Below are 143664 nucleotides of genomic sequence, written 5' to 3'. Positions count from 1 at the left end.
TATGGGCGGAGCAGGAACTTGTGGGCGGAGCCAGCGGCCACTCCTGCACATGTTCAGTGAGCCACATAACCAAGAAGTAGAAGGACGGAGGTTAATTCCTGGAGAGTGTTTCTGTCTGGATGTTTTCTTCAAGCTGCGGCTCATTAAAACCAAACGTGATCCTTCCTCTGATTCTCGTCCTGTGTTTTGCTTCCATTTGTCCTCACTCAGTATTGATTGGAACAAAATATAAAGTGTTAGTGAACGTGTACTGAAGTGTTTTACTTTCTAACATCTGGCCGGGGACGAACGAGATGAAAACTTGCCTTGGGGGGGAAACACAGACTCATTTGCAGTGTTTTGTCTTTTCTGTGATCAATGATCGTCCCTGTTAAACAGAAAATAATTAAAAACCCTGGAACATTAAACTGCAGTGAGAGTAAGTTACTTTTTCTTTTATTCTTTTATTAATTTGAACTAAAATAAATATGAATAATAAAAAACCTCTCAGTACACAAACTACATCTGACTGTCAGAGAGGAACCTGCATCATAATCATTAAAAATCAATAAATGACTGGCAGGATCCATAAATGATGTTGTGTGACTTAAACGTGCTGAAATGTAGATGGAGTTCTGAATGTGTCTGTGATGAATGTCTCATCGAGCTGCAGATGTCCTGCAGCAGCCTCTCCTCCCCGAAAAACCCAAAACAGAACCATGTCCCGCGGGCCAGACCTGCCTGAGGTCATAACACACTCACACACACACACACACACACACACACAGTCCTGCCTGCGAGGCTCGATCCAGGGAAAACACACCCAGTCGTGTTCTCAGTGAAGAACAAACCTCCAACATCCTCAAACACACACACACACACACACACACAACCAAAGATACTGTTTGTGTGTGTGTGTGTGTGTGTGTGTGTGTGTGTGTGTGTGTGTTTGTATTCAGATCAGTCTTCTTCTCTTGTTTTCTAAATTCATGTGAATCTCGGGCTCTGACCTGGAACCAGCTCCGGGGCTCGGTCTAATTGTTGGCTGAATAATGAGTTTAAAGTGTTTCAAGATGCTCGTTTCCAAACACGACCGTGTCGTTGTTGTTCCCACATCACTCACACTCGTCTCACACTCGTCTACACACTCGTAAACTCACATCTTTAATCCTCCTCTTGGTGAACCGTCACTGATCTCAGCGTCCATCTTGGAGGCAAACCACTGTTGTCTCTGTGTTTCTGTGTTTGCAGGAGTTGAAGCCTCGGGAGACGACACACTGCTGAACTTCAACTCCCAGCATGCACTGATCCTTCCTGCCATCTGCTGTCCTTTAACACCCCTAAACTCCTCTGTTTACCTTGAAATACCACCTCTCTTGTCTCCTCTGACCTTTTTTTAAAGGCTAAATCTGCCTTGTTTTTCTCCGTGTGCACTCTGAGCATCACATGTGGATCCATCCGCTGCTGAAAATAGTCCCCAACAAAGTCTCTGTTTCCTCCTGTTGGTTTGATAAAAACTTAGATCTTCAGGAGGAACCAATGAATTCATCCAGACCTCCTGCATCATCAGGCTGATCAGTGCAGAGTGTTGTGATACCTGAGCACCTCTACAGCCCTTCACTCCTTCTCTTCACCTTCATCAGAGGCAGCAAAACAACAAGATCTCACTTCATTATCCCTGAAGACACATTTTTTCATTGTTATCCAAGTATAAGTGACCGTTGGCATCCTCCATAAATATATATGTAGTTTATATTCTCATGAGGTTTGTTCTGTCAGCACCGCCACATGAACAGCATCATGAACGGACCAATCACATGAAGTTGTTGAGGTGTTTGCTGTCAGCTGGTACTTTCCAGCCTGCTGTCAGTGATCAGCTGCTCACTGAAGCCCTCAGTGTGCGTTAGCTCTCCATGACGTCACCATAATCATCTGTCCATCGTTTGATTTTGCCGTCAACCGAATTTCAAATTCAAATAAATTAAACATCCATCAGAGTCCAACGACATTAAACTAACATCTGCAGAGGATCCACACTGAACGTACGCACACCAACAACATACTGATCTATAAGCCTGACGCTCGACGATGTGCAGCATCCTTTTATAAATCTCAGATCAATGTGGAAATGTGCCGCTGATTGATCATGGCCACAACTGCGAGGACGACATTTTATCACAGTAAACCAGGTGTTTGTGGGTGAGGTGAAGCTTATAAAACACGTTATCAATTCTTTTATTCACATTGTCGTCCTCTCACAGTTTATTTCTACAATCTGACTTCTGTTCACCACCTCGACGTCGGTGTCGCCGGTTCCCCTCGCCTCCAAAATGTTCGGACACGTGAGTGTTTTTACTCAGAAAGTCTGTTTGCACATTTCAAGCACATAAACTGTGACATTAAACACCAAATGTTAGCGATTATAAAACATTCAGTACGAAGAGAATAAAGGAATCACAGATATACATTTATTAGCTCGTCCAGTCTGATGTGAGGACCGTGTGATGTGGCTCCAGAAGCAGTGGACCCGGCGCCGACGCTGAACTGAAAAGACAAAGTGAAACACAGCCTCATTGTGAAGCAGAGAGCTGCAGCGAGGCCTCAGAGCGGTGAGTCTGAGTCTGCAGCCGGCTGAACATCAGTGAGGTGGAGGTGAGCTGCTCGGAGGCCTCGGGGCGGCTGCAGGTTGGAGGAGCAGCTCGGGGACTCGTCTCCTCTTCAATAATGAAACACAGAAACCTGATCCACCGTAAACACATGCAGAGCGTTTCCCCTCCAACCGACAGCCTCGCTCAGCCTCCTGTAATGATTTCCAGCGAGGATACAGAGCCTCACCTCCATCCTCGCTGCGTATCGGCTTCACAGCCTCGTCGGACGGAGAGCCCGGAGTCACTGAGCGTCCAGCGAGAAGAAAAGACTCAGAGAGAAATCAAACATGTTCACAGAATCTGCTGCAACAGATCAGGTCGGATTCACCTGCTGGTCCATGTGGTGCAGCTTTAGCTTAGCACGAAGACCTGACGCAGGAGAAAAATATTCTCACCGCCTTCACTCTCCCCCAAATAGTTCCCACTGATGTCTTCACATAAAAATGTCTTCTCTCTAAAACATTTAAAAATTAGAATCATCATTAAAAATATCAGAAAATGTCTGAAAAAACTCCAGTTGAAATTGAAAACATCTCCTCCTCTTCCTTCAGCTGTCCTCACTTTCCAGAAATGTTGCCACTTTCAAATCATTTTCTAAACATTGTTCTTGTTTTACAGTTTCCGTAAATACTCACTGTCCTCAAAAACTGTCCTGCTTTTTAAAAATGTCCTCATGTCATTTTAAAATGTCCTCCCTTTTCAGAGAAGATCCAATTTTCTAAAACATTTTCTCAAAAGTTTGAACTTTACTAAATGTCCTCAGACTTTGAATGTGTTTCAACATGTCTGCTCGACAGCACGTCTTCAAACAGACGTCAGCGGTTCATTCCAGCTACATCCTCAGGGTCAGAGGTCAGAGATCAGAGGTCACAGCATTAAACAAATCACAACATACAGTCAATAAAAACGGTCGATCAGTTGTTGGATTGTGAACAAACATCAGCTCAGAGTCGCTGTGAGACTGAAATTAAAATGAAATAGACTAAAATCAGACGGCGCCGGCAGGTATGACTGGGCGAGGTAACGACTCATTGACCCGCTGTTGTCCATCACACACAGAGAGCGCCGTCCAATGAGAGGGGAGCGTTCCTGACAGCCTGCCTCTTCTTCCTCGGTGGTGTCTGACAGTCCAAGGCTGATCGGTGTGTCTTATTCATGTCACGCTGACAGGCGCTCTCAGGACGCCTCAGACTGCCTGCAGGACCCATCACCTCCTGAATCAGGATGAAGCTTCAGATATCAAACTGTTTGTGTTCCAAACAGGAAGTGAGACAAACAGGAAGTGAGACACTGACACAGTAAAGCTTCATTTATGGACTTTAATAAACACAGACACACAGGAGGTGATGTTGATCCTGATCTCCAGCTGTAACCCTGCAGGATCTGACTGTCTCTCACATCCTCCTCCTCCTCCTCACATCGTCCTCCTCCTCCTCCTCACCTCCTCCTCCTCCTCACATCGTTGTCCTCCTCCTCCTCCTCACATCGTCGTCCTCCTCCTCCTCACATCATCCTCCTCCTCCTCCTCCTCACATCCTCCTCCTCCTCACCTCCTCCTCCTCCTCACATCGTTGTCCTCCTCCTCCTCACATCCTCCTCCTCCTCACCTCCTCCTCCTCCTCACATCGTCGTCCTCCTCCTCCTCCTCACATCGTCGTCCTCCTCCTCCTCACATCGTCGTCCTCCTCCTCCTCCTCACCTCCTCCTCCTCCTCCTCGCTCTGCTCTCAGACTCACACCGACCATAAAACTCTAATTTCCTCTCCATCTGTCTGCAGAGGATCATCCACCTGAAGAACATTCCCCCAAAACTGGTGCTGTTCATCAGCCTGTTACTGGTGTCTCAGTAATGGTACACTAGATATTATCCACTTTGTGATAATATGATTTTGTATTAAATTATTGCACCCTGCGTGCAGTTTATTCTCACTGTATCTCTGTTAAATGTTTCCTGCAGAGCAGAAACCTGAAATTCAGTTCAGCTGCGTTTTTATTGGCAATAAACATTTTATGCTGATGTCGGCTAAACTAAATTCTTATGATTAAAAATGATAGTGTAATACATAAACCTGATCAAAGTGTCACATTCATGGTGAGGAGATCTGGTCTGAAGGGAGAAGACGTGATGTTTCTGATATCGTTGATTTTTGTCGCATTAGTTTAGAAAAGAAACAAGAAAACAAGAAAAACTGATGAAAATGTTTTAATTTTCAGCGACTAATATCATTTAAATAGCTTCAACTCTTCTGTCAGATGGTTAACAGCTGTAGCTCAGGAGGTGGAACAGGTCGTCCAGTATTCAGAATGTCGCTGGTTCAAATCCCTGGCTCCTCTGGCTGCATGTTGAAGTGCCCTTGAGCAAGATCCTGATCCCAACATTCAGCAGCTTGTGTGGCAGCGTCAGTGTGAAGTGTTGTGAAGCTGGAAAAGAGTCAGTTTACCATTAAAACCTTTTTTAATTCATCTTCAGTCTCTAAACTGCAGAATGTCTTTGCTAACAAAAGATTTGTTAGCTCGTGGCTAACGTTACAGGCCATGTAGCTCTCACGCTAACTTGCTAACGTGGGTTATTTTAATAATTCTCCTGCTCGACCTCTTCGTCGACTTTTGAAACATATTAGCTGAATGTGTTAGCCAATACACCAGCTAGTAAACTAATAGCGAGCAAATAATGCCTGGTAACTTAGCCTATTAGCTTGTTATCTTCAGCTATCAAACTTTAGCTTGTGGATTAACTATTAAGTAAACCTTAGCTAGCCTAATAAACTATTAGGTAGTGAAATTTAGCTAGTGAGCAAATTAGCTTGGTAGGCTAAACTAAAGACAGTAGCCTTAAGCTAGGCCTGTTAGCCAGCTAGGTTTAGGCTCAACTGTAACTAGTAAACTTAGCTTATTTGTTGGTGAACTAATAAGGTCATAAACCAACTAGCTTTAAAGGAGCAGTCTGTAGTTTTAATGCAGAAATGTTCATGAGAAGAGATTTGTTCTTCAAACAAACTGACCTTAAAGGAGCTTTACTGTGTTTATATGTGGCGGACCCTGCCACCTTTCTAACTTCAAACAGTGTTGTGGGACCTTATTTTCCTCTGAGAACAGCTGGTTTATTCACTGATGGAAACACTTAATTATTAATATTGTAAATATTAAAACTTAACTTCACTTGTTAGCTAGTAAACCTTTAGCTAGAAGCAAAGCTTGCTTGTACATTGGGAGGATAAACTGTGTCACCAGGACAACATACACATAAAATCCCTTTGGTTTGGTAAAAATATTAAAGTAGCTTCAGTCAGAATAAAAATAATAATCAGCTACATGAACACGTTGGTATGCTAATGTTGGCATAACCTGGCCCGACCACGATCTAAGTCTGTGATCACTGAGGCAGGACATGATTCAAGAGACAACGTTTTTAGAGATTAAGAATATTTTTATATTTTTTATTTTCTTAAGTGATCATATTTAAGAAAGTGAGGACATCTTGAACCTCTCTCCTTCCAACAGCTGTCTGAAGGTGTAAGGGTGGTGTGTGTGTGTGTGTGTGTGTGTGTGTGTGTGTGTGTGTGTGTGTGTGTGTGTGTGTGTGTCATCACCTGACTCCTCCCCCCCATCACTCTGTCTCTCTCAGGTTGGGGGAGTGGTGACCATGGTGACGGTGATGTCGTCGTTGGCGGTGTGTTTTGTGAACATGGAGGCATGCCCGTCTGTTGTCATGGCGAGCAGCTGTGTGTGTGTGTGTGTGTGTGTGTGTGTGTGTGTGTGTGTGTGTGCATGAGACATTAGAAGGGTTAATCCACATAAATGTTGACAGCCATATTGCTGACACAGGGAGTTAATAAGACTAACAGATTATTAGCTTCATAACATTCCTCCGTCATCACGCTGCCGCCTGTCAATCATTGACACAATTAAATTGTTTAATGAATAAATTTGCATTGATAACGGCCGGGCTGCAGGGGAACATCTGGCTGCGGTGGTTTAATGGCGAGCGTTGCATCAGACGCCCATATGGAGGCCGAGTGGAGGGGCTGCTTGATGCTAACTAAATGAAAAGTATCACTCAAATTAATTTGGCTCGTTTGACAGTCAGGAAATCACTTAGTAAGACTGATTCTGCCCAATTACAACCTCCAGCGCTAATTACTATAGGAGGAGCCGTTTCACAGATCCCCCGTTCACACCGCCGCGCTCGCCGTCCTCCGTCAGCAGCCAGGAAATACCTACGACTCCACCAACACCAACAGCTTCTTCCTCGCTGCATCTCAACACGACTCGGCTGTCAGGAATCTGCCGACAGCCTTAAAATGAAATGCAAATGGCCCTCGCTCGCTGTCCTCCATCACATCTGGCCCAGAGACGCTCTGAAAATCTTCACGTGTTTCCTCACAATTAAAACCGGCGCCGGGACCCTCGCCGGCTCGGATATACATTTCAAAATAAGACGTAATTACGGTGCAGCAGCAGGAAGCTGAGACATCAGTGTCGTTATGTGACAGAGCACGAGACTCCAAAGAGACGCAGGCAAACATTCAACCACCATCTCAATATTCATGGTGGCAGGAAGTGAAGGCAGCGTCTGAACTCAGGGAGAAGTTAGAGAACAACATGGAGACCTGCAGTAACTTTACTCTGGCAGGACGTCAGGGAGGAGTACTCAGATTACTTCTGCTGTCAGAGGACGAGAGGAGGAAGAAACAAGAGACGGAGGCCGAGAGGAAACATACACAACATACTCAAGTAAAAGTACATTAAAGGTACTTAAGTATCAAGGATAATTATTCAAACATGTCATGCTGCTCTGATGCAGCATTTAATCTGTAAAGTAACTAGTAACTACAGTGATCAAATAAATGTAGTTCAGTGAAAAGTCACACAACATGGAAATACACAAGTAAAGTACAAGTACCTCAAAATAGTACAGTACTAAAGTAAATGTACTTAGTTACATTTCACCACTGGTAGTATGAAAAAGGATCACACAAACAATAAAAAGTAATGTAACTGAAGAAAGTTTGGAGGACAGTTAGTTTTAGGGAGTACAGTATTTGAGTAAATATTTAGTTACTTTCCACCACTGAGTATAAGTAGTCATAATAGTAGTGTTGTAAAAAAGTACCCAACAGTCATACTCGAGTAAAAGTAAAGATATGGTGTTAATATATTACTTTGTTAAGAGTGAAAGTCACCGATATGAAGAGTACTCAAGTAAAAGTCTTAAAGTATCTGATTTTAATTGTCTTAAAGTACAAGGAAAAGTACATTTACATGTATATGGAGTGATGGAAGGTAACTAAGTGTATTTACTTAAGTACAATTTTTTGAGTATTTCCATTTTCTGCTGCTTTATACTTCCACTCCACCACAAGTATCTGATAACTTTAGTTACTTGTTTTTATCATCAATCAGATAAAATATGGATCAGTTACTTTACTGGTACTTTTGATAATTAAGTACATTTAATATCAGATACTTTCAGACTTTTACTCGAGTACTCTTCATGTGGTTAAGTTCTTCTAACAGTCTTATCTCATAATAAACATGATTATTATGCTGTTATAAACATTATTAATGTTCATAAGTAACTATAAGGACTTTTATAACACTCACTACGATATAAAGTGTTACCAAGTAATCGAATACATGTAATGGAGTAAAATCTAAATGTAGTGAAAGTATAAATTAACAGAAAATGGAAATACACACGTACAAATACCTAACATTGTATTTAAGTACAGTGCTCGAGCAAATGTACTCAGTTACATTCCATCACTGCGAGAGAGTAACTTAGCAGAGAGTAACTTAGCAGAGAGTAACTTAGTAGAGAGTAAAAACAATGATGGGCTCAGTTTTTTAATGATTTTCATACAGCATTAGTAAAAATAAAGAAGTGAAGTTTGAGCTGAGTTTTATCTCCATGATGAACTTTCTTCTCTTGAACTTGGTCTCAGCGGTGATGAAGGACGCTGCTCGTCATCGAGTGATGAAGCTGTTCGGAGGTGATTAACAGGCTGCAGGGAGGCCATGTTGTGTCCATGGTGGCTGATGTGAGTCCGTCCAGAGGAACTGAAGATTACACATGTTGTTGTTGTGTGTGTGTGTGTGTGTGTGTGTGTGTGTGTGTGTGTGTGTGTGTGTGCGGTGGAGGCAGTGTGTGTGTTGAGTGTGCGGTGGAGGCAGTGTGTGTGTGTGTGTGTGTGTCACAGCAGCTCTTTGTGTTTCTGTTTGCTTTACATTAGAATCGGACCCTCGGCGGGTCGGGTCGGCTGATATCTGCCAGACTCAGGGAGCGGCCGGGACTCTCCCGCTCCCTTCCTGCTCATCAGCTGTTGGGAATATTCAGGGAAGGTCTGGCGGTCGTCCACGTCGGCCCACTCAGCCTCCTCGCGGCCCGTTTCGACACACTGCGGTGTATTGTCCGGCGGCCCGGGGCGCGGCGCTGCGACGTGGGTGTCGAGGAAACGCTGGGCTGGAGATCCCACCGACAGAGGCCCGCCGAGACTCTGACTTCCTCTGAGATGGTCGTCAAAGTTCTCAAGGTCTGAGTCAACTTCACCAACGAGCTGACATCCAGAGTTCATCTGAGAGGTTCTCACACTCAGCTCAGCGTCTGGAAAACATTCAGCTGCTCAGCGTTACTGAGTTTATTGATCCACAGCCGACTGTTATCGATTATTATCATTGAAAAACTGAAGTTGATCAAGACGTTGACCTCGACATGTCGTGATTCGTCCTCTGTGATGCACTCTGCTCCCAGTTATGTGCTAAGCTAGGCTAAACATGGCCTACGAGACTGTTCAGCTACAAACTGCTACCATCTGCTATGTTAGCTGCATGTAGCTAGCCTACCATAATGACTAGCTGTGGCATAATTATGCTAGCTATTTGTTACAAGACTTGCTCAACCTTACATCTAGTTTTTGTGCTAAGCTAAGCTCAACATAGCCTATGGCACTGCTTAGCTACAAATAGTGTAGCAGTGCCATAACTATGCTAGCTTTTTTATGACTAGACATACTAATTTTGATAAACTGCCGAATCATCTCAGTTAATTTTAGTTTATCTCCTCCCTGTTGTTGATGTTAGTCATACTATCATTAGCCATCAATAGCTATCATCAATAGCTATCATTAGCTATCAATAGCTATCATTAGCCATCAGTAGCTGTCATTAGCCATCATAAGCTATCATTAGCTATCATTTTGTCTCCTGTCTCCATCTGTTGACGGTGCGAGGCTAACAGTTTCCTTCTTTTAGTGTAACACCGATTAGCTACAAACAGTTGTCATTAACATTAGACATGCTAACTGTTTGTGGGCTACCACTGATTAGCTACAAACGCCTCCGCTGCTGTAGCCTGACGTTAATTATGCTCATTGTTTTTACGATGGGCTAAATAATAATAAGATAATAATAATAAGATTGTGTCAGTTTAGTTTCTGGCTGGTGGTGATTATTGAAATATCTTCTTTTTTCCCTCTTGATGAAGCTAAGCTAACAGTTCCCCCTGCTCTCAGTCTTCTAAGCTAGGCTACACACTGTACACCCTAGCTTACAGTACAGCTAGAACAGTGGATATGCTAACTATAGCTTCACCCGTCCATAAAACATCAAGTTAAACTGTGAAGTGTTTGTTTAATGTGTTTTATTTTGTGGGATCAGTCCGATCAGTGATTCTCCTCTCTCCATTTGATTTTCTTGTATTTTAGATCATGTGTTTCAGAGGTGATGAGGAAAAGTCTGTTAATAGATAACATACCCTCACGTCGTTTTCCTCTCAGCAGCAGCAGCAGTTAGCAGCAGCAGCAGCAGCAGTTAGCAGCAGCAGCAGTATGGTGGCTCTCCTGCCTGTTAATCTGTTTGCACATTTGCGGCGCTAACAATGTGTTGACAACACGCTGACATCACCCAGATGTCAGAGGCATCTGCCTCCTGCAGCCGACCACATCGGATCAAAACTCATTGTTCTGCTGCTGCTGCTGCCACAGTCACAGCGCTCACATGAAACTCAGTGACAACATGTTGTGTCTGTGACAGTCTCCACACACATCGTGAGGTTCATGGACACACTCAACAGTGTCAGACAGACGGACAACAGTTGTAGTTTTGGCTCCATGTTCAGCAGGTGGAGGTGATGATCTTCAGTGTTTTAATCCAAAACATGATGTTTTCTGTTTCCAGAACGTAAATACAGCGAGAAACAACATGAGAGAAATAAAAAATTCAAAATAAAGAAACGTTCAGTTTGAACTTCTCTGTCTGACAGAATCATTCTACAACATGTAGGTGACGCTGACCAATGAGAGCACAGAGCTCTGGTCACCTGTAAACAAGGTGGACGCCATGTTTGTTTACATTCTTGTTCCTGGATGTGGCTCCGTAGCTCCTCCTTCCTGATGACATCACACGGTTCATACATAGACAACAGCTCATTTGATATATTCAATAAAACTTTGTTAATAATCCATCATTCAATTATTTTTTAATACATGACATTATCTGAAACACAGGCCGGTGTCAGCTCTGGTGAATATGCTAGCTGTTTCCCCCTGCTTCCAGTCTTTATGCTAAGCTAGGCTAACTCCATAATGACTCTCTCACACAGAAAGAGAGTGAATGTGTTTCTCCACATGTTGAAGTCTCCTGACGTGTAAAACATGAAGTAACAGCAGCTTCCTGACATCATCTCATGTTGATCTCTGGTTAATGAAACTCGTCTGCCGGCTGAAGCGTCTCTGTAATTAACGAGGCAGAGTTCAGGAGGCTCAGCGGCTGGTGTGGGAACGAAGCCGGAGGTAATCCTTGTGTAATGTTCGGCTTTTCTTAACGACAGAACCGAGTCGCCGCTAATGAACCCGTGAGCTCTGCGTCTGGATCTCAGCGCCGTGTTTCTGCAGTTTGGGGTCGGTTGGAGCAATTCTCATCCACACGACCTGAGCAGCTTTAATATTCACATCACAGGGAGCGGAAATCCTCCTCAGAGTGAGACCTCTCCGCTCAGAGACGCTCTCTGAATCCAGATCCACACTGATAACTGAGGGTCAAGTTCAGGATTCACACTTCCTGTTTGATGGAGTCAGTCTGTTCAACACGGTGATCAGAACCAGAACGATCAGAATCTGAGCAGCACAGGGAGAACCTACGTTTCCCATGATGCAGCTAAAGAGTGTCTTTTATCAGAGACTCACTGTGAATCAATGAAGACACTGAGAGCTGTAAATTAATTATGAAACTCATTAAAAACAGAAATAAGATAATAATTATGTTATTATTTTCTTAATAAATAATAATAATAATAATAATAAACTAAATAAATCTGTTGTCAGTGAACATTTAAACAAACATCTTATACAGAAAATTGACTTTTAACACAAATCAGTATTTTGTCACATTAATCAAACACGTTTATTAAGTGACAGATATCTTTTATAATTAAGGAAATGTAACAAAAACACTGAATGTTTTTACCTTCCTGTTCATTATCACAATCTAGTCACCAGCTTTATTTTGAAAACACCTCCTGACTCATCTCACATAAAAATGTAAATTATAACCTGAAGCTGCACTTTTCTCTTAAATAAACATTAATTAAACATAATAAAGTCCTGACAAAAACAAACGACTGTACTTTTACTACTGATACACTGAAAACTGGACTAATGGTGGAGCATAAGTATAAAGCACAGTATTTAATAGTACTGATGGATATTTATAGTTTATTACACTTTATCAGACGCAGCAGTTTGTGTCCGACCTGTCAGCAGCTCATGTTCATGGTGTTTACATCAGCTGAGAAAATCACACTACTGACACACACACAGCAGTTTTAATGTGTGTGTGTGTGTGTGTGTCAGATGAGCAGATAAAACCCTTCATCAGAGCTGAAACATTCACAGACTGATGTGATTTAATGAAGGTCACACATTACCTCCTGATGATGTAAAGTCAGGTGAAGTCTCTCAGAGTTGCAGCATTCTGCTAAACAACTGAAGTAGCTGGAGACTTGATTTAAAACGGAAAAACAACCTAAAAAAAGTAAGAAGAAAACTCCAAAACTACATTTAAACTTTGCAGAATTAGCTGTTAGCACTTCCTGTTAGCAGTGAACCTGTGGATGTACAGACAACTATCACTGGATTACTGTGATACTAAAGAAAACTTAAAAACATGATGTTTCTAAGGCAAGTTCTGCACATGTGAGGAGCGTCTTTGTTGAGGAAACATCAGATGTCTCCATACAGCTCGTCTGCTGTGATCACAGTCTGCAGGAGAGAAGAGATCACAACCTGATCTGAGGAGACCATATTTACACCTTTATTAAGATGAAGTCTAACAGTGTTAGCATGCTGAGCTAACAGTGTTAGCATGCTAGGCTGTTAGCGTCTTTGTATAAATAACGTCTCTTACAGATTGCAGGTCCATGTTGAACATGAACTAAACAAAGCAGCGACAGTGTTTGTGTCACTTCACCTTCTCACTGCTCAAATCTTAACAGGATTATAAAAACACGTCGTCTCTCGAGTTTACAACTAAATCAGACTCCTATAATCTCATTATTGGATTAATTGTTATCTGGTAATTAGAACGACTTCCTTATTATTTCTCTTCGTGTTGTTGTCCCCCTCAGACATCCTCCTCCTCCTCGTCCTCCTCCTCCTCCTCGTCTTCATCTGAGCTGCAGTCGAACATGACAACATGTCTCTGACCTTCAGTCGCTCGTATCATTTTTTTTTTTTTACAAACATTTGATATTTTAATCATTTGAATTCATATTATTTAGATTTGCACAAAGCTTTTCAATCAAGATGGCGCCGTGCTCGTGGCAGCCTATCGTAGCAGCTCCCAGTACTTTGTAGTTTTTATTGTGTTTTAATCATCTGCCTGCTGCAGGAGGCCTACTCCTCCCTGGATGGACCCAACACCTCTGTCCAAGTCATGTTCTTGACTTCTCCAGCGTCTTCAACACCATCCAGCCCAGGCTGCTGAAGGCCAAACCGGAGAACATGCAGGTGGATCCTCCCCTCGTCACATGGGTCGATGACTATCTGACGGGCAGAACCGTGTGTCTGACCGTCTGATCTGACTTTCAGCACCGCACAGTCGTGTCATCTGATGAAATCTCTGATGACACGCCCATTGTGGGGCGTGTAGAGGGCGGGAGGGAGGATGAGTTCAGGGACCTGGTCGACAGTTTTGTTAAGTGGTGTGGGGAGAACCACCTGCAGCTGAACGTGGTGAAGACAAAAGAGATGGTGGTGGACTTCAGGAGGAACCAGCCCCCGCCCTCTCCAGTCAATGAACTGGAGTGGTCTACAAACACGGACGCCCTCTACTATTACAATACATCATACAGAAACTTTGTGCTGCTATTACTGACTGTCTTTTTTGCACTACATATCATACAGAAACTGGACATACTGTACATACAGAAACATAGTAGTTTTTTATATTTTATTGTTTATTTAACGTTAGTAAATGTCTTTATCTGCTGTGCACCTTATTGTTACTTTAGTGTTAGGAAATGCCTGTCTTCATCTGTTGTGCTTGTGCACTTCATTTCTCTCACCGTGGGATAGTGAGAAACGTCTTTTCGATTCCTCTGTATGTCTGGTACATGTGGAGAAATTGACAATAAAAACTTGAAACTTGAAACTTGAAAGTCTACAAGAAGGGCCTGAGCCGGCTTTACGTCCTGAGGAGGCTCAGGTCCTTTAATGTCTGCAACCAGATGCTCCAGATGTTCTACCAGTCTGTTGTTGCGAGCACCATCTTCTTGGCTGTGGTGTCCTGGGGTGCAGGCATCAAAGTGAAGGACGCCAACAGAGAGTCCGTTGTTGGCGCTGAGCTCGTCACCCTGTCGACTTCACGCTGCTGTTTTCTGATCAGCTCGGTTCAGAGATGTGAAGAACAGAAACAATTCAAATAAATGATTATTTTATTATTTTATTATTTATTATTGTTTATGTTTTATTGTCTCCAGCTGTCATCAGCTGTCTGTATTCACACTTGGATGTTAATGAGCACAAACACCTGTCTGACCTGCAGCTCTGATTGGCTCCCAGGAGTCCTGTGGGGTGTGTTCACACAGGCAGGTGTGAAGTGAGTCAGAACCAGCCATGACATCACTTCCTGCCGCCGCCGCGTCCTGCGGAGACACGTCGGGTTCAGGCTCAGGAGGAAACTCGTCACTCTGCTCTGATGAGCTCTAATGTGTCGGGGTTAATTGGAGCAATCAGACGGGTTAATGAGCCCTCGACTGCGTCTCGCAGCGACCCTGAGTGTTAGCAAAGCAGCGGCAGCGGCGACGTGGAGGGACGACACCTCTTTAACACGTCGAAGGGTTAAATATTCACCGAGAGGCAGCAGGAGGCTGGAGGCTGGTAACCTGCTGACAGGAAGCCGATCAGCTGCTGCAGATCAATTATGTAAACATGAGTACTTTTACTCAAGAACAATTCTGAGGTACTTGTACTTTGCTGGAGTATTTCCATTTCCTGCTACGTCATACTTCCACTCCACTACTTTACAGATTACGTTTTTAAATGAATAGATTTTCTCATCAATCAGATAAAAACAGATTGTGATGATCAGCTAACTCACACTATAGATTATATACATACATGTAACTATATGGATCAGTTACTTTACTGATACTTTTCATACTTAAGTACATTTAACATCAGATACTTTTACTCGAGTATGACTTCATCATGTTACACATTTCTTAAATACTTTTCATTCCTTCATCATCTTGTTTTCATTGCAATTTTGTTTTAGACTTTTTTATATAATTCAATAAAAACAAAATATAACTTTGACACCAACTCAGACAAACAAAAGAGAAAAAGAGTAAAAGAAAAAATCAAAGAAATGAAATCTGTCTCACTTCTCAGAAGTCGTCATGTGTTCATAACTCATCATTATAAACAGGAATAATTGACAAAACTGTCCCAATTATCTCTGGGTCATTATGAGAACTTATTTTAATCTGATAAAGATCAAAATGATCTGTTGTAGATTAAAAACAAAGAAGAAGAAGAAGTGATAATGTACATCTTTGTTTCACAGTAGATGTTTGTGTGTTTCTCCCTGAAGCTACACAGACAGATAAAAAGGGCGAGCGAGGCAGAGTGTTAACACAGAGAGAGAGAGCAGAGTGTGTGTGTGTGTGTGTGTGTGTGTGTGTGAAGTGTAGTTTTAATTTGAAAAGCCTGCAGCTCGACTTCACTGACAAGAACAACACAGTTTCCATTATTCATCTGTCAAACATGTCAGATGACTTATTTATTTTACACACGTCAATTATTGATGGGGGGGGGGGCAGTGACATCATCGCTTTCATCTCCATAAACACTGTTCCTGCAGTGATCTATAGGTTCATTCAGAAATATACATTTTAAAGGACCACTCTGGATCACTTTCAGTTAAAACCTTTAGACGTCCTCACGCTGTGTTGTGTTGTTCATGTGTTTCTGTTATTTTGTCCACCCCCTGTTTGTCCACACAACAGTGGCTCTCTGATGAAAAAGTGCAGAAACATCCTCCAGGAAAGTTAAACGGGAGTAAAAAAGGACGTTTGAGTGTGACGGAGGAACATGTGTTCGGAGCTGAAGATCAGACCGCCGCCTCCTGCTGAGGTCACGGCGTGTCGACACGGACTACATCTACGGGAAGCTAAAGAGGACAAAAAAACATCTGGAGCAGCAGGCGGAGCCACCTGTCAGAGAGCGGAGGGTCCGTCTTTAGATAAGGTGACCTTTCCCTCCGACACACAGACACACCGCCGAGCAGCTGCCACCGAGCTGCCCTTCAGCTCCCACGTCTCTGCAGCTCCACCCGCCGACCCCCAGCTGCACCCGCCGTCTCCACAACCTGCCCCTCCACCACCACCACCTCCTCCACCACCACCACCACCCATCACCCCTACACCCCCCTACACCTTCCGACCACACTGAATATTAATTTCAACACTACAGGAGGAAACACCTCCACAGCTCGTTGTATCAGTTTACAGGTTTGACTTCAAGTATTTTTAATCTTTATCTGAATGAATCACAGGATCTGAAGCTGACAACAGCAAAAATTTGTAAATTAATATCTAATTAAATGTACCAAAAACAATATTAAACCTAAACATAGGCATGATGCACACCTGGACGAGCTGCAGGTGTTTTTCTGTTTAAAGGGACAGATTTTAATGTGAGAGACGAGTCAAGTTGAGCCGGGTCTAGTTGGGTCGGGTCTAGTTGGGTCGGGTCGAGTCGAGTCCCATCTAGCTGGATTGAGTCAGATGGAGTCATGTTGGGTTGAATCATGTCCAGCAGGTGGAGTCGGGTGGAGTCGGGTGGAGTCGGGTCACTGCACATATAAATCAGTCTCGTGCTTTAACAGCAGACTGAATATTGATTATTGATCAGTGTATATTTAAAGACACATTAAGTTGTGGTTCTGATGTTTCACTCACAATAAAAGTGAATCTGAACTTTCTGTGGAATAACACAGATCATCACACACACACACACACACACGCTCTTTCTGTGTGTTCCTGCAGGTGTGTATAATGAACGTGATCTGATCTCAGCACAGTTTGTGTTCACTCACTCACATCTCTGCAGTCATGTGACCACCAGGCTAACACTCACAAGTGTGTGTGTACACACTCACAAGTCTGTGTGTACACACACACACACACACACACACACAGCAGATACAACATGATCCTCACACTGAACCAGAACTGAGAGCTAGAAGAGGCTGAACGAAGCTGCATAGGTGACGATGATGATGAAGATGATGAAGATGGTGATGGTGATGATGATGATGATGACATATATATATAATAATTAGTATTTAAAAGTGTGTGACTGGTCCTTTAACTTAACTTTACACATGTAATTGTTTTTAACGAGGAAACATTTTGAACCCTGATGATCTGAAATGTGACCTGAAGTCAGTGTCAGTATGAAACAAAGAGCGATGATGAGTGACTGACCTGAGATCAGACTCAGTGTGCTCCACACCGCGTAGGTCCGCCATGATGGATCTGTGCTCATTAGCATAAACTGAATAACAGTAAACGGACCTCTTCTTTCCAGATGTGATTCAGTCGGAACCAGGTTTGATCAACAGAATAAACATTTCATGACCGATGAGCAAGACCGCTCAGAAAACATGGCCGCTGTCAACCAAAATATCCTCGCAGAGGGCGGGGCTTAGAATGAACTGGCCATAACTCAACAACCACTGGTCCAATCAGGTTAAACCTCAGTAGATATCTTCGGACTGAGGTTGGGAACGGGTCTAGAGCCTAAACCAGACTGATCGCCGCCACATGCAGTTGTGTTTTTACATTTCCAGGAATGATCTTTGTCTTCTATCACTGTCGACTCCTTCAGTATTAAACAAAGAAGAAGTCCTGAGCTTCATCCAGACCTCCACCCGTCAGACCTCCAGCCGACACTGTGGCTGATGAGAACGTGACAGTTTGAGGATTTAAAGAAGAGGAAACATGATTCTTGGTGCTGAAACGTCTCCTCTGTTGAACAATGTCAGAGAGAAGAAACATTTTAAAGATGATTTAAAGTGAAACTACAGTCTGACGTTTGTTCTTCATCAGCTCTCGTTTCACTTCTCTTTAACGAGCGCCGTCAGTTTTTTAATTAAAGGTTTCTGACAGAGCGACGTGTCGGATGTGCGTCTGTGAAAATGATCTTCTCTTCAGTCCATGAAATTTACATGAATTAATGTAAATAAAGACGATTTAATGAATAAATTCTCTCTAAAAATCATTTCTGACGACACGTCAACTCTGGTGTTGATTAAATGTTAATTCTTAAAAAGTTTGAATGTTTATCAGGAATATTTCACGTTAGATGACTTCTGAGCTGCACCTGCTGCTGGAGAGCACCTGTGAGATCTGACCAATCAGTGAGCTCCCTGTATGAAACCAGGAAGAAGCTTCGGTCTGGAGCCTCACGGGGTCGAACAGTTTCTGTGGTTCAGTTTAAAGAAGAAGTTTTCTCCATCTTCATGTCGTCTCTTCTCCAACACATGAAGAAGTCGTGGAGGAAGAGTTTTCTTTTCTTTGAGACCAACAGCTTTTACTTTCTTGAGTTCATTTAAAGTCCAAACTGATCAGTCGACCTGATCGTCACTCAAACTGAACGCAGGTCAGCTGGTTCTGATCTCAGGAGTCCAGGCTTTAATGTACGGAGGCCCAGAGGGACAAAACACAACATTTATCACCAGAAAACTGTGTTTCAGAAAACACAGCGATGATTCAGAAAGTGATGTGAGAATTTAGAGACCACAGCGACGTCTGTTAGCTGATTGGACGAGGCCCTGTCCACACAAACACGTGTTTCTTTAAACAAAGCTTTTTGTAAAGAATGATGCTACACAAACATGTTTCAGTGTGTGTAGCATCATTAACTGTGATATGATCTGAGGTTTGTTCTTTGACTGAACGGATGTTTTAATGTTTGATGTTCTTTTTTAAAAAAAGACCAAAAAGGACGTTAATAACACAATAATGGAAAAGAGACAAAAACAGCTGCTGCCAATGTTTTGAGTGGAGAGTCATCATGTTTCTGCCTCGTTCACAGTATTTTGTGTAACTAAGCAACCGAGCGGAGTAAACAATCTGCTTCCTGTTTACAACGACATGCCCAGTTCAGTGAACAGTCATGTGATCTGTGTTTTCAGGCGTGTTGTTTAAACAGAGATTATTTCTGAAGCTAAAACACTCGTCTGGACGGAGTTTTCTTTTTCTTCGACCTGTAGATGAGGTTTGTCTCTCTGTTTCCTGCTTTCACAACCAAACAAAAAGTAAGACATTATCTTCAGAAAGCACAGCAATCATTTAGAAACTGCAGCAACAGTTCAAAGAAAATCTGCATTCTAGAAAACAGATAAGGAATTAAAAAGATGAATAAAGGAACAATAATGAAGTTAAACATCAGCCGATGATCCAGTTAAAGTAGAAACCAGTGCCTGTCAGCTGGTACTGGACCTACCTGACGTCACTTTAGAAACAGAGTCAGCAGAAATAAATCGTCACAACAGACGAACTCGACTCAGCTGTTCATTTTTAACTCACGAGGACTAACGCTGAAGACGTTAGTGTGTGAGTGGTGATGTCACACTCTGCAGAGTCAATCAGAGTTTAATCAACCTAACGAGGTTAAACCTGCCAATGAGCACTCAGCTCTGTCTGTTGACAAGTCGTGTCCCATCATGCATTTTCACTTCTGCAGTGCTCAAACTGCACAAGAGATTTCCTCATGTTGAGCCTCCAGGGAACAAAATCACTACCCATCATGCAATGCACTCAGCCAGACGTTGAGTTCAAAAGCGTGTTGGTCTGCGTCGGTCGGACTGTATGTTGTCTTTACGTGTCTCTGAAGTAGAAACAACGACTCAGAAGTCAGAGACTGTTGGTGCTCGAGTCGCTGAGTTGACGTCCGTGATGCTGAAACACGGTGGATGAACGTCAACGTCGATTGATGGTGAGAAACTTTTCATGTACTTGTCGTTTCCTTTTCTCCTCGTTGTGACTCAAACACAGGAAACAGCTGACGTACTTCTTCTTCGTGGCGTCGATGTGAGTCAGGAGAACGAATTCCGAAACCGTGGAGCACCTGAACGCAGCGTCAAACGAGCCATGTATGACATCACAGTGACATCATCAGAGGGCGTCGCTCGAGGACGAACCAGGAAGCTGAACTTTAACATTAAAAACAGCATTGTGTCCCTTTAACTGAGCCTCTTCTCTGTGTGTACTTCACTGACCGTCGGTCATCAGGGACTCTCTCTAATGAATCAGAGCCACAGCAATCAGACAATTTCACAGGTCGTTTGTCCCTCATAACATATTGATACGGCGTTTAAAGGACACTTCCGTCTGATTTCCCAGACCGGCTGCAGCGGTTACACTGAGATAAACAGAGGGCAGCGCGTGATTGGCTGAAGCGTCCCTGCAGGTTCACATCCTCACAGGAGGTCCTCAATGTCAAACATGAGTCTGAGAGTGGAGACGGTTTGTAGGATGAGACTGATGAAGAAGAGACTTGTGTGTTTTATTTTCTTTAAAGATGATTAATCACATAAAATATCACATTTTGTTTTCTAAATGTTTATGATTGTCATTCTGTTTTCTATAAATTGAAACATCTCACAAACACAATGTAGAAACACAGCAGACAACATTTAAAATGATTAAAGTAAATGTTACATTCCAGCACGTCGATGAGTCTGATGCCTCTGATGATGATGATGATGATGATGATGATGATGATGATGATCACTGAAACAGGAAGTGATGTCACAGGTTCAGTGACCTCTGACGGTCAGAATCACATCAGCTGATTCTTTATTACTTTATTACATATTATCTGCCAGTAGGATGTAAAGATGAGCAGCTTAAAGGAGCAGTTCATCCAAAAATGAGGTCATTATTTAACCCTTTATTAAGATGAAGTCTTTACTGTAGCTGCTGAGCTAACAGTGTTAGCATACACGAACTCGACCACATCACAGCAGGCGAGCTGTATGGAGACATCTGATGTTTTAAATCAAGTCTCCAGCTGCTTCAGTTCTTTAGCAGAATGCTGCAACTCTGTTTTACTGTGAAGCTCCAGAAATGTTTTGTGGACTACGAGACTTCACCTGAGTTTATATCAGCATGACTGGATTTTTTTCTTTTTGAGTGAACTGTTCCTTTAAATCTTTCTCTCCAGCCTGATTGGCTGCTCAGTCTGTTCGTCATGTTCGATGTTATTTCCTCTAATCTTCAGATTTAAAGACTCGTTTTCCTTCAAATATGAATCGTTTCAGTCGATGTGCTGAAAGACTTCGAGGGAAACCCAAAGTCACAAGTCTAATAACTTTAATAATTTAATAACTGGGAGCTGAACCATGAAGAATCTGATTGGCTGTCAGTGTTTCTGTGGTTCATCCAATCACTCTGAAGATGATCCAACGACATCGTTCATCACTGTCGTTGTTAAAGGTTCACTGTGAACTCTGCCGTCCGGTTCAGTTAGAAAGACGTCCCTGAAGTCTGAGCAGAAACAGAACCGGGCCTCACATGATCCTCTACAGTCTGTACACCCTCAGTACAGTCATTATAATATATATGTGGGACGATATGAAACAAAAACATCTGAGTTCACATCACTGAACAGCTTCTGTGTCTTGTTGTCGAAATGTTAAATTAAACCCTGAGTTCTGTCTGCAGGTATTCAGACAGGAAGTCGATGTTTTTGTCACAGAATGATTTCAGATCAGTTGTTTTCATGTCACTGATGTAAAATATAGTGTTTAAGTGTGAAATCCTCACCTGCAGCAGGGGGCGGAGCCTGTTCCACCTGTTCGAAGCCTCAGTGACAGGAGAGAGGGTGAGGAGGGTGAGGTGGGGTGAGGAGGGTGATGATGTTTTGGGAGGCGAAGTTGCTCCGATCGTATCAATTAATACCAATAAAGACCTTAAGTGACAACACAGAGAGGCATTAGGCCGACAAAGTGCGGCAGCTTTGTTCCTGCGAGGCGCCAGCTGCCGCCGTCGGGCCCAGAGGACACTGCCGCAGAGCCGCGTTCTGCTCCGGCGCCGCGCCGGGACGCGGTGGGCGGCGGCGGTACGACGCAGCCGGGCCGGCCGGGCTCCCCGCGCGAGTGCAGTATTAATGAGGCGACAGCACGGCCTGCTTCCGTATTCATTAGGCATCTGGGCCGACAGATGTGAAGAGCCGCCTCAAGACGAATAAAAAATGACTTCCCATCTGGACGCCCCAAACTGGAAAAGACAAGAGGCAGTTTTCTCTCTTTCACTTTCCCCCCGTCTCCCACTGCTCCCACTGCTCCCACTACACACACACACACTGCAACACACACACACACACACACACACACTGAAAGCCACACACACACTGCAACACACACTCTCGGCGCTCCTTGAAGCAGCTCTCAGGGAGAAACCTTGTGGAGGTGTGTGATCCTTCATCAGAAGCCGATCAACTGAACCACACTGTGTGTTTGTGTGTGTGTGTGTGTGTGTGTGTGTGTGTGTGTGTGTGTGACAAAACCAGATCCTCCATCGTTCTCGTCGTCGTCGTATAAAATCCTTGAAGTCTTCGAGGTGTTGAGGAGAAATAAAGTGTTGTTTAAATGCGTCCTCAGTTCTTCACTGCATCATTTAAAACTATAACACACAACTTATATCATTTAAATATATATGTTTTTTGATTATGTGTCACAGAAACACAACATTTCCAAAGACTCACAGAACACAAAACTGTTTGACAGCAGAAACCTGAAGTTTATCCACACACCTCAGTTCAGACCGGATTAACTCCAGTCCAGGATGAAGGTCCGGTCCACAGGTACATGACTATTATATCTACATCCAGACGAGTGTTTCTTAATTTACACAATATAACATCCACTCAGTCACCGTACAAACTCAAATACTCCAACATCAGAACACCAACGATTTCTGTGTGTACGAAAAGCAAAAAAACACATAAAGAAATTCTCTTTTGAGAAAAACTCATGTATGTGTGGACTGGGCCTAAATCCAGTCCAGGATCAGGATCAGACCGGATTCAGTCCAGTCCAGGGTCCAGATCAGTCCACAGAGACAGTTTGGAGGAGAAATATCTGAAAATATCTTTTACATTTTTTAAGATAAATAAGATTTAATCTGCTCTGAAGTTAAACTGATGAAGAAACTCAGTTAAAAGGAACAATTCTATATATTCAGTTTGTGTTTTAAATAAATAATTCAAGCTCAGAATTAACTGAATTAAACTGTGTTTGTGTTGCTACGATGAAAATGTTCCAGGGTCTTTGAACAAATTCCTGGAAAAGGTTTTGGAGGTCAGTGAGGTCTTCAGGCTCTCAGAAGTCATTTTTAACTGTTGGAGCGTTAATTCACCCAAAACCAGGACTTTACAGATGTTAGCCGTTAGCTGTTAGCGAGCCACATATCAGACTGAACTATCAACTCAGCTGTTATTTCCTCTTCTATCCTCCAGTCTTCAGTTTCTTCATGCTTCAGATGAATATCTGTCTTTTTGAATCTTTCCAGTGATTTTTTTTTTCAGAGGTCCTTGAGGAGTTGTAGGCTTCAGTGAAATTGTTCCAGAGGTCACTCGGAAAGTTAAACGTCTGTTTGTTCAGGAACTTGCTGCTGAGCAGTCGACACAGAGCAGCAGCCAGAGACCACTGTTCAGGACTGTGTTTCAACATCTGTCAGCATGAAACCACTGGATGCTTCTAACGAGACGTCGGGACATTTTCCAGGTGTTTTAAGACACGACGTGATGTTAAATGTAACCAGGTGGTTCTGTGCCGACCGATCACAAGGATCTGAACATGCAGAAACATTTCCAACATTATTCTGTTTCTAAACGTTCTCATGAACTTGACCTCCTCCGACCTCAACCCCCCCCCCCCCCCCTCTGCACATTTAATAAACGCTCCAATTAAAAGGCTCATTTCCTCTCATCTGCTTCTTCGCTCTTTTATATTTTTTTATCTGCTTGGTCCAGATGACCGGCTCCTGTGAAGGTCAGTGGACAGAAACCTGGACCCTCTCCCCCCTCTCTCCCCCCTCCTCGGTCAGTGTAAGGACCATTACCTGAGTCCCATTAAAACTGTGGCTTTGTCCCAAATCCTCATAAAGACCCTCCAACCCCCCTCAGCTGCTGGGTGAACAGACCTTCAGAGGTGAGAACACACAGACAGACACACAAACACACAGATACACAGACACAAAGACACACACACAGACACACACTCGTGTTGGTCTGTTTTTAATTCAACTTCTTTAAGACAGAAAGGAAACAAAAAAACAGAAGCTTTAATTATCATTATAACTCATGTGGTGTAGACTACAAGACAGAGCTGCTAACATTAGCTTAACATCCAGGACAGAGTCCCACGTGATGAAAACTACAAGATAGAGTCGCTAACATTAGCTTAGCATCCAGGACAGAGTCCCACGTGATGAAAACTACAAGATAGAGTCGCTAACATTAGCTTAGCATCCAGGACAGAGTCCCACGTGATGAAAACTACAAGATAGAGTCGCTAACATTAGCTTAGCATCCAGAACAGAGTCCCACGTGATGAAAACTACAAGATAGAGTCGTTAACATTAGCTTAGCATCCAGAACAGAGTCCCACATGATGAAAACTACAAGAGCTGCTAACATTAGCTTAGCATCCAGAATAGAGTCCCACATGATGAAAACTACAAGAAAGAGCTGCTAACATTAGCTTAGCATCCAGAACAGAGTCCCACGTGATGAAAACTACAAGATAGAGTCGTTAACATTAGCTTAGCATCCAGAACAGAGTCCCACATGATGAAAACTACAAGAGCTGCTAACATTAGCTTAGCATCCAGAATAGAGTCCCACATGATGAAAACTACAAGAAAGAGCTGCTAACATTAGCTTATCGTCCAGAACAGAGTCCCACATGATGAAAACTTGATGCAAACACATAATGTGCACTAATTAAATACTTCTAAAGGTTTCGGTGTGCAGAATAAATTCTGTATCTTGAATTCCTCTTTGTACCTCTTCATGTGTCCTGAATCAAAACGGAAACCCAAAACACTCTACATGGCGAAGGTGGTTTAATACTCACAGTCTGGTCGAGGTACAACATGGTGAAAAAAAACAAAGTGTAGTGTATGTAAAGTTGTAAATAATCTAAAGGGAAATGAGTAAAAGACATTTGAGCTCCAAACAACCACAGAAATGTTTAGTTGAAGTCCTGCGATCAAAGTGAAGCAGAGATCAACATGAGGTTGTAAAACCCAGAGTTTTATTTCTTTCTCTTGTTTCTGGTGAATAAAATGTGTTTCAGGTTCAGGACGAGCTGACAGAAATGTTTCTGATTACTCTGATGAACGAGTCCAGATGTGTCGGATATTAAACATGTGAGTCCAGATGTTAAAACTTTGTCGGACATTTTAAAGATCTGCTGCTCACTTTTAAAGACTTTAAATCTTCATGTGAAGTTGAAACACAGCTGGGAGGGTTTTTGTCCTGCAGCAGCTCCTGTAGATCAATAAAACTGATCTGTGGATTATTAATGTTAGCATCCTGAATATTTCAGTCTTTGGACTCAAAGAGGACGTACAGAGACAAAGACACCGTGTCAAGGAAAGTCTTTTATTTTGGTAGAAGATGGCTCAGCTCAGGCTCAGCTCAGGCTCAGCTCCAGCAGGTGGACAGACATCATGGTCACCTGAGCAGAGTGTGTCTGTCAGATTGAGAGAAAATTGGTCAGATACTCAGGAAAATAAAGTTTTAAACATTTTTAAATCAAAGTTTTATTCAGATTGTTAAAAATACCTCTAAGTTATTGATGTGCTGATGATGTCATCAGGTGATCAGCTCACCTGAGCGTTTTATCCAACCAGACTTCAGATCCAACAAAACCAGTGACAGTTGTTAGTTTTCAGTTTTAGTCTCATTAATTGATTCATCCACTTCGCCTAAACATATTTAACAAACATTATTTTACTACAAATTTCCAATAATCCAACAGAACATTGAATTACAACTAGACATAAAAAATACTGTATGATACAATAATTTAAAATATATTCATGTCTTATTCTTCTGACAGTGGAACATAAACATCTTATACTTCATCTGAAACGACCTGACGTCCAACAGAAGACAGAGACAGACACAAAGACAGAGACAGTGAGGAGAAAATATAATAAAATAGAACAGCTCTGAGTCTCTGGTTTCTTTTTTAGGTTAATTAGCAAAACCAGACAAACACAGAGATTAAATACAGATTAAAAACACGGACAGCTGAGAGGAAATCAATAATTCCTGCAGGTGAGATTAAGAGACGTCAGCAGGTTATTAAAGACTGAGAGAAGAAAAGATGACGGACTGCTCCTTTAATCCTTTAATCACTTCTTGTTGGCCTCAAACTGAGTCGGTTTTTATTTCTTTATTGTAGTTCAGTGATCAGATGTTGTTCATCTAGAAATATTATATTTCATCTTCTGAACGTGTAAACAATTATTCATTATTACTGATTTATAAATACGTTTTAAAAGGATTTATTAAAACGTGAGCAGCAGTAGGAAACATCCTACATGTCCCATGATGCACCTGGAGAAAGTCCTTTATTACATTACATTTATTTAGCTTTCTTTCAAACTCCACACCTGCAGTCTGTAACACAGACAACCTGATGACATCACTGTGATGTCATCAGGGTTATTTTCCCCTCGACAAACATGAAACCCTTTCACATTAAAAGCTTCTTCCTGTCCCTGAAGCAGCACTTTGAGTCAGACTAACACTGACAGGTAAACAAATCTGTGGACTGACCCTTTAATGTTGCTGTAATGAACCTGTGGACCCTGTGGTGGCCCCACGGGGCCCCTGGGAGCCTCCTGACCTCATGTTGAGCCTCAGCAGGTGACTGAGGAGAGCAGCAGCGGCGATTCATGTGAAAGATGGCCGACAGCCTCTCGATAGAGACAGACGCCGTCCTGGGCAAACGAGAGCTGTCACATATTTCACGCGGCCGCGCGCTCATTAAAGACGGAAGGCGCTCGGCGCCGTAATTGTTTTAATTTATTTGTTTATGGCGAAGACAGAGGGGACGGGCACATGGCACTTTGCTGTTTTATTGGGAACATATGGAAGACATTTATCACCATTTGCAGCGATCGGCCTAAATGATTTTATTAACTAATTTGTAACTTTACACTTTTTTAATCAAACACATGCTGCGCGCTGTAATGCTGTGATAATGCTCCGGGGCTTTGTAAAGAGAGCACACACAGCCAGAGGGAAATAAAGAGGGAGGGAGGGAGACAGGAAGCAGAGACGAAATGAAAGTGTGGAGGTCTGGGAGGAGGGAGGAGGGTGGAGGGAGGAGGGTGGAGGTGCCTCGAGGCCTCGCCGTTTGCCTGCTAAGGCGTGGCCAACGCCTCACAGAGCGCCTGTTTACCTGAAGTCAGTGAAGCGGCGAGCAGCGCTTTTGTTCTCGTTGATAATGTCGGTCTCTGAGGGAGCGCCACCTCGCCGCCAACCTGAACACGGAGCTGATGGTTAACGTGGACTGAAGGGAGGTGGAGGGGCCTCCACTCACTCAGGTGGAGGTTGTTGTGAGCAGCGAGGCGAAGAGCTGCAGGTGTAATAAAAGTCCTCCTCCTCCTCCTCCTCCTCCTCCACCCATTAGACTGTATTAATTTAACTGGTGTTTACAGGTTTAATGGCTTCCTGCTACAGCGGGACGCTGCTAATGTTCCTGCAGCTTCACACACAGGTTCACAGGTTTACTCACAAACTGGAGCAAACTGGAGCAAACTGGTCGTCGTGGTTTCAGACGTGTTTGGAGTTTTATAATCAGGATGTGACATGAAACATAGTTTGAGTCCGGCCATGTTGAAACCTGTTCATGTGAGAGAGATGGAGGTCAGAGTGAAGACAGGGGACACAGTACAGAGGTGATTTACAGCGGCTCTGACCAGGACTATGACTCCAGGGACGAGAAGACATGTCAGGAGAGGACAGGAGTGGACAGAGAGAGGACAGAGAGAGGACAGGAGAGGACAGAGAGAGGACAGAGAGGACAGGAGAGGACAGAGAGAGGACAGAGAGAGGACAGGAGAGAACAGGAGAGGACAGAGAGAGGACAGGAGAGGACAGAGAGAGACAGGAGAGGACAGAGAGAGGACAGGAGAGGACAGAGAGAGAGACAAGAGAGAACAGGAGAGGACAGAGAGAGGACAGGGAGAGGACAAGAGAGGACAGAGAGAACAGGAGAGGACAGAGGGAGGACAGAGAGAGAGACAGGAGAAAACAGGAGAGGACAGAGAGAGGACAGAGAGAGAGACAGGAGAGGACAGAGAGAGAGACAGGAGAGGACAGAGAGAGACAGGAGAAAACAGGAGAGGACAGAGAGAGGACAGAGAGAGAGACAGGAGAGGACAGAGAGAGGACAGAGAGAGAGACAGGAGAGAACAGGAGAGGACAGAGAGAGACAGGAGAGAACAGGAGAGGACAGGAGAGGACAGAGAGAGACAGGAGAGTACAGAGAGAGAGAGACAGGAGAGGACAGGAGAGGACAGAGAGAGGACAGAGAGAGAGAGACAGGAGAGGACAGAGAGAGGACAGGAGAGGACAGAGAGAGGACAGAGAGAGGACAGGAGAGGACAGAGAGAGGACAGAGAGAGGACAGAGAGAGGACAGGGAGAAGACAGAGAGGACAGGAGAGGACAGAGACAGTCTGAATATTTATATATATTTACTTCACTACCTTCTTGTTTCACTCTGACTGTATTTGTGGTCTTTCTTTGAGTTCAGCGTTTAAAGTCGCCTCTATCATCCAGTAAGTTTAATTGGCTGCGATTATAAAATTCGTACCAAAGCCCTGGCTATTCGATTGGAATCCGTTATGCCCACAATAATTCATAATTCATACATACTTTATCACAGGTAGACAATCATTAAGTAATTTATGTCGGCTATTTAACATTCTTTACACATCTAAGATGACCAAGGCATCAGAAGCTCTTATTTCACTTGATGCCCATAAAGCCTTTGATTGTATCGAATATGACTATCTTTTTTCAGTATTAGAGAAATTTGAATTTGGCTCGTCTTTCGTCTCCTGGATAAAAGTGCTGTACTCGCCACAGGCAGTAGTCTGTACAAACAAGATAATGTCACCATACTTCCCCCTACACAGGGGAACTCGGCAGGGATGTCCTTTAAGTCCCCTCCTATTTGATATAGCAATAGAACCCTTAGCCGTCGCCCTGAGGGCCAATACAGGTGTAATGGGGATCTGCAGAGGAGAGCAGCTGCATAAGCTGTCTCTGTATGCGGATGACATATTACTTTTTATTTCAGAGCCTCATACTTCTATTCCCAGTGCTCTAGATGTTATCTCAAATTTCAGCAATGTCTCAAGATATAAAATTAACTTCACAAGGAGCTTACTTTTTCAAATTAATCAGGCAGCTCTCGGTCTAAATTATGATCCCTACCCTTTTAAGGTTTTTTGTGACTCTTTCACATATCTGGGGGTCTGTGTGACCTATGAGTATAAGGACCTACTTTAATCTAACTTCACAAAAGCCCTAGAGAAAGCCAAGCAAGATCTGGCACGCTGGTCAAATTTGCCCCTGTCTTTGACAGGCAGGATCAACTCTATTAAAATGACCATCAGGCCCAGATTTTTATACCTCTTCCAAACAGTTCCTGTCCTCATCCCAAAATAATTTTTTTAAGATTTGGATAAAGTAATTTCTTCTTATATCTGGAACAAAACTATCCCTCGAATACGCAAAGCCTACCTGGAACGGCAGAAGAGAGACGGAGGTCTGGCCTTACCTAATTTTCTGTATTATTAATGGGCAGCTAATGTTCACAAAATTATTTACTGGGTATCAACATTTAAGACGGGGGACGGTCCTGTGTGGGCCCTAATGGAAGAGCTCTCGTGTCAACCAATGTCTCCAGTTGCCTTAGTGTACACTCCTCTTCCTCTAAGCAAACGTTGTTATACAAACAACCCGATTGTAAAATGCTCACTGAGAATATGGTCACACATCCAATCCTTTGTTTCTTCCTTCGCTCACAGACTCAGCTTTTCGTGTCTGGTCTCGGGTGGGTTTGAAATTTATAGGAAATCTATTTCATAATGGTGCTTTTGCCCCCTTTGAGCATTTAGTAAAAACGCACAACATTCCTCGGTCACACCTTTTCAGATACCTCCAAATTCGAGATTTCACGCGTCAACAATTTCCCCTCTTTCCCATCCCTCCTGCCATATCGAAGAATGCTTGGATATGGATCCGAATGTAAAGGGACGAATATCTAGATTATATGACATCATTCAAGACATGAGAAAACCCTCATTCGACCACTTAAAAGCTTCGTGGGAGGAGGAATTTGGGGGAGAGATCACTGATAGGGCCTGGCGCTCTGCTATTACATCCGTACACTCATCCTCTATCTGTATACGCCACAGCCTGCTGCAGTTTAAAGTCTTTCACCGTTTACACCTTTGTAGAAGTAGACTAGCCAAACTGTACCCAGACGTTGGTCCGACATGTGTGTGATGCCATCAAGCCCCTGCCACACATTTCCATATGTTTCGGTCATGTCCAGTACTGGGGTCATTCTGGTCTTCCATCTTTAGGACATTCTCTTACATGTGTGGAAAGGTTATCACTCCTGACCCCTTTATTGGCATTTTCGGGACTAATCGGGAGGGCATATCCTTTCCTAACTCCCACACAGAGGCAGTGGCCTTCTCGTTTCTCCTAGCCCGATGCCTTGTCCTCCTTAAATGGAAATCGACAGCACCCCCATCCCACACGCAGTGGGCGAGGGACGTCATGTCCCACCTTAAACTGGAAAAGCTGAAATACACAACACGTGGCTCTATTCAGAAGTTTGACAAGATATGGCAACCATTCCTGAGATTTTTTGAGAAAGAGTTCACCTCCAGCAACCTGTGGTAACCCCCACCTCTCTAACTCGTCTCCACCGTTCTGCACTTTTGTTTGGGTCACTTTGACATGCAGCTGTAATAAATACTTCTGTGCTTTGTGACCTTCATGTTGTAACTCCACTCTGCTCAGGTGGTCACCTGTGTGTTGACACCTGCTCAGTGTCCAGGTGAAACTCTGTATGTCCAGATGCTTCTGATGTTTGTGATGATGAGCGGAAAGATGAAGAGTTACTTGATGTGTTGAAAAGATTCTTCTTCTCAAAGTTTAAATATAAAGATATTCACCCAGCAAGATTACTCAGTTACGCTGGTAACTATCTCTCCCAGCATGCTTTGCTGCTGACTGTGTGAACAGTTCAGTGAACGTCTGCTGGACATTTATTCAACTGAACTCATGATTATAGATTCTGAAAGTGATCTGATGAACACACTGAAATAAAAATACAATTAAAGTTTATTTAATGAAATTATGAGATTTTACAGTGTAAAGGATAAAATACATGTATATATATTCTATAATATATTTGTACTAAATAAACACATTGAAATGTAAAAAATCTGAACTGGATTTGTTGTTAACTTTTTACTTTAAATGTTAAAACATCATTTATTCCACAGAAGAAGTTTTTACAGTGTTGAGTGATGTGAGATGACATGACGACACATTTAGACTTCTAACATCTCAGACAAATCTTCCATTTTAAACACCATCTGCAACTCCTCCTCCTCCTCCAACATGGACGCCGACACAAAGTGACATCAGCTCGTCTCCCTCCTTTAAATGACACGAACATGCATGTCATCTGTAACTAACCCGGCCGACACGCCGTCACCTTCCTCTCGTTAACTCATTCTCTGAGGCGCGTCCCGCCCTCACATCTCTTAAATAAAACAAAATGGCTGACAGTTTCTCGTCCCGCGGCGACCCGACCACGAACATCTGGACACAAACAAGAGCGTCGCAAACACACAGCCGCTCCCACATAAAAGAGGAAGCCAACACGCCGGCGTAAATAAGCGTCCTGAACTGTGAGAGCGCAGCGTGACATGGCAGCACCGGCGTCTCCCATTAAGGCCCTAAAGAGCAGGACATCAAACCGGGTGGAGGCGGCGGCGGCGGCGCGGCGGGAGCCAGGATCATCACATTTTAATAGAACATGTGGCATCTCCTCCCCTCCACTCCGGGCCAAATGGCAATCCTGAATTCTGCCCAGCTGTCGAGCTACAAATGGGCTTCAATTACCTCACGCCTCCACCGCTTCAGCCGTCAGACCCCATCAGAGTGAGGGGTCAACGGACGCCGTCGCTGTGGGGGGTCGGGAGGAGCTGACAGAGGACCACAGAAGAAGAACCGGCAGGAAACTGAGCTCAAAGTGTTGAAAGTGAAGTCCTCTCTCTGTTCTTCACATCGTCTGTTGCAGAAGAAGAACTGATTCAACGTCTTCACTCAGCAGAGAAAGCTGAGCCTCCTCCACATACATCAGATTAAACACCACAGAAGAAGTTGAGATGCTGACTTCACCTCTGACCCACAGGTGGAGGGTCTGTGGTGTGTTTCCATGGCAACAGGCTGTTGGATGTCTGGGGGTGGTGCTCCGTGTTAATTAAGGCCCCATCTGCACCGCTGACCAACTTTTCTCACCCGGAGACACGAGGGAGGATGGATAGCCGGCAGGGACAAAACACTTCAGAGTGTTAAAGACGACGAGAGAAGAAGAAAGAAAGAACGTCTGAGTTCTGATAAATCACCTTTAGTTTATATTTTTCACAAATCTAAACTCATAATGTGTGTTTCAGTGTGTCAGGTGAGATCAGGACTAAACAATCAGTGACCTTTGACCCTGCAGCTCAGTTCCGGAGCTCGATAACGACTCAGAGTGACGCCTCTCTGAGAACAAGCGCTCAGCTCACTGATGCTGTTTTTCCTGACGTGAAGCCAAAAGCTCCATTTTTCAGAGCGAAGTGAACGTTTCCTGCCCGAGAGCCAGCGCTGTAATGGATGTTTGCTGAAGACGTTTGTGATCGGCCGGCAGACAGACGTCTTTGTCCCGCTCTGAAATATGACTCCGGGCTGACCTGGACCCATTTGTTGCAGCCTGATTGTACAATCACATCTAATTAGGTGAGATGGAGTTTGGTTTTAGAGGTTTGTGTTAAAGCCATCATATATTTCTGCTGCGCTGTAAATCACAGAGTGAATGGAGCGTGCTAATCCATAACGCTGCAGCTGGAGGCCAATAATTTACTGACTTCATCACAGGAGGCAGCAGGAGGCCTGTGGAAGGTGTGGGAAAGGTGGAAAACACTGACTCAGAGTCAGTTTTTAGTCCGAGCACCAACAGAAACACAGAGCTGAAACATTCCTGCAGCTTTATGGATTTCCTGCTTCACTTCACTTCCCAGAAGGAGTCCGATTATAAAGTTTGAACATTTACTGAGAGGAAACAACACAAACTACATTACCCATGAGCCTCAGAGAGAGACATTTCACAAGACTTCCAGTAGCTATGATGTCATCACTGTATCCTGTATGATCAGAATGTAAACATGTCATAAATAGTTTACAGATTAAACTGTGTTTATTAATGTTTATTAAAGCACTTCCTGTTGATTATTAAATCACTTCCTGTTGATTCTTTGTTGTTATTGTTGACGTTGTTATCATCAGTCGTCCTGTCAGAGAGGACGAGCAGCTGAGACCTCATGTTGATATCTTAATCGTCACGGTGACCATCTGCCTCATTAACGTCTCTGTTTATTAATCACTGATCACCTGCTCTGGATGGGACTCCTCGTTGCCATGGCGTCGGCCTCTCTGGGTCAGGTGGGTCCAGATGGAGTCGGAGCTCGTCCTCCACTTCCTGTTTGTCTCTGAGGAGTTTCACAGCAGCAGCACGGCCCTCTGGGAAATAGAGTGTGTGTGTGTGTGTGTGTGTTTACAGTGTCACACACCTGCTTGAATGTGTGTGTTTCTTCTTCTTCTTCTTCTTCTTCTCCTCCTCCTCCTCCCAGTAAACTCTCCATCAGAGTCTGTTCCCTCCTCTGGATTCAGAGTAAAACATGTATCTGTGCTGATGTGATTACCCACAATGCCCCTCTTCACACGGCTGATGTCGGACATGTTTCGGACAGCTGACAGAAGCTGAAGCTCGTGATGAGTGTGGCTCCATAATGAACTCGGTGTAACGGCGTGTCTCGCTCTGACAGCTTCCTGTTGCACGCACTCTTCTTCTTCTGTTGCACTAATTTAGACGTCCATCATGTGGATGGGAGCGTGTTCCTTTAATACTTTAATATTATCTGCTTCACTCGGGGGACCGGCCCGCTCTAATCGCTGCCTCCAAATAATTTGTTTTCCACACGACTCCCCTGTCTCCATCCTGCCGTCCATCTATAAATTAATATTCATCTCAGAATGCGGCAGGTTACAGCTCTGACGCCTTCCTATATGAAGCTTTTTTAATCTAATAAAAGAGCTTTCTGGGAGTTATTATCTGAGTTTTAATATGAAGGAGCTGTTTATGATCAGTGATACAGGAGAGGTCCAGCTCTGGTGTTCAGGTCCAGATCAGTGTCGGCCCGACACTGCTGGACGAGCTCCGGGTCACGTTCTACTACGGAAAAAACTGGGAGAAATATTTCTTCAAGGAGAAGCAAAGAGACAGAACACAAACTGTTGGATCTGTCATGACCTCGTCAACTTCACCTGAGACTCCTGCTCACCTGTTCACACCTGTAGCTGTCATTCACCTGACGACCTCATCGCTCACCTGTGTGACTGCAAGAGGCTGAAACTGGAACAACAAGACTCAAGTGTGATGCGTTCAGGTGCTTCAACAAGGACAAAGTGTGGTGCATTCAGGCGCTTCAACAAGGACCAAGCGTGGTGCGTTCAGGTGCTTCAACATGAACAAAGTGTGGTGCGTTCAGGTGCTTCAACAAGGACCAAGTGTGGTGCATTCAATTACAACTTCTTCCCTTTCCTTCCTACATTTGAACACAAGCATCTGTATTTTGAACTCCTCATTATCCTGTAAAGAGCCAAAAAAAAGTCAGAGTATCCATTTCTAATATTTTCTCTACAGTTATCATCTTGTGATGGTTCTGACCCACAAGTCAGAACCTCTTAACATATCAACACCGTCCAACACTATGATTTACAGTTTACCTGCAGCTCTTCTCCGATGTGTGTCAGAGAGAGAAGAGGGAGGAAGAGGAGGAGGAGGAGGAGGAGGAGGAGGAGGAGGAAGAGGAGGAGGAAGATGAGGAGGAGTTTTAGTGGTAAAAGTACTTTCAGCCTCATACAGTAAAAGTAAACTCTTCTTCTGTGGTTTTATAAGAAGTTGTGTTGAGTTTAAAGTAAAACTGATTCACATTCAGCCCCGAGGCATCCTCTCTCTCTCTCTCTCTCTCTCTCTCTCTCTCTCTCTCTCTCTCTCTCTCTCTCTCTCTCTCTCTCTCTCTCCACAACACATTCAGTCTGGTGTGGCTTGCCCCGCCCACAGCAACAACAAACAAACAAACAAACAAACAAACAAACAAACAGCGCTCTCCTCTCCTGGTCCTCGTTGTCTGGCTGCAGTAAACGCCGCTCAGCTTCTGGGGAACGATTCACCTCCACTCTCTCTCTCCAGGTGGAGCCATGCCGCCACTCGGCCTCGCCATGTTCAATATTTCACACGATGCGACGGGGATTCGAGCTAATTACCTCACCGCCGCTCTGTCCTGCACCGCCATTAACATGTGATGATGCAAATGAAATGTGTCCCTCTGTCTGTCTCCATCCCTCTGCTGCTTGGCTTTATCAAAAAATGATGACCCCCGGCTAATTATTAGTGAGCGGGGCCATCGTCGAGGGAAGAGCCATTGTTCTGTCGGAGGTTTTTACATTAAAGATGGATGTTGGAGGGGAGCGAGGAGGAGGAGGAGGAGGAGGAGGAGGAGGAAACAGGCCGGTTGACTCCAGCTCTGACCTCTTAAATATTCACCTCAGGTGTTTCTGCTGCGTCCTTTTTGTCCTGCGGCGTCCGAACGCAGCACCGTGTGAGAGCGGCGTGTGGCTGCGGGGCTCAACAGTGTTCGGACCCGGCGGGGACGTGACCTCCGCTCACCGTTATCGCATCATCAGAGGAGGGCAGGTAGTTAACATAAAGCCCTCCAACAGAGCGAACAGGTCTGGCGTGTTGTGATGTCGGACTCAACAAACGTTTAGAGAAACAAAAGCGGCGTCGGTGGCGAACTCGGCGGCGTCCCACGTCGGCTGCAGAGAAATGTGCCGCCGCTCCTCATTGAGAGGAGCAGCCAAACAAAGAGAGGAGCGTCTCCATGGCAACCAGGGCCCCATCTGTTCTGCGCTAATGACCTCTCCTACACATACACTGTTTTAATTAAACCGCACACACACACACACACACAGTCTGTCATCCAGAGGTTTGAACCACCTGAATCCATCTTCACCAGTTCGGAGCGGCTGCTCGGCCTCACGGTCGACGCTCTCTGGTGAACAAACACACGAGCAGGTCGTCGGGTCAGAACACAGGACCTGGAAGAGGCCTGGACAAAGTTCCTACGAGACAAACACGGCCTGGGTGATGTTCAGCGGGAACGTTTGTACTTCAGAGGTCGAAGACCTGTCGGGTCGAGCGAGCTTCACATACAGAGAGAGAGAGAGAGAGAGCGAGAGAGAGAGGATGAAGGTCAGAGGCCTTAATGTGAAACTGAATGGACGATGATAGGATTCAGTCCTGAGCTGCTTCAGAACCCCAAAGGTCCAAACACACAATCAACGAGTCAGACCTCAGGGTGGGATTACACACACACACACACACACACACACACACATATTATTTACACGCTCATTAAGACGAAATGAAAAACTCCAGCGTGAAATAATCCAAACAATCCAGCACACAGGAAGTCAGCTGATGGGTTCATTTAGTGACAGTGACGTGAAGACGGGAGCGAGCAAACGCTGCTCCGCCTCCGATGTCACTGTGGACACACTGTGATGTGTTCAGGTGCTTCAACAACAACAACCAAGTGTGGTGAGGTCGAATACTTCACCATGAACTGAGTGTGATGCGTTCAAGTGCTCTGTTAAGAACCAATCGTGGGGCGTTCCAACGCTCCAACATGAGCTGTGTTGCTGGTTGTTTCTGGTGTTTCTGACTCAAACGCAGTCAGAATCAGTGTTCAGTACGACTGGGACCAAACTCCGAATCCACTGGCACGACGCCATCTTAACTCCCGGTGAACTCGCTCCTGATTGGCTGTGTGGTTCAGACTTGTGATTGGTGGAGCAGCTGATTAACAGACTCTCTCTGTGGTGCATTCAGGGAACAAACAACATCAACACTCTGAACGTTTCTGTATCAGTGACACCAACATCGTCTCCTTGACCCAGAGCCGGCGGACATCTCCTCCCCGCCTCGCCCCCTCACCCCCTCCCACCTCGGGGTGTGTTGGGTCTTCCGGGCCTCTCAGACCTTGACTGACTGATTAATGGACTGGACGACAGTCAGCTGGTGAGATTACAGAAACGCCGCCTCCTCGTCTGGGGACGCTGCTGCAAAGAGAAACATCCAGCAGCCTCGGTGCCAACCCATCCTCCCCCCCGCCTCCCCCATCCCGGCGCCCCCCCACCTACCCTGGAATCTCAGACGTTGGGGAAATTAACGTTGGGATGGAGGAGGGGGAGGGAGGGGTGAAGGCAAAAAGCTTGCCAAGCCATCTGAGATCTTCCTCCTCCTCTTTCTCCTCTTTCGATTTTGTTTGTGCCCGCTGTCGATTCCCCGGCCGGAGTTTTTCGGCTCGGCGTCAAATCCCCGCCGTCCTCACGGATTCTCCAGATCTCATTACAGTCAATGAGGCTGCAAAGACTTTCAGATCAAAGTGAAAGACTTCAGCCTCTGAAGGAAGCACGAGGGCTTTTTTATTTTTTTAATTTTAGTCGGGGGGGGCTTCATCAGCGAGCTGCCAGGCGGAGTGAGATCCATCCAGGAACATCAGGAACACTGCAGGAATGTGACCACGTACTTCTGCTACAGTACTGCACTTTAATATAAACCTGAGCTACTTTTCTTTGCTCCTTGTACTCCACTACATCTCAGAGGGACACACATTTTCTTTAAGATGCTTTGTTATAAAAACCCAACGGAGCTGAAAAGATTCACGATTCATCTGAAATCAGTTAAAACTACTTGGACATGTTTAATAACTCCAGACTGTAGAGTTTAAAATGATCGTGAACACAAAGAGAATCAACAGAAATCAGATCCGAGTCGCGGCTCCTCACGTGACCTTGTGGTGAAGTCAAACTTTACAGTGAGAGACGATATGTACCATTTCTCTAGCACCTGAACGACCGGAGTGACAATAAACATCCTGAATCTTCTTTACTGTTGCTTGTCAACGCCATCAGCTGCTCCTCAATATCTCTGATTGGTCGTCCCGCTTAACGAACCAACAAACTGAAGAAATAATCCAGATTTGTTTGAAATTATCAGGTGACATCAAGCAGTACCACAAAAATCTGAACCAAGACGCGTCTAAAAGAGACGGCGATTATAAAAAAACAGCTGTGCCTGTTACTATTCAGACTAACGGTTACAACTGATTCAGTTCAGATGTTCTGTTCTGATCCGATCGTCGTCAGGCTGACTCGTTTCTGGCCTCACGTCTTCAGGAACATGTTCACTGTTCTGTTCAGCTGTAATCTGTCTGTGATCAGGTCGTCATTTTCTCCTGACGGACCAACAACCGGTCTTGCTGTGACCGAACCGATGTCTGTTCCACCTCCAACACCACAGAACAGTGTTGTCCTGACTGTCCTGACACACTTTGTACTTTAACAACCTGAAAAAGCAGCCGCCAGCATCCAACTCTATATTTATTTGGCTGTAGCTCAGGAGGAAGAGTGGGTCAATTTGTAATCGGAAGGTTGCCGGTTTGAATCCCTGGCTCCCCCAGCTGCATGTTTCGGTCTGTAGACTACAGAAGTGTGAGTCCATTTACAAAGTTTTTCTAAATGTTACAATATTAGTTATAGCAGCCACATTAGCAACATGCTAACACCTGATTCAACCGGCAGAGCCACAGAATGAACAGTAGAACAACACGTAACATGTCAAAACTTCCATTTTACAGTCCGGTCACAGACAGTCGGTACCGATCCATCCCATGTGTCCGGTGATGTGACATTAATCCTCTGGAGTAAATGAAATGTTTGTGTGTCTGCAGCCTCACTTCTTTGCTTTCCCTCCAGGTGTAGGATGGGCCTCCACCTGGAGGTGGTGCTGTGTCACATAGTGATGTAGAAAAGTTACGGAGGTAAAAAGTGGATGACTGCCGAAGAGTTTCAGGCCCTGAAACTCAGAGGAGAGAATCACTCCTCTGATGTGGACGACAAACCGAAGGAAATGAAAAAACCCAAAAAGCATCATCGTCCTCTGAAAGTAATCTGAATACTTTGTGCAGCGCTGCTCATAAATAATGAGCAGTCATCGGACCTGCATAAACATCAGCCTCACATGCATACATTGAGCGCTGTGTGTCCACATAAATCCTCGGGGCTTCCTCCTTTAACATATTCATTACCTTCGGCCCGCCGCTTATTTCACAGTCGGAGGTGCTCAGCAGCGATAATGCTCGGCGCCGGATGTCCGGGGCAGGACTCCCCGGGCCTGAGCGTGAATAAATTGACCGGGTCGCGGTGAAGACGGCGCTCCGTGTTGTAATGAGTGCGAGGCGATGTCGGGGGGGAGATCCCTGTGATCCACTGTACACAGCAGCAGATTTATGTTTCAGACGGACAGGTGTGATTTACTGCAGGTGTTTGTCACCTCGTGTGTCGCAGCTTTACTGCCGCCGGCGCTTTAAATCAGCCACTCAGATGTAAATGTTGTGTTTGAGCTGAAAGTCACGTGACACTCTATGACCTCATCCTTCAACACCACTGACCTTCAGTAAAATAAACTTTAACCTTATTGTGTTTTTATTCATATTTGTCACAGATGTTTTCCTAATTTATTGAATTATTTTGACCAAAGTGTCACACACACTCTGAGATCCTTCAGTGGGGTCAAAGTTTTAACACCACATAGAAAAAGTTCTGCATTCAAAACTTTACTTCAGTGAAAATACAACATGTTGATACAGCTGCTGTGTTTCCAGAACTGTTCATATTTCATGATGCTGCGTGAAATACATTTAAAGCTACAGGCAATGATGTGGGTCATTTATATGACAGAGAGCCTGAAGGACCGCCCGCTCAACTGAGGTCCTCTATGGAAGAAGAAGAAGAAGAAGAAGAAGAAGAAGAAGAAGAAGAAGGAGGAGACCACAACATCACCAGACTCCCTTAACAAATGTCTCGGTTTAGTGAGTTGTTGAGTTGGAGACACTTTATGAACTTTGTGAAACGCTGTCTCTGACTAATTCTTCATTATTTGTTCCTTCTTGTAAATTCAGCAAATGTTCTACATGAACTTCTTTCTGTCTTTGTGTAGAAACATGGAGTCTGACCTGCTTCTTATTGAAATATAATAAATAATGTCGGACACATTTCGACTTGCAGATCGACAGCCTGAGCAGATGAAAACAAAGAGTGGAGCAGCAGCTTCTCTCAGCTGGGGATGCTCACATTTTACACTTAAAAGTGCGATCCACCACGAGCACGCTCAGTTGAATCTGTGCCAGGCTGAGCTGCTGCTGGGTGGAGGAGGGTGGAGGAGGGTGGTGTTATGACCTGGGGAACCTGCAGAGTCGTGTTTGACCTTGGGCTGTACAACTGGTTAACACTCTGCGTGTCAAACAGGAACCCTCCCTGTCTGTGTGTGTGTGTGTGTGTGTGTGTGTGTGTGTGTGTGTGTGTTCGCCTCTAGATGCTAAAGCGCTAACACCACCCTCCACTAACCCCCCCACCCTCTCTCTAACCCTCCCTCCTCCTCCTCCTCCTCCTCCTCCTCCTCCTCCTCCTCACAGATCGGCTCTTTTGTTGTGCTTTTGTTTTGGTTGGTGGCGGGCCCTCCTAGTTGCTCGCCCTCCTCTGAGGCTCGCACAGAACAAGAAGAAGAAGAAAAAGAGGGGAGAGGTGGTGGTGGTGGGGGTGGAGGGCTGGAAAACTTCTTCTGCAACCACACGCCAACCACAACCTCCCCCCTCTTCCCGATCCAAGCCCTTCAGATCCCTCAGCTCTCCCTCTCCATCCCTGCATCTCTCCATCCAAACCCCCACTGCACTCAGCATCTGCTCAGAGGATGAATAAATGAAGCGCTCCCTCTCCACTGCCCCCACCCCTCCCTCCACCCCCCTGACTGACAGAGGCCTATCTTAATTGTGGCTGAAAGCTGGCTTTTCTCCCTGCTAATTAGCAGATTGCGGCGTTAAATGATTCAAAAAGTCGGGGCTTATACGGGCGCTGCCGATCATCACTTATTCACGCGGCGAGCGGCGCTTTGTGCGAACATCGGCGCCCGAGGTAAATTAATTTACTCCAATTAGCAGCCGCTGTCAGCGCGCATCACCGTCTCCCGTCTTCAGGACACGTCTTTAAAAAGTAATGCTCTTATTTTGTCCTCTGGTTTTGTTACATCTGATGTTCGCTGGAGGGAAACGGGGCAAACATAATGAGACCACAGGAAGTCACACACACACACACACACACACACACACACTGTGAGGGATGTGGGCCAGGCCCGGTTGCCAGTTAAGGTGGGTGGAAGAATCTCTTCCTCTGGCTGCATCTCTGCAGGCGTCTCCTGCAGGAACACAGATGTAGGACGAGCTGAAGGATACTGACTCCACTTCACTTGTTCTTAGAAATTTTGAGCGATCGATCTGGACCGACACACAACACAAACTCTCTTTATTAAAGTTCCCCTGAGCCCGGACATGTCTGAACACATGTGGCAGCAGCAGGTCAGAAGGAGAGAGTTGAGGTGGTTCCTGGTCTGATCCCAATCTTCCTCTGTTGGACTGTCAGGATAGTTTTGAGGAGATGTCGGGACATTTTCCAGCCGTGTTTGTGGAGACAGAACCTGGTGATTTAAGATAAAACGTGATGTTTCTGACTGTAACAAAGTGGTTTTTGTGTATTTAACCCAACCAAAGCAGTTTTAACATATATATATATGATTTCCAGGAACATGCGCCAACAATTCTGGTGTTTATGTTGACGACAAAACCAAAAACGTAGGAATGGAGTAGTTTCAACAGAACACTGTCGGAGGTGGCATTTCAAACACCTGTCTTTGTGAAGCCACTGGATGTTTTTAATCAGCCTTCAGGACCTTTTCCGTCTGTGTTTGTGGAAACAGAATCAGGTGATTTAAGACAAAACATGTTCAAAAATCAAACGTAAAGGAACGTCAAGTTGCAACATTTATTGGAGAATCGTTTGGACCGATACAGGAGGAAACTTTTAAACATGAATCAGCTTCTTTATTTGATTATTTTATGTGCTTGTGGTTTTTGTTTTTTTCAAAAAAAATTTATCTTTAATAATTAAAGGAAGGGTTATTTACACCGTCGCCGTGCGGTATGGAGACATCTGATGTTCTTTGGTTGTTTTTCCAGTCTCCAGCTGCTTCAGTTGTTTAGCAGAATGCTGCAACTCTGTTTTACTGTGAAGCTCCAGAAATGTTTTGTGGACTGCGAGACTTCACCTGACTTTATATCATCAGGAGGAGGAGATGATGACTGAGGTTAATGTTTATGTGACCCTTTTCTTTAATGTCTCAGGTCTGTCATCAGTCTGTGATGTGTTACAGATGGAGCTTGAAATCTTGTTTCAGCTCCAGAAATATTTCCCATCATCCCCGGCGTCCCTCCTACAGGTTGAGGTGCTTTTTTTTCTCTTCTGTTGTTTCTGCAGTCGGTCACAGCTGAGAGCTGTCGCAGCCTGAATCTTCTTCTTCTTCTTCTTCTTCTTCTTCTTCTTCTTCTTCTTCTTCGTGCTTCATCATTAAAAGCGGCTGCTGTAAGGACTCATGTATAAATGTTGCAGTGGGACTCAGGAGACGACAGATGTTGGTGCAGAGACAATTAATTAAGAAGCGTGTGAAGCCCGGTGAGAGTTTGGACGTCATGCTTCTGGAGATCTCGTTTGGATCTTGTTCTGATCCAGTGGATCCTGTGAAAGAATCCAGGTTGTGTTCACTGTCTGCGACCGACTCAGTCGTGTGGCAGCTTGAGGTGAAGCCAGGCGTGATGCACTACTGTTACTCAAAGTACTTGAGTATTTCTACTGTCAGTGTGTCTGATTAAAGACAGTGAACACTGTTTGTAACTAAGTCGGATCACCTTGAGACCTTTTCACACAGGCAAATATTTTCTGTTGAAAAGCTAAAATCTTCCAACATGTCTGAACACTTTACTTTTCAGATTATAATCCCTCCTCCGTCCTGCACAGCGGCATTGATGGCTCGGCAGATAAACGGCGTCCTGTGTGACATCATAAGTGGTCACAGCTGGAGGAGGGTTCAGGTCCTGACAGCTGAGGGTCCATTTATCAGAGACCACTACAGTCCAGCTGGAACCGGGCCGACTGCTGCTGAAGATCACTTATTAGTTTATCATCATTAAATCACACACACACACACACACACACACACACACAGACACCTGTAGTCCATCTGTAGTTTATTGTCAGTGCTCATGTTTCTACAAATCAGAACCACATTTCCCATCAGCCCCTCTGTCTCCCTGAAGAGGAAACATGTCAGCAGTGAATTTATTTTTGGGTTCTGACTGAGATTCTGTTACAAAAATATAAATAACATCAAAATGATTCAAACTAAATTCAAATAATTTAAATCAAATCATGAATCAGAAGTTTGTTACATTTCTGTTATTTTTTTCTTCTGTACTGTGATCGATAGACAGACCAACACTTCTGACTGTTTCCTCAGAAACCAGCCTCGGTCTGAATGAAGTGTCTGTTACGATGAGTTAACGAGGCGATTCAGCTCGGTTGTATTTTTCTGTTTAGAAGGAAAATAGGTGTCAAAATATTTCCTTTCTTCACATTTAGTGAGTTTATGTTGTTGACTTATCAGACTCAGTAGAGAACTGGCTGCTTTTACATCTCCCAGCTGAAACTATCAGACCATCACCTCTGAGCTACAGAGTGTTGTTAGGAGACAGGACAGGCCGGGGCTAGCTGGTTAGCATGCTAACTTCAATAGCGACGTCTCAGACATCAACACTGTTCTGCTCAGTTTTAAAACTTAACTTGTAGACATAAGTTTCATGTTGCTCCTTTAAAACAGGATGACTGTTTTACGGCTCATCGCATAATAAAGGGAGGATCCACAGATTACTTGTGTTTTATGATGTTAAAGAACTTTAATTAACAGGTTTTCACCTCAGACACATAAAATCAAGCTGTTTTTAATCTCCGACAGGTGAAAACAGTAAAACTTGAATGTCCTGAACTTCTCTTCATGTGCAGCTTTCAGAAACAGGCTCCTCGAGGGAGAAGCTGAAATGTGTCTTAATTTGATGTTTGACTGTTTAAAATAAAACCAGATCTGTTTCCCCTCAGCTGCAGGAAGTGACATCAGCACTTTATCGTCCCCGAGAAGCTTTTCAGAAAACAACAAGTGTCACTTGTTCTCTGCGAGCAGACGCAGACGTGTGCAGAGGTTGATGTGATTTAGTGATTTGAGCGGTCGGGGACTCAGACTGACACTCAGGTTTCTCTGCTGTAATGAAGCTGAATCATCTGCTGCCCACATGCTCCACACTCCGTCACCTCCACTGTAAACCAGTCAGTCTGAATTATTCTGGACCTCCGCAGCACGCAGCATGTTAACAGTCCAACCATAAACCACCAGCGCTAATGTTCAGCAGCTGTGTGTGTCTGTGGTCGAGAGCAGAGAAGAAGCTGATCTTTAAATAAAACCAGAACACGTTCACACTCGGTGTCTTCATGTGGATCAGATATCTGAGAGACGGTCGAGACTGAAGTGTGTTGTTTGGAGTCGACTCTGGAGGAGCTCTGACACTCATTACTGATGTGAATGAATCTTTCCTCCTCACAGTCAGAGACAGAACCACTGACTGAGGTTCTCATACATCCAAGGTCCGTCTGTCCGTATGTCTGTCTGTCCTGTGGTAATAAAGTTAAAATGAGTTGTTTGTTTTCTGTCTCTGCTGGATGTTGGTTTGATGGACAGGATCTGATAAATGAGCTCATCATCGTGGACCTGTTGTAAAATCAGACAGTGTGACTGCAGCAGGTAGGCTGATGATGATGACATACATCTTTACCACTAACATAAACTGTATCAGTCCCATCGTGTGGTCCCTGTTGAGTGTCTCTGGACCTGCTGCAGTGGATTCAGATCACCTGCTGCAGGTGTGCAGACTGACTCCTGAGTAATGAGTGACAGCAGCTTCAGCCAATCAGATCGTGAGATGGCCTTCAGTGAAGGTTTCAGAAAGGTGTGGCCTGACAGCAGGTGAGTGTGACTCACTGCAGACCTGATGACAGTTCTGTCTGTGTTTGGACCTGTTCACATGTCTTCTTTCTGTTGGAGGGAAACCGTGAGAATCCTCCGGCCGAGCTGAGCAGAGTGTTGCTGCCTGTCAACAGTGTGACGTCTGTCTCGGCTGAACCTCTGATACCTGAGCACCTCTACACCCCTTCACTCCTTCTCTTTACCTTCATCAGAGGCAGCAAAACAACAAGATTTCACTTTATTATCTACTGAAGACACATTTTTTCATTGTTATTGAACATCCCCCATATATGGTTCATATCTTTAAGTGGTTTGTTGACATTTTGCTGCCAGTTCAACACAAAAAACAGGAACTTTAAAAGTGACGTTACGAACGTGACGAAGGTGAAATTACAGTGACGGTGGAACTTATTGAAAGCTTTGTCTGGTAGTGATGAAGAGGGACAGATAATGTATTGATCCTGTCTGAACTGTGTCATGAATCACGCAAATGATGTTTGTCAGTTTGTTGTAATTACAGTCAAACCTCATGTAGTTTTGTGTTAAAGCGCTCAGTGAACTACATCGTCTCATCTACACCAGAACAAACACCAACATGGAGCCAACTGGGCTCAGAAAAGCTGGTAAACAAGATGAACATCACAATAAATCTGTTCATATTGACAACTGCAGTTCTGTGAAAGGAGAGTTGGTTCTGGTTCAGTTCTGTGAGCTGCTAATATACAGGAGTAGCTCTACAATGTTTAGTGATGTGTGTAGACGGGCTGGATCATACACATGTGATCTCACAAACAGGGAGGATTAGAAACTGAAGCAGTGGATCTGGTGTTTCAGTCTGAACATTACACAGTATTATGTTATATACTTTACATCTTATGTAGATATTGTTTGCAGCTGTGTTAGTATTAATATCTTCCTGTAAATTGTTCTGTGTAAAACATTAAATCCTCATGAAGCTCTGAGCGGCTGTATCAGTAAACAGTCTCTGTATCTGTTGAATTAACACAAACTGTTAAAGTGTGTCTGGTCCCGGAGGAGAACACATGTCCAGGTTTGTTCACTGCAGCAGGTAATAAAATGCATTTTTAATTTGAGTTGCACTTTAACCTTCAGCCCGGCTCACCTCTCTCCAGCGGCGGCGTTTTCCTCCACAGATGGCGTCAGTACGGTGGCCTGTTGCGTTCAGCGCGGTCCGGTCGTCCTCAGCAGCAGCAGCTGGTCTCTGGGAGGCAGAGAGGATCTCTGTGGACCGACAGGACGCTCCTGGGAGAGATTTAACGGAGGTGTTGGTGGGAGGCTGCCTTCATCTGACACTTTCAGCTGCTTTGTATTTCTTTGTGCTTGTTTTAAATAAACTATTAGACCTGAAGTTTATCTCATTAATGAACGATTCCCGTCACCGACACATGACTGTATGAAACTGTCAGAATCTCAACTTCACCCAGTTTGACTGTTGATCTGATGTTTCTTCGTGTCTTCTTGTCCTCTGATACCTGCGTGGACTCAAGGTCTGTCTTTATCTGTACTATTTGTACTGTGAATTCCTGAACCTGTGAAGCACTTTGGTTAACTTTCTTTGTTTTTAAATGTGCTATATAAATAAATTTGACCTTGACCTTGACCTATCTGCTTTAATTTAATTTAAATGTAAATATGTGAGCTGTGAAACAGTGAGGGACAGTTTGAGTTCATCAGTCAGAACTTCCTCCCCGTCAGTGTTAGCAGCTGTCAGGACCAGATTCGTGTTTCTTGTTACATGACGACCTGTAGTGGCCGTAGTAACCATGACAGGCGCAAAGGAGGACGTCAGCTGATGTAGTTTAAAGACAATAGATTTAATTTATTCAGCCATTCAAACCAAAAAAGTTAAACCAAACCAAACCAAAAGAGGTCCACGACTTCACACTATGATGACGTCACAGATTTTTATATCGTTTTTCTCACCTTGAGGGAAGTTTAACTAATATGAAACCTCCATAGATCAAACATTTGTTCCGTGTATCCTGTCAGCAGGTTTACAGACATCTCTTTTATAACGCAGCTCTGTGAGGAAAATGATTTCTGAGCCACAAGGGAATTTTTAGCTGTAATGCCGCGAGAGGCCACCAGGCTGAGCAGCAGCTGACTGCGTGAAACCATCTTTAACTTACGTACCTAACTGATTTATATTCATACGTAACGAACACCCAAACCATGATCGTCTTTTAAGAACGTGTCGTGCGTTCAAGCTTTCTGCGTGTCATTAACGTCGTCTGTGTTTTATTGATAAAGTAGTTCTGGAGGTGCAGCAAAGGAGGAAGTCAGATGACAATCCTCATTTGTCATCATGATCATATGACCTTCATCTTCATCATGATATAAATAATTTTAAAACGCTCTCTGGTTCTTTGTATTACATCACCTGACGTTTCCTCCTTAAATGTGAATAACTTGACGATGACAGTGCATAATGACGTAAAAACTTGTGTTAGGAAGTTCTGATTTTAACTGCACGATTATCTCGGCTGAACAAATTCACAATAACGAGATTATCACCATATCCAGAACCAAGAACTTCAGGGAGAAAAAATATGAGGAATCACCTACTGATCACCTGAACATCACCTGCTGATCACCTGAACATCACCTGAACATCACCTGTTGATCACCTGAACCTGTGCGGTCCATGAAAACACCCTGTCCTGTTCACACTGATCTAAACATCTGATCCGATGCAGTATGAGAAGTTGGAGGGTAACCGGCGGTTTGTTTGGCAGCTGAGCGTCGACGCTCCGTCTGAATATTCATCAGCACCACCTGCCCTCCTCACACTGTTCAGCAGCAGCTTCAAAGTCTGTGTTTTGGCTCCTTGTTTAGAGGATTTTATCTTTTTTTCCTCGTCGGCCCTCGCAACGACCCCGGCAGTCCGAATTGCTTTGAAGCGGCGAGCCGAAGACCTTCTCTGTGATCGGCGAGTCGTCCTTCGCCCGCCGCCTTTCATCACCGTCTGCAGCTTTTCTTAAACGAGGTCCTCTTCCATCCGGAGAGCCATCTATCAGGATGAAACAAATGAGTCATTACGGCAGCTTACAGTGCGTCCCGGCAAGGCTAATTCTGCCCTCCTCCTGAAACGTGTGGGAGTTTTTAATATTGTGGAGAGAAGAAGAACGTGTCGTCCTGGGACTAGTTTGGCTTTTCATCAATCTGCCATTTCCTTTTTTTTTTTTTTTTTGGGAGGGTGTTGTTATTTTCCTCCCTCTCGCCCACACTGACTGACTGAGAGCTCAGCGATACACAGACTCAGAACAAAGCTGTTTCATTGTAGTTCACTTTAAAACTCAGCTCTTGTTTTGGGGAAATCTCACAGGAAACTTGGACTTCACAGAGGTGGATGTTTTTCCAATAAAGGCTCTGGGAATATTATGAAATCTCTTTGTTATGCACGCTGAAGTTTTGTTCCTCTTTAATTTTTCTTCTTCTTTACACAAATTGGATATCAAAGTTCTGCTTGTTCTGAACACAGGAGTCATTTTAAACAATAGCTCATCATCAGTTATGATCAGGAAACACTGTGAACATCTTTAACGAGGAAAGTTCAAAAACTGTTCGGCAACAGAGAAGAAAAATACAAAAAGAGACTGTCGGCGTTTCCAGAGAGAGTTAAAGTTAAAGGGTCATTCTGCAGCTAAAAATACAAAGTGTTTCCATCAGTGAATAAACCAGCTGTTCTCAGAGGAAAATAAGGTCCCACAACACTGTTTGAAGCTAGAAAGGTGGCAGGGTCTGCCACATATAAACACAGTAAAACTCCTTTAAGGTCAGTGTGTTAATTCACTTTACTCAGCCGTGGAAACAAAGAGAGTTTGATTATTCAGTTTGTTTGAAGATCTTTCTCTTCTCATGAACATTTCTACAGACTGCTCCTTTAAAGCAGTTGCTTACAGTATAATTCAGCTGTTAAAACACAGACAGGTGGACAAACAACACATCATGTTTCACTTTAGCTGCAAACAAACTGAGAAATGAAACGAGCAGCTGAGAATTTCACACAGTAATTACATTATGTTTAGCATCAGGTTAGCTAACCGTTCAGTTTAATGTTGTTCTGTCGAACTGTTGGGCACCTAAACCAAAAAATATGAAATAGTGATAATTCCCTTTTGGTTTGTGATGTGTTTTCCTCAGTAGACGACAGGACAGGTGGCTCAGTGCAGGTTCACTGCAGCAGAATTTAATTTCAGTTGGACTTTTAAAAAAGTTTGTCAGGAAAATCATAAAAAGGAAACTTCGTCGAGCTGGAAGTCAGTGAGAACGTGACTTCACATGATTTTGTTCAGTGTTTTCTACTCTGTTACGTCAATCAGCTCAAGTGTTTCCAACCTCGAGCTGAAACATGTCGACTGAACTGGAGAACATCAGTGACACGAAGACGAGGAGACGCTTCACTTCCAGCGTCCTCTGCTTCCTTTCACAGAGAGAGAGAAGGATTATAGAGTCTTATGAAGAATGACTTCCATCTGGACAAAGAGAGGTGTGTGTGTGTGTGTGTGTGTGTGTGTGTGTGTGTGTGTGTGTGTGTGTGTGTGTGTGTGTGTGTGTTTGGGGATTTCTCTCCCTGTAAAACATCTGGAGAAACAATCTGCTGTAAATAAGCAGCAGCCACTCGCTGCCACCCGATAAATAAAAAGAGAAGAAGCAGAAGAAGCTGCAGCGACTTTCTGCTGAATCCACAAGATACACACACACACACACACACACACACACACTCTCTCTCTGTTTTATCCTTCTTCATATTTGTGTTTGTGCTCATGAACATGATGTAAACGTGAACTCTCTGGATCCACGCTGCACCGACACTTCATCAAAATCATGTTTACAGGGAATAATCATGAAAACAGTCAACACGAGGTTTGTGTCTCCTGTCCTCTGTCCATTCTGTCCAACACACCAGTGCTTCTCAGATGGTGTGTCATGAGGCCTGTTGATGGTCCGGCTGTTACAACCATTGATTATTAATAAAATACACAACTATACATCCTGTCCTGTGTACATTCACCTCCTGATTCAGAGGCAAAATCTAAACCCTAAAATAAATCCTGTAACAAGCCTCCAGAGACATGAACATGAACACATACAGGTGTCTGCTGCACAGATCTGAATACACATGTGAATCTGAAAACACTGCAACACATTTTCTGTTGAAGATCAGATTTGGATTTATTTTGGATTCACTGTGTCGGTCTGAAATACAGATTTCATACAGCTGAGCTTCAGTTCAACAGCTGACACAGAAACAACAACAACAATCCTTCAAGGAACCTGAACGCAGCGTAGTCACATTTAGTTTAGTTTATTTCGGTCATTTTCTAACTTATAAAAACACAAATACACTGATACATAGACAATAAACAAACAAACAAACAAACAAACAAAACCAAATAAACAAAACAGGACTGGAAGGTGCAGGCTGAAGCCTTTAGCTTCCCTTTTAACATTAATTATATTTTTTGTCTGTCTTTAAATTAAACAGAGCAATAAAAAAAAGAACAGCAACTAAGAATATACACATTTTTAAATAGATTCATTATTTGAGTTAATTTAAAATGTACAGATTTGAAGAAACAAGCTGATTTTGTCACAGTGATGCAATAAGTTTAAATGTCTGTGTGGATAATTTAATTTCTAACACATTTCCTGGTAACGGCACTATTTTATTTTGAAAGTCTTGTGAGAATGGTTTGGTTTTCCAACCTCTAACTGTCGAACAATTCTTTCTTTATTCATTAATAACTTCTGAATTTGACCATTTTTTTGCACCACATTTTCTTCTGTTGTTAAACTTCATCGATCCGTCCTGTGGATCATTTTTTTGCTGTGCATGAAGACAAAGGGACTCAGAGCGTCGAGCTGAAACCTTTCTCGACATTATAACGTTTTTTTCTCATTTCATAATGAAACATTTGTCGTATTCGTACGTAATAAACGAAGATCTCTGCTCATAACGACGTCTCACTGGAGTCGTTCAGCTGGTTTGTTATTCGTATGTTAAACAGAGAAATGTTGTCACGGCGGCTCCAGAACAAAATACTTCAGTTGTGATTTCAGACACAGAGCTCAGTTCAGGAGATCAGACTGGACCACACACACACACACACACACACGTCAGGATGTGTGTGATAACGCGTCTACGCCCAAACTCTTCATGCACTCTAACAGCCTTTAACAAGCACATTTGTGTTTGTGATACAAAGATAATCTTCAGTGTGTTTTAAAAGAGACCTGATAACACACACACACACACACACATCCTCTCCCCCGGGCCTCTCTTGGCGTGCTCTCCCATAATTCCTCTTGTCCACACCACAAAGCATCCTCCCTCAGCAGCCTGCAGTCCATCAGAGAGAAGAGCGTCGAGCCGCCGCCGCCATTATGGCGAATCGTGGCAGCCTCGCGGGAGCGAGGAGCCGCCGCTCTGCCTCTGAACCCGAAAACGCGGTGGTGCTGTTTGTGTTGTTGTTGCTGCTGTTGTGTTTGCTTTCCTGCGTTCAGATCCACGTTGGCTGCTTGGGTTGGCAGAGACGCAGGTTGTTAATTATGTTTTCCATGCCAAGCATACAATCACACGGTAATTGGAGTTGGAGCAGAGGATTGTGGGAGTGTAGTGAATGATAATGACTGCGTGGTCATCTGCATCATCATCATCATCATCATCATCATCATCATCATCATCAGTATCAGCAGCAGCACGATGAGCTACTGGAGAGCAGGAGGGTGGAGGGGAAACACACACTGAACATAACAACACACTGAACACACTGAACATAACAACACACTGAACACACTGAACATAACAACACACTGAACACACTAAACACACTGAACTCACTGAACATGACAACACACTGAACATGACAACACACTGAACATGAACACACTGAACATGACAACACACTGAACATAACAACACACTAAACATAACAACACACTGAACATGAACACACTGAACATGACAACACACTGAACATAACAACACACTGAACATGACAACACACTGAACACACTGAACATGACAACACATTGAACACATTGAACGTGACAACACACTGAACACACTGAACACACACTGAACACAGTGAACATGACAACACACTGAGCACACAATGAACACACAATGAACACACTGAACATGACAACACACAGAACATAACACACTGAAAACACTGAACACACTGAACATGACAACACACTGAACACACTGAACACACACTGAACACAGTGAACATGACAACACACTGAACACACAATGAACACACTGAACACACACTGAACACAGTGAACATGACAACACACTGAACACACAATGAACACACTGAACATGACAACACACAGAACATACCAACACACTGAACACACTGAACATGAAAACACACTTAACACACTGATCATAACAACACACTAAACATAACACAATGAACATGAACACAATGAACACACTGAACACACACTGAACACAGTGAACATGACAACACACTGAACACACAATGAACACACAATGAACACACTGGACATGACAACAGAACATAACACACTGAAAACACTGAACACACTGAACATGACAACACACTGAACACACTGAACACACACTGAACACAGTGAACATGACAACACACTGAAGACAATGAACATGAACACACTGAACACAACAACACAATGAACATAACAACACAATGAACATGAACATACTGAACATGACAACACAATGAACATGAACATACTGTACATGACAACACACTGAACATAACAACACAATGAACATGAACATACTGAACATGACAACACACTGAACATAACAACACACTGAACATAACAACACACTGAACATAACAACACACTGAACACACTGATCATAACAACACACTAAACATAACAACACAATGAACATGAACACACTGAACACAACAACATACTGAACATAACAACACAATGAACATAACAACACACTGAACATGAACATACTGAACATAACGACACACTGAACATAACAACACAATGAACATGAACATACTGAACATAACAACACACTGAACATAACAACACAATGAACATGAACATACTGAACATAACAACACACTGAACATAACACAATGAACATAACAACACACTGAACATAACAACACAGTCAACACAGTGAACATAACAACACAGTGAACACAGTGAACATGACAACACATTGAACACACAATGAACACACTGAACACTCCTCATTTCCTGCACTTCTGACGATCTAAACTAAAACACTGAACAGCTTCAGTCATATTTGTAGCATATTTCCTCACAGGAAGCTCATATGTACAGTCTTCCCTGTGGGCCCTGAATGCAGCAGCAGGTCTTCTTCCCATCATCACCTCAGTTTTCCAGCTGTATCGGGTAGTCACTGGGCTCCAGCGGCGGCGGCTATTGCGAGCTGCTGCAGGGGGGGTGAGGGCGGTGGCAGATGGCGGCTGGCCTGGTGGGAACCTAACGGCCACTTCGACTGCCACCCCCGCCGAGAGGTGAGGGGTTTCCTGCACGGAGCAACAGGGGCGAGAATGATGTTGAGGGCGAGCCGGGCCTCACCTCGACATCCATCAGGGCTCAGTGTTAATGAGGGGAGGAGGGAGGAACAGGTGAAGGAGGGAGGGAGGTGAGGCTCAGGGGGGAGATGAGGAGGAGGGAGGTGAGAGATATTAGTGATGGTGATAAATAAGAAAACAACAGGAGGCAGAGAGAGAAGGGATGATGCAGCGAGAAGGAGAGGAGGAAGAGTTAGACTACAGGAGGAAGATGAGGAGAAAGTCAAAGAGTGAGAGACGTCTGCCGGCTCACAGCAGTCACTTTGATATAATAATAATAATGATAATAATAATAATAAAGACTAAAAGTGGCAAAAGTCAAACAGCAAACTGAGCGACGTCACATTCACATTATTTTTACTCCAAAGTGAATTTATGATCCAGACCATACGAGTCGTTTACACATCGTGAGAAGAAAAAATACATTGTGTTGATATTTATAACTTAAATAATCTCAAACAAGCAGGCCTGTGAATTTTACAACATTATCTTCACACTTATGTAATTATGTTTATGTCTCAGGGTCCAGTTTATGGCAGACCATTTAACCCAAACCAGAACCAGGCTATTCACCGATTTGGGTGAAACTGGATCATATTTTATGGAGACAGTATTTTCTGTTTTTGTCCTCCAGCTGCTCTGACTGAACCCTTGCTGATTTACAGAGTTTCCTGATGATGATGAAGATGTTTTACTTGTTGCTAAAGTAGCCACTAACAACAGCTAACGGTACCGGGCTCTGAGACCAACTGTGGCCAGTTAGACGACAGTGACTCCTGCACTGAGTTCACAGAGTTAAGCTGCTGTTTGTTCCTTTAGTCATGCAGCTAACGTTAGCAGTCCTGTTAGCTGAATTGGCCCCGGGGTTGCCAGAAGATAAACCCGGCAAGAATCATCTTTTTCGGACGCACAGAAACTTCTCCAACTTTAGAGGAAGAGACGTGAGGACAGAAGAAGCTTCCTGCGATCAGAAACCGTCCTCCTCCTCCTCCTCCTCCATCCCTCCAGGAGCTTCACTCCATCATCACCTCTCTCATCATGCCTCACCTGACACAACATTACAGATGCATTATGGGATCTGAGGGAGGAGGGCGAGGGGACGCAGAGCTTCATGAATACTTGATAAAACATGAGACGACCAAACGGAGGTCGTCAGGAGACGTGGAGGGTCATCAATATTACATCACAGCGCTGCGTGGAGGAAGCTGCCTCTCTTTACTGCTCGCTGTCTTTTCTTTGTTTCAGGGAGATTCACTAAAGTTTGTCCAAATAAAAAGTTTCACAGAGAGAAGAGAGTTCACCTGTATCCTCAGTCCACCTCGCACTGCCATCAGAAAACCACAGAAGAAGAGTTTCTTATCAGTCAGTCAGTAATATGTCACCTACTGGTTTTATTCAGCAGTCTTTACAAAAGAATCCAAAACTGACCTCACGCAGGAACATTGTTATGTTCTCTTCAGCTGCAGTAAACTTGAAGCTGAATTACACGTTTCAGCTTGATGATATTTGATCATTTGTCTAATTAATGCTTCCAAACATCTTTACAAGGTGACGGCGTCAGCTTCATCTGTGGAGAAATGACACAAAGATGTGAAGAAAGTTACCAAACCTCTAAATAAATAACAATCAACAATCAACGTCTTCTGAGTTCAATAAAGTCTGAATAATGAATAAATCATCTCGTTTCATAGTCGTGAAAATGTGAGTGAACTGAAGTTTCTGTTGCAGTGAAATTCATGCTGGTGTCGTTGTGACGTAGTGATGAATCCCAGAGTCAGCTGGTGAACGTCTGTAGTTGCCGAGCTAACGTAACGAACACGAGCTAACACTGTCAGTCACGATATCTCTGATCGATATCTATCTCCTCCTGAGATACTGATGTCACTATATGTTCATTTCATTCAAGACACTGAAGAGGGCAAATAGTCTTGAATCGTCATCACAGTTCGGTTCATTTGTCTTCTTCTTCTTCGTCTCATGCCAGATGTTTTGGTTGCTTTCCTCCCGCTGTACCGACCCCGTGACGACCTGTCACAGGAAGTCGTCAGTGTCGTAACTGTGAGTGAAGCTCCTCTGAGTTGTGCATCAACACTCTGACAGATGAGCGTCAATAAGACCGGATGGTGACGCAGCTCATAACTCTGCGTCCACTCAAAGGTCCACGGACGGCTTCGTCATGTGATCCGTCAGCTGATCTGAGAGCAGGTGAACAGTAATAAGTGTCCTGATGAAGACACATGTTATAAATAAGTGATCCGTCCTGTAGTTCCTCTGCAGTACCGGTCCTGTCGGAGCGGCTGCGGTCCTGCGGGACGTCGTCACGCTGCTAACAGGATGATGCTGAGCTCTTTTCACGGTAGCTCAACGGGTTTCATGTGAGTTCACCGCAACCGACGCTCTCGCTCCTATAATTGACTTTGTCGATGAAGATTAGAGACGAGCCCTCGAGTTGTTCGGCGCTGATGAGATGTGAAGCTGTGAAGGTGATCAGAGAGAGACGAGAGGAAATGTTCTGACTCTGAGAAGCTTCTGGATCAGTACTGAGTCAAACGTAGAGGGCTCAGTTTGTTCAGAGGATAAACTCTGTGGACATCATTCATGATCACTGCTGGGTGACTGTCAGCCGCCGCAGACCTTTGGCCTCTGCTCTGGGTTTCTGACCTCGTCAATACTTTATTTTTACATTTAATTCAGTTTACAGATATTTACCCTCCATCCTGCTGCTCAGTGTGACCTGGATCATCTGCTTGTTTCAGACCACTGGACCCAGATGCCATCCTATCCGGACCAGGACATGTGACTGATTAATTATTGATGATTCTAACTTATTGTTTCTATTTTAACCGGCGCAGATGTTCCAGTCTGTACGACACCAGCGGTCTGTGAACGATGGCAGGTTTCATCTTGTGTGTTTCAGCTAAATCTAAGAAACAAAACTAACATCTGGAGTCCGACAGGAAGTCAGCCATTTTGAATTTATTGTTGAAAAGTTGTTAAAAGTCTGAGCGGTCATCAAACAGCGTGGACACCAAAGAAATGTGGAGGTGACATCACAAATCTGTTAGTTGTTCAGCTCAAATAAACGTTTTTCAGTCGTCTCCACTTCTTACAGAACAGTTCTGACCTGAAGACATCTACATGCCAATATTCAGTTTGGGTCACAGCGCCATCTACATGTATGACGTCAGATGTGGTCACAGTGATTTATAACACTTCTGATAAGAGGTGTTGAATGTCTCCATTGTAAGACACATCACGATGAGAACATGGAAGATTCTGATTGATGCAGAGACGGATCGTAATCTAGAGTCTGCAGCTCATGTTGATTGTTGATTGTCCGTCCTCAGCTGGACGTTGTTGAGACGCGTTCCCGTGGCAGAGCAGTGAATGTTGGGTCATGTAATAACTCAAACACAAAGTCCATTCTGCCTCAGAGCTCACCTGTTAGATTCCCAGAGTCAGAGTCACTGTGTCAACAGGAAGTAAGCTGGGTGTGACATCATTACCTGGTTTTGTCATATATCTGGTCGTTCTCTAACGTGACCTGCTGGACTCAGGTGGTAACAGGACCGGCGCCGTTACACCTCCAACAAGCCTCTTCTTCAGGCTGATGACCAGAGATCTCCTCCATGTGACCCGACTCTGTGATCCGTTGTTTTTACTCAGATTCTTTTGGATTTATTGATGAAGCCGTTGAAATGAAGCTCCTCAGTCTGATCTCAGCCTCAGGATTAAAGATTTTATACCCGACAACAGATGAGTCATCGAGTCGACGAGTCATCGGCGCCCTGACAGATTTACTGTCGTCCAAAGTTTTTACAGTGAGAGATAAAAACATGTGAAGGTCATGTTTTATTTATTTGTTCCATCACAATTAGCAATTTAAATGACAGAAGAACTATTATGTTGAATTCTCCCACTGGGACCCATCAGCCTGCAGCACAGGAGGCCCAACATGAGGCCCGCGGCCCGGCAGGAGCCCACGGATGAATGCTGCTGGGTCTGAATGTGTCAGCAGGTTCTGATACGATGACTGTGAACACGACGCAACATGAGATACTGCTGATAACATATAGACGATAAATTATGTTTGAACGTCCACTTGGTGATAAAACGTTGATTGTTGAGTCTCAACATGTCAGAAACGCCGTCCAAAAGCATCAGAACCAGAACTGACTCAGAAATCTACTTTTCTTACAAAGTGGATCCAAAAACTCTCAACAGGATTTTAAGAAATAACATTGTGACACATGAACTTTTGTGGTGACGGTCAGGAAAACATCCTTCTGTTAACTTATAGTCAACGTTGAGTTTTGTCTCCAGGCTGAAGGTTCTGTGTTTGTTGGACTTTTGTTTTCCACAGAACTTGAAGGGACGGATCGGTGTATCTCGACTAAGTTGAGCTGCGTGCTGCAGATTCAAAGTCTAACTCATGAGGTGACTGGACTGACTGCGTCACAGTGGAGGTGAACTAACGAATCACTAAAAGATTGTGTTTGATATGTGCTATGACACGTCGGATGAAGCCGGCCAACGGGAGCGCAGAGAGATCTGCACCTGAAGAAGAGAATGAGCGATGATGTGACGGCGATGGTCTGGAGTCCATACTGTGGTGTTTACTGTGAAACTGGAGTAACTTGATGACTGTTTTCTTTAAAGCTGCGTTAATTACATTTTTTGGCCACTTGGGGGCAGCAGAACCAAAACATCAGACAAATGATCAGATTACGTTGACCTTGACGGGGACGGCCTTCCACTTCGAAACACCGCTGTTCCGAATCCGACTTTCAAGTTCCAATTACTTCCCGTTAGGGTTAGGGTCAAGGGTTCCCCAATAGCCTTTTCGGAATAGCGGGGTCTTTAGAAAAAATGGGAAACCCCGACATTACGAAGAATGGAAGTCTATTTTCGGAACAGCGGGGTTTCAGAAAGGCGGGGTGTAACCAAACTTGACTGGTCACGTCGTCATTTTCACACCTTTTCACTGTCTAATGTGAGTTTTGAGGATTGTTCTGCGTCAACGTTGTGACGATCACATTGTTTTTTGACACCCAGCGCCGTACGATAACACGTCCGCTGGTACCGAGACGGGACAGGAAGTGAGCTGGCGCCGAGGAAAGTGGAGCGAGGAAGTTTTTTGAGCAGCTTGTGACGTGATGATTCTCCGTCTGGTTCAGGTTCAGGAGGCGCTCCGGCCCGAGTCGTTGTATGCAAAGTGTTACATGAATATAAATTAAGTGATGAATATTTAACTTTAACTTCACTTAGCGGCGCTGTCGTTGAGACACGATGTGATGTGAGCCGCTCCAACATCTTCATGACAAAACAAACTGCCGCTCAGACAAAACACAACATTTAAACTTTAATGCTGCTGCAGATGAAGATCCTTGAAGAAGAGGAGGAGGAGGAGGAGGAGGGAAATGGGGCAGAAACCTGAAGGAGGAGCTCATCAGGTTCACAAAGACTAAGTGCTCGGATGAACATCGTCCCAACAAAACATCCATCCATAATGCAGAGACATCCATTTATCATCTGTGTGTGTGTGTGACAGACAACAGACACAGACACACACACACACACACACACACACACACACACATCAGCTCATCAGTCAGAGGTGAAATCTGAAGGGAAGTCAGATTTTAGGAGGATTATTCCTTTAAAAGTAAATCCCAGGTCTCCTGGTCTCACAGCAGAAGGAGGAGTGCTGTTAATAAATGCTGTTAGATATGAGTCACGTTAACTCTGCAGCAGCAGCAGCTTCTTAATTATCCCCTCAGGACGATGCGTTGGACACCCATCAGCTGATTAAAAGACAGAAACAACTTTTAATCACTTGATGGACGAGTGTCTGAATCCATATCAGACGCTCCGCACTGAAGCTTTGTCCCGTCCACATCCGTCCGTCCCTCCGTCCACTCGTCTGTTCATCGGAGAAGTTTTGTGGGACTTCAGGTTGTTTTTTCTCCGTCACGTAAACTGTTCTGGTTCAGTTCAGTTCAGTTCTGCAACAGAATAATATCAGGTGTCTGAAGTCAGCTGCTCCAAAATACCAACAAAGAAGAAGAACTGGTTGCGTGAACGTCTCGTCAACAAGCAACAACGCAGAGATTCATGAAGAAACGAGCTGCTGTGACCACGAGACGAGGAGGACGATGGATATTCATCTTAACTAGCTACTGTAAAACCTTATGATGTGTGAAAGAAATGATTCTACAATAATAAACACGTCTTCTGTAAAGAAAAGGACAGAAAACTATGTAACTACTTTAAATGAACTTCGACCATCTAAAGGAGGACATCTAAAACAAATCAGCCAATGGAGAGAAAAGTAATAATTTACATTTAAACGCATTTAAGAAAACAGTAAATAACCTCTTGTTTAACAGGTGAAGCAGGTAAACACCAGTCAACCAGATGTATCAGCTACCGTAGCATAAAGCTAACGGTGCACAAAGCTAACGTGACGTTTAGAAACACACAGACCTGGTGTCACGTTAGCTTGAGAAGATTATTAAAGTTGTCTGAAGTGGTCGAATTTTTCAGAACTCGTAAAAAGGGAAACGAGCAAAAACTTCGAGCTAATGTAGCATTAGGATTAACATTAACAAGAAACTACCAGTGACTGTGCGCGAGCTAAAAGAGCTAATGTGGCATTAAGATTTCAGAAACATACAGAACTAATGTAATGTTAGCTTGAGAAAATAATGTTGTGTCAGAACCAAAATTAATTGCAATGATATTATATTTTATTGAGTTAAAATCTGATACCTCAAATCTGAAAAGGCTAAGCTACCAGTGATTGTACATTAGCTAACAGAGCACAAAGCTAACGTAGCATTACGTTTTCAGAAACAAACAGAAAGAGTGTTACGTTAGCTTGAGATATATATTCATATTTAACTGAACACCTACATTTTATTTTATTTTTTAAAGTTTAAAGGGAGAAAATTGTTGAAACACAGAAAGCTAGTAAAATACAAAGCTAACGAAACATTAGCATGGGTCAGTTGACAGTTGAACATTAACACACGATAGTCAGAAATATTTTTTTAAAAAAGACCAAAATGTAAAATTTTAAAATTTAAAAGTTAAAATCTGATATTCAACATTACAAGTCAGAATTCTAAAATCTAACAGGGCTAAGCTACCAGAGCTAATAGAGCACGAAGCTAACGAAGCATTATGTTTTTAGAACCCAACAGAACTAATGTTACGTTAGCTTGAGATATATATCCAAATTTAATTTAGGAAAAAAATGTTGAAACACGGGAAGCTAGTAAAACACAAAGCTAACGAAACATTAGCATTTTACTGTTTTAGATAGGCTACTGCAAAACATTTAATATAGACTTAAATTTTAAAATTTGCGAAGTGTGAAATCTGCATCTGACATGGCTAAGCTAACATAACATTAACAAACAGAACTAATGCTACGTTAGCTTGATTAAATTGTTCAGCTTCAACAGAACATTTACATTTTACAAAGGAAATGTTTGAGGAGACAAAACTGAAAAGCTAACAGAGCACAAAGCTAACTAGGACGAAGCTCCAGGTGATCTGACACCAGCTAACAGAGTACAGCGCTAACATTAGTTTAAAGTCAGCTGAAGATACAAGACGCCGTGTGTGAGGAGGACGCAGCTCGTTTGAAACCACCAGGATGGCTCTGATGGAGCCTGTGGGACCAGATCCCCGTCCAGAACCCGCCAGGACAAACCACACGTCCAATATGAAACTTACAGCTGCCTCGACTCTGACATGAAACACAAAGTCCGCTCAGGCCAACAGATCCAGAATCAGCTGATGTCATGATTCATCAGCAGACTCACAGGTGTTTAACTGCAGGTAGATAACAAGTTCATAACAGACGATGCTCCGTGTTCACTGAACAGACAAAAGATTAAATAACTGTGTTGAAATAAACAATAAAATATAAAATAAATTGTGACTTATTACAAAAGAACCAGGAGAATTAATTTTATCTGCTTTTAAATTTGAGAGAATAATAACCTGCATGTTGTCTGTTATATTTTTAATGTGTCAGCTGTTTTGTTTTTAAGATCATCACTTTTAATGTGTGTTTAATTAACAACATGAATCAGAATTGTTGTGTTCGTCCTTCAGGTGCAGCACCTGTCAGACCGACTCTCACTGTGAACTCACATTTTATTTTTTATTGGCCCACAAACATTTTTCTCTTTACTTTAAATTTAACATCAACGTTCATTTTTCATATTTAACATGATTGTTTGTGTAAAGCTGGGTTATAAACGTGAACATTATGTTTCTGTCTCAAACTCACTGATGATACATGTAAAATCCATTTTGTTGAATTATAATTATTCTCCATTCACACTATAATATATAATAAATCTGGAAACGTTTGATTAAAATAACGGAGTCATTTTTACTAAAAGTATCTTTAATTTCTCTGCGATTAAATTAATTCAGTCAAATTTAAATCAGCTGATTTTTTAGTTTCATGATTCTTATTTTCACATAATTTCTCTTCGACTGACTTTGTGTCTTTGTTTTAATTCTCTGTCTCATTCTGGTCACCTGTGATTTATTGATTTGATATATTGTATTTATTTATTGTCACGGATGTTTCTACACTTTCTGTTTCTGTCATCTTCATATGTTATTTTACTGTCTGTTTTAAAAGATATAATTATATGAACAGTGTTTGTGTGACAATAAAACTGTGACTGTGATTCTGTATTTTCCTCGAACACGAGCAGTTTTTATTTGAATCATGTTTTTATTTGTGTAATTTCATTTAAATGAAGCTGAAAACTGACTGAGCTGTAAAATGTGTTGTTGGATTCAACAAATACAGAATAAATCATCTTCTCAACAGTAAAAACATGTTGAATTGTTTCACACTGAGCAGATATTAATGTAAAATATCATCAACTGTGTTTTATCATCTTTATTTCCACAGACTCATCAGAGTGAAGCAGACAGACGCTGACCCGTTCACCGTGTGGTCTGTGGCGCCGCCTGCTGTCTCACCTCTAACACCATCTGACTGCTGTGGTTTACTTACTACTTACTACTTATATCTACACGTCTGTCATCGTTTATGCTTCTCTTTATTAAATGCATCCTGTATTTGATCACCTCCACCTGCTGATGAAGTCCACGTGACGGCACAGAAAGCTCCAGAACTAAATCCACTGAACCGACGATGAACAACTATATTTGTAAATAACTGTATTTTGACCTGATGGGTAATCATCTTATTTTCATCTTATCATAATAAAGTAAAAACAGAATCACATTATTCAAAAGTCATATTAAACCATCTTTGTTGTTCAAGTAGTTCAGTAAATGTTGTGATCTTTAAAACTATCTGTGTGAAATTACACACAATAAAGTGAACATGAGACCATCTGAGATTATAATATAATGTTATATATTATTATTATAGTAGTACTGTTGATCCGTCTACTGTTGCTGCTGGAAGCGTTGGTTTTATTCTAGAGGCCAGACACAGAAAACTAAAAGTCATTTTATAGGCTACATAAAATAGATTTCAAACAAACAGTTTGATTATTATAAAGCTGTGTTCTGTGAAACCTCCAGTGTTGGATGCATCTGTAGATCTTATTAGTTTTCACTCTGCAGGTTTGAATCACCAGCTGATGAAGAAGAAGAGCTCAAAGTGTCTTTTATCACTTTGGACAGTGTTTGGTTTGAAAACTGGTCCTACGGCGTCACCTGGTGCTCAAACATCATATGACACGAGATATTCAGACCCCTCAGTGAGAATATCTCAAAGAATTGAGATTAAATTGAGATTTTTAATGCCTATTATTTTATTAAAACTGACTGATGATTTCAGACAACATAAGAATGTAAAGTTTAATTTATTCATTTCATTTCAAATCAACTTTATTTTTCTCTGTACAGGTAACCGTCTGCAGCAGTTAGATAGACTTCAGTATAAACCTTAGACAATTTATTTTATTTTATTTTATTTTATTGTAGTTATGATTTTATTTTATTTATTTTTATGGTTTTATTTTATTAATAGTTGTATTTTGTTTTTATTTATATTGTATTTAATCGCAGTGAGTCCTCCACAGCAGCAGGAGGCGGTGGTGCAGCATCACTTGGTTTAAAGACCGTCAATAAAACGTAGAAGAAGAAGAAGAAGAAGAAGAAGAATCCTCAGTCAGTTAGCTGTTAGCTGTTAGCTCCTCTTTCTGCAGTTTAAACAAAGTTGTCACTTCTTGCTTCCTGACCTAATAAACCACTCGGAGCTGTTTTAAAGAGGCCGGTGTTTCACTGAAGGTAAGCCCGCTGCTCAGCTCATCTTTCTGTCGGTCGTTAGCCGTTAGCTAACTGTGTTGACGCTCGGAAAGCTAACGCTGTTAGCATGATAAAAACAATGTCTCGTCTCGTGCAGATGATGGAGATTAAATCCACACAGAAGCTCCGTGAATCCACAGGGATTCATTCACCGCTAGCTTAACCAACTTAGCTTCAGATGTTCAGTAGCATTAGCTTATAAACGGTATTCAGACTTAAGTGTCTGCGGTTCTGTGAAGTGTTTCATGTTCTGATGTAACTGACCCGTCGGCTGTCTGCTGGTAATGATACTGCGGAGGTTCTGACCCACGGTGACGTCTGACACATCTGCCTCAGGTTCACTGTGATCATCACTACTTCACTAAGTATGATGAATGTACAGTGATAAAGCAGCTCTGTGTAGTTTTGTAGATTACATTAATGAGGTAATAATACAAACTGTTTCAATAAGAAAATAAGCTCCCAGAACACAGTGAAGATAGAGAGGGCAGGCAGGCATTTCTGCATAATGTGGCTTTAAACATACTGTATATAAAATAATAGAATATACAAGAGCAACAAAACTCAACGTTACACACAGTAGCAGTAAACATACAGTACCTACAGTTAGTGTACTTTAAGTAATACTGCAAAGTATCTGTTAGATCGACACTGTCAGATATAACGGTGTACATCAGAGTGTTTTATAGGATGATTATCTCATTATACTTTGTATCTAATCAGGGGCTTGTTTGTTTATTTTGTTTAAAGAAGGGACAATGCACATTAGTTAACATGAGCACAAGTCTATCATGTAAATGTGTCAGTCTCTGACAGATTATATGGCCAATATTCAACATTTCTCCAGTTACAGTATCTGTGATGTTTCTGTCAGACTGCAGATAAAATAAACTGATTTAAAAATGTGTTACTTTGACTCTGATGCAGCTTCTTCTCACACACTGTCCCGCCCACATCATCTGACTGGTAACACGTCACAACTAACATCCTATAAACTATAAAATTATCTAAGTCTGCAAAGTAACTTGTAACTAAATGCTTCAAATAAATATATTGGAGTAGACGTATTAAGTACCTGAAAATTGTACTTAAGGACAGAACTTGAGTAATTTGTTCTAAAGTTTATAATAATCTAATCTGGATATGATGTAGTACATTATGCAGTAAATACATAAACAAATCTCCTACACGATACAGAGTGGATACAAGTTATAATATGAGGTGGAAGTGCAGTGATGTAGTAACATATAGACATCAGGCTGCTTGGTGAAGACTGTCCCAGTGCTCACCTGCTCCTGCAGGTGTGTCATTCAAATGATAGCATGTTTGGTTGGTATGCAAACGGAAGGAGACGTCTGATTGGCTGCAGATAATAAAGTAAACGCAGGTTCATCAGGATGTAAAAACATCCAGATGTGTTTCTGATTATAAATACTGTGAATACATACATGATGTATTTTATACTTGTGCAGCAGAAACACATTTGAGAACTTTTTTCTAAATTTCTTTTAGAATTTCTGTGAGAATCTGAAACATGTTTGTGCTGAGAGTGAAACACATCTGTGATTCAGATGGATTGCCGTCCGTTTCTGTATCTGAGCCTTGTGTTTCATATATATCAGTCCTCAGGTGTCTGCTGTGTCTCAGACCTGATCAGCTCGTCCTGCTCAGTGATTTTCTTTCAGGATGAACCGTCTTCAACCTTTCAGTTTCTGTAAGTCACATTTTACATCTCCTGTCTTCCCTGACACCTTCTGTCTGCAGGAAACGCCGCGAGCGTTTCTCCTCCCATCATGTCTCACAACTACCCGTACAGACGACCGCCGCTCGACTCTGATCTCAGACCTGATCCTGGACCCTACAGCTCTTCAGACCGCCGTCATGCCCCACCGGACCACGACTTTTACAAGCCGCCCCAGGAGTCCTTCTCCTCGTCCTTCCCGTCGTCTTCCTCCTCCTCGTCCTCCAGAGGAGCTCAGTGGTCGCAGGACGGCGCCCTCAGCATCCTGAGCAGCTGCGGTCTGGAGCCCGCCGACCTGGCTCTGCTCGCCGAGCTACCCGAAGACGTCCTCACCGTCGAGTCTCTGCCTCACGTCCTCCAACAGATCAAAGGGAAGAGGGGCCCCGTCGCACCTCTTGCTCCCATTGCTCCTTCCTCCTCCTCCTCTTCCTCCTCTTATCCTCGCAGCTCTGCAGGTCGACCAGCCGTCAACTCGTCCGCCACCAACTGGGATCATCACCGCAGCCAGCCGCTCCAGTACCCGCTGGGCCATGTCACACCCAGTCCTCTTTCATCTGACCTGGACCGCTGGGGGAACCCCAGGACCACTGGCTTTGTCAAGGTCCAGCCTCCTTCATCATCATCATCATCCTCCTCTAGCTCCGTGGTGGACTACCACCACAGACCGGGACCCTCTGAGTATGGTAAGACAGGCAGAGATGCCAGTCCAGGTCCCTCTCAGGACCGAAACTCTTTCAGCTCAGCAGGAGGAGCCAAAAGAACTCGTTCTTCACGTTTCTCTGAGCCGGGATCAGCTGATCACAGGTCAGCTCCTCCTCCTGAGCAGTTCCATCAGAAACCCCACGGGGGGCGCCCCGAGTCTGATTCCTCTTCCACGAGAAGCACCATGCCCTCCGAACTGGAAGCTCTGGACTTTCACGGGACGACTCCGCCGTGGTACCCGTACTCGTGCTCTCTGTGTGACATCACTGTGATGTCAGAGAGGGTAAGTACTCCTCCTCCTCCTCCTGTGTGGGGGGGTTCGGGTTGTAACAGTACTACTGTAGACATGTTTGAATAAAGGAGGTTAAAGGTCAGAGTCCTCCTGCACTCTCTCTGTCTGATGGGTCGGGGGGGGGTGATTATCAGCCCTCCTGCTGCAGAGCATGATGGGACATCAGGTGGAGACGGTGACAGTTTATTTTTGTGCTTCTTGTGTTTCAGGTTTGGATCAAACACATCAACGGTGCTCAGCATGCAGACGGACAGCTGGGCCTGCTGCAGCGGTCAGTCTTTAAACCTCATCTGTCCTCTGATGTCACGTAGAACAGTCCAAAACACCTGGTGTCATGTAGAACAGTCCAAAACACCTGGCGTCACGAAGAACAGTGATGTCATGATGTTTCAGATGTTTTTACACTTTCTGATGTTACATACATTTACATCCATTTCCTGGAGACTTATCTGAACCAGAACCACTGACCCACGTCTGTCATGATGATTTGTTCTCCAGGTGTTTGAGCCGTTCTTCAGGTGTGTCCTGTGATGACTGTAGTTTGTATTCCCTCACCAACATCATGCTGAACATCATGGACTCCAGGCTTATGTCCTCAGTTCTCTAAACAAGCTCACTTACTACGACAGCTCACGCTGGAAACTGACCCAGTCCGTTCTCCTGAACGTGAGCTGTTTCTGTAACACTGACTTTCCCACTGAGCAGCAGTCAGAAAAATGAATGTTTAGAGTCAATCAAGTCAAATAAGAAATAAACAATGAGATGGATAAATGATACAATGATAAATGTATTGATGTGTCTTGGGGGTAGGCCGGTGACATGAGGCCCTACGATAACATTAACTGTGTAAACGTCTTTAACGTTCCGTATTGATGTCCAGTGACGTCCTCACATGGTACAAATCTTCACCTGGAGACTCATTAAACAGGTGAACCCACGTCCCTGCTGAGAGCTCAGACTCACCAGCTGAGCTGCCCAAAGTACAGTATGACAGTTGAAGTTAGTTCCTGCTCACACATTCAGTCTCTCAGCCTTTTTTTTGTGATCAGATGTTTTAATTCGTTGTAAGTTTCCAGAAGTAAGCACTCAGGTTCATGGCTGCTCGCTCTCTGATACCGCTGTTGATCAGTTTGATATGTGTTCGACTTCATGTTCTGCTTCTGAGTGGTTTGCACACACAGTTATCTTGAACGGTTGGACCTGCGTGGAGTCAGTGAGCTTTATGGTTTGATGTGTGAGGTTCAGTCAGCTGTTGGACTTTAATCCTCTCCTTAAAGCTCACTGTGTGGAGCCGGCCGATGGTCTTCAGCAGGAACAGCTGATGGAAAATGTGAAGCGTTTGTAAAACAAGGAAGTGAGTTTGGAGACGTACATTTATGGCTTTTGCACTGAGGACGGCTCTGATGGGATAAAAGTTTAAGGTCACACAGGATTGGTTGAATTTGTGTTAATTGTTGTGATTGTGACTCCCTGGAGGGACTGACTGTGTGTGAATTAAACATTTAAAGTTTAGACTTTATCTCTAACTGTGTTGTGTCTCTGCAGGTTTCCTAACTGGGACTGTCGCATGGAGACAGTCAGCAGGTCAGTGTCACACGTCAGTGTCATGTCCATAACGACCCTGGACACTAGTTAGTTATCAGGTTTAATTAGGATGAACTCACATTACAAACATGTCCTCTCATTTAAGGACCGACAACCAATCAGAGAAGAGGAAGGATGAAGACAAACCGGGCCAGCAGCCTCAGACGGCCGATCAGGACTCCAGTAAACACTCCTTACTGTTTTCTGTATGTTGTTGGTCACGGCTTCTCCTCATCACTGAGCTCACGTCTGTCGTTTTCTGTGTTTGACAGAGCTGCCAGCCAATAAGAAGTCTCAGAAAAAGGTAGAGACTCTAAAGAAGCTTTACTTCTCAGTCGAGCTGCTCCTGTATGATTAACATGGTGTGTGTGTGTGTGTGTGTGTGTGTGTGTGTGTGTGTGTGTGTGTGCGCGTGTCCTCGTGTCCTCACAGATGTCAGACAAAGGTAAAGTGGTGTGTGTGAAGTTTCCAGCCAACTCTGTGGACGAGGCGTACCTGAGGAAACTGACTGAGCCGTTCGGGAAGATCGTCAAGATCCTCATGTTTCCATCTTTAGTGAGTCCACTAGCTTCATCACACACAGGAAGATTCAAGCAGGAGTGATCTTGTCTCTTGCAGACAGACTGTTTCGGATGCAAAATGAAATAAATTACTTTATAGTGTTGACAAATCCACATGTTGTAGACTAAAGTATAATGTTGGACCTCTGCAGGCGTTTGTGGAGCTCGGCTCCATCGATCAGGCCAAAGACCTGGTGAAGTTCCACGTCAACTATCCTCCAACTGTGAACGGACAGCAGATGGAGTTCAGGATCACCAACACCTTCACCTTCCTCCAGGTAGATAATCATCCAACCAGCAGCTCCCGCTGAAGGAACACGACTCAGCTCTCTGTCTATTTGTGAGGTTTGAATCCCTGCAGGTGACTGACGGCTGGCAGCAGGACACACGGAGCTGCTGACAAAACTAATGACGATTAAATCGATTAGTTTTCAACTATTAGTGTCCACTCTGATGGTTTCTTTCCACTGACAGTAAACTGAAGATCAGAACAAGACAATTAATGAAGTAAATAATCAGCAATGACAACAATCCTTGCAGCCTTTGATTTAATCATTTTTGAGGTGAGATAAAGTAGAATTAAATCAGAAATGTGTTAAAACATGTTGTTTGTTTAATTGTTCTCATCAACTGCTAAAGATTCAGCTGCTTTTTCTAGGACACACCTGTAAACGTGAATACCGGCGCTCGTTCCAGCTGTATCTTCATCTCCACCTGACACACAGCTGCCCTCTGAAGGACCAGATCAAGTGTTTGATGTTTGACATGTGTGTGTCTCTTCAGAGCTCTCGGGTGGTGAGTTTCACTCCGGCTCCGACAGAAGAGAACGGCCAATCAGATCTGATGAGCGTGGTCAAACGCTTCGGCTCGCCGCTCTACACCCTTTTCCTGCCATCCATGGTGAGACCCGTCAGTCTGTTCTGCTTCTGTTCGGCCTGTGGAGGCTCGTCATGAGATGTAAATGTCCTGATGAGGTCGACTGACGTGAGGACAGAGAAACACAAGTTTTTTGATTGTTGTGTTCAGACGCTCAGCGACACTTTACAGTCGAGCTGAAATATTCAAATATTCAACTATCAGGATATTGGTTGGTTTGCTGTTGTGTCCATAAAAAGTGCAGCTCAGGAGAAAAGCTGTCATCAAAACAAACACCAAACCTTTTAGAAAATATCTTTTTATTCAAAAAACAACAGAATCCTGACAAACCTTTGATTAAAACAACAGACACGTGTTGCAGCACCGTGCCGTGACTCCCTAAACTCTGGAGTCAAGGCAATGGTATCAGAACAGCCGTACAGGAAAACAGCCGAATGAAGAATCTTCCAGCTCGTTTAACACTTAATGTTTAATGTCTCCACACCAGCGATAGTCGGGACCAGTATCTCAGTAAAACGGCTCCAGGATTTTACAGAACAAACTGATCAGATTTTGGAGGTCGAAGGTCACTGTGACCTCACGAAACACATTGTTGTCCTTAATTCAAGAATTCATACAATGATTATGACAACAGATATTATAAATCGATGAAGTGATGATACTTAACATCCAAAAGGTTAAAGGTCAACCTCACTGTGACATCATCATGTTATTCAGCACTTTAAGAAGACCGACAAAATGAATTAGTGACACATTTCTGTCAGAATCAGACTGAATATCATGTCACACCTACACGTACCTGTGTCTCTGGTCTGTTCCAGTCTGGGTCAGCTCGATGTGTAAAGTTATTCCTTTTATTAATGGTTTTAATGTTCCATCACGTAGGATGATGAGAAAAATCAGCTCACAATAAAGAGAACCAATCAGAATCAATAATCATCAGAAACCAACTGAAGGTCTGACAAACACCTGATTTAAATCTGTCTGCAACACATGACAATAGGTTTACTGACACTATAAAACATCGTACTTCTGTAGATAAACAAGTCCTCCTTCAGTATCAGTGGTATCAGAACCACACAGTTCTGCTGTACTTCACTGTAACTTCAGTTTTGTTTTTCAGGCATTTGTGGAGATGAAAAACACTCCTGACGCTCAGAAACTGGTGGACTATTATTCCTCCAACACTCTGAGGATCAACAACGACTGCATCAAAGTCTCCTTCTCTGGAGAATACAAGAGCCTCATGTGAGTACCAGACCCGACAGATCCATCAGCTCTTTCCAATCCATTGATTAATGATCAGTATTGATTCTTCCTCCTGCAGGCGGGTTGCATCGGCTAAAAGGTACGAAGAGGAAACGACGAAGAGGACGAGAAGCTCGAGCCGAGAGAAAGATGACAAGACGACAGAGAGGAAGAAGAGGAGGAGGAGTAAAGACCAGGAGGAGTCCAGCAGAGAGACGAAGACCAGAACCAGGTCCAGGTCCAAAGAGAGGAAGACCAGAACTAGGTCCAGGTCCAAGGAGAGGAAGACCACAACCAGGTCCAGGTCCAAAGAGACGAAGACCAGAACCAGGTCCAGGTCCAAAGAGAGGAAGACCAAAACCAGATCCAGGTCCAGAGAAAAGTCCACGAAAGAGAAAAAGTACAGGTCCAGATCCAGATCCAGAGAGAGGAAGACCAGAACCAGGTCCAGAGAAAAGTCAATGAAAGAGAAAAAGTCCAGATCCAGAGAAAGGAAGACCAGAACCAGGTCCAGGTCCAGAGAAAAGTCCATGAAAGAGAAAAAGTCCAGATCCAAAGAAAGGAAGACCAGAACCAGGTCCAGGTCCAGAGAAAAGTCCACAAAAGAGAAAAAGTCCAGGTCCAGATCCAGAGAAAGGTCCACTAAAGAGAAAACAGACAGTTCCAGGTCCACAGATAAATCCAGCAGAGACGGGAGGACCAGAACCAGGTCTAAGTCCAGAGAAAAATCCAAAGACAAGTCCAGCAAAGAAAGGAGGTCCAGGTCCAAAGATAAATTTGGCAGAGACAAGAGGACCAGAATCAGGTCTAAGTCCAGGGAAAAGTCCAGCAAAGAGAAGAGGTCCAGGTCCAGGTCCAGGTCCAGAGGAGAGTCTGTGGTCACAGTGAAAACTGAGCCGACTGGTGAGAAAGCGTTTTAACTGAAACGATTCATCAGAATGTTTCACACGTCGGGTTCTGAGGAGGGTTAAAGTTCTGTTTCCTGTTTGGAGTCATGTTGGTTACTATGACGACCCTGTAATGTAAACTATATATAATCGATGCAGGACTCCAGTCAGTGTGTTCATATTATTGTTTTATGAATCTAGTAATAAGCTTTATTTAACCATCAGTTTAACACAAAGTTCTACAGTTCTTCTCAGTCGAACCCGGATTCAAACAGAATGTGAACACCTGGAGCGACCTGATATTATGATGGTTCATGTGTTACAGCAGGGACAAAAAAAGTTTAATCTAAACCATCAGCCAACGTGATGATTCACTTCTTCTCTCCACAGTCACTGAGTCCAGGACTGATCCAGATCCAGATCCTGTCACAGAGTCCAAACCTGAGGCTGAAGAGAAGCAGCAGACTGAGGAGGAGGCAGAGTGAGTTTCTCCTGTTGTACAGTCCTTCAGTCAGTCAGTCCTTCAGTCAGTCAGTCAGTCAGTCCTTCATTCAGTCAGTCAGTCCTTCATTCAGTCAGTCAGTCCTTCAGTCAGTCCTTCATTCAGTCAGTCAGTCCTTCATTCAGTCAGTCAGTCCTTCAGTCAGTCGGTCAGTCCTTCAGTCAGTCCTTCAGTCAGTCAGTCAGTCAGTCCTTCAGTCAGTCAGTCGGTCCTTCAGTCAGTCAGTCGGTCAGTCAGTCCTTCAGTCAGTCAGTCAGTCCTTCAGTCAGTCAGTCCTTCATTCAGTCAGTCAGTCCTTCAGTCAGTCAGTCAGTCCTTCAGTCAGTCAGTCAGTCAGTCCTTCATTCAGTCAGTCAGTCCTTCAGTCAGTCAGTCAGTCCTTCATTCAGTCAGTCAGTCCTTCAGTCAGTCAGTCAGTCCTTCAGTCAGTCCTTCAGTCAGTCAGTCAGTCAGTCCTTCAGTCAGTCAGTCGGTCCTTCAGTCAGTCAGTCGGTCAGTCAGTCCTTCAGTCAGTCAGTCCTTCAGTCAGTCCTTCAGTCAGTCAGTCTTGCAGTCAGTCCTTCAGTCAGTCAGTCAGTCAGTCAGTCAGTCTTGCAGTCAGTCAGTCCTTCAGTCAGTCAGTCAGTCAGTCAGTCAGTCTTGCAGTCAGTCCTTCAGTCAGTCAGTCCTTCAGTCAGTCCTTCAGTCAGTCAGTCAGTCAGTGGAGTTGTGAATAAAAGAGTGAAAGTTTGAATCTTGAGGAGAAACTGAAACAGGAAGTGAACGTGTGTTGTTGTTGTTGCAGGTCGTCTGCAGAGGAAAGCGACATCGAGGGGATGGAGGTGATCGGAGAGGACGGAGAGACTCTGGAGGAGGACGATGTGGAAACTCTGGATGATGCTGAATTAGAGGATGAAGATGAGGAGGAGGAAGCTGCAGAGAAAAACTCACCTGATGAAGGTAGGAACTACAGAAGCCCTGAGGGGCAAGTGAGAACTTAGTTCTCTTTCATAATATTTCGTTCGATGTCTCACTATGGGATGCACGCCTCGCTGCAGCCCTCAGAAGCATTAATCTCATTACGCCAATCCTGATTGGCTGGTGAAACGTGTCCGTCCGCCTCAGGTAGTCCCCTCTACCTTAAATAGCGCATGCGGACGGCACCACGTCATTCAAACACCTCTTCTCACTCGGAGCATATCTCACGTCCAAGGCTAGCTAGCTAAACTGTCCACAGGCGGACCTTATTTAGCTTCCGTCGCCGGGCGCTACTAGCTTTTTGGATATCTTTTTCTGTGCTTCATCGATCACACCAGATCGAACCAGTGCTTCCCTTGCTCTCCACAGCTTGGCCAGCACTGTCCTCGACGCCCCACCACGGCAGTTCGAGCACTGAGTATTAGCACACCAGCTAATTTTTCGGCTTCTTCACGTTAGCACACCAGCTAACTGCCTCGACTCCCCGCCTGCACACCAGCTCGCGAGGAATGGAGGCTAAATCCCCTCACACCAGAGGGCACGGAGACTCTGGGGCCCGACTCTGTCGTTGCGGGAATAAGATATCGAGTACGGATCCACACCAGGTCTGCTCGAGCTGCCTGGGGCTGCAACACGCCCGGCTAGCTATCGACGTCCCCGGCTCGTGTCAACACTGTGCGGTGTTCACCGTCAAGAGTCTCCGCAGACGGCTAGCCCGCCAGGCTAGCTTGTCTGGACATGACCCCTATCTCCCTCCCGGCGGCCCCGCCGTCGAAGGCGGAGAGGAGATGGAGGTCGCTGCGGTGGCGATACCGGAGGCTAGCGCCAGCTGGGGCTCCCAGCTCGACCTAGCCGCGGATCCCCCGCAGGAGGAAGACGTCCTGGAACTGGACTATGGGGACGATGACGATGGCGCCTCGGAACTCCTCATCTCAGAGGATGAAGAAGAGGACGACATCTTCATCACTCCGGCCCGGGCTGCACAGCCCGCGGCCTCCGTCGCCTCTCGGGATGGAGATGAGAGTAGCACACCAGCTTCTCCCCTCCCCAGCTCGGACCTGCTCGACGTGTGCAAACGCGCTGCTGCCCGACTGGATATCCCCTGGCCCGCTGTCGTAGCTGAGACCACCAGATCCCGCTACGAGGGGAAGAAATTGCCCTTGGCTAAGAGTGCAACGAAGCAACGTCTCCCTGTCTTCCCAGAGCTGCTGGATGAGGTGGCGCGCTCATGGAGAGACCGCCCTTACAGCAGCAGGAGCCCGATCCCCGGAGCCTCGTCCCTCGACTGTGAAGCGATGGAGAGCCTGGGTCTGCTCCGCATGCCTCCGATGGAGCCACTCGTTGCAGCGCACCTTCACCCACGGCTGTCAGCGGTGTCCTCCCGGAGCCCCAGCCTGCCATCCAAGTCTGACCGTTTTCAGTCAACTCTGACTGAAAAGGCATACAAGGCGGCGGCGCTTTCGGCCAGAGCGCTCAATGTCCTCTCCCTGCTCACGGCTTATCAGGCTGAGTTATGCAAGGATTTTGTGCAAACTCAGGACCCAGCTACGTGGGAGGAGAAACCGGTCATCACCGACCTGTGCCTCCGTATCCAACGCTGTGCGGTCCAGGCCACGGGAAGGTCGATGGGGGCAATGGTTCTGCAGGAACGAGCGCGGTGGCTCAACCTCGCCAACCTGTCAGACAGAGAGAAGGACGACGTCCTGGACATGCCCATTGTCCCGGAGGGGATTTTTGGTTCCGCGTTGGCTTCGATGCAACGGCGGTGTGAAGCCAAAAAGAAGGAAGACGAAGCTCTCCAGCTCTGCCTCCCTCGAAAGCCCCAAGCTCCCTCTCCGCCTGCACAGCGGAAAACCTTCGCGCAGGCTGCTGCCCAAGTTTCGCAGTTTAAAATACCTAAACTGTCGAAACCCCGGCCCGCCCCACCTCCCCTGCCCAGCCGGGCCGGCTGGTCCAAGAAACCCTCGGCCCCGGCTGCAGCTCCGCCGGCACAGCCCGCGCAAGCTGCCACTAACCAGGCCAGGAGGAAGAAGAGAGCGGCCTGAAGGCTCCTCTCTTCACCGGTGATGCAGCTGGAAGTTCCCCGTTCTCCAGCTCCACCTGTTCGGCTTTCGAGCGTGCGCTCAGGGGCCCCCCACGCCCCCGTCTCCCAGCTGCCACGGACCTTGCCAGAGCAAGCCGGGAGAGACGGACATTTGACGGCAGAGGGTTCAGCAGTTGCCCCTCACTCATGTCCACAAGCACGCACACACACACAAGTTTTCATAAAGAAAATAAATTGTGTTCCGCTGTCGCATCCAGGCCGAGTGCCGAGGGCGCAGCTAATAAAAAAAGCCAAAACTATCAGAATAAGCAGCGCGGTGGCGACATCCGCTGTCCCCCCTCGGCGGAAAGCTGCGGCTTTTCCCGTGTGGGGGGCTGTGGGGTCCCCGCTGCTGCGCTGTCCTCCCAGGCGGAAATGCACAGCACCGCCCGGGAGCCATGTCACTACTCCACCAAGGGAGAGCCCCACCGCACCGCGGCTGGAGCCTCTCATGGTGGAGGGGCTGCGGTGCGTGTCCACTCTCTCCCTCAGATGCGAGAGATGGGCCGCGCTCGCAGCTCCACCCTGGGTGTTGAGGACGATCGCGAGGGGATACAGGCTGCAGTTCTCAGCTGTTCCTCCGCGATTCGCCGGTATAATACACTCCCAGGCTCAGGGAGAGTCAGCTCGCGTTTTACAGGAGGAAATCCTCTCACTGTTAAACAAAGGAGCAATTTGTGTCGTCCCTCCCGCACAGTGTCAGAGCGGTTTTTACTCCAGGTATTTTCTGATCCCCAAACGGGGGGGGAGCGGTATTCGCCCTATCCTGGATTTACGTGCTCTGAACAAATATCTCAGGAAATACAAGTTCAGGATGCTTACGCACGCATCCCTGCTGCGCCTTGTGAGACAGAACGATTGGTTCACTTCTGTCGATCTGAAAGACGCGTATTTCCATATCCCGATTTATCCTCCCCACAGAAAGTATCTGAGATTCGCTTTCCAAGGGAGCTGTTACGAGTACCGCGTGCTCCCTTTCGGTCTGTCATTAAGCCCGAGGGTGTTTGTGCGGTGCACAGAAGCGGCAATAGCCCCACTGAGACGGCAGGGCATCCGCTTGGCCACATATCTGGACGATTGGCTGCTGTTGGCACAGTCGGAGCAGGAGGCCAGGGCGCACACGCGTATTCTCACACGTCACCTAATCGATCTGGGTTTCGTGATAAACGCGGAAAAGAGCATGCTATCCCCAGCGCAGGGCATAATCTTTCTGGGATTATCTCTGGACTCGGTGACTTTCACAGCGCGCCTCTCGGCGGAGCGGGTGAAAAATTTCAGGGCATGTCTCGCGCTCTTTCATCCAGGCAAATCTGTTCAATTCAGATTGTGTCTTCGATTACTCGGGCTGATGGCGTCTGCCATTCTCGTAGTCCATCTTGGTCGCCTCCACATGAGGGAATTCCAGCTTTGGGTGGCCTCATGCGGGCTAGATCCCGTGCGTCATGGCGCACGGAGGATACTGGTCACACCAGGGTGCGCCAGGGCGCTGCGCCACTGGCGCGTCCCGTCCTTTCTGACACAAGGGGTGCCCATGGGCTCCGTCTTGTCCAGGAAGGTGGTCACTACGGACGCCAGCCTGACGGGCTGGGGCGGAATTCACGAGGGCCGGTCTGTGAGGGGCCACTGGAGTGTGGACCTCCAGCGGTCTCACATAAATTTTCTGGAACTGTCAGCGGTGTTCCTCTCCCTGAAACATTTCCTTCCGTCTCTCACGGGTCATCATGTCCTGGTGAGGACGGACAATACGAAAACAGTGGCGTACATCAACCGTCAGGGGGGGTTACGCTCCCGTCGGTTGTACATGCTGGCACGCAAACTGATCCTGTGGAGCTGCGGTCGTCTCCTCTCCCTGAGAGCGACGCACGTCCCAGGAGCCCTGAACACAGGCGCGGACCTGTTGTCCAGGGGCGCGCCAGTATACGGGGAGTGGACGCTACACCCGGAAATTGTGGAACAGATATGGGGCCGTTACGGTCGGGCCACGGTGGATCTGTTCGCGTCGAGAGGAAACGCGCAGTGCGCGCTGTTTTACTCTCTGCGCAGCATGGATGCTCCCCTCGGCGTCGACGCACTAGCGCACGCCTGGCCGCACGAGCTTCTTTACGCGTTCCCCCCCCTGGCCTTGATACCCCCCACTCTGTCCAGAGTGAGGGAGCACGGCCACGCACTGATTTTGATAGCTCCGCATTGGCCTGCGATGCATTGGCTGGCGGAGATATATCGGTTGCTGTGCGCTCAGCCCTGGCAGCTCCCGCTGCGCAGGGACCTGCTATCGCAGGGGGTGGGGACGGTCTTCCACCCGCACCCAGAACGCATGGCGCTGTGGGCTTGGCCCCTGAGTGGCTCAGTCTGTCAGCTGTGGGACTCTCACAGCGCGTGATTTCCACCATACAAAGTGCTCGAGCCTCCTCCACTAGGTCCCTGTATGACTGTAAGTGGAGAGTGTTTGAGGGGTGGTGTCACAGAAATGGCCACATTCCCTTTCAGTGTCCAGTAGGAGTGATATTATCATTCTTGCAGGACCTGATTGACAAAAGAAAAGCCTTCTCCACGGTTAAGGTGTACTTGGCAGCTATCGCCGCCTGTCACGTGGGGTTTGGGAAGCAAACAGCGAGCCAGCACCCGCTGGTTTGCCGTTTTATGAAGGGAGCGCGCAGGCTTCTCCCCGTGTCCAGACCACTGGTACCACCATGGGATCTGGCTGTGGTTCTGGAGGGTCTTAAAGGACCTCCCTTTGAGCCACTGGAGGGAGCAGACTTGAAACACGTGTCTCTCAAGACAGTGTTGTTGCTGGCTCTGGCTTCGGCTAAACGGGTTAGTGACATCCATGCGCTTTCGGTGCATTCGTCATGCGCTCAGCTCTTCCCGGGGGATGTAAGGATGATTTTGAAGCCCAACCCGGCTTTTGTGCCTAAGGTGGTCGGCTCAATTTCTCCTATTGACCTTGTGGCCTTTGCTGCTTCACCAGGAGAGCAGCGGTCACATGCGTTGTGTCCAGTCCGTGCGGTGCGCACTTACATGGATAGGACAAAGGGTTTCAGGAGGAGCGATCAGCTGTTCGTCTCCTGGGCTAATCCTCATAAGGGAAAACCTATCACAAAGCAGCGCCTATCCCACTGGGTGGTGGAGGCAATTGCTTTGGCGTATACGAGTCAGGGTTTGCAGCCACCTGTGGGCCTGCGAGCGCACTCGACTCGGGGTTTGGCCGCATCCTGGGCCTTATTCAGGGGAGTTTCTGTTCAGGACATCTGTGCTGCAGCGAGTTGGTCCTCGCCTCTCACTTTTGTCCGCTTCTATAAGCTGGACGTCTCCGCGCCGTGCGTGGCACGCGCGGTTTTGCTGTCCTGATTGGAACAGAGTACTTTTCCCTGTGGGTTGGTGGACGTTAGGTAAGCTTGTCTGGCAATACGGGAGCTACCACATCCCATAGTGAGACATCGAACGAAATATTATGAAAGAGAACTTAAGGTTATTTACATAACCCCGGTTCTCTGAGTAATATGAGTGAGATGTCTCACCAGACATCCCTTCTTGCTTGGGCGAGTGAGAAGAGGTGCTTATCTTGAATGACGTGGTGCCGTCCGCATGCGCTATTTAAGGTAGAGGGGACTACCTGAGGCGGACGGACACGTTTCACCAGCCAATCAGGATTGGCGTAATGAGATTAATGCTTCTGAGGGCTGCAGCGAGGCGTGCATCCCATAGTGAGACATCTCACTCATATTACTCAGAGAACCGGGGTTATGTAAATAACCTTAAGTTTTTCCTGGTGATCCATTTTCAGAGTCCAGGAGGTGACATGGATGTGTTAAAGAAATAAACATGCACATGATTCACTCGTATCTATCTTGAACTCGATGCTGCGGCTCGTCAGTCAGCTCTCGCCTGTTCACTGTATTTTGGAGCTTCAGGAGGAAGATCGTATTTCTTTGTGACTCATCCCTAAATTAAAAAAAACTAATAATGAGGTGGTCTTGATCAACGACACCAGGCCTGTTTTGACTTTCCACTCTCACAGATGTTCAGGCTTTGGGTTCACAAATTACTGATACCTTTTCTCCACTGGTCAAAAATCTCACTTAAACCTGATCAGATTGGGCTTTTGTGAGCAATGTGAATGTGTAAACTCAACATTTACACCCGGGTCAACGTGCTAAATTCTGCGCAAAGTGATGACGCATTATTAACATCCAGTGGTGGCGTGTAAATGATGAAGGAATTTGGGATGTGGTCAGTTAATGATGTTTTATTACTGGACACAGTGTTGGAGGTAGAGCCCCGTTCATCCCTATGAAAGCTGCTCAGTGGTGTTCTGAAGACAAAAAAGTCCGACTTCCCAGCTGTGAAAACACCTGGATCATCGACTGAGCCGGCTAACTTGAACGGGGATAAAATAATTCTTCTAGACTTTCCAAATGTTATTGGACTGAATGGCTCAAATTCTGACAGTGAAACGAGTCATGTCTCGGGGGTTGTGACGCTCAAAATAATGTATCCACCATTTTACAGAAGCCTCTTTCACAATTAGGCTGTTGTTGTTTTCTCTTCTGTAACAACGTGACGTCATCGACGTACAACGTGACGCTTCAGATAAAAATCACAGACGGGCTGCCTAACCTGCTGGAAGTGGGAATAATGGGGCCAGTATGCAATTTTTAGCAGGTTGACCTGTGTTTAAAAAACTTGTGTAGTCCTGCTAATGTTGGCGGAGAAGCAGTAGAAATAAAATGTGAATAAATGGCGTGTGTTAACCAAAATAAACTACATCCATGTCTTCTCCTGGGCTCTGTAGACTTTTGATCAGGTCGGAAAAAATTTTGCCTGAAAAAGTGTGAATATTTTGAGATTTTTTATTATTATTATTATTTTTATTTTATTTATTTTCTGTGTGTAGAACAAAGTGGGGAAAAATCAAGAGGAAGAAAAATGTTCCATGTGCGGAATCAAGTAAAAACATAACATCTATTTTAGGAGAAAAACTTTTTCACAAAAAATCTCCTGAATTTTCCACTGATGGAAAAAATAATATAGGAACTTAGAAACTTTATCATGGCAACATTTTTTTCCACCAGATCACAAGTCATAAAATAATTTAGATCCTCTCTTGTCTCTCAGGGCTTCTGTGAGAAACACAAAACATGAAGCTGTGACAGATTTAAAGAAACTGTTGTTTGTTTCAGATAAAGAGGAGGAGCAGGAGAAGGATGAAGAGGAGAAGGTGAAGGATGAAGAGGCTGATGAGGAGGAGAAGGTGAAGGATGAAAAGGCTGATGAGGAGGAGAAGGTGAAGGATGAAAAGGCTGATGAGGAGGAGAAGGTGAAGGATGAAAAGGCTGATGAGGAGGAGAAGGTGGCGAAACAGGAAGCCATCAATGAAAAGGAGCTAGAGGAGGAGAAACCTGTGAAGGAGGAGGAGGAGGAGGAGGAGGCAGAGACTCAGCTGGAGGACGATGAGGTGGAGTTGTTTTTTGTTTTAATATAAAATTCTGTGTTTGGTCGGTAAAATAGTTTTTTGATCCAGTTTGATCCTGAATGATTGATCATTGTTATGATGTGAGCACAGCAGCAGTCTGACACTCGGTCAGTTAAATCATCTCAGTAACGATTCAGTTCAAGTCTTTACTTTTGGCCCAAAGTTCAGTTTGAGTTTTGTTTCTCCAAACTGAATCTCTGATATCGGATCAATAAACACGAGATCCTGGTCTAATTGGACTCTGTCCTGTGTGTTGGTCTGCAGGAGGAACCAGACTTCCCAGTAGACCTGGAGAACTGCATCACTCTGGACGAACTGGAAGAAGAGCAGACTGAAAACCGAGGTGAACCCAGAGCCTGAAAGTTATGAAATATAGTAACTCATGTTTGAATCCTTCAGTTTGAGCTGAGTGTTGTGGTTTGTTTGTTGCAGATGAAGACGACCCAGATGAACCCAAAGTAAGGAGGAAATATTTTATACTCCTGTTAGTCAACAGTTAAGTCGTTCAGACCTGTTGATGATCATATATGTTGTTTTGTTTCCAGTCTCCGTCCAACCGAGTGATCTACTTCAGAAACCTCCCGCGGCGACCGTACACCGACCAGGAGTTCCTCAACCTGGTCAAAGACTTTGGGACACCGGTGCGATACTTCCACAGAACTCACTGTGGAGTGAGTTTATCTGCTTCTCCTCTCCTCATGTCTGCAACACATGATGTAAATGATCCTCTCTGTGATGTTCAGAGTACACACACAGACAGTCAGGTAATCAGAGTACACACACAGACAGTCAGGTAATCAGAGTACAGCTGGAGGATTACACCTGTATATAATATATAATGATGTTCTGACCCGTCTGGAGCTGAGCTGGTCCTGTCCTGTAGTAGATGTTTATCCTCTCGTCACTTGGTCTTCATCGTTTGTGTGTTTCAGGGTTTCATCGAGATGTCGACGTCTTCAGAGGCTCAGAGAGCCGTTAAAGAGCTGGGCAGCAAACGTGTGACGTTAAAGGGCTGCAAACTCGTCGTCCAGATGTCCACCAGATACAAAAGACTCAGCTACGGGTCAGTAATCTCCAAACTGTCTCCATTCAGTCCTGTTCACCCGTCACACATCTGTGGTCACTCACTGTGAATCACTGTGAATCCCTGTCCATCCTGTCTTCACAGGTTTTCTGATGCTCAGGTGGTCGAGGAGAAGAGGGGCGAGCGCAGGAGTCGAAGCAGCAGGAGGAGTGAGAGACTAAACAAGGACGAGTCCAACAGGAAGTCTGAAGGCAGGAAGGAGTCCTCGAAGAAGTCTCCGGAGAAAGAGTCAACGCCCGAGAAGACTCCAGAGAAAGAGTCCAAGTCTGTAGAGAGAGAGACGACGTCAAGAAAGGCGAGAAAGAAAGAATTTGCAACTGAAAAGACTCCAGAGGAAGAATCTAGAAAGTCTGCAGAGAAACAATCTGCACCTGAAGAGACTTTGAATCAAGAGTCAACGCCCAAAAAGACAGAAAAGGAAGAATCAAAGTCTCCAGACAAAAAGTCTCCAGACAAAAAGTCTCCAGACAAAGAGTCCAAATCTAAAAAGAGTCAAAAGAAGAAGTCCAAAACGGCCAGTAAAAAGTCTTCAGAACAGTCAGAGTCCAGAAAATCTCCAGAAAAGGGATCCGTTTGCAAAAACACGTCTGAAGAGACCTCGAGAACACCAGAGAACAAGTCGGCCAATAAAAAGACTTCAGAGGAAGAGTCGGTATCCAGAAAGAGTCCAGAGGAGAAGTCACATGACTCATCAGACAAATCCTCCAGAGCACTGACAGAAGAGAAGGACTCTACTGCTGAAAAGACTCCAGAAACTGAGTCGTTAGCTGAAACACGTGAAGAACACAAGACGTCAAAGAGAAAAGAGACTGATGAGAACGACTCTGTGCCTGAGGAGAAGAAGAAGAAAAAGGAAGAGTCGGAGACAGATGAGACTGAGATGAAACAGGAGCTGAAGGCTGCTGAAGCTCCAGAAGAGAAGATGGAGATTCAGGAGAAGGAAGGATCAGAGGAGGAGACACCAGGACCAGGACTGGAGGATTCACAGAGTCCAGATCAACCAGACTCCACTGGAGATTCTCCAGAACCACAAACTGAACAGGTACGCACACTTTGACCGTTGTCGGCAGCTCAGGAATACAACAGAGCTCACTAACCATCTGAGGTCTGTTTTTAGGAACCTGCTGCTGATCGGCTGCAGCAACAGTCTGAGTCTGCAGGAGGCGCTGCAGAGCTGCAGGAACCCACCAAACCTGTTGGTGAGGAAATCCACCTGGGTCGTCTTTTTGATTGGACCAGCAGCGGTGATGCGTTCACAGACATCTCATCCTGCTGTTCTTTTCTCTCCTGCAGGAACCGAGTTCGTTCGACCGGTCGTCGGTTACTTCTGTAACTTGTGTCAGGTGATCTACGCCGACGAGGACGAAGCCAAACAGCAGCACTGCAGCAGCCTGACGCACTACAGGAAGTACCAGGTGAGTGTTCAGCTTCTTGTCGGCCCGTCTCAGCCGTCTGCTGCTGATTGTAAACAAAGTGTTTGTGTTTTCCAGGAGAAGACGGGTAAAGATCCGTGGACGAGCTGACCTCACCTCAGAGACTGAAACTTTTCTTTGTGTTCTTGAATTTTAAATTTACTCACATCTGGAGGAGGAACGTCAGAAGGATCCAAACGTAAACCAAACATCTGTTGGTTTCATTTTATTTCTCTGGTTCTGCTCGTGGGCACTACGGCAGGTTGATGGATAAAAATCTGACGTCACTTTAGTTTCTTCACATTAGAGTCCAGATGTTGTTGACTGTCGATTGTAAAATGAGCTGAAACTGAAAAGTTGTAAATTTCCAATAAAGCTGTGACTTTATACTTCACGATGTCGAGTTTCCTTCTTTTATGATTAAAATGTTTTAATTAATTTCAGTTGTGTAAAAATCCCTTAAAAAAACATATTTGAGGAAACGTGCTTATTATTAATTCAAAAATATTATCAAAAAAACTTCAAGAGAAGTTTTTTTCATGTGTTACGTTTCCCCAGAAAACAGAACCTGAAGGACCTGAAGGGGTCGCAGGCTGGGAAACTTTTCTTTGTGATGGCGGCATGTTAGCCTCACATAGCAGCTAGCATGACCATCACCTGTTAAAAAGTGAGCTGAATGAGCCGTTAGCAGCTGCTGTCTGCAGGGTACTCATGGATGTAATGGATTACTTTGAAGCATGAAGATTCTCAGGTGTTTTTCCCACTTCACCTTCTCCAAAGGTGAAGGTGCAGACAGCTGAGAACATCACAGGTGAACCCAACAGCTCCTGATGACCTGCGACCTGCACTGTGTTCCAAATTATTGTGCAAATACAATTTCAATTAAACAAACATTTGATTTTTAGTTTTTCAATGAAAGTTTTCCATTGTGCTGCTTCTCCTCTGTTTACATCACTGACATCATCTCACACACATTTGGTAATTAGTTTGCCAGGTGAGCCTAATAAAAGGGAAACTACTTGAGGTTGTTCCACATTATTAAGCAAGTCACAGGTTTCATGCAATATGAGGAAAAAGGATCTTTCTGCAGATGAAAAGTGCAATAGTGCAGTATCCTGCAAAAGGTAAGAAAACATTGGATATTTCACAAAAATGAGATCATCGTACTGTTAAAAGATTTCTATGTGATTCAGCACGGGTTCGTTCAGATGAAGGCGTATTAAGAAAGCAGCTGTGAAAAAGCCACCGATGAGTAGCAAACAGGTATTTGAAGCTGGGGAGGCAGTGGCAGGTTACCTCGAAACAGCAGCTCTGTGAGGCGATTCTGACATCCTCAAAGGAAACACAGGCAGAAACTACATGGACTTACAAGTTCAACGGCTGAGAGAGTTGTTAAGGTGATATGAAAGAAGAGCTCCTATGTTAATATGTAACTAGATCTGTAACAATGTTTTTGATTGAAATAGAAAATTTCTGTTTTCAATCATTTTCTTCTGTTTTGTATAATAAACTGCATTTTGAGTTATTTGTCATCATCGGTAATTTTGTTTAATAAAATCCAGATTACAATATAATTGTTGAGGAATAAAAAAAATCCTATTGGCTGCCAATTGTATAAACTATTTGGGAAAAAAGAACAAAAAACAGTATATGCATAATAATTTGGAACACAGTGTAGAGCTTGGGGAATCTCCGATCTGCCCGTAACACATGCGTTTTAACAGATTCAAAATAATTCCGGCATTGAGAAAGATTCAGTTTCAACCAGAAAAAACAAACAGTGTTCAGCTTCCTGTCGGCCTGTCTCAGATGTTGAGTAACTTATTTCTGTCGATCGTAAAATGAGCTGAAACTGAAAAGTTGTACATTTTAAAATAAAGCTGTGACTTTGTACCTCACGATATCGAGTTTTCTTCTTTTGTGGTTAAAAAATTCAAGTTAAATTTCAGTCGTGTAAAATCCTTTAAAAAACTAAACATCACATTTGAAGAAGCCTGTTTATTTTAGAAAACAGAAACATTCAGGCATAAAAACAAGAAACACATTCAGTTTGTTCTCCATGACGATCAAAAGACTTCATTAGAAACAAAAACGTCTTTAAATCTGGTCAACACATCTTAACGTAATTTAACTTAAAAGAAACAAATGTAAAAACCAGTTTGTGGTTTTTTGGAACTACTTTCTAACCAACTTGTGTATCCATCCGCCCAGCACTTCTGTGGAAGGAATTCCTGCCACTTGGCGGATGGATACACTGTTCCTGAACTATTCCTTTAATCCAACACTCGCATGTCCATCTGTCCAAAAACATGACGACTGCTTCAACAGTGTTTCAGCGCAGATTGATGATTTTCTGACTTTATTTTTTTTTTCCTGAATATCAAAATATTTATTGATTCGTCTGTTTGTCACTTTCTTGATTGATCATTTTTCCCAAACACAAGGTGACGTCTTCAGCGCGTCATCCGTCCAAAATCCAGAAAGATTTAGTTTCAAGCTGAAACTACTGGTTAATAAATCAAATATTTAAAGCAACAGAAGAAAAATCAGTAACTACTCAAATATTCCATTCATCGTTTCTTTTGTCGACATTTTAAGACATTTGTACAAGTTCTGATGATTTATGGACCAAATCATTCATGAAAATAATTCTGAGTTAAAGCTCGCTTACAGCCAATGTCCGTCCAAAAACAACAACCGTTTCCATGGAAACAGACGGGCGAGTGTTGGACCAGAGTCTGTTCAACTTTTCTATTCATTTTTCTTTCACAGTCCGTCTGCAGCAGCTCGCACATCATTCACATCGCAGGCCGACGACCAACACGCTTCACCGTCTGAGTCATCACCACAGCAACAACTCTGACAGTTAATCAGACTTTAACGAACTGAAATCAAAGTCAAATTAAAAAAAATCCCACTCGTCTTCCTGCGCTGGATGAAATCAGTGTTCTCACGCCGTCATCTTCTTCCCTTTCTTCTTCTCTGCTTTGGTCTGCTCCTTCTCCAGGTATTTCTGAAACGAGGAAATGTCAGGTTACTTTCATTTGTCTGCGGCAGGTGTGGTACATGTGGCCGGGGCTCTGTTGCCAGTGTGATACAGTGTGGGCGGAGCTGTGTGGCAGGTGTGGTACAGTGTGGGCGGGGCTCTGGTGCCAGTGTGGGCGGGGCTCTGTGGCAGGTGTGGTACAGTGTGGGCGGGGCTCTGTGGCAGGTGTGGTACAGTGTGGGCGGAGTCGTGTCTCACCTGCAGCTTGTCGTAGTGTGCCTGGCTGCTGCAGTGCGTCTTCTTCGCCGTCTCTTCGTTGGAGTAAAACAGGAAGCAGACGCGGCAATAATAACCCATCTTCACATGTTCAACACCTGGACAAACACATAATGTTAAAGTGTTCAGTGATGAAGATGAAGATTATTTGTGTTTATTATTCAGGTTTTCAAACAGATAGAAGATAAAACAAAAAAAACTCTTGAAGCTACAACTGAGAAACTAAAAAGGACAAAGTCACAGCAGTGAATTATTTTAACTGCTGACACAAGTTTCTTTTTCTTCTGTTGGAAAAACTCTTGATATGAAATAATTATTAGTGATTTTTTCAGGATGACTCCCGAATGCTCCTCTGTAAACAGATTTAATAAAATAAAGTTATAAAATTAGCTTTCTGTCCTCTTCAGAGTTAAAACAACAGATCAGAGATGTGTTGTCAGACGTTCATCACTGTCTGGATGTCAACATGATGAATATCTGTCCTGTTTTCTCACCGATGGGGCTGTCGGGGTCGTGTGGCGGCAGCGGCAGAGACGCCACGCTGGGTTTGTTTTCAGCCGGCGGGGGAGCCTCCGTCTGTCCGTTCTGATTGGTCGATGTCTCCATCACCTCCAGCTGCTCCTCCTGTTTCACCTCCTGCAGCCCAGAGGAGCAGAAATCAGCTGACTTCAGATCAGTCAGAATCATTCCAGTGCTACATGTTTAGCCTCGTCTGTTAACTGTTAGCATGCTAATGCCCTAAACTAAGATGGCAGCATGTTAGCCTCACATAGCAGCTAGCATGACCATCACCTCTGTTAAAAAGTGAGCTGAATGAGCCGTTAGCAGCTGCTGTCTGCAGGGTACTCATGGATGTAATGGATTACTTTGAAACATGAAGATTCTCTGGTGGATTTATGGACTTTTATTCTGAAGAGATGGTTAAAAACATGCCAAGTGTTCGGACTGTAAATAAAGTGCAGTATAAACAGAAAGTGATCATGTGACCCACCTCCTGGCAGCTCTTCTGGTTCTGATCAGAATCTTCAGGAATCTTCTCCGTTTTTTCTTCTCTCTTCTCATCGACGCTGCTCACATCAGAACTCTGCACCTCTTCCTCCTTCTTCTCCTCCTCCTTTTCTTCCTCCTTCTCTTCTTCCTCCTTTAGTTTCTCTTCCTCTCCTCCCTCCTCCTCCTCCTCCTCCTCCTCTCCCACCTCCTCCTCTTTGGGTTTCTTGGCCGGAGGTTCTTCAGGGTGTTTGGAGGGTTTCGGTGACGTGCTGCTGTTCTCTCTCTTGGCGGCGCTCGGACAGCGATGTCTGAACAAACAACAACAGTTTCACATGACAGAACTGTGAAACAGGACTCTGAAAAGAGTTCACCACAGAAGAAGAAACCCACCCGTGTTTGAGCTGTCGGTACTTCCTGCTGACGTAGACGGTCAGGCGTTTCCCGCTCAACTTTGGTGGATTTCCTTTACAGTGTTCGGCCATTTTCTCTGCTTCCTCTGCGTTCTCCATCTCGATGAAACACTGAAGACACAAAACATCAGTCACTCAACACACAGGGTACAGTCCTGGGTCTGTTCAGGACTCAGTCAGTCCTGGTTCTGGTTCTGTACCTCTCTCTTCAGCCTGTTGGTGAAATACTTCTTGACTCTCCCGAACGGCTCGGCCAGTTTCAGGATGGCGTCGTCAGAGAATTTACTGGTGGGGATCTGCCCGACGTAGACCACCTTACTGGACCCACACTGGACCACAGACAGAGAGGAGACGTCAGGACAGAGGGGAGACATCGGGACAGAGGGGAGACGACAGGACAGAGAGGAGACGTCAGGACAGAGGGGAGACGACAGGACAGAGCGGAGACGATCATTTTCACCATTGATGACTTTCTGGACACATTGATTAGTTATTTAAATGTTTTGATTTGTCTTCCGTTCACTGTCACAGAGGAAAGAAACCTGAAAATACTAATAATATGAACCTGACCTCCACAACCAACATGTCAGAACTATACTTCCACCTTTTTTTCTGCGCCGTCTCATACTTCATCTAATCTTCATCTTCTGTGTTTTAATTGTTTTTGGGCATCATTTCCTGTTTTTCTGTAATCTGTTCTGTTCTGCAAACCTTTGGAGGCGTGGCCTAATGCTACAGGAATGTCGTCACATGAGCTCTGAGGGGAAGTCAGTGAGCAGGTGTGTTCACCTGGATGGTGGGGTAGCTCATGGAGTGGCTGATCCTGACCGGGCGGCCGCACACAGACGCCGTGATGTTGCTGCTGTAAAACTTGGCCATCGCTCGAGCTTCTTCTTCCGTCTCGAACTGAAGGTACGCCTGCTCAGGAGGAGAGACAGGTGAACATGACAGATTCATGTCAGACAACAAATAACTCAGAAAGCAGCTGTCGGCTGAAGACGGTCAGTGTTTGTGTGCAGTTCTGCCTCCACCCTGCAGCAGACAGCGCCCCCTGATGGAGGAGATTAATCAAACAGTCGTGTGTACCTCAGGTCTCAGGTCCAGCACCAGGTGTTTCACCACCTTCCCAAAAGGTTTAGCGAGTCCAAGCAGCTCATTGAGGAAGTTGTAACCTCGTCTGAACCCGACGATGTTGATCACCCTCATCCCCTGATGACAACAACACACCAACACTCACAACCTTTAATGACAAACAGCTTTCTGTGTGTTTCTGCATGTCTGGGTTTTTAAACTGACGTTAAATGTGACGTGTTCTCACTTTAACTTTTGTTTTGATACATTTTGGACTCAGAGTGTTTTAAAGAACAGTCGTGATGGTTACTTACCCCTTTCCTGGTGTTGTCTGCACAGAACAAGACACACAAAGACACAATGTTTGATTAGTTTTAGACATGTTTCATCTGAAGTATCACCACAAGCCAACAACATGATTTAAAAGTTAAATAAATCAAAGCTCAAAGCAAAAATCAGTTCAGTAATAAATCATCAGGTACCGATGGTGTCCGACTGTCCGCCGGCTTCATCCTCGTCCTCCGCCAGTTCGTCCAGCGTCACGAAGTCCTCCATGTTCTCCAGGAAGTCCTGATCAAACTGATAACAGACATCTTCAGCTGGACAGAAACACGCCATCTCTTACCCTGAACATTCAAACTTTTAGGAAGCAACGAAAACAAAACGTCCTTAAAGTTTAAAATAAATAAATAAATCTAATGCGGAGCTTTAAACCGTCAGTAACATGAAGTCAGATTGTTTAAGATCAGGAGATGTTGGAGGCTTCATGTTCACCTCGTCTGCAGGCTGATCTCCCTCCACAGCCTCTGAACTCTCTCCTGGTTCTGTGTTTGGTTCTTCTTTGTTCTCATGTTCTTCAGTTTCTGTTGGTTCTGTTTGTCCCTCTGTCTCCGCCCCCTGCGCAGCCTCACCATCAGCCCTGCCCACAGCTCCGGCCGTGTCGTCAGTGACATCACCACCATCAGGAACCTGGAAATAGCAGGAGGAAAGTTTTTCTTCTCATGTGTGAAACCAAGTGGAAAGTGTGACCGTTATGACCACAAGAGACAGCAGTGTTCAACTTCCTCATGTTCCCAATAGGACTAACAGCGTCCATGTTTTCTTCCAGGGGAGTTTTAATTTCTCTGTGTTCAGTAAACACAACGTGCATCTGTTGTATCTGCAGGTGATGTAACATCACTGTCACATCTTTGTTTTGGAGACGAATGTGTTATAACTGGTGCTAATCTGCCGTCAGTGTCACATTTCTCCCAAAGAAAAAATAAAATTTAAAAAAAGAAATTTCCTTCTGAATTTTTCTTAAAATCAAGAGATTTTTTCCAAAAAGAGGTTAGAAAGATTATCCAGGTACATTGTTTTGTTGTTGCACCAGTTCTCAGGTCAGAACCACAGGAGAGAAAATGGATCACCAGACAATAAATATCTGGGCTTCCCTAGGCTGAGGAGATAATGACTGAATTTTACTTTTTGGGTGAACTGTTCCTTTAATATAACTTATAACTTTATAAATGTGATGTCTTCCTAGTTGAATGCTTCTTTATAAAAAGTATCTATTTTTAAAATAAAAAACGCCAGCTAATTGTTGCTTTAAGATAAGACACTTTTACACAAGTCAACTAGTCGAAGTTTAAACTGAAGCTTCACTTAAGTTAAATCATGAAATCTATTAAATCATTTATTTTTGCTTTTAATTAAAAACTTGTAATCTATATGATTCTTCTTTTGATTATGTGTCTAACTTTAGGAGTCACAGTATACGTTAAGTTTCTGTGTCATGTCATCATTGTTGCTTGTTAATAAAGCTTTCATGTTTCTCACCTCCTCCTGCAGGATGTCCTCAGACTCCTCCACCGTCTCCTTCACAGACTCTGCTCTCTCTGGCACCTCCCCCTCTGCGTCTCCGTCGTTTACCTGCTCCTCCCCCACCTCCTCCCCTCCGTCCTCCGCCTCCATCACTCCTGAGACCTCCTCCTCCTCCTCTGCTGCAGGCTTCACTTTGTTCTCCTCCTCCTTCTTCTTCTCCTCTCTGCTCCTGGAGCCGGACAAGGATTTGGACGAGGAGGTTCTGAGGGAGCCGGAGGAGGTCCTGGCTCCAGAGCCGAAGGAGGAGGAGGACGAGGTGGTGTTTGCTCCGCGATTCCTGGAGCCTCGACTGTCTCCACCGGCACCGGCCTGTCTGCGGTTCACACTGATACACAGACAGGAGAATGTGATGTGAGCAGTTTCTGCAGTCAGACGTCAGAATGTTTAAGATCGTTTAAAAACCAGCATTACTAATTCAACATACACAGATAAACATATACATCCATCACTCAGACATTAAGTCTATATGACGCATGTATATGTTTATCTGTATGTTAGTGTATATAAAACCTGCTGCAGAATGATTTTCTGTTGATCGACTGAGTAAAGTCTTTAATACTTCAATGATTTACAGTTTGAAGCTTCTACAACGGGAATATTTCCTGTTTTTCTTTGATTTCTTTGTGTTTTTTGACTGTTGGACAGTGAAAACAAATGTAAACATCTCATATTTATTATAATTTCTTGCATTTAGTATCCCAAAAACAAATTAATTCATCAGGAAAATACCTGCCAAAATAACTGATAAAGAAAATGATGTGAACTTGAAGCCCTACATCTGTGACGTTTAATAACAATAAAAAACAGAATGTCATAAAACAGGTGTTGTCGTCATGGTAACCAGGTGACTGGAGGTGTGGTCTGACTCACTTCAGGGTCTTGTACTTGGTGCAGATGTTGAGGCGGATCGGTCGTCCTTTGATGTTGAGCGGGTTCACGCTGTAATACTTTACCAGCATCTCAGCGTCCTCCGGAGTCCCCAGCTGGACGAACGCCTGGACAGACAGACACAGATAGACGAACACAGACAGAAGGACACAGACAGAAGGACACAGACAGAAGGACAGATTCAGCAGCCGGTCACAGCTCAGGAAAATGTTCAAATCCATCATTCTGAGCCCAACTGTTAGAAACTCTCCAGATCAACACGAGTCACCTGGTTGACACTAAAATCTGTGACAATTTTTACTCAGGTGAGAAACAGGAAGTGTCTGGTGAAAGGTCTCCCGGCTCACCTGGTCCGTTAAGAAGAGGTGTTTCTCCACGATGCCGAAGCGTCCAGCGATGGTCAGCAGCTCCTTCTTCTTCTCCTCCTCTCTGGGCAGGTTGGAGAAGAAAACCACCTGGCTGCCTTGACCTTTGACAGGTCTGTCCATCGGCCTGTCCATCGACCTGTCCATCGACCTGTCCATCGACCTGTCCATCGACCTGTCCATCGACCTGTCTGTCGATCGACTGTCTTTCTGAAGGTCAAACACAAACACAGAGTAAGAAGCTGGAGACGTTGTCACACAGCGAGAAGATGATGGCGGCAGCTGTTACCTCGATGACCAGCAGCCTCTTGGACAGGTAGAAGGTGAGTGGTTTGCCGTACAGAGACGCCGGGTGCTGCTCGTAGTAGGTGACCATGTCCAGAGCCTCCTCGTGACTGTTCATCTCTAGGAAGGCCTGACGGAGACAAACAGTTTGGGACATTATCAGTGAACTTTGAACTCTGACTACCAGTGATGAACATGAAGATTTAACAACAGTGAGGCTGTAGCTCAGCTGTGGGTGTTAAACCTGTTCTCCACCTTGTTCTTCAGGACCAGGTGCTCTCTGAGGCAGCCAAACTGCTCAGTGAAAGCAAACAGAGTCTTGTTGCTCAGAGGCTTCCTGTCGTACTTCACCACCACCACTCTGCTCCTCATCTGAGGAGACATGACGTTCAATTTGAGGACAAACACACGCAACAGCCCAAATATTAAGACATGTAATAACTGTGCTTTGAGCTGAAGACACAGACAGAGGAGAACAAACTGACCTGGTTTTGTCCAGACTGGTTTTTTCCTGACAGACCAGGACCTCCAACTCCTCCTGACACACAAACACACTTAACATCACAGACTGTACAGAGAAGCTAATGTGACAAACACATGCTGCTAGGTTTGTTTGTCCAATGATGAGGTTACAGGCACAGCTAAGAACAAGAAGAGGGAGGAGAAGAAGAAGAAGAAGAAGAAGAGCAGTGTGTGTCTCACCCCAGCTGGAGGACATCCCTCCTGATGTCTGGACTGAAGACATGGGGGCCGGTCCCAGCAGCCCTGCAGACAGGTTGGGGGTGTCCAGAAGACCTCCACTGAAACACAGAGACCAGCTGATAGTCAGACATCAGACAGCTGCTTCAAACCAAACTGACAACATGAAGCACTAATGTGTAATAAAGCTGATGAGTCACTTCACTGTAACATCAACCAACACCATCAATCAATAATCATCAATCACATCTTTAACTCACCCTCTGCCTGAGGACATCCCAGGCTCCCACTCCGGATACCTGAAACATTTACACAGCGTTACACCTCCAACAGGAACAAACATCTGAGGATCACCTGTGTGTGTGTGTGTGTGTGTGTGTGTGTGTCTCACATGTTGAGCAGCAGCCGTCTGTTCTCAGCATGTTGAAGTCCGTTCAGGTGTTGGTTCCACTCCTACAGATTCAGACAGTAACTGAGGCTCAACAAACTCATCCACTTATGTTAAAGGGACAGTTCACCCAAATATCAAAGCATTAGTCGCGTCCATCATCATCCTCACACAGAATTTAAGACCCGAACTCGAAGTCTGACTCAATATGATCTGCTTTATCAAATATTAGCCAATTGTGAGGAAGATGAGCTGGTTCCATCTGTTTGGCTCTTAATGAATCACTTATCAAATCTGTAATTATTGATCCTTTCTTTGTTACCTCACACAGCTGATACTGAGGTTTGGAGGTAAGTGTGATGTCATCATGTAAACAGCTGCTGATTGGTCCAGGATGTGCTGTATCAGACTGGGCTGATTCTCATGGAGGTACTTTACAGACTAAAATCTGCTGCTGAGTGTGTGTGTGTGTGTGTGTGTGTGTGTGTGTGTGTGTGTGTGTGTAGAAATGTGTTATAAATACATTATTTAGCTAAGGGATGTTGAGACAAGGGTGAACAGATAAGAGACCTGATGACTGAAGAGAAACCTGACTGACGCTGCAGAGCTTCAGCTGTAAGATCATGAGGACATGAGACATGCTGTAAGGTGATTTAAACAAGGAAACTGGAGCTCCAGTCAGTGAAGACAGGACTCACTGACTGAAGTGGACCAAAGACCTGAGCCGAGCCCAGTTTTTCTGAACTGAAACATTTAACGTTAGTCCGAGAGGAAAAGAGGAAGGAGGCTGGACGGTACTCACCATGGTGGAGTGAACGTCAAAGTCACAAAGAGAGCACACGTGGGGGAACATGGAGGGCATGACTCCCAAGAAGTCTTGGACTTTTCCGTTGGACGGGGAGCCCATCCTCCTCTGCATAAAGACTTGGTCGGAGGTGGGCGGCCCCATGCCCATCCCGCTGTAGGAGTCATGGTGGGAGAGCTCAGAGTACGGCCTCTCTCTGCCTCCACCTCCTCCACCGCCGCTGCTGCCACTGCTGTAATTTAAGCCATATCCTCGGCTGGAAGCGACGTCCTGCATAGAACTGAACCCAAAGTCTGAAGAGGGCTGACCCCGGGCTGAACCCTGACCCAGAGAAGGACCGCCCATCCTGCCCATGGGCATGTCATCCCAGCTGTCCCTTCCTCCTCGATACGCAGCTTCAGAGGACATGGAGGACCCCAACCGCCGTTCTCCTGTGTCTCCCTTGCGGCTCTTGAGCTGCCTGATGATGTGCGGCAGCGTCTCCACGCTGATGTCTTCTTCAGGGATCTCTGCCAGAGCGTCCAGGTCAGAGGGCGACAGCCCCAAACTGGCGAAAAGCTTCATAGTGCTGCCAAGATTGCCGCCGCCACGCCGGGACATCTGGGAGCCGCCATCCTGGCCCTCCATGCCACCACCACCACCCACCCCCACACCTGAGGACACGCCCCCCATCTGCCGGCTGGATCGCTGTTCGTTCATGCTGAAGTTCAAGGTCTCTGCGGCGGCGAGGAGCCCCCGACCCACGGCAAAGTGTTTCTGAGCGTCTGACTGCGACTTCTGAGACATGACGTCACAAAGAGGAGCTGCTCTCCGGCTTCAAATGTCTCAAGACAAGAACAAAGCAGGCGGCAAAACAGTGTCTGTGTTTGAAGGACGGGGGAAGTTTGTGTCAGTTAATGTCTTGTGTTAAAGTGAAGGGGAAGTCCTCTTCTCTGTCTGATTCTGCTGAAACACAATGAGGCAGAGACATTCTTCAGACGCTGCCTCCACTAAGAAACAGGAGCCAGTGGAGAGGAGCATGAACAGCAGAGGAAGAACATGACTGAGTGATTAACAGCCACCTGAGCAGATGAAAGCTGTGAGGCAGTTAAAGAAGGCTAGGAAAGGAGACAGAACAGACTGTAAAGACTCAAAATTCACCTCAGACCAGGAGGGAGGAAATGACCTGATGTGAACAGAGTGATGGAAACATCCTCACTGAGTGTCAGATATCACAGAGGTGATTAATAAAAAGCCTCTATGGGAAAATAAACGTTCTGTTTAAAACGTAAAGGAACAAAGAGTTTCCAATTATAATGAAAGAAAAGGGAAGAACTGCACCCAAAAATAACGAGACTTTACCTCGTAGCTCTCATAAAGAAACGATGGGGAATCAACTACATGAGCATTTTAACAGTTTAACTATCTGACCAGTGACGAACATCTGGGGAGGCTGCAGTTGCATGAAAACTGGTGACACAAGTTTTGAATGGAGGACAGAGCGAGAAGCTACTGTGAGCTAACGGGGCTAGCTGGCTAAAATTACAGCCTTTATTATCGTTCCAACTTAGAAAATACTGACATGTTTTTTTTTATTCAGAGTCACTTATAGATAAATGAATGAATCAATGAATGAATACATACGATGGTAAGAAAACATAAACGATGATTACTTGAAGGGACACATGAAGCTAGAGGCCGTCCGAGGCTAACTTTTCCATACATCCACTGCTAACGTCATTAGCCTGTGTTGCGGCTAGTCTGCTCCTACGTGCTAATGCTAGTGGTTAGCCAGCTAATATAAATATAGTTTATAACTTCAATCAAGGTTCAATTTTCTCATGTGCAAGTTTTGCATACGGCTCTGTTAATATATATAATATACGTTATGTTTGTGAATATAGACACTCTTACCTTAACTTTTCCTAATACGTAATGTTAGTTGATAGCTTGCTAGCTGAGGCTGCCTGCGCAGACTGAATTTGGACACAGATAAGCATCACCACTGGACCGCTGCAGACCTTCTTCTTCTTCTTCTTCTTCTTCTTCTTCTTCTTCTTCTTCTTGTTTCACGGCGGCCATCTTATTAATGCACGACCGCCATCTTCTGCTCCGGAGTGTGAACACGACTGTACACCATGGATCTATTATACATCCATGCTGTACACACAGTAACTATGGAAGAGCATTGGGGTCAGAGGTGAGAGAAAACATGGTGTTTCATTATGCAAATTACTTTGGATTAATTGAAACTCACGAAAAAAGAGCAAAGTTTATTATTATTATTATTATTGTTATTATTATTTTATTATTATTATTATTATTATTATTATTATTGCAGTGAATGTAGTTAAGTAACAAAAGTCGCCTAGAAGGAAAGGTGAATAAGCTGTATACATATATATTTACATGTTTATAATATAGGTCGACCGATTATTGGTGTGGCTGATTTTCTGTTCTATATTCAGAATATCTCTGTTTATTGTAATCTTTTTATTATTATTATTATTTCTTAAGTCAGATTGCTGATTAAATTAGTAAAGTTATTAAGTAACTACAGTTGTAAAAAATGAAGTTGAGTAAAAATAACAGCATTTGCCACAAAATTGTAGTGGAACGATAAAAGAACCAGAACATTGGAAATACTCAAGTAAAGTACAACTTCTTCAAAACTGTAGGCAAGTTCAGTAAAAGGTACATTTAATTGTCATTTTTTACTATGCTAAATACTGAAAAAAACGCTGATTTTTCATAAAGAATATTGATAAAAAAGTTACACTAAAATCAAATATTAAAATATTTGTCTGATTTAACCAGTACAGGGAGACATTTCGGCATTGATCTTGAGTCATTGGGTCACATGACTTGGAAGCTATTGAAAAAAATGTTGATTTTTCATTAAAAATATTAATCAAAAATATGAGGTGCACCTTAAAATTCTATAAAAAAAATCAATACAAAATTTAAAAGCACTTAAAGCCAATAAAAATAGAGGTGTCTCATTCAACCAGTACAGTACCAGTGAGGTGCACTAAAATTCAATAAAGTATTTACTAAAAATAGAAGAGCCACTAAAGTCCAATATGATGAGCACTAAAATGTAATATAGCATTTGCAAAATATACTATATATTTTAAATTAGTAATTGTATCACTTAAAATATTTAATCTATGTGATTTTGGGTTTTTTTCTGGCACAACTGGGCTTCCATACCTCACATTTGTTTTTAACACAGGTCCTTTAAAGATACAGTGGCGCTAAAACACCTCATGAATTATTAATGTGGGTTAAATCACATGTCCGAAGTCCAAAAAAGGATCTTCCTACTGTCCCCTTTGTTTTTTATAGGTCACGTAGAGCACGTGAAGGCAGCAGGACGGTTTATCCAATCAGGAGCGAGCACAGAGTGACGTCAGCCATGTAAACAAACAGAGGCAGCGCGGCCATGACAGTTACAGCAGAGTTCTTCACAGAGTTCACCGTCTGCCCCGCTGCCGTCGAGCAAACCAGGTTTTCAGGTATTTCACTCATTGAAACACAACGTTTTATTTTCTTACATTAACGAGACGTTGTTAAATGTGTGTGTTCGTGTGTTTCTGTTAATGTAAGTCACATATTTATTCCGGTGTGTTTACTGTAAAATGGCAGTCAGCGACAGTCGCTAGCTGGCTGCTATTGTCTGTCAGACAGCGGCCATCTCAGCGACCCTGAACACACCGCACCGACTGTCCGCTGTCCGTCGGTTAACCGTGTCTCTCCCTCTGTGTCTGTGTGTTAAAGTGTCGTCGGTCCGTCTGTGGTGATCCAGGCTGTCTGTGAGGAGACTGACATGAAGGACCCGAGACTCAGCAACGTCAACACCAACATGACTATCAGCAACGAGGTCATCCTGATGAACCAGTTCAACTCCGAGGAGAACCCGTTCGCAGAGTACATGTGGATGGAGAACGAGGAGGAGTTCAACAGACAGGTGAGGAGAACCAGGACCGGTGACACACCTGAGGCTCGAGTTATTAAAGGGCAAACACAGCCCGTAAACACCGACACACAGCTGACATGTCCGGCTGGAAATCAGGTCAGGTTATGTCATCAGAGGAAGGTCATCCACAACTATTTATATCCAGAAATATGCATGAACAGAGGCTCAGGTGTCACAGGAGGGCTGACCTGTTAATGACCTTTTATTCATAAAACATACAGATGAAAAACACAATAAAAAGATTCACAGAGTAGACATTTCACCACTGATTTCCAGTCAGTAGATCACTTTATCATTAAAAAAAATTTACTTAAAAAATATAAGGTGCTAAAATCCACAAAAAAAATATAAATTTTTGGTTTGAGTTTCAGCTAATAATTACTTTCCTTGTTGATTAATCTGATTATTATTTTCTGGATTAAGTAATCAGTTGTTTGGCCTCTAAAACGTGATAAAATGTATAAACATGTCAACCAGTGTTTTGTCCAGTTTACTGTCACAGAGGAAAGAAAAGAGAAAATATTCACATTTAACGAGCTGACATCACAGAATGGAGACTTTAAATTATTCAAACTGATTCACTGATTATCAAAATACTCTGATTGATTTAATAGTTGACTACTAACAGATCGATCGTGCAGCTGTTTGATATCATTGTAAGTTAATTATTTTTATAGAACTATAGTTTTTTGTTATTTTAATAAGTGAACTTTGTCTCGGGGAAATTGTGATGAACATTTTTGACTAAAGGATGAAAATGACAGTCAGTTGAGTAGATAATCATTAGTTACAGCTGTCCAGTGTGAATACTTACGTTCAACAAAGGAACCATCACACCACCTGTAATCCCCTCGAGAGCGTAACACCTGCAGAAGAGCTGTTCTTAATTTCTCTGTCATTTTTATCAAACCCTTTATCGGACCTGACTCTGTCTCTATTATTTTTGCGGTACCATCTGGTTACTGTGTCATCGCTTCCTCACAACAGGAGGACAATGAAAAGAGGAGACAAATTTGTGTCGTTGAATCTAGAGCTGCAGCAATTAATCAATTAGCCGATCAGAAGAAATTCAAGAAAACAGTCAAATGTCAGTAAACAGTTGGTGACACAACACAATACACTAAATGATGTCACATTGTGTTCGAATGTGTTAATGGACATTTTTCAGCTTTTTCAAAGTTTATTAGCCCAAATAATTGATCAATTAAATTGATAATTAGAATAATCATTAGTGGTGTTATCACGACTCTGCACTACTTCACCATCAACAATAATCAATAATCTGACATTTTCACTCTGATGGATCATGAACTCATGTTTTAGAGGTCAGTGGAAAGAAAAAATATCCAAATAATATGAAACAAAACAAAATAAGACTAAAAGTTATTGATAGTCTCAATGAAATCATTGTTATTTTGTAAATAAAAAGTGATAAAATGCAGAAACTTAAAGTCTAAAGTGACGTCTTCAATTTTCATTTTCTCTGACCGACATTTAAAAACCCCAAATTTGCCGTTTTCTGTTATTGAAACCCAGGAAACAGCAAATTTGAAACAGAAAAGACGTCCTGACTGATGGTGTACAAACAGCAGTCTGCTCCTTTGAATCTGTTTGCTGCAGACATGTCCTCTGGTCATGTGACCCAGATACACCACCTCCATGATGAACTGTGGCTGTGTCCCAATTCAGGGGCTGCAGCCCACGAAGGGCGCATTTGAAGGCCAATTACGTCACAACGCCGCGCGAAGGCTGTCCCAATTGGAAGGCTCCTCCAAATGCAGCCCACAAATGCAGCCTGCCCTTCCCTCTTTTCGGAGGACGCACTGCAACTATCCTTCGCGGCCTCCCATATCCCAAGATCCTTTGCGCACCGCTGCTCAGTCCCGAAACAGAAGAGGAAGCAAGAGAAAATGGCGACATCAAGTGGCGCAGACATGACATTAAAATTTAAGTAATGGGTTTATACTCGGTTTTTAGTCATTTGAACATCCAACGCCAGATATGTTAAACTTCAAGGGACTATAAAACCTCCAAATTTTAACTTTCAGTTAAAATACGTGACGCTGGTAATGCTATGGTAAATATAGTTGTTATTCACCAATGGGTTCATGTTTATTTTGTAATGTTGATAATTCAATTTAGATTTGACACATTTTGTCGTTAATTTTTGTACACACACAAATAAATGTACGCGTTTGATAGATTTGAACCAAAACAGACTTTAACGCATCTCTTCATTCACAATCGTGACGTAAGGGTAAGGGGCGGGTACATCTGGTGATGCAAGCAGGAAATGCTCCGAAGGCTAGACCGTCCCATTTAACAATGGTGGACGCGGCTTTCGAAGGTACCTCCGAAGGAACCTCCGAAGGACCCGGCCTTCGTGGGCCGCAAAGGCCGCGTCCTTGAAGGATGCAGACCCTGAATTGAGACACAGCCCTTGTGTGTGTGTGTGTGTGCGCAGGTGGAGGAGGAGCTGTGGGAGGAGGAGTTCATCGAGCGCTGCATCCAGGAGCTGATGGAGGAGGAGGAGCAGTGGGAGTGGTTCATCCCGTCCAGAGACCTCCCGGCTCAGACCGTCACTCAGCTGCAGGACCAGATCAGCCTGCTGGTTCTCGACACAGACGTTCACGCCGACGCAGACTTTGATCTCGTGGTGAGTTCAGGCTCTGGACATGTTGTTTGAAATCTGATGTTTCTGTTTTAAACCGACCTGCTGATGTCATCACTCTCTCCTCCTCCTCCAGATAAACAGCAGTCTGAACCCCAACGCCAAGGAGTTCATCCCGGGAATCCAGAAACACACTATGTGACCCCGCCGGGCTCCGCCCCCGCCCTTGTCCGCACTGTGACATCACTAACAAGATGTCTGCCGTATTTTATAGTCGCCACTCGACCTTCAGCCTGCCGTGTTGCCAAAGTTCTGCGCTCGCATGTGTTCAAGTTCAGAGTAAAGTTACTGTTAGTTACCGCCATCCTCCACCCGTCTGTCTGTCTGACTAAGTGTGTGTGTCTGTCTGACTGAGTGTGTGTGTGTGTGTGTGTGTGGTAACTCTCTGAATGTAAATCAGCTGAGAGTGTTTGTGTTCACTTCAAGAACAAACTGGTTTCTGTTACAATCAGCTCTGATGTCTCCGCTCACAGTCTGAGCTTTTATTTGCACTTTTATAAAAACCCCAAAACAAATTTGTGTTCACATTTTACTCTAGTTTAGACCCGGTCCAGTCTGATCTGGTTGTTTTGGATTCCTTCTCTCTGTATTTCTTCGTCTTCTCCCAGAATCCTTTGTGAGCTGCCGGCACTCTGCTGCCTCATTAACTGATGTTTGTTTGTTGTTTTTTCTAAATGCACATAAAGTACTGTATAAAAAGTCATATAAAGAAAAAAGTTGTAAAAAAATATCTATTTTTTCTTAATCTATTTGAAAATAAATGTTTATGGAGAAAAAGTCTCAGTTTGTTTGACTGCAGTTATTTTCACCTTCGTCAGTGTCTGATAGAAACTAACAGTAATTATATATATATCATATAGAATAATCAGCACGTTTTTTTAATGAATGATCTTTTAACCAACTAGTCGACATTATATCTGATAACTATTTTAAAAAGATATTCAGAAGACAAAACATTAACAAAACAGCCACAAATGAGAAGAAAGAAAACAACTAAAACAATTGATTTTTTACATTTGTTGATGAATTTAAAGTTAAAAAAACGAGTTGAGTCGACAAAGATAATTGTCGACCACTTTTATCTTTCAGTGTGACTTTGGTCTGTAATGTTAGATTAATAATTAATAATGATAATCTTATAACAGCAGTTTTTAAATTGAGATCGTATCAATGTATTTTCTCTGTATGACCCCTCTGGTCCTCCGTACTGCTGCACCACACTGAGCCACACTTAATCAGGTTCAACTGACGTTTTAAACATGCAGAGATTTCTTTACAGAGTGGAGCATCTGTCTGTCAGTGAGGATCTCTGATGAGTACAGACTGCAGTGACATCATCATCATCATCAGTGATGTTTCCTTCTTTTTACTGGTTGAAGTGGAAAATGAAAGAACGAGTCATCAGTTGAATTCATCCTCCAAACCAACAGGGGGCAGCGTATCCCACAGTAACCGCTATCGGCTAGCTGCAGTTAGTTGTAGCTTAGTTCATTTTAATTTTTTTAAACTAAAATTCACCGTTATAAAAATAATTTTAAAAAATTCATGCTGGATTCAAACTGGAACCGGTTCTACTCAGAATTTTATTGAAAACATAAAAACATCTGAAGCTTCTCTGGACGTCTTCTGGGTTTTTGTCTTTTTTGTCGCAAGCAGCCGAGGACAGAATTCAGAAATACGGCTGAAACAATAAACTGTTTGTCTGTTGTTCATAGTTTAGTTTCACAAAAACACATTTTGACCCGTCCAAAAGGTCCGAGAACGTTTTGTTCTCCGGGTCAGAACTCTGTAGGATCCGTCTGATCCACGTTTTAGACTGCAGCAGCAGACGGCACCGACAAACACGACTCTGATGTTTCAGCTGGGATGGAAAAAACTGTGCAATGGTCCTTTAAACTCCAACAAACTAAATCAGTTCTGCACCAAAAACCCGGAACCAGAGCCCCTGAGAACTGCTTCAGGTGGACCAGCAGGTGTCCTTGTGGTCCGACCCGGTCTACAGCGCCCCCTGTGCCACCCTCCTGAACAGCTGCTGTCTCTGCGGGGCCGTCATGGTGTCGCAGCTCTGCAGCAGGTTTGCGATGACGAGCGTCTGCTGGACGCTGGAGGACTTGACCCACAGACGACCGTTCATCCCCAGAACCAGCTCGCAGGGGAACAGCTGCTGCAGGTCCGACAGGACGTCACTGTGGGGGGACAGCAGCCTGGACGGGGGGGACACAGTCTGAGAACAGAGACACTCACACCTGCTCACTGACACACAAACACCTGAGGCAGCTCGTACCTGCGGACCAATCCCAGAGAGACGCTGAACAGCAGGCCGCCTCCTCCAAACACTCCCATCCCATTGGCCCGTCCAGAACTGTCCACACACACCAGCTCCGGCTCCATGTCCTTATTGGCTATGACGAACTGAGCGAACACCAGGTCCCCCACCTGCACAGGTAACACACGGGGAGGGAGGGGTCACACACCTGGACCTGCCTGCGTCCTCAGATTCTCACCTGGACCCATCTGTGTCTCACCTGGACCTGCCTGCGTCCTCAGATTCTCACCTGGACCTGCCTGTGTCCTCAGATTCTCACCTGGACCTGTCCGTGTCCTCAGGGTCTCACCTGGACCTGCCTGTGTCCTCAGAGTCTCACCTGGACTCATCTGTGTCTCACCTGGACCTGTCCGAGTCTCACCTGGACCTGTCCGTGTCCTCAGATTCTCACCTGGACCTGCCTGTGTCCTCAGATTCTCACCTGGACCCATCTGTGTCTCACCTGGACCTGCCTGTGTCCTCAGATTCTCACCTGGACCCATCTGTGTCTCACCTGGACCTGTCCATGTCCTCAGATTCTCACCTGGACCCATCTGTGTCTCACCTGGACCTGCCTGTGTCCTCAGATTCTCACCTGGACCTGCCTGTGTCCTCAGAGTCTCACCTGGACCCGTCTGTGTCTCACCTGGACCTGTCCGAGTCTCACCTGGACCTGTCCGTGTCCTCAGGGTCTCACCTGGACCTGCCTGTGTCTCGCCTGGACCTGCCTGCGTCCTCAGATTCTCACCTGGACCTGTCTGTGTCCTCGGGGTCTCACCTGGACCTGTCTGTGTCTCACCTGGACCTGCCTGCATCCTCAGATTCTCACGTGGACCTGCCTGTGTCTCACCTGGACCTGTCCATGTCCTCAGAGTCTCACCTGGACGTTGGGCCGGTTCCTCTTGGTCGCTCCCTCAAACGCCAGGTAGGACAGAGACGCCTGCTCACTTCCTCCAAAGTCCACCTTGAAGACGTCTCCTGATTTGACCGTCACGATGCCAATGATGGTCTCTCCTTTAGCGGGGACATACTGAGGACACAGAGACAGACTCAGCTCCCAGCATGCACTGCTCCAACACATGTCCTCTTCTGACGAAATGTCCTCACTTCACAAAAATCTTCACTGTTAGGTTGACTTTACTTTAGGTCTTCTACCTGGATCTGCTGATCTCCGCTTAAAAATATACCTTTTTATTTTGACTGAATCCGGTTGTTATTACTTTAACTTTCAGAACCAAAACTAAAGTTCTCATGAACGGATTTGGTCTTGTGAGTAATTCGGGGTGTGACTGGTTCACCGAGCGGTACTGTATTACTAAATAATCTGATCTTTTCAGAACCGAGTCCCGCTGCTCGCTGCAGTAAAGCCCGGCGGTCTTCAGCGGACGGAGGGACGACATGACAGCGGACCTGATTCATTCAGTGTAACTCTGAGAGCACCACGCACAGCCTGGTGACATCATGTTACAGCCGTAATCACAGCTGGAGCTTAATGATCTGATTCAGTCTGAAAGTCTTGTCGTATGACGCGTTTGAGGTCTGCTGACGACAAAACCTTTAAATTGCGACTTTTCTAAATGGGATCCTGCCTGTTGTAGAAGCTGCTGCTGGACGCAGACTCACAGTAAACGGCTCGTTCGTGTCGGTGTGAACAGGACGTTAAAGTCTCACCCTCCTCTGCTGTGAGTCGATCCAGAACATGTTGGGCTGTTTGTGTCGGAGGACGCCGCTTTTACACACCAGCAGCCGGTCTCCGCTCCGCCTCAGACCCGGACCACACACCACCTTCTCCGGTTTAACGTGATCCGTCAGAGAGATGGTGTCGTCGGCCTCAGAGCAGAATTCATCTCCCGGTAACAAAACCTCCCCGACTTTCTCTTTTACAGCAGAAAACATCGCGACTCCTTCGCAGCTCTGCTCACATGTGTCGCTGCTGCTGCTGTTGTTCGACGGACAGAAATAAATGTGACACGCAGGACACCGGAAGCTGCGCCTGCAGCGCCCTCTGCGGGGCGCGAGGAGCAACAACATGTGAGCACGTGACTGAACATGGAGCTGCAGCTTGTTTCATGTTATATAAATAATATGTTTTGGGACAATTTAACCAAATAAAAATTATTTTTATAATAAAAAAACACGTTGGCTGTTTGTTGTCCTGGTTCTGATCACAAACATTTAAACTGAGGTTTAACCACAGCAGTTTTGATTTTTAATCCAGTTTCTCAGGTGTTTGTGATGAGTTCCTCTGAGCAGCAGGGGGCGCTCTGACCTCACTGGACTGAGCAGAAGCTTCTTCTCATGCAGTTGTTAATATTTATATTTATTTATATATTTATTTATTTGAGTAACTGACCTGAATGATTTACACGTTGTGTGTCTTCACACTTCTGCTGCTCATGTACATTAAATCAGTGTGTCGTTGTGTCTCCTGAGTCGTTTAAATTTTAAACCTGGTTTTAAATCAGTCTGACCACGGCTCAGGTTCATGTGCTGACTCTGGAGGGCCCGACCCGCAGCTGAGGAACTGGACTAAACACACTGTTTATAAAGTAGCTCAAACATCGATGCAGGAGTATTTGTACACAGATCATGTATTAGTACTTTGACTTTATGAACGTGTTTTTCTGCAGTGTGACGTCCTTATAAACATGGTGATTAAAACTGTTTTCATTGGTGGAAAGTAACTGAGTACATTTATGAAAATACTGTGCCTCAGTATCATTATCAAATATTTGTACTTTACTTGAGTATTACATAGAAATGAGTATTTGTATTGAGTTCCTCTGTGTTTCCTCAGCTGTGGGTTGGGGTCAGCAGCAGCTGTCACTCTTCTTCTCTACACAAACACTGGAGGACCAACAGAAGCCGCAGACCTGCAGCTGAAACCTGTTTCACATTAACTGAAGGTGTCAAACTGCTGCAGGAGAACAAAACCAACATCAGACCCAGAAAAAGGTTTGAGGGAGACGGACGACTGACAGGAAATCACAGTCAGCTCGCTGTAATAACATAAGAACGAGTTGATTTAATAAAGTGAGCATGTTGATCTGAGATGAAGATACCATCAGAGTTCAGACTCTCGAAGGTTTCGGCTCAGAATCAGATTCATCAGATCCTTTAAAGAAAACACTACAGTAGAAATACTCGATTACAAGGAAAAGTCCTGTATTCAAAGTACTTCCTGATGTTCCTCAAGTATTTAAAGTTATGACATCCTGTTTCTAATGTTGGATTATTATTATAATTACTGAAGCGTTCATGTGTCATTGTGATGTGGCAGCAGGTCAGAGTCTGTTTGAGTCTTTCACACGCCGACATGTTTTATAGATCCAAACAGAAACATGAAGAAACTTCACATATAAAACCAGCTGCACACGATCTCTGTCCTCTATCTGCTGCTGTCACTCTGCTTCTCCTTCTTCTTCTTGGTTTTAATTTATGTTCCAGTTGAAGAAACTGTTTTTTGACGTTGTGGTCGAGAAAGTTCAAAGTAGAAACTGAAGCTTCAAGTTCAGTTTGTGTTCAGTTAAAGACAAAGAACAGAGTGTGTGAGTGTGTGTGTGTGTGTGTGTGTGTGAGTTCTTCCTCCCTCCAGAGGACTGAAGGTTTTCTCTGTGAGGCGTTCACTGCTTCACATTAGACCCTGTAAAAAGAAGCTCTGTTTCTGTTGGACCCGGCTGCTGTTGACCTCACCTGGACCACATTAATATTTCATAACTCTGATCCTCCTTCAGCGGCAGCGAGGGAAAGTGCACAGATTCCGGATGATTTAAGTCGGCGTGACGGCTGTGACGCGTCGACGCTCTGCAGCCTTTTACAAACCAGCCGAGAGAGACGTGAACCCGGCCTGAACCCAGAGGCCTCTGAACGGGCTTTTATTTAGGAACACACACACACATTCACACACATACACACACACACACACACACACACACACACACACACAGAGCTTCAGTAACTCGACACTTTTCAGAGCCCATTTTTCAGCTTTATTTTACAAAAACACGAAGAAAAAAAATCCTAAAAAAAACCTCCAGAATCCATCAGGTCACTTTGTTTGTTTGTTTGTTTGTTTGAGCTCAGACCTGCCCACATGCTACAGGACAACAACAACACACAGAGTACACAACATAAACTTTACAAAAGTTTCACACATGTGAACATTCAAACTTTCAAAAAGTGACTTTTGGTCAAAACTAGTTGTTGTTTTTACAGTACACAGAAAACAAAAATAAAACATGAACAAACCATATTTCATCTTCTCTCCACAAACTGACGAAGAAGAAAAATCCCCCTCAGATCCTCTCACGCTGTCTCACGAACACTTATTGATCTGATCGGCCTCGTCTCCTTCACTTAGTGGTTTCCTACATTTCCCAGAATGCCTTTCAACAATCTCCAGGGAAGGTGTTGACTTGCTTTGTTGGATCGTGCTCGGCTGAGAGCTGAAGTGTGTTCAGGTTTTTATAGATGAGTCCAGAAACAGGACGAGCGGCAGTGCTGGAGGATCTCAGAGGGATTTTTCCGGTTTGATCTTTGTGTCGAGAACTTGTTGTGTTCTTGGTTCCTCAGCTCTCGTCTTGTCTCATCTCGCCTCGTCTCGTCTCGTCTGCACCTCTACTGACTCTTGTTCATCGTCCTGCTGGAGCGACTCCTGACCACCTTCTGGAAGAGATCATCTGAGAAAAACACACACAAAACATAAAAATCATCAGGAAGCTCAGAGACAGATAAGGTTTGATTCCTCATGCTTCATGAACAGAAACTCACCGTTCCTGAAGCTCTTGGCGTCGGCCTGTAAGACAGAGAGAAGGGCAAATCCATCAGAACCACTCAGAAATGTAATACAGTTATTTTCTGTTATTTTCCTGATGAAACATGGAACGTTTAGCCTGTGTGCAAAATATGGGAACTATCGTCTTTCTGTATCACCAAACAGAAGGAGGCTGCATCTACTCATGGACAAAAGGCTAGCTAAGTAGGCTAACTAGTCCAAAAGTAGACAAATCTTCTTTCTGAACAGATGGAAACCAGCTGCTACATGCTGCTCACAACGTCTCCAACAACATCTGTGTTAGCTTCTCTAATGGGCTAACATCAGTGTTAGCTTCTCCAACAGGCTAACATCTGTGTTAGCTGACTAGCATATTTTGTCTCTTGGAGTTCCAGCAGCTGACGGCCATCTTGTTCCATGTGTACGACTGATAGCTGCTTTAAGGTGTCCGGTCAGAGTCTGGATCACGGTCTGGACATAAAGCTGTGACAGCTGCTGATGAGTGTGTGGTTGATGAGTGTGTGGTTGATGAGTGTGTGGTTGATCAGTGTGTGTTCTCACCCTGGAGGCAGCAGCTGATCTGAATGGCGCTGCAGGTCCGTCGGCCTGTTCTCTGTCCACCTTCGGAGCTGCAGAGACACAAACAGCATCACTGAACCCTGACAGTCCTGGACCGTCTCCTACTGGTGGTTCTGTCCTCAGCTGTGAACACGTCCTATAATAAGCTCCAAACATAAAGAGAAGTTCGACTCACGCAGAGGTTTGATGACGTTGTTGACGGCGTGGACGACTCCGTTAGTCGCCATCAGGTCTGCATCGGCCACTGGGATCTTGTTGACGTACACGGTGGAGTTACGCTGGAACACAGAGAGGACGGCTGTCAACACTGCTGACTGATCACAGTTTAAATAAAGTTACGGAACAACAGGTGAGGAGAGAGGACCGACCACGCCGAGCTCCAGCTTCTCTCCCTGCAGAGGTTTGACTCTGGTGTGAGAGCCGACTCCTCCGCTGACCAACATGCCCTCGCCCAGGTGATACCTGAGCACACCTGACAGCTCCTGAGGGTTACCTGGGAGACGGACGACACGGCAGTAAAACATCATCAAGTGGAAAAATATCATGAAATGATTCATCGATCAAATCCGATGAATGACACAAGAAAGGTTTTTTCAATATTGGACAATAAGAGTCAATAACATGAAGTTGTGAGTCCTGCTGTGGTCTTCTCATGTGTCCCCTCCGTCCCTCCACCCTGTACCCGTGTCTCTACATGTCTTTATTAGGCTGCTGCAGCAGAGACAGTTTATATAAAGGCTATTAAGGCACCGTGCTGAGCGGAGGGAAATGATTTGGCCGTGAGTCACATAAACAAAACGATTCTGAACGATCGGACCAAACAAGGAGCAGAGGACTGAAGGACACCATCAAACTTCTGTATCTGTTTCCTTCTGCAGCTGAATAACACCTTCACACCAACATGGCTGCCTGGAACCATCCTTCAAAATAAAATATCCGCACTGAATGATCCTTTACCTCCGTCTCTGGACTGATGGAGGTGTTAGGACGATTGTGTCAACTTCTCCAACAGGCTAATGTCAACATTAGCTTCAACAACAAGCTAACATAAACATTAGCTTCTCCAGCAGGCTAACATCAGTGTTAGCCATGCTGCCATTCTCCATATCTAATCTTCTGTTTTATACTCACGCATCAGTCTGTTGAGTTCGGACGGTGACATGGCGTTGAAGGCGTCGTTAGTGGGAGCGAAGAAGGTCAGCGCCCCCTGCTGGTTCAACAGCTCCGTCATCCCTGCTGTCTGAACGGCACCAACCAGGAGACTGAAACAAAGAAGAAGAGGGTGTCTCCATGTGTTAGCTTCTCCAGCAGGCTAACATCAGTAGCTTCTCCAGCAGGCTAACAGACTAACACTTTTCAGTGTGGTTTGAAGCTATGACGCTGCTGACAGACATGATAGTCATCATAGACTTCAGACTAAACTGGGTCAGAACTGGTTCTGGAAACGAAGCTGTAAACTGATTTCTCCACCACAGACAAAGTGCCAACATCAGTTTGGTGGTTAGCGCTCCTGTAGTTCATAAACTCTGCTGCTTTAATACATTAAGGAAGATTAAGGAGACTTTAAGGGTTTTGAGAAATAAAGAACAGACAGAACCACTTCCTCCATGAGTCATAATTACAAGAGTAAATTACAGCCCGGAGCTTTATTATCCAAGAGAGGAGGAGGAGGAGGAGGAGGAGGAAAAAGGAGGAGTCTGCTCCCTCTCTGTCTGGTTCAACCATCAGGAGCTGAACTCTCTGAGGTTTTTTTTCTTAAATCTCCTGAGCAGAGACACAAAGTTCTGACTCGTGTGTGTTGGTGTGTACTGGCCCGTGGGTCTCTGGACCAGTTAGTCTGTCAGGTGAACATGCTTCACATCACACCTGTGTACAGACAGTGTTGGTGAACAGATAAACATGACGTCCTCACCTGAAGCGGTCGTCCGCCTTCAGAACGTCCATGACGGTTCCCATTGGTGGAGTGAGGACTTTGTCCACAGTGAACATGGTGGCGTAGCGTCCGGTCTTATCGTGGGCAGCAATGCAGGCGTTCTCGATGCACAGGTTCTACAAACACACGGAGAAATGAGTGAACACCTGAGAGGACACAGGTCAGGTGAAGACGGTCACAGTGGAGGAGGACTGACGCAGCAGCTGAGTCCACCACCTAAACATGATGGACTGATGATGCAGCCCGTGGGTCTCTGGACTACATCATGTCTTGGATGGCAGCCATTTTGTTACAACACACACACACACACACACACACACACACACACACACACACACACACACACACACCTACAGACGGTGTCTGGAAAGATTTAGCAGTCATGGGAAGCAGGAAACTTCTTGTGGTCTGCAGAGTTCATTACTGAGCAGACATGTGAGCCACCCACGAGTCCAGGACCTGAAACATGTGGAGCCACTGTGGAGACCACCAGAGACAACGCCACACCACAGACTGATCACCACATGATCAATAACACCGTTAGGTACATGTATTAACATGTGTGTTGTGTTACTGAGGCAACAGGAAGAACTTCCACTTAGCAAATATTTCACATCATTTACTGAACTCAAAGGTTTCTGATCAAGAAGAAAGAAGAAAACAAAGGTTGCAACAAACCAACATCTAAAATCAAGGAGCAACATCAACTGTACCAGAATCCAGTGGAGCAACATCAACTGTACCAGAATCCAGAGGAGCAACATCAACTGTACCAGAATCCAGTGGAGCAACATCAACTGTACCAGAATCCAGAGGAGCAACATCAACTGTACCAGAATCCAGTGGAGCAACATCAACTGTACCAGAATCCAGTGGAGCAACATCAATGTACCAGAATCCAGTGGAGCAACATCAATGTACCAGAATCCAGAGGAGCAACATCAACTGTACAGCCAGAATCCAGAGGAGCAACATCAACTGTACCAGAATCCAGAGGAGCAACATCAACTGTACCAGAATCCAGAGGAGCAACATCAACTGTACAGCCAGAATCCAGTGGAGCAACATCAACTGTACCAGAATCCAGTGGAGCAACATCAACTGTACAGCCAGAATCCAGAGGAGCAACATCATCTGTACCAGAATCCAGAGGAGCAACATCAACTGTACCAGAATCCAGTGGAGCAACATCAACTGTACAACCAGAATCCAGAGGAGCAACATCAACTGTACAACCAGAATCCAGAGGAGCAACATCAACTGTACCAGAATCCAGTGGAGCAACATCAACTGTACAACCAGAATCCAGAGGAGCAACATCAATGTACCAGAATCCAGAGGAGCAACATCAACTGTACCAGAATCCAGAGGAGCAACATCAACTGTACCAGAATCCAGTGGAGCAACATCAACTGTACAGCCAGAATCCAGAGGAGCAACATCATCTGTACCAGAATCCAGAGGAGCAACATCAACTGTACCAGAATCCAGAGGAGCAACATCAACTGTACAACCAGAATCCAGAGGAGCAACATCAACTGTACCAGAATCCAGTGGAGCAACATCAACTGTACAACCAGAATCCAGTGGAGCAACATCATCTGTACAACCAGAATCCAGAGGAGCAACATCAACTGTACAATCAGAATCCAGAGGAGCAACATCAACTGTACCAGAATCCAGAGGAGCAACATCATCTGTACAACCAGAATCCAGAGGAGCAACATCATCTGTACAACCAGAATCCAGAGGAGCAACATCAACTGTACAACCAGAATCCAGAGGAGTAACATCAACTGTACAATCAGAATCCAGAGGAGTAACATCAACTGTACCAGAATCCAGTGGAGCAACATCATCTGTACAACCACAATCCAGTGGAGCAACATCAACGTGTCTGTCTGAAGTTGCGTTGACACCTGAGGACCACAGTGTTGATGGTCCCCAGCCTCAGCGTGGGGCCTTGGCCTCAGCCTCGTGGCTCCTACATGGAAAACCTCTCTGGTTTTTCTGGTTTCGTCTCTGCAGGCGGCTCTGATTCAGCACAACCTGCTCTGGATGACATCATGACCACATGTGGTCACAGTAATGAGGCGGCAGCGTGGGATGTGCAGTCACCACATTTTGAAAGATCTTTTTATTAAAGTTTGATGTTTCGTGCATCATTAAGTAAAAATATGAAACCTAATGTTGTTCTGTGTTCTTGAAGAACTGATTCTGTTCAGTTTAATTCACAGACAGAGAAACTGGGCTTGAATCAAACATTTGTTAAAGTTATTAATGAAAAGCAGCCATAAACTCAGTGACCTGGTGAAGTCATCTCTGGAGATGAACAGACAATATTCATGGCCAGTGAAGACAGACGATCTGCCCAGTCCGCCCAGCAACAGGCGACACATTCAGGCAGGCTCAGAAATATTCAACCAATAAGCTGATCTGTTGCGTTGTTCAGAAGATCTCAGGAATCAGACTTTATAATGTGGAAACAGTCTGAAGTCACAGCAGAAGAACAAAACGCATCTGATGTGACAGTCAATCAAAAGTGTTAATTGTCATGTTTGTCGTCATAAACATGAAACTGGTTCAAACTGAAACATGAAAACATGAAACCACAACAATGAGCCAACAACAGGATCCAGCCTGATCAACACACCAGCTGATCAGTGATCCTCTGAGATTATCTGAACCACACCTTCACCTGCAGCAGTCAGGTGTCGACTAATCCATGATCTATCTTCACAATGAGAGCTCGACAGCGCGTGCTGGGATGGAGATGCTGATTGGTTGATCAAAAGTGACGTAAATCTGAATCTGTACCAGGAGCCAACGAGAAGAAACATTTCAAAGCTCTCACATTTCTGTAGACGAAGACTCTGAGTTTGAGTCCTCCCAGCGTCTCCAGCTCCTGACCGTGATACAGAGACTTGGAGGACAGCTGCTCCTTAATGATGTGATTGGTCATCAGCTTCCTCATGTCGGGTGTCATGGTCAGACTTCCTGTTAGAGAAACGCTCAAGTAAATACAACAGCTCATCTGGTATCAGTTATAATCTGACAGAGCTCCTGAGGTCAGAGGTCAAGTTACCTTTAAAGGCGTCGTCCAGAGGAGCCAGCATGGTCAGAGCCTCGGAGCCCGTCAAGTGGGGGCTCAGACCGGCTTCCACAAACAGCTTTGCTGCCATGTCCACAGATGAGCTTTCAGCCAGCTCCAGCAGAACTTTGGCTGAAAGGAGAAAACACTGAGCAGATGTACTGCAAGTACTGCTACTACTACTGAGTAGTAACTGGATATACTGTTTGTACTTTAGAACTTCTGTAGTTTAACAGCAGTACTCTCAGTAATACATGCAGTAGTGTCTTCAGTACGAGCGATGTAGCGGTACCATCTGTAGTATGAAGTGCAGGTCAGTACCTGAGTCGGGGATGAGCAACTCGTTGATGTAGTGCACGACTCCGTTGGTTCCCAGCTGGTCCTTCTTGGTGATGATGGCCTTCCCGTTCAGAGTCATCTGGTCTCCGTCACAGCCGACCTCCAGCACGGTGCCCTGCAGGGTCTCCATCGGAGTCCCCGACACGATGGACTCGGCACACTGCATGTGCTTCAGGATGTGGTAGTTCAGCAGGTCTGGAGGTTCACAGGAGGACTGACGTCAGAGTCACGTTCAGCATCGTTACAGTCCATCTAAAACTACTAATGAAACAAGCTGGTCACCTCTCAGAGCCACGGGGTCTCCCAGGATCCTGTTCAGGGTCTCCTGAGGAATCTTCTCAAAGGCCTCGTTGGTGGGGGCGAAGACGGTGTACTGACCCTCCTCCTCCAACATGCCGGTCAGACCTGCAGCGGTCATCGCCATCTGAAACACACAAACACACAAACACAGGAAGTCAGTGTGTCCTCCACCTTCTCCGGGTAACACTCATGGATTGACTGACTCGTGTTCTCACACGCAGCGTCTCCAGGTCGTCGTCGATGTCGAGGATCGTGTTGACGTTGTTGGAGACGGCGGTGATGACACGATCGACCACGTGCACGATACCGTTGGTGGCGTGTTGGTCAGGTTTGATCAGACGAGCGCAGTTCACCGTCACAATCTGAGGAGGCGAGGAGAGGGATCAATAATCAGATCGATCAACAGACACAACATAATTATCAGCGTGGACCATTCTCTAAACTGGACTGGAAGACAGTCACAGTGTGACACTCAGTGTGTTACGGTGTGTTACAGTGTGTGTTACAGTGTGTTACAGCGTGTTACAGTGTGTGTGTTACAGTGTGTTACAGTGTGTGTTACTGAGTGTGTGTGTGTGTGTGTTACAGTGTGTTACAGTGTGTGTGTGTGTTACAGTGTGTGTTACTGTGTGTGTGTGTGTGTGTGTGTGTTACAGTGTGTTACAGTGTGTGTTTCTGTGTGTGTGTATTGTGTGTCACTGACCCCGTTGCTGTAGTGGTGGATGTGCACATGGAAGTCCTGGTACATGGAGGCGAAGGAGGATCCGTGTCTGAGCTCCTCGGAGGTCAGCCGGCGGTTCACCATGTGGTAGTGAAGAGCGTTCAGCAGCTCGATGTTCACGTTGCTCACCAGAGCGTCCAGGATCTCCTGCAACACAATAACAACAACAACAACATCATCATCAACAACAACAACAACACAATGGTTTGTTCAGTATATGTGGCAGCAGGACAGTGTGCATGTGTGTGTGTGTGTACTGACGGTCGGCAGGGCGGCCCAGGCCTCGTTGCTCGGGGCAAAGAAGGTGAAGCTTCCCGGACCTTCGATCTCCTCCCTCAGTTTGGCTCGCTCAGAGTACATCTGGGTGGTGGATGCTCCGACCACGCCCAGAGTGTTGTAGATGTTCACCAGAGGTAGCGCTGCAACGACACGTCGTCCGGTCACCAACACATTTATAATCAACCTGATGTGTCTGAGTTTACAGCTCTATCAGCCTGTTGTAAATTCATGATGTCATGAATGGATCTCTGTCTTCATTAACATGACTGAAACATTAAGACAGTGTTTGTGGATGCTGAGGTCAGAGGTCAGAGGTCAGAGGTCGTACCAGCAGGACAGCCCTTCTCTCCAGGAATCTTCTCATAACCAGGACAGCACTCGTAGGTGATCACCCTGCAGCAAGAACAACAACAACATTCATCAGACACAAACCCTCCACTTCCTGTCCTCCTTCCTGTCCTCCTGTGCTGCTCGGAGCTCAGACCCCCTCACACGACTCTCTGAAGCCTCCTTTACAGCGACGTGTTCTGCACATTTCAGCCTCAGGAGGGAAAAACAACACGTTTGTCTATAAAACTGTTTCCAGCTCAGAAGCTCGTAACGTCTCTGTAATATTTCTGCTGCAGGCAGACACATAAATTCCTGTCTGTATATAATGATGCTAATAAAGTTATGTGAACAATCACAGACTGTGAGAATCTGCAGGTTGCTCCGACTGTTTCCATGACATCAGAACATGACAGTAAATGTTATTTAATCATCCAGAGGAGAAGGTTGTTTAGAGTCCGGATCCTCCAGAACTGAACCTGGATCAGAACTGCTCCACTGTTTGACTGAACTCTTCCTGTAGCAGGGCGGCAACTCACCGTTATTTTCATTATCAGTTAATTGTTTAGTCTATACAATGTGAAACAGTTTCCCAGAGCTCAGAGTGATGTCTTCAAACAGTCCAGAACACAAAGACTCTTCATCTGGTGTCAGAGACGACAGAGACAAGCTGGAACCAGACGATGCTTGATCGGTTAATTGATTATCAAACTTGTCTGCGATTTGTTTTCTTTCAATCGATCAATCCTCTATCCTGCAAGACCAATCAGCGACCTGCCCATGAGGAACTATTGGATGGATCAACATGAAATACGATGTGTGGCAGAAGAACAAAGATGGCGTCAGCTCAGCGCACGACAACCATGACACTAAAATGTTTTCAGTTTTTGTTAAACAAACTTGATTTTGACTAATAAACGTTTCTTAAGACTGAAATTAAATCAAAATCAGGAGCCAAATGAGTGACGGCGACATTGAAAAGTGTCCGATACGGTTTGTCAACAGCAGGCGCCGCACCGCCCTGTTGAATATACAAATGTACTTCACTACAGACAGTATGGACAGGAGTGAAGCTCCTGACAGTCAAGTCTTTTTACAGTTATATCTTTGCAAATGATGAACTCAAAGCTAATGTTAAAAGCAAGCTGACACAGCTACTGTTAGCCTAGCCACTGTCGCCAGTCTGACCAAGATTTAGAGCCAACCAACCAAATAATACGAGTATTTTCTTCTGACAGGTTTAATGCACAAGTGGAGCACAATCACACAATACACTAATATTATTCAGCTTGTTCACCATAAACACTTTGAGTCATGTTCAGTCTCAGCTGACTCGTCCTGATCGCTGAGAACAGCAGCTTCAGGTTTGCTATGAAAACACGGAGAACTTTCTCGGCTCCACTGGAGAAATAAACGTCTGGAGCTGCTCTCGGCTGACGGCACATGTGTGCTGTAATGAGGCGTGGAGGCCGAGCTCAACCTTCATGACTTCCTGTAGAGATTTCCATAATAAATGTGGCTCAGCCGTCTGGGCTCATAAAGCTCATTTCCTCCGAGAGAAGAAGAATCTGAAGCCAGACCAGACGTCTGACGGGGGACCCACACCCACCGCCAGGAAAAACACTGAACCACCAGGAGCCTCCGCGGGTCTCCACTTCCTGTCACTACAAAATAAAAGGTCGCAGAGAGAGAAGAGTTTCTCCTGTAGGTGCATCGTTAATATAAATAAATATAATTACTTCTTCAGTGACACAGTGATTTTAGGTTCAGCTGTGATTGATCAGTGTTGAACACTGAACTTTAGGATGACAGGAGCTTCATGTTAATCATGTGACGTGAATGACGATGGTGGAGATCTGAAACCTGACGGATAAGAAACTTAATTCAGCTCCATGTTGGTTCAGTGAAAACAAACTGCTGCAGAAAGACGCCTCACTGCGACGACATCCAAGAATAACTTGGAACTTTAAATCAAACCATCAGAAAATTAATAAGATGCTCACATTTCTGTTTATCATCATCAGAAAGACCAAAAGTTCAAGTTTATTATCATCAACAGATCCACTTGATCCGATCACCTGCTCTGTTACACACCGGCTCAATGGGACTGTGTGCTGTGGAGCTGGCTGGGTAACGTCCAGTTAAAGTCCAGTTAATGTCCGGGTCAGCTGATTCAGACATACGGCTCTTCTGGCTGATGTCCGGAGACATTCATGGTTGCCGTGCACGTGCGAAAACGACTCTGAATGAAATCAAACTAAACATCTGGAGGCAGAAAGAGGAGAAACTCACGGAGCTGCTGCAGCCTCGTATCACAGCGGCAGTAAAATGTAAACAGCTGGCGATCAGCTACTGATGGAGTGTGTGTGTGTGTGTGTGTGTGTGTGTGTGTGTGTGTGTGTGTGTGTGTGTTGGCACACACACTGGACTGATTATCAAACCAGATGGAAACTCGACTCCCGTTTGGTCTGCACATAAACAAAGATGGCCGCCGTGGACTTCTGACAAAACAAACAGAGCGAGGTCGCAGTAATTCAGCCGGCGGGGTCGACCCGCTCGACAGGAAGCTTCCAGAAACATCCAGCAGAGAGAAATACGTCTTTGACTTCAGTCAGAGTGAAAAGCTTTTCTCTGGATTCATCCTTGAGTTGGTCTGAGAAACATTTCTCTGATTCAAACATGAAACGGCTCCAAAATAAACGAAGAAGAGTCTCTGAGAAAGTTGAGGAAGACAAAATGATGTTTCCAGATGTGCTGAGTAATGCAGAGAAGAAAGAAGACAGTGTTGCTGTGGAGCAGGAGGGTCCAAACTTCAGCCTGACAGAGCCAAACCTTAACGGTCCTCCACGAGCCAGAACACCTTCAGTGTTGTTAAAACGGCTTCAGGATCCAAGTTCCTTTGATTGTCACTCTGCACGCTGCGCTCGGATCAGGAAATTATTATTTCATTTTTTAAATTAATGTTTCTCACTCAAACCTCAGGCTGCGGCTCGTCTGCGACACTTTGGGCAGAATGAAGGTTTGGATGCTCGTAACCGTGGCAACAAACAACAAACTGCAGTTTGAATACAGAAATCAGAGCAGAGAAGCTTTTAGTTTAAACTGAATCAAAGCAGCAGGTCGTCCACTAATCAGCAGGTCCTTCTGTCCTCAGTGTCCTCGTTAAACCTGCAGCTTCAACAGTCTGTTCAGACTCCGTGATGGAAACCACTTCAGAATAACTTCATTTAATATTTATTATTGGGTTAATATCATTATTATTAATTTCTAATGTGTTCATCACTTTAATGTTGCAGCTGCTCAACACGGAGCTCTTTTTAACGACTTTATAAGCTGCTGGTTTGGTTTGTCAATTTTCTAAAGGAGATCAATAAAGTTTAATTTTAACCTTTATTTATACATCCTCATTTAATCGCTGATTTTATTTCATTTTATTTTTCAGAATTTTTAAAAGTAACTAAAGTTATAAATAACTACAGAAACGGCGTCACCCCAGAGCCTGAGCCGACTGATGATGATCTGATCCGGCCCATCATCGGGGGACAGACTGCTACTGTCATCAAATACCAAATAAATGTAATGGAGTAAAAAGTACAATATCTGAGTACAATTATGTAGTAGCAGAAAGTGAAAATACTCAAGTAAAGTACAAATACCTAAGAACTGTACTTAGGTACGGTACTCGAGTTCTATCGTTTAACTTCCCATCAAACTTCTTCAGGTCTCTGTCTGAACTAACACTTAATGTACAGATAGAGAGAGAGAGAGAGAGAGAGACCACTGCAGCAAGTTAACAGCTTTGCTCAAGAGCACGTCAGTGGTGGTAATGATGGAGGCTAATATTAGCATGTTAGCTACTGTAAGAAAGGACAGCTGGAAGTCCAATACAACTAAAGGACTGGAGGACCGAGCTGTGGACAGTCTGAAGTCTAAAGGGGACGGACAGTGAGGACGGACAGGAGGGAGGACGGACAGGGGGAGGACAAGTTTGAGAGTTATGATTCTTCCTTCTGCTGACCTCTGACCCGCTGATCCTCCTCCACAGAGACCCAACGACACACAAACAGAGGACAGAGACTCCGACTTCAAACAGGAGTGTAAATCTAATGAAACTGTCAGAGATAAGTGCTGAGTGTTTCCACAGACTGACACTGTGTGTGTGTGTGTGTGTGTGTGTGTGTGTGTGTGTGTGTGCCTGCTGAATGATTTGTGTGTCGGGGCGTTCAGGTCCTCTCACAGCTTCACTTCCACAGAAACTCTCACTTCCTCTTTTTTCACTTTCCTGATGAAAGAATCTGTTTGTGAGAAACTTTTCGACTGAACGTTTTAACATCCTGTCGCCTCACTGAGAGTCCTTCACAACCACACGCCCACTTCACACACACGCAAACACTGACCTCAAATACGTGGACACATACACAAACTAATGCAATTACAGTCCAGACAGTTGCCTGAAGCACATCAAGACAGAAGTGAATTTAAAAAATGCTGAATTTATCAAATCAAAAGGGGCCACGGACACAACTGTGTCATTCACTGACACATAAAACCTCAGGAAACCTCAGTTTTCATCCTAAACCAGATCAGCTCTAACTTTCTGATTGACTTCACACTGATCACATCTCCATCAATATATTGATCATATCTCCACCTCAGAATCGAGCTGCCATCAGGAACAACCACAGTCACAGCAGCTTTTCATGAATCCTTCATACGTTCTCAGTAACCGTCTCAAACTGCTGCACTGCTAAACTGTAGCATCACAAGCTAGTATAGCTTCAAAATAGCTATAATCTTCGTATTAGTTTTATTTCTGTCTACACACATGAAGAAAAAAGAAGTTTCATACGGTTTATAATGAGAGGGAAAGATCTGATGATGCTAAGCTAACTGATGTTATTTACTCATTTAGTCAAATGTTATCAGGCTAACATGAAGCTGTTTTATTTGACTGAAATGTCAGTATTAAACATCAATTATCAAGTTTCAGCTCCGACATGTCGACTGTACTTCATTTTACCTCTTTTCCTCTGAACACAACAGATATTAGCATGCTAATGTTTTTCTTTGTCAGTTAATAAGTAGTTAGTAAATATTCAGTAACCACTGATCTCTACATCAGAACTAGTTATTGAGCTGCAGCCTGTTTTAATTTAGTAACGTTAACACTAACTTTAGTCACGTAAACTCTGAAGTTAGCACTGATGTTAGCACGAGCTAACAGCTGCTGAATTCTGAAAAAAATTCTGAAAAATTTTTTTTTTAATCCCAGAATCCATAAAACTGCACCTCAAACCTCAAAATAAATAACCCTGAGATCACCTGCCGCAGGTGTGTCATATGTACCAGCCTCCACTAGAGGTCAGCTGACCACCTCAGACCTCCTCCACCCCCACGCCTCAGTCAGTGACAGACTGACACTAATGTTTTTACCAAAGAGAAGAAACCAATTAATGAGACAACGAGGACAAAGACACGAGATGAGACACGGTGAGAGAAGACAAGACAGAACACAGACTGACGATCAGAGAGAAGAAGAACAGAAGAAGAAGTGACGGAGGAGCAGAGGACGAAGAAGTAGAAGTAAAGAAGAAGAAGTAAATTGTCTCCATGGTGACGATGAATCATTTTAACTGTCACCAACAGTTAGTTTCCATGGAAACTAACTGTCTGTGACAGTTATCATGACTAAACTGAAAGTTTCTCAACAACTCACTAAATTGAGACATTTGTTAAGGGAGTCTGGGGACTTTCTCCACGGGGACAAAGAAGTAGCCTATATTGGTTACTGTTTAGTGTATTTGTAAAATTTGACATGTTCAGCGTCAATAAAATGTTTCTTCTTTCATAAATTGAGTGTAAATGGTGAAATCAGTGTAAACAGTGCGTTCAAACAGCTGCTAAATGTTGGCAGGTAAGACTTTAGCACTTTAGACACAGAAGCAGACAGGCTGGTACAGCCATGCTGCCACAAACTGACACTTTTTACAAGGAGACAAACAACTTCATGTTTTCATTTAATGCTCAATTTACAAGAAGGAGACAATGACTTAGAATCTGTCAGAGACAAAGTTTCACAACGGTTATAAAGTTTGTTTTAACTCAACAACTCTTAAAATCACTACATTTGTTAAGGGAGTCTGGTGATAGAAACAGACAGCTGCTGCTAACATCAGCAGGTTCAGAGACCCAACATGAATCCTGACGACTCATCAACATTCTGACACGACTCTTCTCTGATTGGCTGCTCAGGTCAGGTGACTCTGGGTCATTGAGGAAATATATCCCACAGTAAGTGACAGCAGCTCTGCTCTGGTTTGGACTGTGAGGGAGTAAAGAGCAACAGGAAGTGAAGCAGCTGTGACTGTTTTGATGGAGGAGATACAATTTGGATGTTAGTTTGATGCCTTAAAGGAACAGTTCATCATTTAGTGACATCATCTTCTTCTGTCTTCATCAGTGAACTGATCAACAGTCGAATCATTGTTTCTCAACTACTTCAGTAAAATATCAAGAAATACTTCAGTCAAGTGGAGGAAATGTACTTTACTCTCCCTCACACCTCCTCTCTCCTCCTTCCTCCTACTCTCTCCTCTCTCCTCCTCTCCTCTCCTCTCTCCTCCTCCTCTCTCCTCCCTCTGATCAGTCACAGATTCATGATTCAGCCTCAACACACACACACAAACCTCAGGTGATCATTACGTTTACAACAGGAACATTTTACTGACACACACACACACACACACACAAACACACACACACACTGCTTTAATCCTGTTCAGCTCATGCAGAGTGAGATCTGTGACACAGCTGGTCCATTGCTGCCAGAGCCTCATTAATAATGTGTGTGTGTGTGTGTGTGTGTGTGTGTGTTTCCAGTCTGACTGCAGCCTCTTTGTTTCTCTCACACTGAAAACATCTGATTCTTCTTTACTTCAGTAACAAACAGGAAACACTGCAGCACCAGTCCAACTGTACAAAGTACTCCACGGTCATACTCGAGTAAAAGTAACTGATCCATTTATTTACATGTATGTATTCACTGTGTTTTTGTGCTGTATGAAACATGTTATCTGTAAAGTAACTAGAGTTCTCAAGTAGTGTACTCAAGAAACATTTTGAGGTACTTGTACTTTACTGGAGTATTTCCATTTCCTGTTACTTCAACTCTACTGCATTTATTTGATTTATTTGACTAGTTACTTTACAGATTACATGCTGCATCAGAGCCACCGTAGCTCATTATTAAATTAATTGATTATCAGTGATTGTGATGATCAGCTCACTCACAGTATACAGTATGTACATACATGTAACTATATGGATCAGTTACTTTACTGATAATTTGATAGATACTTTTAAGACTTTTACTCGAGTACTGTTCATATGTGTGACTTTCACCTTTACTAAAGTAATATATTAACACCATATCTTTACTTTTACTCGAGTATGACTGTTGGTACTTTTACAGCTCTGCTGCTGATGAGCTAATGTTAGCGTGCTAACAGGCTAGGTAGGTAAGTGTGGTTGGCTGTCTTCTCTAGAGGAGATGAGAAGTATTTAAGCCAGAGACCACTGTTCAGGACTGTGTTTCAACATCTGAAACCACTAAAACACCTTTAATGAGACGTCAGGACACAGAACCACAGTGATGTCACAGTGATGTCACATGATAACATTTGAAACTGAACATAAAGATGTCGCAGTTTCTCACCAGCACTCAACAGCAGAGCACAGTAAAGCTGCTCTGTGCAGTTTGTTCTTTTAAATAAAGTTTCTGTTCGTCACTGAAGCTCATCGGTGCTGTCGAGCTCTCACCAACACGCTCAACACAAACTCCTCACTCAAACAGTGAGTGTCTACAGACCGTCAGAGAGAAGTTGACTTATTATAATTATCATAATGATTCTTAAAGCCTGTCACCAGGTTGTATAAGTGATCAACTGAAATCTATATGTAATGTCAGCGTGCTGAGGATGAACTGAGGACAGAAGCTGCTCTGTCGTCTGGCGGCACGGCACTGAAACAAAGTCTACTTTGTTTCACCTTCGACATGTTTTGTCCACAGGGGGCGCCACGATCAACAAAGATGATGCAGAATAAAGAAATATAACCCGTCGGATGGAGCAGAGAGCTCAAACTGTTGCACTCGTCCTTTAAATGAACCTTCAGCCTCGCAGCAGAGTTTGGGTCGAGAGGAAAACTGACACTGATGGTTCTGCCAGGCTCCTCGGAGGTTACATAAGAGGTGAGGACACCTCTGGAGAGGGACATTCCTCCGTCCACCAACACAAACTCTCCGTCCAGCAGGACTGAAGTCAAACTACAGACTGCAGTCAACATCCAGAGACGGACTCAGACTGACCGAGACAGAGCGAGGAAAACATTCAGCTGTGAGGTTTCAACAGAAGGAACATTTAAAGTGATGTATGAGGGACTCACGTGGGTTTCCCACAGATCTTGCGGTGGTACCACTGTTTGCAGTTGGTGAAATATTTCTTATCGGTGCCTTTCAGCTGCTGCATGGCACAAACATTGGGTCTGCAGGAGAGAAGAGAAGAGATCAGACAGAAAAACTCAGATCAAGTCAAATCAGTTGATTTACATTCAGCTGTTCAAAGCTTTGATTGACTGAAGAGCAGCAACGCTCACTGTTTCACACCTCAGTCATCATTAAAGTGAATAAAACAAATTGAAACACATTCAAACAGCTGCTGATAGAAACTCATGTCAGGTTTAAAGACTGCAGGTGATTTTAAACTGACGCAGAACAAACAAAGTTTCTCATCACAGTCGAACACAAAGAAAAAGTAAGATTTGATCATCATGGACACAGCAGCTTCACTTCCTTCTGATCACATCACTCACATGTTTCTGCTCCAACATCTTTAACATTCTTTATAATATAATGCTGAGTCCACCTTTAATCTCACTGATCTGAGAGGTTTTAAGGTGGACTGGACCAAACCTCACAGAGATTATTGCTGTGTGACATCTGATCACATTATTCTGATTCTGTTCATTATTGATCCATAAAGTTTTTATTAATCTGAATAAAATCACGTTAATGAATCTTCAGGGAAATACAAGTTTATAAGATTATTATAACAACAACCTCAAAGACCACAAACTCATATAGAGTTTAATAAAGTCGGTCTGAGCCGCTGCAGACTGGGTCCCGGTTCGGCTCAGTTCCGATGATAAAAACTCACCCCTGCTGGCGGCCTCTGATCCGGCTGTGCTGCAGGACCGCCTGGTACGGAGACCGGGCTACACAGACGGTCAGCACCAGGGCCAGACCCAGAACCAGCACACACACATTCATCTTCAACCACAGAGTCTGAATCCTCCAGCTGCTGATCACTCCTCTTCTTCTTCTTCTGCTTCAACTGCTGCTGCTTCTTTCTTCTCCGCTGCCCCGCGGTCCGTCCAGGATCCAGGACCGGACCGATATATAAAGCAGAGGAGGGGGAGGAGGGAGGAGGGAGGAGGGAGGGAGGGAGGAGACATCGACACCAGGACCTGGCTCACTTGAGAACCTCTAAAGCAGAAACAGCCTGTGAGCTTCAAAAAAGAAAGAAAAGTCCAGCTGAGTCTGATGAAACTTAAATTGTCCTGAACTGGCTACCGTACAGTCTGATGTAAAGCTCTGTGCAGTGAACCAACATGTGAACGTTGTTCAATCCGCATAAATCAGCTGGAAGGATGATTTAAAATAATAATAATAATAATAATTTAAACTTATATCATTTACATCCAGGAGGCTCTGTAGCGCCACCAGTGGTGAAAAGCCTCTGGCACCACGTGTCCCTTTTCTTTTCTCTTAAAGGAGACACATGCTGCTCATTGTCAGCTTTATAAGTCCACAGTGGTCTCGTACTGTCTCTTTAAGAGCCAGTCTCCTCTGATTGGTCAGCCAGCACCGCTAACAACAACAGAGCAGCTGTTGCTAAATCAATTCTTATGTATAGAAATAATGCAAACGTGTGACATGGTGACATAGTGATGTCACAAAGTCACTGACGAGGCGTTCAGGAGCAGTGTTTTCTGTGGGAGAGAAGAGCTTCTGTCGGTGCAGACTCTGCTGACTTTACATGAACAAGAACCGACACAAAGTACTCAAGGAAAGGAAACATATGAAACATGGCAGTCTCCTTGAATGTCTCACACTGTCATTACAGTTATTTTAATCTGAACGCTGTTGTCAGCGTTGTTTGTTACATTTGTAGAAAATCTCCTGACAGCAATCAACAAATGAAATGATCTCAGCAGGTCGATCAAAACATTTTGATCACGAAGCAACGAAAAGAAACAGTTAAATCTTCTTTGTGAACTTTGATGCAGCTGTGAAACACAGAGACAGAGTCTGACTGCCACCATGTGGTGAGGAGGGACGAACACCACCTGCTCTTATTATTATTATTATTATTATTATTATTGTTATTGAAAGAAAGAAAGAAAGAAAGAAAGAAAGAAAGAAAGATGATGATGATGATGATGATGATGATGATGATGATGATGATGACGACGATGATGATGATAAAACCTGATCATTTTTCAGAAAACAACAAACTAACAAGTCAGAGGTTGATTAAACTAGAACAAGTGTCTCATTATTAAAACACTGTGAAGTCCCACTGACAGTGAACACAGCGCTGGTCATCTGTCAGGCTGCAGCCTCACTGTGTCTGATGACATCATCGACCCACAGGTGAGGCGTTCAGGGACACATGCTGTCTTGTGATGTCGGTCTGAAGACAGAAATAAATAACATGTTGGTCCATTTTAATAACTGGTGCTACAAACTCTACATTCATACTCTTTATTTAAACTAATTTGTTTTTGGACAGGAAACAGGAGAGAGAGGCCGAGCAGCGAAGAGAACAAACCCGGCCTCAGTCTTGGTATATGTTGGGTGCTCTACCGTGACGTACCTGTCCAGGTGAGTGTCCCAGTGATCAGCTCCAACAGTGATGAGACAGAACAAAGTGTCCATACAGGACGACACAGTCTCTGAGTTCAGCGTCTCAACCAAACTCCAGCTGAGATTTGATGGATTTAACAGATCGTCCGTCTCCAAACAGTCTGAATGTTTCTCCAACACAGCAGCTGCTTTCTGTCTCAAACCAGATCACTGATTCATTTAGATCTGGTTCTGTCCTGAGAGACGTCAGTCAGGACTGATCTGATGATCCACGGATCAAAACCACTGGAACATGGAGGGTTAACGGTTATTTGCACATCTCAGTTGAAATGATGTTAAGATCTACTGACACGTTTATTTATTCTGGATTTTTAATCTTTGAAAAACAAATTCTGCCCAGTTTGACCAGTAAATCACAGGAGACAGCAGAGGATAACTTGGGGACTGAAGTCCGTCTGTGAACCCCCTCACTGGTTGGCCAGCTCTTCTTTCCTGCTGCGTTCATGAGCCTGTGATAAAATCAGATAAATCAAAGCCAGCTGTCACACTGTGCTGTGTTAGAGAGCTGATAAACTCAGAGCTGGAGGTGAAGCGATAAACAAACACCAATATGGAAACTTCCTGAACGTCTGCCGGCTCCAGGACGGATCACAGTTTGTATAAATTTGTGGTTTCCACTTTAAACTAAATCTGTCTGCTGAGATCATCGCAACACTGACAGCTAACCTCTGAAGACAGGCCAGGAGGAAACATCCTGCACTCTCAGTCAGTTGAACCCAACACTGTCTCAACAATCAACTATCTTACAAACTGGACCTTTGAGTGTTTCAAACAAAAATATCTTACAGACACAAGATATTTATAAAATATCAGGTTTTGGGAGTTTTAAAATGTTCAGATTCTGTTAGATGATATTTTTAATCATGTCACAGTGGAGCATGGACAAAGTCACGTTCTTCACTGGATTCAAACTGCTTCATCTGAACGTTATAATCCAGCTGTGTTTCTTCATTCTTTCTTTAAAAAGTTTAACTTTGAGATAAACGTGGGTGTCATCAGCATAGAAAATGAATATAGATGGAAACTATTCAGCCCTGCCCCTCCGCAGAGAGAAGATGTGGGCCAAGGTTAAAGAACTGTTGAGATGAAGTCATCTCTCTGAGGAGGTCTGAAAATAATTCTCAGCTGAGGTCAGTGTGTGTTTGAACTAAAAAAGAACTAATTGATTCAGAGTTTATACACAGATGACATTTTACAGACAGGATGTACGTTTTTAAAAGGTTTCAGCGTTAATGAACTGATGAATCAGGAGTGGTTGGACCAGAGAGGCCAGAGATCACTGTTCAAGACTGAGTCTCATCTGTTCAAGACAAAGAGTTTCACTTTTTAACATTTTCCAGTTGTGTTCGTGGCAACAGATTAACACTTACTGTCTTTGCACGGTCTCATGTACACACATAGACAGATATATACACATGCACCTTATCCCTGCTGTCCATATTTTGTATACTCTATGTTTCTTTATGTATAATTGTATTATTATTAGTAGTAGTATTTCTTATGTGTATTTTATGTACTAATTTACTGTTTACCATGTCTGTAGTTGAGCAGAAGAACTTCACACGAGTGAACTTGTACAATCAGAGTGACAATAAACATTTTGAATCTTGAAGAAACCATTTTTATTTTCCACAATCTGTTTATTGATACTTCCTGAATGAAAGCCAACAATGGAAAACAACATTTGGTCAATACAATAATGATAAAGCAAAAGTGCAAATTGTGGGCAAAATAGGAACGAGACAAAACCAAGACAGAACCAGGACTCTGGACTGAGGACACATCAGGAGGACATGAAATGAATAAAAACTCCCACATCTTACCAAATGTCCTCAGTGAGCTCTTCATTGTGCACCTAATTCTTTCCAGTTTGGCAAAATCAAGGACTTTTCTTACCCACAGCGTGTGAGAGGGAGAGGCGTGGAGAAGAGAGACTGAAGGTGGGATTAAATAATGCAATCATAGCATCAGGTTGATCCATTCTGTAGTGATCTAAACACCAGAACATGTGAGCATGTCTCTCAGGTGCTCCGGTACAATCTGGTCCATGTTTTGCACAGATAGCTGACTGTGTACTTCATGAAGAGTTCCTCAGAACTGTCTTCTCCCTGATCCTCCATTGATATATGGGATTTAAGGAGTCTGAACGTAGATAATATGATATCTCTCCTTCAGAGCAGGTACTGGCTAGAGGAACGTGTCCAGCTGTGAATCAACAGGTCGGACAGGAAACTGTAGATACCTGAAGAAGAGTTGTTGTAGAGAAAACCTCTCAGATAACTGAAGCAAAAATCTTTACTTTACTTTGATGCCTCAGTCGGACCACACAGTGAATGCATGATCGATCAAAGATGGAGGTCGTTGGAGCTGATGTTGAATATGTTTGGAGACGAGAACTGATTCCAAATCCCAAGGAACGTCTGAAATACCACATTTCTGTTGTAGCGGAGAGAGAGAACGGTTTGAGTCAAACTGTACGATCGTACAACCTGATGATTAGATGCTGAACAGTAAAACCTTGTTGGTTTAAAACCGTCACAGCTCGACTCAAAGGCTGCGACACCAGGAGACCAGACAAGTAAGACAAACATTTATTTACAGTCAGTCATGAGTAATGTGAGCGTGCAGAGTGTGGACGTCAGCAACAACAGAAACAGGACGGACCACACCGGGCACAGGTGTAGCTCAGGTGTAGCTCATCAAGCCAATGACGACCAGCAGGAGGAGCAGGAGCCCCTGGTGGAAGGGTGAAGTCATCACAAAACGTACAAAAAAAAACAAAGAAACACCAGATGTCTCCGTACAGCTCGTCTGCTGTACAAACTGATCTGAAGACGTTATTTACAGCCTTTATTAAGATGAAGTCTTCACCCGAGCTGCTATGATAACTGAGCTTTACCATCGAGGCTGTAAAAAACACCTCTTCAGATCAGTTTGGGATCTCAGAGCTTCTGCAGACTTGAATTACTCCGGACTACATTCAACACAGACGTCAGTGAACTCATCATACACAAAGACATCTAACCTGTCCAACATCACCACGAGACATCAGAGCAGCTGTTTACGCCTCTGAACTCCTTTAATGGAGGAGGTGACAAGCATCATCATCATCATCACCATCATCATCATCATCACCATCTTCATCTTCATCATCATCATCATCATCATCATCATCACCATCATCTCTCTCTCTCTCTCTGTCTGTCTCTGTCTCTCTGTGGTGAAGTGAGGAATCTCTCAGGTTTCTTTACAGCAAATTTGAGCTTTTTCACATTCTGGTGCTGTGACACCCAAAACACACACACACACACACACACACACACACACACACCATCAGAGCTGCAGGTTTACAGCTCACAGCACTTCATCATGTCAGAGACACTGGGACTGAAGCTCTCTGCGGGTCGTCGGGTCGTCACTCACCTTCACTTTGTGGGATTCTGGTTCTGAGTGCAGCTGGTTTTCAAAGTTCTTCCATGTCGAAGCTCCGACATCAGAGCACAGAGAGGCAAGACGATGATGACCACGATGAAAACATGACGGCTGTTATTACAGACACACTCTACCTGAAGTTATGTAAGCTAACGGCTAACAGCTAACAGCTAACAGCTGAGTGTGACCTGCATGAGTCTGAACTGAATTCTTCCTCCTCTGACCCTTCAGGACCTTTTCCACCTGTAAAACATTTAACAGGAGGAAAATAGATCAGGTTTACCCTCCTGGAACCAACCAGTCAGTCAGACAGTCAGCCAGACCTTCAGTCAGTCAGTCAGACAGTCAGTCCTTCAGTCAGTCAGTCAGACCTTCAGTCAGTCAGTCAGACAGTCAGCCAGACCTTCAGTCAGTCAGACAGTCAGACCTTCAGTCAGTCAGACCTTCAGTCAGTCAGTCAGACAGTCAGTCCTTCAGTCAGTCAGTCAGACCTTCAGTCAGTCAGGCAGTCAGTAAGACAGTCAGACAGTCAGACCTTCAGTCAGTCAGGCAGTCAGTCCTTCAGTCAGTGAGTCAGTCAGTCCTTCAGTCAGTCAGTCAGTCAATCAGTCAGTCAGTCCTTCAGTCAGTCAGTCAGTCAGTCCTTCAGTCAGTCCTTCAGTCAGTCAGTCAGTCAGTCAGTCAGTGAAGGCAGCAGCAGAACTTGTGTTTGTTAATGACTGAGTGTTTCCTGTGAACCGGATCATTAAACTGATGCAGATGATTCTGATGTTGGGTTTTCTTTAGTGACGGAGGTTCTGAGCTGCTGACAGGAGACAGACTCCACCCTGCTGATCAAAGCCGGATCCAAACATCCACCTTCAGTGAATTGTGGGTAATTAAATGAGTGAAGTCTGGTGAAGTCTGCAGAAAGTTCTCCTGAGGGCCCTCGTGGACCGGATGAATTGTGGGTTTGAGCCCTCCACACTCACAGACGTCCCCTGAACACACCAGCAGAGTCTGGACGAGCGCTGCAGTCCAGACGTTTGGACGCTGCCGGTCCATCCCACAGTCTGGAGACAAATATTGTTCCTTTTACTCCATTACATTAATTGGATATTAATTAGTTACTAATTACTTTACAGATTCAGATTATGTTATTGTTTACAGGCTGTTATTGTGACGTGTTACTGATCAGATAGTGCAGCACATTTTTAAATTAGTTTATTTTATCGACAATCTGACAGAAAAATCACAGAAAATCTGAAAGATGCTGAATAAGAGCCTGATATCAGTCTGTCTGAGTCTATACATACATGTAAATATATAAATCACTGGTACTTTTCATACTTAAGTATATTTAACATCAGATACTTTAAGACTTTTACTGGAGTATATGTGTGACGTTCACTTTTACCACAGTAATATTTTAACACCATATCTTTACTTTACTCGAGTACGACATCACAGTATTGTACATCACTGATCTGACTCGGCTGAATCTTCTGTGTTTGTTTCTCTTCTGATTGAGATCAAACCTCCTCAATCATTTAAAACTCCTGATATCAGTGGACCTGAGCGACGCTCCATCCAAACCTCTACATGATTCATTCAACTAGAACTGATTGATCTTTTAAAGTTGGATCAGTCTCTGTGACACAGAACATGAAGACACGTCTGCAGATGTTTCACTGGAACATGTATTCATGTGCAGACTGACACAAACTGTCATTTAATAAATCAAATCATGACTTCAGTTAGTAAACAATGTACAAAAAATAACTGTAATAACATCAATAATACAATAAAACATCTGCTGCTTCAGTCTGAGAGTCACAGCGGCCAAACTGATCTGTTTTTCAAAATAAAAGATTTAAAGCAAACATACTATAGTGTGTGTGTGTGTGTGTGTGTGTGTGTGTGTGTGTGTGTGTGTGTGTGTGTGTGTGTGTGTGTGTGTGCAGATGGTCTGTAACAAACAGAGCTGCTTTGTGTTCAGGTTTCCAGCAGATGTTCTCTCAAGGTCAAAGGTCACCCACAGGAAGGAGCACACACACACACACACACACACACACACACACACACACAGACTGGTTTCAGTGTGCAGAGCTCCCTCTGCTGGTGACAGAAAACAGACTGAAGAACTTCATGAGGAGAAAGTTAAACCCTACAGGAGGAGGAGGTGCTCATGGGAAATGTAGTCTTCATTCTGCTCCTTTAATTAAATCAGAATGTTGTGATTAAACTGTAACAGCTTTTAAAATCAGCCGATGACTTTTTAATTTAGCTTTTGACTTTTTTCTCGACGTTAGCCTGAAAACTGAGTCCTGAAAAACTTGTTTCAGAATAAAAGCTCACGTTTAAATGAAACTAAACGTGTTCAGGCGAGGTTCAGGTTACGTTCTGGTGGGGTTCAGGTGGGGTTCAGCTGAGGTTCAGGTGAGCTTCAGGTAAGCTTCAGGTGAGGTTCGCTTAGCGGTTGCTAACAAGTGTCTAAATGAGACTACAGAGGTGGTCGGGGACATTAAACGTCCTCACAGCGAACACAGAGACTCATCTACTCACTAGTCTGTCTTTACAGGCCCAATTTAGTCACAAACTATTCTAACTCTGACTTTACAACTTGTACATTGATCAGTTTATACAAAACCAGTAATTGTGCAGTAAGACACTTAGTGGTGGTGACATTTAAGTCATGTGACCGTGATGTCGTCTGTTTGTAGCCTAACATTAGCTTTTTACTGCTATACATTTAATTTAATTAATTCATCCTTACAAATTCAAATTCAAAGGAGCTTTATTGGCATGAAAGTTTTTACAACAATGTTGCCAAAGCATTAAAACATAACTTGTCCAAACACTCGGACAGAACATAACAAATAACAACATAAACACAACACCAAGATTGATTTACATTAATTATATATACAGTATATGGGTCAGTGACATATACACCAGAAAAAAGTGTTTTTTCAAAAACTTCAAATAACAGGCATAAAAATGATTGACTTTTGTTCTACTAATTCTCATCTTTATAGAAACATATGTTATTTTTAGATTTTCAATTGGAATCAGAATTTATGTGACAATTTGTTGTATTAGTGCCTAAAATCGTCATATGGTGTGACATGAAAATAATTGTATATAAAATGAAAATGGATTATACCTTTTTTAAGTTACTCACTTTATCAAAGTCCTTTATCATAACTAAACTGTGATCCATTATAGTTTTGTGAAAATTAATTAAATTTGTGTATTATTTTCTAAATCATTGCTCAATGTGAGACCTATGTCGTCAGTCTTTCAACGTATTTTCTATTTATTGTGACAAACCTTGCTATAAAATTATAAAAATATTTGTGACTCTTGCTCATACTATTTTCTATGTATTCCATGAACATTTTCACATTTAATCATTAATAAAGGTATGTTATTGTCACAATTTGGAATGTCACACCACATGATATAGTGTCACACCATATGATCATGTCGCCATGTGTCAATGCAAAACATGTATGAACCTACCTATTGGAGTACTGATCACTCATATGGCATGAAATATTAATTAGGGTTGAGATGAGATGAGATTCTCTGCGTTCCTCTTAGTTGCACTGCCTACAGTGTTCTAGTCCAATGATATTTTAGATATCATGTATTTCCAGGCTTCAAGAAATCTGCCCCAAGGCCTTTTGAATCAACAATGAAGGCACCCTCTAAAACCCTCCATCAGACCTTCCTATTGGTCAGCGGATGGAAACAGACCGTTGTCGTTTACTTTTCTTTTCTTTGCCTCAGCAACTCCTCTCTCCTCGCAGGGTGTCATTATTTGCCTCAAGCTGACAAAAAAAAGGGAATGTATGGTTTAAGACGAAGACAAAACATTGTTTAGACTTAAACAGCATTCTAAGGTTTCTGTGAAGGGGTCTGCTGTGTCTGTCTGATAAACTAGAAATCTGTATCACCGAATAAAACTAAACTAAACTAAACACATCTATTGTGGATAATTACAGCTTTTATGTGATGATGGATGCAAACAAATGTTTAAAAGGACAAAACATACATTGGACTTTGTTATTTATTGTTATATCTGCAGGAAATTACAATTTGTATCATATGGTGTGACAATCAAAATCATATGGCGTGACAGGCAGACAGGTCACAGCATATGATAAAGTGTCACACCATATTATGTTTTCTGCACTTAGCACAACCTTGAGTCTTGTAGATACACATTAACATGCTAACAAGATGCTAGCTATAACAAAGCAACATAGATTTACATGTAATTATGACAACAAAAATAAAATTTCTTTTGCATTTCTATGAAAAATGTGTCACACCAAAAGACATCTGGAAGTGGGACTTTTGTCAGAGTGCCAACAAAATCTGATTTATTGAAAACACAAAAATGATAACTCACCTCAGAAACCTGTCATTGTCTGGTATTAATAGTACTGAACAACCTTGCTGAAGAAGGACCTCTCATTCCCAAGGATGTCAAAAAAGTTGCCCGTTGAAATATCCCAAAATAGTGTCACACCATATGATTTTGATTTGTGTGACAAAATCTTTTTGATCAGAACTGACTCAAAACATTATGCGTGGACTTTGAAAAGAGTAGGCTCACAAATAGACATCTGTATCATTTTTCTGTATTGTTTTGAGAATTTTTGCATTTATTTTTCTTAGCTTTATTCAAGTTCTTACTTTGAGAATCAAGTGCTGGACAGTCACACCATATGAGTTTTGTTATGTTTGGTTGAAAATTCTGAAAAAATGAGTGATGAACTGTTTTAATGTTGAGTATGTTCACATAAAGCATAATCTTCTGCACAATATTGAGAAGGTTTTTGACAAATATATTTTATATTTATACATGTTTGACACTGAAGACAGCAAAACTGCGTTGTCAGGTCACACACCCATATACAGTGTGTGTGTGTGTGTGCACGTGTGTGTGTGCGTGTGTGTGTGTGTGCACGTGTGTGTGTGTCGGTCACTCACTGTCCCTCAGGTTGTGGCATGTTGACACATATTTGGCTCCTTCTCCCAGGAGTATTTTTAATTTTGATATGTCGTTTAGCTCTTTGAAGTCTGATATTACCGAATTAAACTTATTAAAATAAAATTTTCCTCATTTTGTTGAATGTTTTACATTGTAGGAGAAAGTGCATGCACTGCAGCACTTACAGCACTGCAGCACTTACAGCACTGTATTTAACTTTGTGTTCATTAAGGGCATTGTAGAGGCAGCAGCTGATTTATCAACTACAGCAGCTGATTTATATCTGAGTGAACACATGTTGCTGTCATTTAAACTCACAAAACCTAATATTAAAATTCATGTGAGATCTCAGTGTTTTCAAAATGACCTCAATCTGAAGAAAACATAAAAAACATGAAGTCTTTGAATGTTTCACTGTGTGGAGACCGGACGTACTGAAAGATGCTGTGAGACAGAAAACTGACGACCTTTAAAGGAGCAGACTGTAGTTTTTATGTAGAAATGCTAATGAGAAGAGAAAGATCTTCAGTGACTGAAACAAGCGAAAGAAACAAACTCTGTTTTCATGACAGAAGGTGCAGAGAAGCAACATTAGGAGCGACGTGGTCTCGTTTCTTGGACCTCGTTAGTAACCAGGCAACAGCGTTTTGGACGAGCTGTAATGACACATTACACTGTGATGATCATAACTTTAAGTGTGTACAGGACAGGCAGTGAAGAAGTTTATAATGAACATGAGCATCAGTTTGAATCAGTTTGTACAAAGAAAAGATCATCACTAAAGATTCATTTTGACATTTACAGATATTTTGCATAACATAATAAATGCTAATAAGAGCATTTCATGGCTTCCACAGAAATGTAGTGATGGATACAGTTTGTGTTCAAATCAGGAGCTGAATGCTTTTTTCTTTGTGATTTGACTCTTTACTATGACAGCCATCAGCTGATTCAAATCTCTCACCAAAGTTCATTCAAATGACAGCTGAGGCTTCATTTCATTAATGACTTGACATGAAAATGCAAAACAACATTTAGTTTTTTCCATTCAAGCTTTTCTCTTCCCCATTTTGAGTTTCATATTTGATGTTGATGTGATGTCCTTCGTCTTATTTCATCACCATTTTTAATTCCATCTTTAGTTTCAGCTTTCAGTTCCAGCATTTCCATTTTAAATTTCCCTTTTCTCATGTCCTCCCTTTACATGTTCACATCATCATTTACATTTTAAATTTCCTTTTCAGTTTCCAGTTTTAAAGTTGAATTCAGGCCTAATTCTTCCTAGTAGGGCAGTAAAATGATCTTTTTCATTTTCTATTTGGACTCCAGAGAACAGTGTGACTCTGAAACTGCACCATGTTTAGATGTAAACAATCAGCGGACTAATGCTTCCTTTTCTTCATGAACCATGTATGTAGCCTGTAGTTGACTCTGTAACACAGCTGAGGTGGATGAGGAAACAAGAGATGAACTATGAGCTCAGCAGTCTGTGCACTTCTGCTCCTGGATGTGTGTGATGAACTCTCACTAGGTGTTTGTAAAGATCGCTCGTGTTTCCACTCGTACATGCAGAAGACTTGTTGCACTTGTGGCTCCGAGCATCATCCACAGCGGCTCCAATGGAGTTTAACCAGACTGTGGAGCTCAGTGTCATCAGAGCAGGTCTGAATGAATCATCAGTGTCAGTCCTGTACAAAACAGTTCAAAATGAGCTCCACCTCAACAACTACAACAGGAAAATCATGTTTTCACATTAATGACTGAGTCACAATCATCTAATGAACTGATGACAGTAACCTGAAGGTTCCTGTAACTGTCAACAGTTGAGTCTGTTCAGGAGGAGACTCCTACAGATGACACAGAGACACTGAGGAACCGGGATACAGGAACCCAAACCCAGGATAAAGAGGTTCAGTGAAGGTGGTGTTGAAGGTGTGGAGGTGGATCAGTGTGTCAGAGGAGACTCTGTAGAAGGACAGAGTGCCAGCAGGACAGTCCACATACACTGCTACTCTGTTAGAGGAGGGGAGACCAGAGACAGATCGGAGGGCAGAGTGGATGGCAGAGAGGAAGGAGTGGGAGGTGATGGATGTTGATCTGTTATTGTGACTGACAGAGTAACCACCAGCATCATCAGAGCAGTTCAGACTCCACGACTGATCATTCGCTCCAAACTCACAGTCCTCTCTGTTTCCTCTCCTGATGATTCCTCTGTAACTCACTGATATAGAAACCTCTCTGCTCCACTCGACCTCCCAGTAACAGCGACCAGTCAGACCAGTTCTACACAGCAGCTGAGGCCACCAGTCAAACCTCTCTGGATGATCAGGATACGACTGAACCTCCTTCACACGTCTTATCTCCCTGTTGTTGTCAGACAGTTTGATGTTTCTGTTGACTGTGTTTGTGTCGACTGTGAGCTCACAGGAATCTGATGGAGAGAAAAACACACAACATGTCAGTCTTATGCTGACATCACAGATGTGAATGAGTGATGTCATCAGTGTGAAGCTGTTTTGTTTTCATGAATCAAAGTAAAAACACCCTCACACTTCCTCAGACCCGGTGTCAGCCATCGGACTCCAGCAGGCTCCACCCTGACGAGGAGGAGGAGGTCAGAGCAGCATGGACATTGTGACACACACACACACGCACACACACACACACACACACACACACACACACACACACACACACACACACACACACACACACACACAGAGAGAGAGAGAGAGAGAGAGAGGGAGAGAGAGATACGCAGAGGCACACACACACACACACACACATACACACATCAGTGTTTGGATCAGAACATATCAGGATGTGAGAGGAGGGTGGAGCCTCTTCACCTGAGCTGTGGGGAGGTGTCAGGGTCAGAACAGAATTCATATGAGGGGCAGTCCTCTTTGCCTCAGGTGTTTACAGGAAGGTAGAGAGGCTTACAGTTACTGTCCAGTCAAACATCAAAGAGTCACTGCTTTGGTGAAGACACGATCAACACCTGTTATGAAGTATGTAACAGCTGTTCTGTTGTAAGCTAACAGTATATAAGTCAGGACAGTGTGAAGACTGCAGAGACACTGTAGCTCTTCTCTCTGTGCTGCAGGTATTAAAGAGACCTGATTCGTCACACATAGTCTTAAACTCTCCAGACAATTAATAACTCTCAAACTTCAAGAAGGACAATTTCCGTCACAACACACACATCTCTTTATGTCTTTTGATAGAGCTAGGCCAGCAAGTTTCCCCCTGCTTCCAGTCTTTGTGCTAAGCTAGGCTAACCATGTCCTGGACTTCTCTCTGTACAGAGATGAACTGATTCTATCGTGGTGAAGAGGATTCTCAAAATGACAGACAGCTCCTTTCACATGCAGAAATTTGTTCAAACTCAGTTATTACCAAGAAGCAATTATCATGTTTGTTCCTGGAGATGTTCTCCTCCTACACAAGTATCTCCTCTTCATGTTGAACCAGTGTTCATGTTCTGATAAAAGGAAAAAGGCTTCTTACACAAGTCACTGTTCACATCAGACTCTTACTCCTCCATCACACTGGCTGTCTGTGGCTGCAGCAGGACTCTTCATACCTGAGAGCGTCCAGTCTCCAGTCTGGATCCTTCAGTCCAGCCGACAGCAGCTTCACTCCCAAGTCTCCTGGATGATTGTAACTCAGGTCCAGCTCTCTCAGATGGGAGGGGTTCAAGCTCAGCGCTGAGGCCAGAGAAGCACAGCCTTCCTCTGTGATCAGACAACCTGACAGCCTGCAGACACACAGAACAACACACATGGCAGATCATCTGAGGAGACTGATGAGTCAGATACAAGAACAGACCGTCTCCAAATAAATTAACACTTCTCCTCATTAACTAATCATCAGTAAACAGACTCCAGCTGAGGCTGATTTGATATCATCAGTTCTGCAGATCTTTGGTCATAAACTAAAGTATTGAACACATGTTGACCTGATGGTGGCGCTAGATGAAAAGTCAGAGGATCAGCAGAGTTATTGCAGTTCATCCTGAGGGGAGCATGAACATCTGAACCACATTTAATGCTAACAGGTGCTAATGTGGACGAACGAGAGGGAGCATACAATGTGATAATATGTTCAGTGTTTCACCACTATTCTGTATAACAGACAACCAGAGTGACAGCTGACTCATATCAACCAGTCTAATGTGGGTTGAATGAGTATTGATAGCAGCGTTTCCCATTAATCACCTCGACTCTGGCGAGCTGCCAAAGTCTAACTTACTCCTCCATAGTCTGCTAATTATACAAATATATGTTTCACTTCTCATAATAACATTAAACATCTATAAAGTTTTGTTCTTCAGCATAACACCAAATAATCTTCTCCATCCACTGAAAAGGTTCCATCCCAGTGACCTCTCTGAGTATGAAAATGCTTTCCCCTCGTTAGTCTGCTCACCAGTTTTGTTCCTGTGGTTCTGCTGCTGTTAGCAGCACAAGTGAGGCTTCAAACAGTTTTTACAGTTAGCCACAGCTTTCACTTTTATTTACATTTTTGTGTAGGCGGATAAAGTATATATGGAAGTTAAATGTTTTAATTGAGACGTTATTCAGTTTATGTTTTAATTATGAATTATACTGTAAAAAAAAATTTCTTTAAAAGCTGAAACGGCAGTTTAATGTTTGTTATTCTTATTTTAATGAACTACAATCAACAGTTTACCACTGAACCCTCCTGCTTCTTCAGGCTTCAGGATATTCTTCCGATTGGCAAGATTATTAAATTCTATATCATGATAAATACTTATATTGATCAATTTGGAAAACAATGATTTAGATCTTATTTTTTTGCCATACCTCACAGCCCTTCTTTGCTGTATGTTAGTTTTGTTTTTCTACAGATGCCTTTTGGTCCAGATACATATTAACAATATTTGACACGGTCCTTGATAATAATAATTTGGGCTAGCAGGCTGCACAGTACACCTGGCCGACAGGAACAGTGACTCTGGTAAGAGTGGAGGAGGGGGGCTGTGTATCTACTCTAATAATAAGTAGTGTACAAATGCTACCATCACAGACGGACATTGATCGCCACATTTGGATTACATTACACTAAGATGTCAGCCCTTTTACCATCCATGGGAGTTTACAGTTGTTGTTGTTATGGCTGTATACATTCCACCAAATGCTAATACCAAGCTAGCAATGGACATCCTGCTATCTGCCATCGGTAAGCTGCAGACAGCTCACCCTGATGAGATTTTTATTATAGCTGGAGACTTTAATCGAGCCAAGATTAAAGCTGACCTCCCCAAATTCCATCAGCATGTGACATGTCCTACAAGAGGTGTACATATACTGGATCACGTCTACAGCACCATCAGGGAAGGATAAAAAGCCACCAGCCTCCCCCACCTCGGCCAGTCTGACAACCTGTTCATCTTTCTCACCCATACAGACCTCTCATCAGCCATACAAAGCATTGTGTGAGGAATATAAAGACTTGGCCGGAGGGGGCTTCAACTCAACTTCAGGATGGGTTGAGCGTACTCAATAGGATTTATTTGTTCAAGAAAGTTATACATCTACTGTCCTGTTTTACATACAGAACTGCACTAACAATGTCACTACAGGCAAATGATAAGGGGATTTCCGAACAACAAACCATAGATGACTCAGCTCTGGCTGAAGGACCGCAACACAGCCTTCAGGTCCGGTAATAATGAATAATACAGTGATGCCAGATCGAACCTGAAGCAAGCCATGAAGGAGGCAAAAGCAGCCGGACAGAAAATCAAAGGTCACTTCAGGGAGGGGGACCCTTGGTGTGTTTGGCAAGGCATCCAGCACCTCAGGAACTACAAAGGCAGCAAATTACCAGCCACCAAAAGCAGCAGCGACTCACCAGCTAAGGAGCTCAATCACTTTTTTGCGTGCTTTGAGGTGGACGAGGCAGAGACCGAGACCGCACTGCTACCATCCACTAAAAACCTGGGACTTACTGTTGGCACTGATGAGGTCAGGAGAGTGCTCTGCAGTGTTGACCCAAAGATGGCTGCTGGACCAGATGGCGCATCAGGAAGGGCACTCAAAGACTGTGCGGATCAGCTGGTAGAGGTATTCAGCAAAGATTTTCCAAACTGCTCGACCTGGGTGTCAGTCAGCACACATGCAGGTGGATTAAAGTCTTCCTGACAAATTGGTCACAGACTGTCAGGCTGGGCAACCATCACTCCCCGTCCATGACACTCAGCACTGGAGCTCCACAGGGCTGTGTGCTGAGTCCTCTACTCTACTCTCTCTACACCCACAACTGCAGCACAAATGTCATCATTAAGTTTGCAGATGACAATGCTGCTGTGGGACTTATACAAAATGGTCACAAGTCCCTCTACAGAAGTCCAAAAACTGACTGAATGATGCTTCATCAACAACCTGCCACTCAACACCTTTAAAATAAAGGAGCTGATCATCACCTTCAGGAAACAGAGAGGAACCTGCTCCTCTACTTGTCAGAGGAAACATGGTGGAGAGAGCCGCCACCTTCAAATTCCTGGGCACACACATCTCCCAGGACCTCACATGGACAGTGCACCTAACCTCTCTGATGAAGAAGGTGCAGCAGTGGCTCTACTTCCTGAGGACACTGCAGAGAGCCAACCTGTCCCAGCAGCTGCTGCTGACCTTCTATCACTGCTTTGTAGAGAGCATAGTCACCTACGGCATCCTGCTGTGGTATGCTAGCTGCACTGCAGCTGACAGAGTTCTCTGTGCTATGATAGTTAAAGGGACTTGGGGCAGGATCAAGAAATAAGACTCAATAGTGACTCGCCGGCCGCCGGGCTGTTAGGGTAACTGCAGCCATCAGCCAAGCCGGCGTGGGAGCGCGCATGAGCTCTTCACAACAGTGCAGCTGATGCCGTCTCATCCCTATTCGTCAGACGCTTGACGCTTGGTCAAGTGCCCCTCGCTTCGATACCTGACGCAGGAGGCTACCCCTTTGCGTTGGTCTTATCCTCTACACATGAAGCAGCTGGGAAGCTGCTCGCTGTGTGTAGCGACACACAAGCGCAGCGATTACCATTACGGTTGATGCAGTCTGAAAGGCACGGGCGAAAGCAAAGATGGCATATCGGGGGACAGAAATATCGTCTCTGATACGGGATTGCTGTGTGTGAGCGGCTAATGTTACTACACAGACACAAACAAACCGTTAGCCTGTGGCTACAGCCAGCTGCTAACGTCACCTCCCGGATAACAGGTTGGGCTTTCGGTCCCATATATAAAGGGACATATTTCTAACTATTCGGTTTCAGACTAAAGGACCGTGGAAAATGCGCAGTCTGTAACTATTCAGTGTTACACAGCGGTGGACTAAGTTACATGTTTGCAGCTAATGCTACTTTGCACGTTAGGTCATTCGAGTCCTCTGTGATCTCATATGATTTTCAAATCAAGCTCTAAACATGACCTGTACTGTTTTCTTATCTGGTTAATAGGAAATGAGCCATGTCAGCATCTGTTTTCAGTCCCAAATCAAGTTGAAGCTGCCTCCATGAGTCCAACACGTATCCGATGTATATTCAGGTGCCAGCCCGCTTTGCTCGTAATTTTGTTTCGACTCACGACATGCCGCTGATAAAACCTTTGTTTTCTTCTTAGTATGACTTTTTAGTGGATTTTGTGTGATGGTGGGTCGTTTGCTGACTGTAGCAGAATCCATTACTATCCATTACTCCGCCGCGTTTGTTTACTTCCTGTATCCAAGTCGAAAGCCGGTCGAGGACGCGCATTCAGTGTCATCCGACGTCACGTCCGCAGGACTGCGCGGGAAATTCATGCCTGAATTGCAGTACATTATGCAGCACACAGCCTGTTCAAGGCAATGGAGAGATACGTGGGTGGGCTCATTCTTTTTGGTTTTGAACGCTTCATCACCCATTAGTGTTAAAATTCTTAAAATGCATGTTTATAATTTCACAGATCCTGCCCCAAGTTCCTTAAAGGCATTCTAATTCAACAACAAAAGCAAAAACAAGAGAAAATGATGAAAAATCCTTGTGGAAAGTAATTCTCTGAG

The 143664-nt window shown here is 44.2% G+C and overlaps 6 protein-coding genes across 10 annotated transcripts in view; 2 read left to right on the top strand and 4 right to left on the bottom strand.

Moving 5' to 3' along the window:
• The first annotated feature begins 64369 nt into the window (after positions 1–64369).
• Positions 64370–84300, top strand: matr3l1.1 (matrin 3-like 1.1). Of its 3 annotated transcripts, XM_073486827.1 has the most exons (23): positions 64370–64487; positions 66270–67231; positions 67450–67511; positions 68786–68824; positions 68931–69007; positions 69097–69128; positions 69257–69379; positions 69537–69662; positions 70168–70284; positions 71384–71508; positions 71588–71845; positions 71954–72411; positions 72786–72876; positions 73682–73836; positions 81118–81392; positions 81675–81753; positions 81843–81868; positions 81956–82174; positions 82343–82473; positions 82579–83536; positions 83612–83693; positions 83788–83909; positions 83985–84300. In XM_073486827.1, exons 2-23 carry the CDS (start codon positions 66299–66301, stop codon positions 84015–84017), a joined length of 4521 nt encoding a protein of 1506 aa, XP_073342928.1. In that variant the 5' UTR covers positions 64370–64487; positions 66270–66298; the 3' UTR covers positions 84018–84300. The 3 variants fall into 3 exon arrangements, with proteins under 3 accessions (XP_073342928.1, XP_073342927.1, XP_073342926.1); XM_073486826.1 differs by having other exon boundaries at positions 71588–72411; positions 81956–82081; XM_073486825.1 differs by having other exon boundaries at positions 71588–72411.
• A 1589-nt stretch (positions 84301–85889) lies between these two features.
• On the bottom strand, positions 85890–96892 carry matr3l1.2 (matrin 3-like 1.2). Of its 3 annotated transcripts, none has more exons than XM_073487442.1 (22): positions 96826–96892; positions 94930–95874; positions 94131–94192; positions 94000–94038; positions 93743–93840; positions 93526–93578; positions 93296–93412; positions 93045–93170; positions 92738–92965; positions 92373–92497; positions 91458–91827; positions 90414–90608; positions 90122–90218; positions 89954–89970; positions 89655–89777; positions 89358–89486; positions 88769–88897; positions 88549–88679; positions 88160–88466; positions 87663–87804; positions 87151–87266; positions 85890–86919 (listed from the first exon to the last, which is right to left on the bottom strand). In XM_073487442.1, exons 2-22 carry the CDS (start codon positions 95716–95718, stop codon positions 86857–86859), a joined length of 3456 nt encoding a protein of 1151 aa, XP_073343543.1. In that variant the 5' UTR covers positions 95719–95874; positions 96826–96892; the 3' UTR covers positions 85890–86856. The 3 variants fall into 3 exon arrangements, with proteins under 3 accessions (XP_073343543.1, XP_073343541.1, XP_073343542.1); XM_073487440.1 differs by having other exon boundaries at positions 94930–96008; positions 96826–96891; XM_073487441.1 differs by having other exon boundaries at positions 94930–95877; positions 96826–96884.
• Positions 96893–98347: 1455 nt separating this feature from the next.
• LOC141013396 (polyadenylate-binding protein-interacting protein 2-like) lies at positions 98348–102341 on the top strand. Its single transcript, XM_073487106.1, has 4 exons — positions 98348–98429; positions 98692–98881; positions 101355–101546; positions 101638–102341. Exons 2-4 carry the CDS (start codon positions 98741–98743, stop codon positions 101701–101703), a joined length of 399 nt encoding a protein of 132 aa, XP_073343207.1. The 5' UTR covers positions 98348–98429; positions 98692–98740; the 3' UTR covers positions 101704–102341.
• Positions 102342–103125: 784 nt separating this feature from the next.
• Positions 103126–105799, bottom strand: LOC141013395 (exosome complex component RRP40-like). Its single transcript, XM_073487105.1, has 4 exons — positions 105538–105799; positions 104747–104896; positions 103846–103997; positions 103126–103765 (listed from the first exon to the last, which is right to left on the bottom strand). Exons 1-4 carry the CDS (start codon positions 105760–105762, stop codon positions 103558–103560), a joined length of 735 nt encoding a protein of 244 aa, XP_073343206.1. The 5' UTR covers positions 105763–105799; the 3' UTR covers positions 103126–103557.
• A 2033-nt stretch (positions 105800–107832) lies between these two features.
• Positions 107833–125638, bottom strand: tgfbi (transforming growth factor, beta-induced). Its single transcript, XM_073487540.1, has 17 exons — positions 125422–125638; positions 124652–124750; positions 116211–116275; positions 115865–116022; positions 115586–115750; positions 115098–115244; positions 114865–115006; positions 114565–114777; positions 114238–114375; positions 114007–114149; positions 111132–111268; positions 110351–110481; positions 109588–109712; positions 109395–109497; positions 109202–109269; positions 108637–108661; positions 107833–108545 (listed from the first exon to the last, which is right to left on the bottom strand). The coding sequence occupies exons 1-17, from the start codon at positions 125532–125534 to the stop codon at positions 108484–108486; spliced, it is 2034 nt and encodes a 677-aa protein (XP_073343641.1). The 5' UTR covers positions 125535–125638; the 3' UTR covers positions 107833–108483.
• Positions 125639–137456: 11818 nt separating this feature from the next.
• LOC141013218 (NLR family CARD domain-containing protein 3-like) overlaps positions 137457–143664 on the bottom strand; it is a 14008-nt gene continuing 7800 nt past the window's right edge. Inside the window, exons 7-9 of the mRNA XM_073486842.1 lie at positions 139196–139369; positions 138160–138206; positions 137457–138040 (exon numbers count right to left, since the gene is read on the bottom strand). Of these exons, the coding sequence (XP_073342943.1) occupies positions 137457–138040; positions 138160–138206; positions 139196–139369 (805 nt within the window). The remainder of the gene's footprint in view (positions 138041–138159; positions 138207–139195; positions 139370–143664) is intronic.

Source organism: Pagrus major, chromosome 18, assembly GCF_040436345.1.
Source record: "Pagrus major chromosome 18, Pma_NU_1.0".
Classification (NCBI taxonomy): domain Eukaryota; kingdom Metazoa; phylum Chordata; class Actinopteri; order Spariformes; family Sparidae; genus Pagrus; species Pagrus major.
The sequence above is the reverse complement of the archived record's forward strand: the minus strand, read 5'-3'. Positions and strand labels throughout refer to the sequence as shown.

What these genes read in the sequence shown, in the direction of transcription:
- tgfbi (XM_073487540.1), bottom strand. Translation starts at nt 125,534, where the DNA reads ATGAATGTGTGTGTGCTGGTTCTGGGTCTGGCCCTGGTGCTGACCGTC. An exon ending in AAGGCGGACGACCGCTTCAG is followed by an intron (nt 110,482 to 111,131) that starts GTGAGGACGTCA and finishes TCTTTGTTTCAG; the next exon opens with TCTCCTGGTTGGTGCCGTTC. An exon ending in GATCAGCTGCTGCCTCCAGG is followed by an intron (nt 108,662 to 109,201) that starts GTGAGAACACAC and finishes TCTGTCTTACAG; the next exon opens with GCCGACGCCAAGAGCTTCAG.
- matr3l1.2 (XM_073487442.1), bottom strand. Translation starts at nt 95,718, where the DNA reads ATGTCTCAGAAGTCGCAGTCAGACGCTCAGAAACACTTTGCCGTGGGT. An exon ending in AGGGATGTCCTCCAGCTGGG is followed by an intron (nt 93,579 to 93,742) that starts GTGAGACACACA and finishes TTTGTGTGTCAG; the next exon opens with GAGGAGTTGGAGGTCCTGGT. An exon ending in CGACCCCGACAGCCCCATCG is followed by an intron (nt 87,267 to 87,662) that starts GTGAGAAAACAG and finishes GTGTTTGTCCAG; the next exon opens with GTGTTGAACATGTGAAGATG.
- LOC141013395 (XM_073487105.1), bottom strand. Translation starts at nt 105,762, where the DNA reads ATGTTTTCTGCTGTAAAAGAGAAAGTCGGGGAGGTTTTGTTACCGGGA. An exon ending in TCGACTCACAGCAGAGGAGG is followed by an intron (nt 104,897 to 105,537) that starts GTGAGACTTTAA and finishes CTGTGTCCTCAG; the next exon opens with TATGTCCCCGCTAAAGGAGA. An exon ending in TCTCTGGGATTGGTCCGCAG is followed by an intron (nt 103,766 to 103,845) that starts GTACGAGCTGCC and finishes CCCCCCGTCCAG; the next exon opens with GCTGCTGTCCCCCCACAGTG.
- matr3l1.1 (XM_073486825.1), top strand. Translation starts at nt 66,299, where the DNA reads ATGTCTCACAACTACCCGTACAGACGACCGCCGCTCGACTCTGATCTC. An exon ending in ATAAGAAGTCTCAGAAAAAG is followed by an intron (nt 69,129 to 69,256) that starts GTAGAGACTCTA and finishes GTGTCCTCACAG; the next exon opens with ATGTCAGACAAAGGTAAAGT. An exon ending in ACGACCCAGATGAACCCAAA is followed by an intron (nt 81,869 to 81,955) that starts GTAAGGAGGAAA and finishes TTTTGTTTCCAG; the next exon opens with TCTCCGTCCAACCGAGTGAT.
- LOC141013396 (XM_073487106.1), top strand. Translation starts at nt 98,741, where the DNA reads ATGAAGGACCCGAGACTCAGCAACGTCAACACCAACATGACTATCAGC. An exon ending in AGGAGGAGTTCAACAGACAG is followed by an intron (nt 98,882 to 101,354) that starts GTGAGGAGAACC and finishes GTGTGTGCGCAG; the next exon opens with GTGGAGGAGGAGCTGTGGGA. An exon ending in ACGCAGACTTTGATCTCGTG is followed by an intron (nt 101,547 to 101,637) that starts GTGAGTTCAGGC and finishes CTCCTCCTCCAG; the next exon opens with ATAAACAGCAGTCTGAACCC.